Source organism: Barbus barbus (assembly GCF_936440315.1).
Source record: "Barbus barbus genome assembly, chromosome: 5".
Taxonomy (NCBI): domain Eukaryota; kingdom Metazoa; phylum Chordata; class Actinopteri; order Cypriniformes; family Cyprinidae; genus Barbus; species Barbus barbus.
This window is the reverse complement of record NC_136733.1, coordinates 33,803,631-33,921,358: the sequence shown is the minus strand read 5'-3', so window position 1 is coordinate 33,921,358 and position 117,728 is coordinate 33,803,631. Positions and strand designations below refer to the sequence as shown.

Genomic DNA, 117,728 nt, shown 5'->3' with positions numbered 1-117,728 from the left:
CTCTCTGTCTCTCTCACAGACACAAAATCAGGCTGTTTTTTTTAAAGCTCTTACGTCAGTGTGCTTACTTCAAATAAAGGTTATAAAGAGGAATAATGAAGAAATGTATAGCAGTATTTTTTGAAGAGATCAGATGTTCAGTGTCTGAATTATATGTAAATGCATGGCTCCTGATTATGCAACATACAGAGAGAGTTACTGTACATAGGTAAAATACTGTAAAGCTGTATATATTTTATTTATGTAATATATTTTTTGCATATACTGTTGATATGTTTTCAATGACTGCATCAAAAACCCTTAAATATGAAACCAAAACATCAATACTTAGAATAGTAACATAGAAGCATATTAGTTTTTCAACCCAAAGGATGTTGTTCCCTTCAGATATTTTATTCATAAACCACATACCATTATGCAGACAGGTCTGTCTTTAAGTTGATAAAGATCTGCTTTTTGTTCATTCGTTGCTTGTCATTTGTTGTACTTTGCAATGTGAAAAACACATAATATTTTAACTTTACAGGAACTAAATTATTGTAGGCTGATTACAGAACAACACCAAATAAAGACAGCGCACAATCCGAGGGTATCAATATTATGCCTGAAATATTTATGATTTATGCCAAACTGGAAAAGAGACTTAAATAAATATTTAAAGACTTAATTAAATGTCTGTAATTTATTGATATTTTTTCAATCATATTGTTATCAGCCAAAAATGTGTTCATCTGGCTTTTTTTTTCTGATGAAGTTGTGTTTTGGTGCCCTCATGTGTTCAAATGAAGCACATGGTTTTAATTTCAAAGGTTTGCAGTGTTTGTAAAGCAGTACTATATTTAAATATATTACACCTCTACCTGTTATACCATACTTTTTGCAATTAATTTGGCTTTCTTTGCAATAATGTGACACCATTCAAAGTCTTGTAGGTCATTTCAAATTTATATTTATTTTGAACATTATTCTTCTTGAAGAGTTTGGAAATGTCTTTAAATAGATTGTTAGAAAGAATATGAGTCTGAATCAATAGATTTTTCTATTTCTTATATCAACATATCCAAATGTGTTGTGTCTATTAAATGCACATTCAGATGCATCTGCCTCAAAACCAAATGAATAATGTTATAACTGAACTAATGTGTATTTTCTATCATATTATGAGAAATACCCTAATGTGTGATGTGCATGGCATGAAAAATGTCAAAATCAGGAGATGTTTAACAGAAGCCAGTTTATTTTACTATATGCACAAGACAATAGTTCGCACTTCATAAGCTCTGATGTGTTAAACATGTTAAATATATTTGAACATGGCATATAGATGATATATTTACACAGCATGAATGTGTATTCTTAGCATAAATAACAGATTATGACAAAAAGCAATCGTACTACATTACTACACAAGGAACAGTCGAGATGTAAAAGAAAAATAGAATATCAACACGGGAAGCTTTACTATATTGACAAAGTCTATATACAAGACTATTACTGTAACTATTATTTCAAAACCACAATATTAAAATAACATGAAGCAGTTGATATTCACAATGGGACATCCAGTATTAAATTGATCACGCAACAAACACAATCATGCTTGGCAGACACTGCATAGCAGGTCAAACTACTGATTCAATTCAAAATAACTTAACAGAAGAGGAAACTGGAATCTCAAACTCAATTTGCTATGCTGTGTTCAAAAAATCTTCTCTTATTATTTTATCTACCTATGAGCTACACTCAAGTTGACTGGTCCCATAATACCAACAATGGAGAGTGACACCTAAATAATGTAATCTGAGGTTAATATTCAGGTGATTATAAATGTGACAGAGGCTGTTTATGTAATATACGTTACTATTGCTGACAAGGGAAGTGCTGAAGGGTGTGCAAGTTAAGAAAAATTCAGTCTTAACACGCGTCTAGTTGGAACATGTTAGAATAATGTGTCAAGGCAGTGACGTCACCACATTCTAAAAGGAAAGAAAGAATCAAATTTGATTGATGTTATAGTAAATGAAAAGATATCTACATAATGCCTCTTTATTAAAAGTGTTAAATGTGATGATAAAACTGTCAGCCGATTTTTTATATTGAAGCAATATTGTCATTAAAAATGCCTTTAAAATAAATCCAGTTTAAAATGATAAAAGTCTGACCTTTTTTCTTGTCTTCATCAGTTATCTTCTGCAGGAAGCTGGTCCTCGGGGGCCGCGTTGGGGTCCAGGAAGTCTTGGTGCTGCAGATGCTTTAGGTACTTAACGGGAGTGATGGTGTGGGTGGAGCCTGTGAGGGAAGTCAGAAACATGATCAGGACTTTTATTGGGACCAGAAAAAAACACTAATTAAAACCATTAACTCACATTGTGGCGGTGGTTAAATGCAGTTCGCTAATCACAGATATACAATGATCTGTATACATTTAACGTTATTATATATTTATTCTATTATATTCATTGTCAAGGCAAATGATAGAATGTTTTTACAACCATCACCCATGTGTCTCACAGCAGAATGCTTTTGATGCTCAATAATTCATATTTTAGTTCAGCAAAAAAGATTTATGATTTTGAAAGAAGACTGTTGTGCTAACCAAGGCTGCATTAATTTGATAAAAATACTATAAAAACAGGAATATTATTTTAAATAATAATAATAATCTAATATTTAATAATACTTTTGATCAAATACTCTCTTGCTGAATAAAAGTACTATTTTAAAAAAAAAGGAAAACTAAATGACCCCAAACTTTTGAATGGTAGTGCATAATACAAAGAAGTCTGATCAATATATCGCTTGGAACTTTTAAAGGCACAGTGACACAATTGTGTAATGCTGTCTGTTGTAATGGTTGTCTCTGAAATAGTGAGTCACTGATAGTTCACAAAGGGCCCTTGAGCACTGCAACCCACCGATGAGAGCTTCCCATTTGCCGTTGGCCTGTGTGACCTCATAGACGCAGCGCATCTCGCTGTAGGTCACACCCCCAACGATAAAGACGATGATGCGTGGGCCGTTGCGTATCTCTCCTGGGCTCTTGTTTTTATGCCAGTTTCCATAACGTGCACTGAAAATGGACAGCAGTGGTATTATCACTAGTATTTGACTAGAAGATGTTGTATACTGAATCCATATGTTTATGCAGGTAATCCTACCTGGTAGCTGTGGTCGTCTTTGAGGATGCTGGGCGTGTGGAGATGTAAGGGTACTGTTTTGGGTCGAGCTTGTCTTCAATGGCATCCTATTATAATGCAATTATGAGAAATTAAAGTAAAAGAAAGATGACATATCCAAAGTGAGGCGAGTACTGTTGCTTCAGCTCACCTCCATGATGTCTTTGACCAAAGGAGTCCATCGGGAGAGCTGGTACGTTTGCTCACTGATTCTCTCCTTGCGGTCAGATTTCTTCCCTTTACGTGTGGTTGCTTGCTTTGGATACATATTTAAAGAGTTTCGACCTCAGACATTATGATTGGTGATGCACTGTATTCTGCATTAAATTGCTCGAAAGTGACAGAAATGTATAATATTGCAAATGATTCCTATTCCATATAAATGCTGTTCTTTTGAAAGTTATATTCATCAAAGAATCTTGTTTAAATGTATCATAGTTTACACAAAAATATTAAGTAGCACAACTGTTTTTGGCCACCAAATCAGCATATTAAAATGATTTCTGAAGGCTCTGGAGTAATGATGCTAAAAATTCAGCTTTTTAAAATGGTCAGAGAATGGAGGGGAACATGTTTTGTGTATATTAATGACCTCTGAAATGATGGGAATCCCCATATGGGCCATATTAGAGATAATGTCGCTGTCCTCTGGAGGGATCTGAGCATGCTGGAGGAGCTTACAGAGATTCTCCTCTGACACACCTATGAGACACACACACACACAATCAGCCAGGAATAATTATACATAATTATACACATAATTATAGCGTTTGAGTGGTTCTAAATTCTTGAAGCCCAGCATTACAGCATTATGACAGTTTTGCTCACTGTTGTGCGATATTAGTAATGCCTGTGTGTACAAACTGTACATGTCAAACGTACCACCCCCATCTCGCCCACACACAGCAAAACAGATAGAGAATACAAAGCATTGGCCATTTTGCAGCTCTCTCACCATTCTTGAGGAAGATGTAGAGCAGGATGATTCGGATTTTGTCCATGATGGTAACGTTGGCGTCTAGTAGGATGGGTACGATGGCTCTCATGGGATCTTTGATCTTCTCACCCTCTGCATCTGTGCTCATTGCTAGATCCTATGACAGAGCACACAGACACTATTAACACTAATTAATATGACAGTTTAGTGCAAAAAGACCAATCCAAAATAAGCTTTACCTGCTCAACACGGCATAGTTTGTCCACTGAGCCTTGGTAATGCTTCATACAGTCTTCTGCTAAGTGTAGGTGAGTTGAATACTGCAAAATTATAAAGCCAATATCAGCAATATTATCCCCTTGAATCAGTTCATATAAAACATGCAAATGATCTCAGTACCTTGCTTAACTCTTTCTGGTACTGTGGCATCTTTTTAAGCATTTGGGAGAGCTCTTTCATGGTGGTCTGGAAAATGACAAAACTCTTTGTCAGTTATTGGCAATAATCAAGAAATTGCAGTTAATTTTTGATCAGTGATTAATAACAAACCTTCTCTCCTGTGTTCATCTTTTTACTTGCAGAGAAGTCTTTAAGTGATTTAGTCACAGCCCTAAAAGAGAGAAACTATTAGATTTAATAATACATCATTATAATTATTAATTATTCATTTAATTCATTAGAATTGTTCAAACATTTTCTTCTTTAAAAATCAATGAATTTTATGCTGTTTTTAAATTTAATTTACCAGTATAACATATATAAAAGTAACAGTAAAAACATTTATAAAGTTACAAAAGATTTCATCTTGATATTTTATATTAGAATGATTTTTGAAGGATCATGTGACACTGAAGACTGGAGTAATGATTGCTGAAAATTGGGCTTTGCCATCACAGCAATAAATTATAATTAAAAAATTAATAAGAAAAGAAAAGCTGTGACAGAGGGTATTTACACTAAGTGTAAATAGCAATTAGATGTTAAAATATCTGGATTTTCTGCTATGTATACTACTTATTGCAAATAGTGGCAATTATAAGCACCTCAGCATAAAACAGTATGCAATAATAACGAACTCGATTGCGATAAAAATAACAACGGCACGCGTTTTACCATCTATGCCACTAGAGCAGTTGTGAAATCATCATCTTTTGTAGTGTTGAGTAGCCCAACCACACATTGGTGGGCGGAGTTAGTGTAAATAGCCTCTGCCAACAAGATGGGCTATTTGCATTTAGTGTATTTAGACACTCCGTATTTGAAATTGTAATGATAATTCACAATATTACTGCTTATCAAATAAATGCAGCCTTGATGAGAAAGGAACTTATTTAAAAAACATTTACAAATCTTAACGACCCCAAATTTTTGAACGGCAGTATATATATATATATATATATATATATATGTATTCAGCACTTTTAGAGTTTCATCCCTCTATCTGATGTGAGCATAAGTATTGGAGCAGTTGCCTCACAGGTCTTTCTAAGTGATCAGCTGTATCCTGTTGCATTAATTCTTCAGATATTAAAATCAGGGAATGTGTTACATCAGTTATATCCATTACTTCTGCATTCTGAATCTTGCATTTGATGATGACACACACAAACCAGGATGAAGATGAGGGAGCTGACTGAGAGAAAAGCAAGCAATTTGGATGTTAAAAGAAAAGAGGAAGTCGGTTAGAGCTCTAGCAAAAACAAAGGGCATGGAGAAATCAAGAGTTTGGAAACCACCAGCAACCAACAACGACCTGATCGGCTGAGAAAACAACAGTAGTTGATGACAGACAAATCATAAAAGCTGTGAAAATGAATCCTAAAAGACGTGTCTGTAAAATCACCAACAACTTCCAGAAAGCTGGGGTGATGCTCTGACAATCTACTGTCCTCAGGAGACTTTGACACAGAATTACAGATGCTACACAGCAAGATGCAAACCTCTGACCAGCACCAATAATTCTTCTTTTAAACATTTGACTAGTTTTAAATGATCACTGTACAACTAATATTGCATGTATTTGTTAGTGCTACTGACAGTTATTTGTAATGTAATGTTTTAATATTATGTGCACCTGCCCGGGGACTGCAGATGGAAATTAGCATTTGCTAACTCTGGTACAAAGCATCTTTTCAGAAGATTAATGTATTTTGTACATTGTCCCTGACAAATAAACTAATAAAATAAAATAAAAATAAAATAAAATAGAAAGGCAAGATTAGAGTTTGCAAAAAAGCACAAAGGTGAGCCAGAAGAGTTTTGGAACAGTGTTTATGGACCAACGAGACAAAGATAAACCTTTATCTAAGTGATGGGAAAACAAAAATGTGGAGAAAAAAGGGGACTGCAATGATCCCAAGCACACAGCCTCATCTGTAAAGCATGGTGGAGGTGGTGTCGTGGCATGGGCATGCATGGCTGCCTCTGGAACAGGCCCTCTCAACTTTACTGATGACTTAATGAATGATGACAGTAGCAGAATGAATTTGGAAGGGTACAAAACCATCTTGCCTACCAATATTCAAGAAAATGCCAACCGGTTTCATTGGGAAGTGCTTCATATTGCATCAGGACCCAAAACACCCTGCCAGTTCAGTCAAGGAATTTATAAGGGCAAAGAAATGGAAAGTCTTAGATTGCCCAAATCAATCTCCAGATTTAAATCTGATTGAACATGAATTTCACCAGCTGAAGAGGAGAGTAAAGGCAGAAACTCCCCAAAACAAGCAACAATTGGAATTGGCTGCATTAAAGGCTGGGAAAAGCATTTCAAAGGATGAGACCAAGAGTCTGGTGATGTCTATGGGTCACAGACTCACTGCTGTGATTGTGCGCAAGGGATCTGCAACTAAATAATAGCTTTTAATCTTTTATATCTGCCTTATGTTCAACTGTCCCAATATTTATGCTCACATCAATGAGTGGATCATGAACTCTAAAAGTGCTGTTCTTTTTATTTGGTAAAACATATACAGTGGGGCAAATAAGTATTTGATACACTGCAGACTTTTCAAGTTTTCCCACTTTCAAAGAATGGAGAGATCTGTAATTTTCATGATAGGTACACCTCAACTGTGAGAAAAAATCCAGAAAATCACATTGTATGATTTTTAAATAATTAACTTCCATTTTATTGCATGAAATAAGTATTTGATCACCTATCAACCAGCAAGAATTCTGGCTCTCACAGACCTGTTAAGAAGCCCCCCTATCCTCCACTCATTACCTGTATTAATATACAGTTACCTGTATAAAAGACACCTGTTAACACACTCAATCAATCAGACTCCAACCTCTCCACTATGGGCAAGACCAAAGAGCTGTCTAATGACACTAAATTGTAGACCTGCACAAGGTTGGGATGTGCTACAGGACAATAGGCAAACAGCTTGGTGAGAAGGCAACAACTGTTGGTGCAATTATTAGAAAATTGAAGAAATTCAAGATGACTGTCAATCTCCCTCGGACTGGGGCTCCATGCAAGATCTCGCCTCGTGGAGTATCAATGATCCTGAGAAAGGTGAGGGATCAGCCTAGAACTACACGGGAGGACCTGGTCAATGACCTGAAGAGAGCTAGGACCACAGTTTCAACGGTTACCATTAGTAACACACCACACCGTCATGGATTAAAATCCTGCAGCGCGCGCAAGGTCCCCCTGCTCAAGCCAGCACATGTCCAAGCCCGTCTGAAGTTTGCCAAAGACCATCTGGATGATCCAGAGGAGGCATGGGAGAAGGTCATGTGGTCAGATGAGACCCAAATACAACTTTTTGGTATAAACTCCACTCGCCGTGTTTGGAGGAAGAAGTAGAATTAGTACAATCCCAAGAACACCATCCCAACCGTGAAGCATGGGGGTGGAAGCATCATGCTTTGGGGTGCTTTTCTGCAAAGGGGACAGGACGACTGCACCGTATTGAGGGGAGGATGGATGGGGCCATGTATCGCAAGATTTTGGGCAACAACCTCCTTCCCCCAGTATGAGCATTGAAGATGGGTCGTGGCTGGGTCTTCCAGCATGACAATGACCCCAAACACACAGCAAGGGCAACTAAGGAGTGGCTCCATAAGAAGCATTTCAAGGTCCTGGAGTGGCCTAGCCAGTCTCCAGACCTGAACCCGATAGAAAATTTATGGAGGGAGCTGAAACTGTGTTGCCCAGCGACAGCCCCAAAACCTGAAAGATCTGGAGAAGACCTGTATGGAGGAGTGGGCCAAAATCCCTGCTGCAGTGTGTGCAAACCTGGTCAAGAACTACAGGAAACGTCTGACCTCTGTAACTGTAAACAAAGGTTTCTGTACCAAATATTAAGTTCTATTTTTCTATTGTATCAAATACTTATTTCATGCAATAAAATGGAAATTAATTATTCAAAAATCATACAATGTGATTTTCTGGATTTTTTTTTACATTCTGTCTCTCACAGTTGAGGTGTACCTACGATGAAAACTACAGATCTCTCCATTCTTTTTAAGAGGGAAAACTTGAAAAATCGGCAGTGTATCAAATACTTATTTGCCCCACTGTATGTGTTGAAACGGCTAATAATAAAATGTGACATTCTGTAGTTTTGTCTCATATTAATCTTTTAATCATATTTGCAAATGTCTTGACTCCACAGCCAACAGAGCAATTTTGTCTTTACTGTTCCAATACTTATGGAGGGCACTGTATATATAAATGTTAACCTGTGTAGGACTGAACAGACTTACGTGGACACCTCTGCAATGTGTTTATGTCTCAGAGTCATCCACAGGTCATCATCTTCATCCAACAGCACCTCCTTCATACGAGTGTCACCCATTCCACTGGTCTCATACCTGATTAACACATATCCACCATCAGCATCAGTAAACTGCCCATAGCACATGATGGATGGAGATATTAACATTGTGAAAAGTGAACCACTTGGACTTGACCGAAGGTCAGTTGAAATGATCTGAGTGACCTCAGAGCAGTATATAGATTAATTAAAAAGTGTTGGAGTTATTACTTGTAGACATCATTCTCAATGGGCAGCAAGTCATAGGCCATGGCTTGAAATGTGAGCTCGTGTAGAAGAGGCGAGACAGGGTCAAAACCCCGATCCAGAATCAATAGCTGGGAACGGGCTTTATCTGGTCCCTGTGAAAGAGAGGAAAAAAGAAAGAGACAAAGATGGAGCACAAAACAGTACAGCAAGGAATTAAAGTTGGACAGTGAGACATTAAGGTCACTGGTGCCAGACAGAAGCAGTTTATTTTTATCATCCGAGACAAAATATTGTGCTACAAGCTCTGAGACTCACCTCTCCCAAAGTGGGGTCATCTGCTTTGTAACCGTCCAGTTTATCCTGAAGCATCTGGGCTAGGACTGCATTGTCTTTGTACTCTCTTCAAAACACAGCAACACATAGTCAATCATGATATGGACCGTCACTAACCTTCTAGATGAAATCTAATCACTATAATCTGTTAGATCTGATTTTTTAAATAACAGTTATGTCCTTGTGTTTTTATATTTTCTTTGCAGATGGCTGATGATGCTTGGAGTTACATCAGCAGATGGTGTTTATGAGAATGTGAGATTGATGGTAAGACGTTCATGTGTGTGCTGCTTCTTCCTCTCTCACCCTCTGTATCTAACAGCTGGGTACTCTTTCAGTGTGGAGCACAAGGTGGCTATTTGCTCGGCTAAACGTTCCAACACCTGGTTCTTTACATCAGCTTTAAATGGGCTGTAGAAATCCTGGAAGGCATCTTGTCTGTCCACTGAGAACACCTGAGAACAGCGTAGCAAAAACAGATACATTTATTCGTAACATCTCAGATCTTATGAGATTCGAAATGGTCATTCTGGTACCTTTTGCCTACTGTTTTCAGACACTCGTCTCATATACTGTTTTTCGCCTACTGTATAATAGGGAAGAGAGAGTCTTTCTCTAAAAACATAGTTAAAAATGTCTTTCTGCTAAAACATGGACTCAATAACAAATAGTGATATAGAACACAAATAGTGTGTCATAAACAAGTGTGGTGAGATAAAGTGGCTACTAACTGCTTCTCTTTAATCTTCCATGTTAGTTTTTGGCCCAACTAGCCCTAATTCCAACAGACTGACAGAGCATTTTTTTCCCCTTGCTTGGTTTTTATTGGCTCTGCCCACAGTGAAATCTCACTGGTCTAAAGACCTGCTTCACATAACTGTAAAAAAATATGTTCTTCAGGTTACATGTTCTGTCCCTAAATCAGTGGTTTTCAGCTGTTGTGAATTCAAGGCCCCTCACTGTCCAAGACTATATCTGAAGATATTTCTGATGCTACTGATGTAACAAAAACATCTAACATATTTATTAACAGAAGCAAGGAGTGACTAAATAATTAAATAATTAATTTTATTTAAACTATTATGAATAATTTCTGTAATTCCAGAAGTTTCAGAAACTTCTCACACTCTTTTTGAATTTGCATGTTTTTTGTTTTTATTCAGTCATTACAGGATAAAGAGTTTTTTATTATTATTATTATTATTATTATTATATTTTTCACTCACAAACAGCAGTTTTTCAGTAATTTCCACCCAATAAAACATTTTAGAGCCTGACATAACTACAAAAGTGTATACTCATTATAAAAATTCCTATTACTTTGCAGTTTTAATTATTATTATTATTATTTTTCTATTTGCATGACCTTTTTAGGTCTAGAATTTAATATTGAACATTTTATAGACTGCAGAAATCCTCATTCTTTGACTAAAATAAGTCAAAATAAGAGAAACATGATGTAGGAAATATCTATAAATAGATAAATATGATGTCAGTTCACATCTTTTTATGCTTATTTTGTCATATTTTAAATAACTGTAATATATTTAATAAACATAGATTTAAGCCATCTCGCAGCCCCCTTGGAAGTGTGCTGAGGCCCCCTAGTAGGTTCCAGTCTCCCTGGTTGAGATGACCACGTCTTTAAAATTCATCTGAAATTAAAACTATAAAGTCCCTTGTGATCAACTCTACACAGGATGTTCTCAGCCATGTGACATTTTTATTGAAATATTACTGATTCACAGCAGCAGTTTAAAGTTTGAGCCTGCTTGCTAATTTGTAATTGTTTGAGTGCCACAGGTAACTTTTACCAAGCAGCTTCCTGTCCTATGGTAACTCACATCTCACTGTTGTCCATCTGCCCATGAGAACCAGCTAAATGGTAAAAGTGAAGGTGCTTCATCCCCCGCTGGATATATGTTAATGGCTGTTATAGGTCTGTTATGTCCCATACTTTCACAATAGTAAGAACTCATCGATACGTCACCTGCCTCACCTGTGCCTGTATGTGTGTGCCGTTTTCTGTACATTCTGCATGTTTGGCCAAAAACATGGTTTTCAGATTAATCTACCGCCACATAATAACTACACTATCCTCCTTTCTTCCCTCAACTTGACCTATAATCCATATCAGTGTTGTATCTCTCTCTCTCCCTATCCTAACATACTAGCCTCAACACACTGCCCCATCTGTCACATGTACATAACCCTACTGACATCCAACCAAATTCCAACTCCATGCTCTCTCTCATTGGCTGCCCGGTGACTACTTGATGGGACATTAGCCAATGGGGAGCAGGATTAGGGCTGGTATAGGGAGGGATGATTCAGCCACGCCTCAGGATTAATCATAGAGGGCAACAACAGAGGATTGGCGGCACAGAGACAGCCCATCCAAAGCTGCTCTCGAATGCATGATACAACCCTTCCCCCCACATCTCCATACATCCTTCTTTCTCGAGTCTCAGGGTATAAAGGAGAAGCTACTCACCTGTGATTCATAGGGCAGGAAGGCGATGTTAATCTCAGTCAGTGTTTTTATGGATTTAGAGGCACGGGATTTACTTATCAAGTTGAACAAAGAGTCTGGGATTGCTAAAATAAAAAATAAAAACAGAGATAAATATTATAGATAAATATCTAGTAGATGTGGTAGAAAACAGTTGCTGACGCCAAAAAAAAAAAAAAACACACTCACTGTCTGTGAAGAACACGTGTGCCCCTCTGTATATGGGATTACGGGGGTCTCTGAAGTCATTGATGAGTCCCTCAACTGACTGTCGATGACACATATTTATAAATTGACATATTCATTTATAATAAAAATTCTACCATTCAAATGTTTTGCATCGGTAAGATTGTTAAAATGTTTTTAAAGTTTCTTATGCTGACCAAGGCTGCATTTATTGGATCAAAAATCAAGTAAAACATTAATACTGTGAAATAGTGCGATTTAAAATAAGTTTGCTATTTTCAAATATTTAAAAAAGTATTTTTTTCCTGTGGCAAAGCTGAATTTTCAGCAGTTATTACTCCAGTCTTCAGTCACATGATCCTTCAGAAATCATTCTCAAATGCTGATTTATGCTCAAGAAACATTTCTTATTATCAGTGTTGAAAACAGTTGTTCTGGCAAATATTTTTGTGGAAATGTTTTTCTGTGATATATATTTTTCCAGGATTCTTTGAAACTAGATCTTTTGAATTCTTTGAATAAATAGAATGTTCAAAAGAACAACATTTATTTGAAATAGAAATCTTTTGTAACTTTATAAATGTCTTTACTCTTCCTTCATCAAACGAATGCATCCTTGCTGAAATTACAATTGATAACATTTCACTATTGTATTGTATATCGATAACTATTATCTTGTGTATGTTGGGATATAATACAAACTTCCACACAAGCTCTGTTTATGATTAAAAATAAATGAGACAACTTACCTCATCAGATGGAGTAATGAGATATATGGCTTCCATGGTAGGAAGAGGCTCACGCCGCTTGATTATGTCTTCAACAACTGGAGAAATAAAAGGAAATGGTTATGGAAAAAAGTAAAGTTGAGCCAAATTGCTGTATAATATATTAAGCTAAGTGGTTTTGTGCCTGTTTGAAGCATTTCTACACGAGTAAAACTCACTTGTGATTCCCTCAGACAAAATATCTGTCATTTTACAGCATGATGAGATCATTCTCATGCTGAGCTTGTCCACCACCAATGCCTGAGGGAGAACAGCATGCATTATATATGTAGAACAACACGTAACAAATCAAAGACCAGTGTAACACAACATGTTTTACATACTATTCGCCAACATGGGACGCTTCTGGGTCTATTTAATGCTTGTTTAGGATGGTCTTTTATGCAAGAAGGCCTAATATGACAGCAGAGTCATCTTTAATTCAAGTTAATTGAAGTTTACTTCAAGATTCTTTTTTATCACACTGCACAGACTAAATAAAAATTGTGTTTTGACATAAATGCTGCACATTACAGCACATCAACAACTTTTTCATAATCACTGACATATTCTTCAGATGAATTGGCGGTGAGATTGATGTGTACCTTCCATTCTCCCTTCTTCTTCACCTTCTTAATGACATCATTCATAATCTCTGTAGCACACACACACACACACACACACACACACACAAAAACATGAAAAACAAAGTGATTTCTGCAAAATGGACATAGCAAAAAAGACCATGTTCAGGGAAAATATCAATATTTTGAATGCAAGAGATGAGGCAAATCTGAGTTCAAGTTTAAAACAAGATTACAGGAAACTTTTCCAATCTCAAATACCTTATTAAAGAATAAAATAAATTATATATGACTGTAAAACAAAACCTTACATTCTCTGGCCTTGGTTCTTACCAGTGTAATATTGATATTGAGTATATACCACTGTAATATTGTTACAATGTTTAGATATATGTTATAATTTATAAATTAATCTGAAATAATGAGACCATTGACTTGAGACAGATATCCAGATAAAGATCTTAAATTACTATAGTTTATACTCAATATATGTTAAGAATATTGAGAAAAAAAGTCATTTAAAATAAGAAGTATACAGTATAGGTGTGTGATAATGGGAGCATGTCTGCCTCGCTTTAAATATGTCTGAGAGAATGTCACTTCAAATATATCTGTGCTAAAACACTGCATAATCATACACTCTCTCTGACAGACTTTTTCTTGCACATACAGTCCACCGAGACAACTATGCAGAGTTTGCCAAAAGTGTCAGGTAGAGGTGTTGCTGAGTCTAAACCTTCTCTCCTGTTCATGAATATGTTTAAAATAGCAAAATACCCTCTGCAGAGACTAAAGAACATGGTTCTGGGCTGAATTTATTATTATAACATTATGGTTTGCTGCTTAGCATCACATTTACATATGATATGAGAAGGTTTTTTTGTAATTTGTTCAATGTGATTTGGTGTAAAGATTTATTTTTTTCCTTTTTGCATTTAGTATTTAGTTAATGATTAATGAAAATTGTATGGAACCACATAATAAAAAAAGAAATCAAATACATGCCTTTTATGACAGCAGAAAATGAAATGGTCAACTTGATTTGTTAGTTTAAATGATATATTTTGTGTGATGAGAGAGACCCAGCAATCGCAGGCCTAATCTCTTCCCAATCCTCTTACACCACCAGCCTCTCTATTTTTGTTCTTCCTCTGTCTCTCTTTCTCCTGCTCTTTGTCACTACTTTTTTTTTTTTTCTCACTCTCTTTCTCTCTTTGTATATTGCTGCCACTGGATGTGAGCACAGTGGACCTGAATCATTTTTACTGCCCCTTTAAATGCTCCATTGAATGGCGAGATCCCAAAGCCAACAGCTTCCTGCAGTCATATAACACATTTCACAGCTATTGACGCTGGATCTGTCAGTTCTAACACCCAGAGGTGTTGTTGCATTCAAATAAACTTGTGATGAGCCTCACAGGCTATTACTGAAATTGTCGAACAACAAATCAACATCCAGTCTGACAAAATTTCTGTTTATAAAAAAAGTTGCTCAAAAGTGGATTGAAAGCTTTTAGATACTTAGACTAAAATCAGATTTAATATTAATAGTACAAACCAATATGTCCAAAACATGAATAGACAAATATCATCCAGCAACATTTTTGATATATGCCTATTATGCTATGATGTGTCATTTTTCCTGATGTTGTTGTAGTAATGAATATGTAGTGCTTGAGCTCTACACATTGTCAAAAGTAACAAATATTTACAAGTGATAACTGGTGATGTTTTTCCTCAGAATCTTTAAGATTTAATCAACACCAGAACTATATATGGCAACAGAAATAACAAAAAAGAATGACACTGGACAGATGGCAAAAAGTTAATTCTGAATTGAAACAATCGGAGAGTGCATTATGAACTCTGGAAATCTCGTCAAACCTCATGCTTGCATTCAGAGCTAGAAATATCCAGGGCTACAAAAAAATACAAAGGGATGGAGTATAAGACAAATCTAACATCCATTGAGCCTATAGATATAACAAAAGGTGACTAATATTATGGTGTAAAGGAATCACATTCACAATGGCTTGCATAGATAGATACAGTAGATAGATAGAAAATAAAAAAATAAGCACAACATATGTCAGACTGAACAATTAACATTTAACAATTAACACCAGCCTCGAGAAATAGCTTTTCTTAACAGCTTTTTCTAAGAACAAATTCCTGCGTGTATTATTTGTATCCAGGCCTATTTTTCCATCTTTGTGCTCCCACCCAACAGCACTATGAACCTCCCCTCATATCTAGATCCTTAATCCCACAGGACTACACAGATTACTGTGCATCTCCAATCTCCAGTGTGTTTTTTTTTCCAGATACATCACAATAATTTGCATAGTGCAATATAATTATAATATAATAAAGAGTGTTAAATTTAAAGGATTTAAGAAGAGCAGTGTGTTACTGTATGAGGATTATGTTGGTGAATAGTGCAGTAACATTTCACTCAACATGTAAAAACAACACCAAAACTTCTAAGGAAATGTCAATAATAACACAAATCAGAAATAGCTAAAATATCACTTTTGAATACATCAAAAATGTAGCCCTAAATCAATTTGAACAGAACATTTCTTACTTTCTCCGACAGTCGCCTTGAGCCCCAGAGATGCCATGCTGCCTCCTGTTCTCTCTCCCTGCTGGACTCAGTGTGCGCGCGCTCAGAGCTACAGTTGCTGTAAATGGGATGCGCTGCTTGCGTCGATGCCTAATCCCACCACACGCCTACGCAGCTCCACTGTTGACATATGCTGCATGTCTTGTAAACCACACACACACACTTGTGCATTAAGCATAGCATTCCAGCAGCGTCAGTCATGTATTGATGAGGCATTGACTGTTGTGAGCGATTTGTTTTACTCTTGTTTTGGGGTATTGCGTACAGTTATACGAAATGCTACGAAAGCAAGGGATTTTAAATTAACATCAAGAAAAAATTAACGTTTGCACGATAATTGCGTTACAATGCATTTACTGTAGTTCAGAGCTGTTGAGAAACAGAGTTGCGACAACGGAAGTGATCGTCACGTAATTCACGTAGACCTCAATTTTTTTTTTTTTTCAAATATACAGAAGTACTTAACTTCAAGCATAACTTAATTCCAAAAAACAACAACAAAAATAAATAAGAACATGGGGGATACATATAACAAATATATATGATGTATGGTAAAGTATTACATTTTACGGATAACATTTTTTAATATGAGAGATGTTTTTATACATTTCTTGTTTCTGGTAATTGAAGTCAGTGAGTCATAAAATATATTAAGTTCTTTACAAAAAAACTTAAATGAGGGACTAATGGATGTAATTTTTGCTTTATGTATATGGAACTTCCCAAGAAGAATTATCACCTTTAAAGTGTTATCAACTACATCCGATCCACGTAGACCTCAAATAGATCCAGGAAGTTCATAGCAGCCAGGCAATTGGAATGCATTGCTCTCATGCATCGAGTTAAGAGACAGAACTGCGATTTTTGGTAATTAGTAGACAATAAAATTATTTATTTACATTTATAAAATAATGTATACGTAGCTGTATCAGTGTTGTTTTTAAAAGATAAAATCCGCTAATATTTGAGGATTAATTTGGTCAGCTATCCTTACCTGCCTTGTTAACATATTTTAGTCTGAAGTTACCATTGTAAAAGTCCATGTTATATAAACGACATCGTGGTCTTTTACCAAGGTAACTTCAGACTCTGAATATATATATATATGAGTGAGTGTGTGTGTGTTCTTACAACTTGTATGTTGTAGTCAAGTGCAATCACATCTAAATTTTCATATTACTAATCTCATGGTAAATATTAAGTTTGTTCTTAGAAAATGCATTCCAAATAAGTGAAGATATTTTAAGATTAAGTGAAAATGAATCTTGTTTAATGTTTTTGATTCTTGTGCACCCCTCAGTTCTTAATATAGAAAAATATATTTGTAGTATATTCAAATTTAAAACAACTTAATACATTTTTACACATTTAATCATATATTTTATGTATGTTGACATTTGTTATGCTCTTATTTACAGCAATCTATTTATAATAAACGATACATATGATATAATTAAACAATTAAATCAACGGTTACATGATGTGATCATTACAGTGCAAGGAAAATTGAGCAGTTTTGTATGTTTATTCTGAGTCAGCTTCATCTGAAGTCCTCTCAAGGGTTGGCGTCATCACTTCACAAATGTTGGGTCATCTGAAGTCTTCATGAAAGGCTGGATATAGTCAGCAGGAGCAATCTATAGATTACACCAACAAAATGTGATGGAATCATACTTGGGAACTGGCACTTTTTCACAAAGAACAGGGAGAGACTTGCCAAACCCAGTGAAGAGAATCATTGTGAGGGTGATGTCTCATTACAAGGTGTCTTTAGGTGGTTCTTGTTCTGAGCAAGATAGAGAAGGAGAAAAACACAAAAAACATTCACATCTCTTCATGAAATTGAGGTTAAACAACTGGAGTCACATGGATTAATTTAATGATGCCTTTACTACCTTTCTGAGGCTTGAAAGTGGTAGTTGCATAAACTACACTGCATAAAATGGAGGGGAAGAAATTTAGCTAAAAAGATCTACATTTATGTTTCAAAGATGAACAAATGCCTTAAAGGTTTGGAACGACATGAAGGTGAGTGATGAACATTTTTGGTTTAACTAACACATTAGGTAAATCTTTTCCTTCAGTGGCACCAGTAGATCTCTGCCTGATCTCTGATCTTCTGGTTCTTCTGCTCCAATAAAATAGCCACAATGTAAATGTAAAAAAATAATAATAATTAAAAAAATAAAACAATGGTTGTCCAAAATGTAAAGTATACACTTGAGTTTTCCCTAGTTTTGTTAGGGCATTTCCACCTGTGGGCACAAAAGGCATACAGCATGAGAACAATTTTCTAGAATTTTCAGCACAGTTTTTTGTCACTTCCTATACAGGGCTCCAGACTGTTTTGTGACAGATATTTCTGCCGGTGCGAGTAAATTTTGTGAGCGATTGCACTGGCACGACCACCGCATTGCCCCACCTCATAAGCGCTGCTATTTGTGTTGCATATGAGAAACATCAAACAGCAAGCGAAACAAAAGCTAGTGAAACCATGCTACTCGTTTGAGCTGTGCAGCGCGGACTGTTTATCAGCTCGGATCAGCGCAGCGCAAACAAACTTCTCTGAGCACTGTATATACAGTATACAGTGCCCTCCATGAGTATTGGAACAGTAAAGTCTGCTAAATACATAAATGTAAGTGTACCAAATAAAAAGAACAGCACTTTTAGAGCTCATCCCACTCATTGATGTGAGCATAAATATTGGGACAGTTGAACATAAGGCAGATATAAAAGATTAAAAGCTATTATTTAGTTGCAGATCCCTTGCGCACAATCACAGCAGTGAGTCTGTGACTCATAGACATCACCAGACTCTTGGTCTCATCCTTTGAAATGCTTTTCCCAGCCTTTAATGCAGCCAGTTCCAATTGTTGCTTGTTTTGGGGAGTTTCTGCCTTTACTCTCCTCTTCAGCTGGTGAAATTAATGTTCAATCGGATTTAAATCTGGAGATTGACTTGGGCAATCTAAGACTTTCCATTTCTTTGCCCTTATAAATTCCTTGACTGAACTGGCAGGGTGTTTTGGGTCATTGTCCTGATGCAATATGAAGCACTTCCCAATGAATCTGGTGGCATTTTCTTGAATATTGGTAGGCAAGATGGTTTTGTACCCTTCCAAATTCATTCTGCTACTGTCATCATTCATTAAATCATCAGTAAAGTTGAGAGGGGCCTGTTCCAGAGGCAGCCATGCATGCCCATGCCACGACACCACCTCCACCATACTTTACAGATGAGGCTGTGTGCTTGGGATCATTGCAGTTCCTTTTTTTCTCCACATTTTTGTTTTCCCATCACTTAAATAAAGGTTTATCTTTGTCTCATCGGTCCATAAACACAGTTCCAAAACTCTTCTGGCTCACCTTTGTGCTTTTTTTCAAACTCTAATCTTGCCTTTCTATTTTTGGTGCTGGTCAGAGGTTTGCATCTTGCTGTGTAGCATCTGTAATTCTGTGTCAAAGTCTCCTGAGGACAGTAGATTGTCAGAGCATCACCCCAGCTTTCTGGAAGTTGTTGGTGATTTTACAGACACATCTTTTAGGATTCATTTTCACAGCTTTTATGATTTGTCTGTCAACAACTACTGTTGTTTTCTCAGCCGATCAGGGGTGCGTTTCCCAAAAGCATCGTTAGCTAACTATGGTCATTAGTTTCATTGAACTCTATTGGTAACGCCGGAACTTGCGGCCATAGTTGTTTTTGGGAAACGCACCCCTGTTCGTTATTGGTTGCTGGTGGTTTCCAAACTCTTGATTTCTCCATGCCCTTTGTTTTTGCTAGAGCTCTAACTGACTTCCTCTTTTCTTTTAGCATCCAAATTGCTTGCTTTTCTCTCAGTCAGCTCCCTCGTCTTCATCCTGGTTTGTGTGTGTCATCATCAAATGCAAGATTCAGAATGCAGAAGTAATGGATATAACTGATACAACACATTCCCTGCTTTTAATATCTGAAGAATTAATGCAACAGGACACAGCTGATCACAGAAAGACCTGTGAGGCAACTGCTCCAATACTTATGCTCACATCAGATAGAGGGATGAAACTCTAAAAGTGCTGAACTTCTTAGCTGGTAAATATCTATGTGTTGAATCACCCAATAATAAAATGTGACATTCTGTAGTTTTGTCTCATATTCATCTTTTAATCATATTTGTAAATGTCTTGACTCCACAGCCAACAGAGCAATTTTGTCTTTACTGTTCCGATACTTTTGGAGGGCACTGTATATACAAACACACACATATAATTTTTTGCAAAAGAAAATTACAGATCCATTGTGATATAGGCGAAATATATTGTGAAAGACGCATATAAAGTTATTTAATAAGCTTTCTCAGATCACCTCTGTTTTCATTATCTCTGTCAGCAGCTCCCTTCAGAATTTTTTAAATCAGGAACTTATTCTGTGTCATAGAGGGTTTTTTCTGACACTTCTGAAATCACAGAACAGGTGGTATCAATGTGTGTTTAAAGATCAAAACCTATTTTTAGTTTCACGCTCCGTGTAAGTGATGTATCCGATTCACTGTAAGTTACAGTTAATTATTTTAGGTTAAATTAATTAGCTTACTTCCATTTATCCGTTGACAAATTTCCAGTAAAACCTTTATATAAAAAACGCTGATCTACACAAGATGACATTAAAAGCCCAAACTTTAATAAACAAGAGCTCAAGTCTATAGTTAACTTACCTCTTAAAGTTAGCCTGATGCTAACGGACTTTTTCCGAAGACACTAAATTTCTATAAAGTAAAACGTGTCATTTACATGAAAGAAAGTGTCAGGAACACTTGCATGTACTATCTGTGTAATTTTAGAGACTAAACTTACCTGAAATGAGTGAAAACAACAGTGAGAGACGACGTTTAGCTGTTTGACAGTTGAGCTGCACTGCTGCAGCCCCGTTTCCATGGTGACTTCCTCAGCTCCAGTTCAGCGCGCGCCCATTAGAAGTCACGCAGAATGTACGTAAATATAATAATATAATATAATACATTACTAACATTACTATTGTAGTGATACTAAATCTTTATACTCGTTCTTAGGTCTCGTTCTGCTTTTTCTTGCTTATGTCCTTTTCTATTATTTCTTTCAATTGTATGGGCCTACGTAACATTCTTAAGCATAAGGCTGTTTTTATTTTGTATCTTAAACGTTTTAACACAGACTTTTGCTTTCTACAAGAATCTCATTCAACTCTACAAGATGTCAATTTATGGAGGTCCCAATGGGGTTAAAAATCTGGATGTCTCATGGAAATGAACATTCTGCTGGAGTTTGTATTTTAAAAATTATTAGGGAAAGATTTTGTTTACTGTTGAGATGCTAATGGTCTCTATATTCTACTTGCTTTACAATTACACGTTTGACATATGTTATTGCCAATATTTATGGGTATAATTCACCAAAAGATAAGTTTTTTTATATAAATTAGGAATATGTTTAAATCATATGTTATCCAAATTTCCAAACTCTTCCTTAATTTTTGGTGGTGATTTTAATGTAGTTTTAAATAATACCTTAGATAGATGGCCCCCTCAACCCACTAATGCTAATTCTGATTATATATTATCCTTTATGCAAACATTTTCTGTTGTTGATGTGTGGCGTGAAACACATCCCTTGCAAAAAGTATTCACTTGGAACAATAATTCATTTTCTAGTCAATCCCGACTTTTGGTTAACTTCAGCAGAATTATCAAATATTAAGACCGACATATTTCCCTCTCTGTTTTCTTACCATAAGGCCATTTTTATTTGTGTTCCACTCGTATCTTCTACTTCCTTGAGTAAAAGACCCTTATATTGGAAACTTAATATTTCAATTCTTCATCATAATGAAGTTCAAACTAAAATTATTAACATCTTAATTGCCTTTTATTGGGATAAAGCTAATAAAGAGAATACATTTTGCAATAATTGGGAACTTCTTAAATTTGAAATTGGGAAATATTGTAGTTTGTTAGCAAAAATTTGAAGAAATAACGAAGACCAAATTATGGCTAGAATTACTGCTTTATCGCATAAAAAATTGGAAGATCTTACGGATTCAGAGATAACTGAGCTCAGAAACATCACTTAGAGGATATATATATAAACAGAAGGCTGAAGGCTTTATCAGATCTCGTCAGAATTGGTTAGAGGAGGATGAGCAGAATTATGCCTCTTTCTTCAGGCTGGAAAGGCAGTGAGTTAAAAATGCTATTCAGCAACTGTGTATTGATGGGAATGTAACTGATGACTTTAAAGTAATTGCAGATTTTTGTGCTAGATTTTATAATGTTATACTCTTCTAAATTCTGCCAGGAATCGGCCACCAATTTTTTTGATTCTTTATCTCACGTAAAAAAAATCAGTGATGAAGATAGTAGTCTATGTGATGCACCTCTATTAATAACATGGGCTATCTGCAGAGATTTATAAAGCTTTTAATTAAAAATTGGCTCCTTTTTTACATAAAATGTTTTTAGTGAGTATTGACAAAACAACGCTTCCTGCCTCTTTATGTCAGGGACTAATAACTTTAATACCCAAGTCTAACAGAGATCTCCTTTTAATTGAAAATTGGCATCCGATTTCTTTACTGAATACTGATTATAAAATGATTGCCTTAGTTTTGGCAAAGAGATCAAAATCTATTCTTAATAATATAACTAATGATCGCCAATCAGGTTTTATACCCGAGAGACATATATCTAATAACATACGCCTGATTTTAGATTTGTTGGATTATTCAGATCTTATTTCCACTGATAGATTTATCCCGTTTCTTGATTACTACAAAGCATTTGATTGTTTAGAACATGATTTTATGTTACAGGCCCTGCAAAGACTTGGTTTTGGTAGTTTTTTTTTTTTTGCAAATGTATTAAAATGCTTTATCATAATGGGAATAGTTCTATCAGACTTACTAATGGCACTTCTCCTAGATTTTCTTTAAAGTGTGGTGGAAGGCAAGGTTGCCCCATCTCCCCATATCTTTTTTTAGTAGCTACACAATTTTTATGTTTTCATATTAAAGAGATTCCAATGAAGGGAATTTCTGTCGATGGAACGGAATTAATTATTAGCCAATCGGCTGATGGCACGGCATTGTTTTTAAGAGATGCCAATTGCTTTAACGTCTCTTTTATCTTTCTCAAATGCTTCTGGCCTTCTGCTTAATATTAATAAATGTGAGTTACTCCCGATTAAAAAATGTGTCTGCAATATTCCCATCCAAGAGAATGTCACGTATTTAGGAATCAAAATAATAAAAGATACTAAACGAAGATGTCAGGAGAATTTTTACCCAATTATGGAGAAAACTAAAAAAAAATGTAATCTTTGGTTATTAAGAGATCTATCATTGAAAGGTAGGACTGTGCTTACTAAGGCGGAAGGTATCTCTAGATTATCCTATGCTGCTTATTCCTTATTTGTAGATAGACCAACCTGTAAGTTGATTGATGTAATGTTGCTTAAATTTCTTTGGAAAAATAAAACTCATTATATTAGAAAATCTGTTATTTTAAATTCTAAGGGCGGCTTCAATTTTATTGACTTTGATACTCTTAATAACACCTTAAAAATAAATTGGCTTAAACGCTTAACTCCACAATCAGTCTTCTATTTGGAATGTAATCCCTCTATATATCTTTTCACAATTAGGTGGAATTAATTTTTTATTAATGTGTAATTATTCCATTAGTAAACTCCCTATCAAACTTTCCAGTTATCATCAGCAAATGCTTTTGGCTTGGAAACTTATTTATAAGCATAATTTCTCGCCACACAACTTTTTTTATTTGGAACAACTAATATTTTACATAAGAGGAAATCCTTGTTTCTGGAAAACTGGTTCAGTGGCTCATTGACTTCTGTTTGTCACCCCAGTCCTGAATCCACTGTGGTTCTATTTGTTTCTCTTTTAAAAAATCCAATCAGGTCTTTATTTTTGGACCTTGTTACTTCTAATTCTTCCTCCATTTCTTATTGGAACAACCTTTTTGGTGATATTAAGTGGGCATGTGTTTGGTCACTCCCACTTTTTCTTAACAAATAAAGTTAAAGAAATATCTTATAAAATAATTCACAGGTTTTATCCTGTCGAGCAGTTTTTGCAGAAATCTAAAAGGGTTCTTTCTGTGAATTTTTTTCTGAAACTAAAGCTCATTAATTTTTGGAGTGTCCTTTTGTTCAGTCTTTCTGGAATAATGTTAATGCTTTGATTGTCCAAAATATTTTTTATGATTTCTCTTTGTTATAAATACATTCTTCTTGGGTTTTGTGCTAAAGATAAGAATCTATTTAATGCAAGTTTTTGTATAAACCTCCTGTTATTTAAAGGAAAGTTTTATGTCTGTAAATATACTAACTGTAAACCCCACTTTAACATATTCAAATAAAAACTGAAGTTGTATTTAAATACAATTTCAACGTGTACTAACAAGAAAGCTATAACATCTAGAATTTGTACCGTTTAAGATTTTTCCTTAATATACTTGTATCTTTATTTGTGTGCGCTTCTTTTTTTTTGTGACACTTTTCTGTCTATTTTAAGAGTTTTTATATCATATTGCTTTTTTTAAATCTTTTAATCCATAAGTATTATTGAAAGGTATTTTGTATGTTTTGTACGTATTGTAATCTTTTTTTGTTTATTACAATAAAAATAAATAAAAAAAATGCTGTAAAAAAACGGTCCATTGGAGTCAACGGAGTTGTCGCAACTCTCACTCTCTCTCTCTCTCTCTCTCTCTCTCTCTCTCTCTCTCTCTCTCTCTCTCTCTCTCTCTCTCTGTGGCTCTGCTAGTTGTGCTTCTGTAAGAATACGAGGACAAGAGCACTAGCACCCGCTAGAGGGCGACATCGTCTTTTTTATTCTGCCTCGATGTAAGTTGCCGCTTCAGAGAAATGCTTCATTTATTTTAAATTATTTCAAATGTCTTTAAATCATAAAATTATATATATATTTTTGCATTTTTAGCTTATTATTTCATACATTAAAAAAACATAAATCAGGTTTGTTTTGCTTTCCTACGCTTTAGCAAAGCAATCGCAGACAATAAAGTAAATAAATAAATAAATAGTTTATTAAAAATAACAGTTATTTTGTCAGAATAAGTTAAATTAAATTGTATGCTTTATTTATAGTATTTTTGGAAAATTGCATACATTTTCTTGTATGTCTTATAATCAAGCTCTGGTGAGAAATTTGATTCATCCAAGTGATTCGATTCTTTTGAATCTTTTGGAAGACTGAAGGCTCGACTTTAATTAAGCTATAGAAGAAAAGACAGTGACAGTAGACTTGATTAGGAGTTTCAATAACGTCATTATACCCACTTTTTGTGTATAATAGTTTGTCATTTGCCCACATTCATAACGAGATGCCTCGTTAATTAGCCTAAATTTGTTTACATTTTCTCATACTATAGTCTTGAAGTCAAGAAATGAATGCCCTTCCAAAAGTGAACGACTTGAATCGGTATATAGAGTTGATGGGAACGATTCGTTCACAGATTTGACATGCCCTGCGTCCCAATGTGCATACTATCCACCCTATTTGCCCTAAACAGTATTGAAATTGACTAATATCACATCAAATTTAGGATGGATATAGTATGACCATTGGGACGCACGCATGCTTAGAATGAACGCACAGCCCCGCCTATAATTAGAGGTGAATTCCTGCAACCCCGCCTTCAGCACGCTATGTGTCTCCTAAACCGAGCACAGGGTCTGTGCTTCACGCGGGACTAAAGCTTTAAACCAAGAGTTATGGAAAAATAAGCCTTCTTTAATTCAGCGCGGTGCCTGTCAACTCTATGCAACTCCAACCACTCTCCCTGCGTTCAAACTACTTGAGTAAGAAGAGGGAGGAGCCGCTAAAATCAACTTCGGTTCATATATTATCATAAGAAACCAGCGCCCTGCTGCTACTACACAGCTGCTCCTCTGAGACGAAGTTGACCGATCCAGCAGAATTTGCCAACTATCAGCTGCACGATGGGGGATTTGATCTCAACTCACCTGGACGAAGCCAAACGGGAGGTTATAACAGGTAAGCGCTCTGTTAAACGCGATGCTTTACTAGTTGCCAGACGTGATAGATAATCAGTCTTGCTATTTAAAATATGGTGTTGCGAAAGGTTTGCAATGCAATTTCAGTTAAGGCCAGTGCTGGGGTTTTGGGTGAAAGTGTTTACAGTCGAGTCCACCCCCCAAAATAAACGTGGGATAGTAAACTTTGTGCTGTTTTCGCAATAAATGGAAAGTTTGTTGCAACGTGGCACAGTATTTCCTGTTATGTTTTACAAGTTTTAAATAACCACTGTATGATTAGTGAGAATCAAATAAATATGAGAGAGAGGGGGAATTAAACGCATAATGCTTCTCCATTAGGATCTACAAGATAAATGTGAGTTGCACTATTGTTGGGATCTTAAATAAATCATGAAACAATAAAATGAGTTGTAAATAAATTCGTGTGGGTGGCCAGGTGGCCTGCATCTCTTCAAAACTTTGTGGTTTGGGTGGAACAGGTTTGGGTGGATACTAGCAGAAGATTACCTACCCGGTGCCAGAAGTTAACTTTTGTATTTAGGAACAAATACAAAAGTTAAATCACAATTTATGTACAAAAAAGTCATTTAACTGACATAAATGATCAGTTTGAATTGTTATGGGTATTACCTATGAAGTCCTATCAGCATCAAATACAGTGTAGTTTTATTTAATGCAATATGGTAGGAATAGTTTAAGATGTAATCTGTTCCACGAGCTGTTGGGAATTTTGCTTTAACGTTCAGTATTTCAAGGCTGATTGGTACAATAAAATACTATGAAATTTATTAAACGTTTAAAAAACAAAACGTTTTTTTTTTTTTTTTTTTTTTTTTTTTTCTGGATGCTTGTGCGATTTTGCATGAGTCCTGGTTAATTTCTGACCCTTTTAACTGCTGGATAAATTTTGTATAATAAAATCAAACTACACTTCAAGGATAATGTAAATAATCTTTTATTTATTGATTTAGTCTGGATTCATTATCTGGCTGGAGTGTCACTGTGGTAAAATAAAAAGCACAGTTTTTGCTTATAATTTTGAAACCTAAGATAAAATTGATGCTGAGATTTATTTGAGAAATGCAACGGAGGACTGTTAACTTAACGTTTTCTCTCCTTTTGCACATTTTAAGAGAAGGCACAAATCAGATATGGAATCTCAGGAATGCATGCAGAGCCTAACAGCAGTAAGAAGGCTGTCTGGATGATCTGTCATAATCAACGTTTAGATAACCTTTGTTCAGCAGGCCATGTATGCTTACTCTCATAAGCTAATTCATGGGGGGTGTGACTGACTTAACTTCTCAGGGTCTATAAAAATGTGTGGAACTGTAGTAGAATCTGCAGTCAGTTTGTCAGACAAACATCTACTGTAGGCTATTGTTTGTTGTTTACTGTATGACCTCAACTTTCTCTTGTCAGTAGAAGAGGGAGTCCCCCAATCTGAAAAGTGTCCAAATAAGAAAGCCACACTTCCTGTAGTCTAGAATGAATGAAGTCATCTTCTCAAAATAGAGGGTGGGGAATAAAATGGCCTCAGCACTTCCTGTCTCATATCTGTTGAGTTTACAATGTTTGATAGATTTAGTAGCTGCAAATGTTTATTTTACATTTATATCTTTAAAAATTTATGGTGTTTTTATGTTTGTTGAAGCATGTTTTTGTGTCAGATCTTCCATGTTGAAGAGATGGTGACGTTTGGGTGTTCATGGAAGGGTGTTTCTTGGGAAGTTGTAGAACACAGAGTGGAAATTTTCTAAAAACGATATGTTTGTTATAGAACTTTATAGTGAGGTCATAGTGCACAATCCATTCAACTTCCTATAGTGTGTGTGTGTGTAGCCCCTTTCATATTGCTAACGCTAACTCCTCCTCTTCTCGAGTGAACAATTCTTAGTCATACACTGAACTGACTGGAATATTAGCCTGAAAAATCATCTGGCTGTGTCACTGTGGGAAAACAAATTTTGCTTCTTATGTTGTAAGTCATTCTTCAGAATTCGCATTTGTTCAAGGGTTTATGTGACTCTATCAACAGCCAGTGTGGGTTTAAATGGGAATTTTCCATGATGAATATCAGGCTTGCTCAATGTTGGACTCAGCACCAATGAGGCTCTCAGGACAATTAAAACAAATGATGAGCACAGCATGTTTATAAACCACATCCCGGCATGCTTCGCTTACTGTAGCAACAGATCATCAAAAATCACTGCAGTTTGTTTGTAATGTATACCAAGCATAACTTTTTCATCATATGCTAAAGTATAGTGCTTGAATTTAACTTTTTTTTAGAAAAGGAGATGTACTGCATTGCTGCTTTGTCCTTAAAGAGGTCATATGATGCGATTTCAATTTTTCTTTCTCTTTGGAGTGTTACAAGCTGTTCATGCATGGATAAGATCCCTGAAGCTGCAAAGACTAAAGAGATATTCTTTATAAAAGTTAAGACTCTGCCACGCCCACCTAAAACGGCTCATTTAAACACCCCCCCCACATGTCTACGTCACGATGTGGGGAGATTTTCATAACACCGTCCAAATGTTTATGCAAACAAAGGGGGCATGATTTTTATTCTCACTGTAGTATTGTTCCTGTCCTGGAGACGCTGTGAAAGTGAAACTACTTTGTTTGGGCTTCCAAAAGAGGACACAACTAGAAATCAGTGGTTAAGTTGTATTTACAACACTGTTCCTGAGCAGTACAATGCACATATTTGAGTGTGTGCAGCGCAATTTACTGAGGACTATTTCCTGCACCTGGCAGGAGAGTAGCCTGCAATGCTGGCTTGCTCAAAGGCTGTTTCTATAAAGTGGGGCAATTCCAACTTTGCAAGGACATTCTGGCCCTTCTGATTCACAGCTACTGACGATTCAAACGCAAGTTTTGAGCAGTGTAGAGTAGTGTTTTTTGTTTCTCCCATCACAAATGCAGACATGGTAATGTTTACGCGGCACGATGCAACACGACGCGTGAAAAGACAGTCTAAAGTCGTTTCTCAGGGGGACGTAAGTGATTTTCAACATATACAGGGGGTAGTTGGTGATTTAATTGTCGTCCGAATCCAGGACGTCTGTGTTTTTCTCTCACCACCCCCGTGAAAATCCCCGGCCAAATTACCTACTGTTTTTTTTTGACAAACGCCAAGGTCGTGTAGTAATTTAATTGCCGTCCGAATCCACATCTGAGTTTACGAAAAGAAATCGATTCAAAATTCAGCATTTAAACCCTTTTTGAACACTCCCAAACACCGTACGGTAACTGTTGTACTTCGGTGTAATTTGCATTCATATTTATTTCTGAAATACTGGAAAGTATTTAAAAGAACAATACTTCATAACTGCAGAAAGAGAAGAAAAGCACGTAAACATTAGAAATGGGTCTTTATTATGGCAGCGGCAAGTATGCAATACAATTTTAAAATATGTATTATAAACAGATATATATCGCATATAATTATATACAACTATAGCGCGTATTTTCCTATTTTTAAAGAGGAGATTTAAATAATCAAATAATAAATAGGATTATACATTATAAAATATGCTTGGAATAATAAGAATATATTTTACATAAGTATTTTTAAATACATTTTAAACAATAAGAATAAATTTGTAAATTAATTTATAATGGGCTTTATTGCTTTAGTCTTGTCGCGTCGGGAAACGCCATCACAATAAGGTGAGGGGCGTAACATTTCCGTCACATGCTTGAGGTATTCGGCCAATCACAACGCACTGGATAGCTGGCCAATCAGAGCACGCCTTGCTTCTCAGAACGATGAGCTTTGTAACGCGTTTCAGAAAGGCGGGGCATAGAGGAGCAACAATAATGTAAAGTATGTGGAAAATGTGTTTTTTGAACTGTAAACCACATAAACGCATTGCATTACACCGAATAGCAACGTCATATGACCCCTTTAAACAAGGCATCTAACAATTTCCAAATTCCCACTTGTATGATTTTATATGCACTGTTACTAATCCCTGACAGCATTTCCAGAAAATCCAGGAGTTTTCTCAACCAGTAATATATAATAAGGCAATATAATTTATCTAAACTGTTTGTGCGGTCAAATTAAAAACCCATTTGTTAGAAATGTTAATGGAATGTTTTATAAACTAGATGAGGAGTACATGAGATACTAATTTGGCCATGCCATGAAGAGGGGTGTGCATTAAAATTTCAGTAATTCAGCAGTCTGCTATTCCACATATATCGAAGCAAATGTAATGCTGAGTGAAAAATATTATACATTAATGATCAAAGGTTTGGGGTCAGTAAGATATTTTTGGAAATAAAATAAAAATGTTATCCAAAAAAGATGCATTAAATTGATCAAAAGGAACAGAGAATATATTTATTAGTGCTGGGCAATGATTAATTGCATCCAAAATAAGTTTTTGTGTACGTACATTAATGTGTGTGTACTGTGTAAATTTACACACACACAGTATATATATTTTGTAGATATAGCTGTAGATATTTATATTCATTTAATTTATATTATTTATAAATTTAATATAACATATTTTTCTTAAATATATACATGCATGTGTGTGTATTTTATTAGGGTTGTGTACCGTTCACATTTGAACTGGTACAGTATCGGTACCTGAAATTCGGTACCGGTACCCAATGGTACCTTTTTTCGGTACTTTACTAAGTACCGAGTTCGGTACCCAACCCTAGTATTTATATATACATAAATAAATATACACATTACACACACATGTACACCACAACTTTTATTTTGGATGCGATTAATCGTTGGCCATAATATTTATAAAATATTACAGAAGATTTCTGTTTCAAATAAATGCAGTTTTTTTTTTTTCATCAGCAAAATCTGAATCTGAATGATATCTGAAGGATCATGTGACACTTATGTTCTATATGACTGCTGAAAATTCTCCTTTGCCATCATAGAAATTAACTTTTAAAATATATGAATAGAATTCATTTTAAATGTTAAAATAAACTTAATTTTTTTCCTTACACAATAAAATATAAATTTATCAAATTTGTGGCAGGGCTAGTGGAATTGTTGGTCAATTACAAATGTTCCTTAATCCTTATGATTAAGGTAAACCAGCTTATGCTGGGTACACACTCAATTTTATTTAAAGTCTTATAAGATCTTCAAAATGTGAGCAACCACAAACATGAGGGAAAAAAAATCCTAGATTTAACCATTTTGCTCCTATAGTGTGTGGTGTCCTCAGGGTCCCCCACCCCCACACATACACATCAGGATTTTCAACGTTCTTCCGAGCAGATTCATTCACTCTTAACACGCCTCACACCACAGGAAAATCTGATAAGATACTCTTTAGAACCACCAAGATAATTGTGACTTTACCTAGGATTGTCAGAAGGGGACAAATCATCCCAAAATCAGCCCGATTATCTTGTGGTGTGTACCCAGCATTAGGCACAGCCCAAGCTGCCATTACTACTTCAGAAGTGTTAAAAAAAAAGAACATTGTGATATGCAACTATGATATTGTCAGCATTATACTTGTTGCTGTGCAATTATAGAAAATTACCCTTGGGAAGTGTCAACCAATCAAAATCAAGAATTCAGGTTTTACTCTTCTTTTACTCTTTGCTCTTCTTGAAGGAATCAAACAAGACCATGATCCAAGTGTTTTTGGATTTCCTGCTTTGAGCTCAACTAGACAAGCCTGGATGACTCCAGCAGACACGCTTACTATGTTTGTATGAATGTAACAAAGGAAAGATGCAGTCTTAGTCCTTACAAAGACCTTTCTGATTGTACTGTTTAAGTGTAAGTGAGTTGATCTGTGATTTATAGTTTGTTTCATTGGCTAATGAAGTGCAAGCAGTATCTTCAGCGTGAGACTTCGGAGTCTCTCTTTGAAGTGGCTGTTACACGGTAATGTTAACTTGATTTGTTCTTGAGCTTGTAATGAAATTAAAAAGGAACAAGGCGTGGTATCACATGAGACTCATTCAGTGAGTGACTCATAAATAAACTGCACACACACTCATACACACACACACACGCTCACAGCCTTTGAGATTCACATGAACATACACATGCCCTCTATCTTGTGATTTCTTCCCGACCTGGGGCCTAGTTCATAACCATTGTTTTCATTCAACCTCTCGAAGAAATGTCTTCTGTGAGCACCTTTTTTCATTTTAAAATGTATAGTAATGTGTGAAGTCTTTCCACGCATCATATATGCTGCAAGTCTCCTATGGCCATGAACAACTTGACATTTCCAGGCCTGGAGAGATTCATTGGTCATGTTACCGTTCTCCTTCCCAGAGCTTTCACTTCATCTGCTCTGACATGGACACAATCCAAAGAAACATCCTTTTCCTCTTTCCCCACCCCCCTGACGGCCAGCTGCCCCCTGTGTGGTCGGCTTGATGGTATAGTACTTATCCTCACTAGTGGAAGCGCTCTTTAAGTGTCTGTCTCCCAACCTCCACATTACCAAAGCAGAGCTTGGCAAGATTTAATTCCCACCTTCAGCTTCATACACATTACTGTTTGTTTTTCGTGTCGAAATCGGATACTGAGAAAGGCAAGCTTCGTTCGTTGGATTTGTGATGAGATGGGGATTGTGAAGTTTTGTGTCAGGAATGATTTGGCATGGCAGCAGATCATTGGGTATCAGCCTAAGGATGCTTGTAAAAGATTGATGCCTGATCAGTGTGCAAACAATAGTGCAGGAACAACTGCCCAGCCCATACAATCAGCTCAGTTCCCACCATCACTGTCTGTACATGTATAACAACACTACCCATAATCCTGAAATGGGCAGTGTCTTTAATAATCAGACAAGTTGCTATTATAGAAAAGAGTTTTTGTTTCAAAACAAAGTTTGTAGTTTTGTGATTCATCAGGTGCTAAAACAATGCAGGCAACATGCAAATAATTGTTTGTAGACTATAATATTATGTATTAATACATTTTAAATTGGGTTTATTTTTTGTAATTTTGCTATGTGCTTTCGTAATTAAATTTTTTAGTAATTTTAGTACTTTCTCATTTAATTTCAGTTAGTTTCCGAGGCAAAATTCACATTTTTATTTAAGATTTATTTTTAGCATTTTTTGCCTAGAGAAGGTCCATGAGCCGGGACTCGAACTTGGGACGCCCGAAGCGCGGCGGTGCAATATGTCGACACGCTGCACGTGAGGCTATTGGTGCCAACATTTTTAAAGTGTATGTTTTTGTCAAATATTTGTATTTTGTTTATTTTTGCTTTATTTAAATGAACACAAGCGTTAGTTTTAGTTACAACAGTGCAGTAGGTTTAATTCATATTTCATAGCTTTCTTGGCAAGTAAGATCATCACGTATTTCCCATCACCTCTAATATGGTACTTTTTAAAACAATGCAGATGGTCAGATTGACCTTATTCTCGGCGTCCTTGTCTCCTTTTTCACATTCCCCTCTGTTAAGTACTGGCTGCACAACTGCCTAATGGCTTTAGCAGTTCATTTCATTATATATTCTGGCTTTATGGGGCAAATATGATAGATTGAGAGTTGGTCAGGAGAAATAATAAGCAGAGCTCTATAGACTTTTAGTTTCTGCAGTGTAGACTGTACACATGCAGAGAGGGAACATTTTGGGGTGATTCTGTGAAAATTTGACTTGGCAAACTGATGTAAATGCTATACTTCAGGCCTGTAATTTGCTTTGATCTTTAAACTTGAGCGTTTAGGCCTAGCTGTATGGATCTGATTTGTTTGAGTCTAACCCTGTATGAAACTTAGGCCTAATTTTTATCAGTCATAGCAGTCATATATAACCTTGAAATACCCCCTGCTGTTATTACAATTGTATGCTTATTCTAGGAACTGGAGCTATTTTTAAAGTGCAGGTGATTTTGACCTTTCTTAAGGCTAACAACAATGAACATTCAAAGGCAATTAGATCTACGTTTTACTTTTATCGTCTTTCTTTGACCATTACTAAGTGATTTTATATTCCATTCCCCTCTCTAATTTAATGGCATCTTCACATTGTAAGCAAACGGACAGGAATGTTGTTTTTTGTTCCCTTTCCCTCAGTCTTTCCAAGAGACTGAATGCCTCCAAAGTTTTACATCAAGCCCTACATAGTCATTTGGAAAACATCCCACCAGAAAGGAGTCAATAACGGAGCTGCCTTTGTTCTTGTGCCAACTGCAGCATTGATCTGCTTTTACATGCATGTGAAGGACAAAGCAGTGAAGCTCAAACATTGTAATCTCTTCTTCTGATCAGATACATGGAGCTTGGTGTGAATTGCTGTTAATGTTTAACGCCCATTGATTCATTGTACCATAACTATCTGTTGTAGACCTGCAGTGGCCTACAATATATGTTATAAACGTGTATAAGCGTGTTTGCATAACGTTTTTATCAGTGTTTGATTATTATTATACAGAATATTTAATTTTATTATTCATTGATATTTTACTTGAGTTAACTTAAGTTATTTGGCTATAGCAGTACACTTACTATGGAAACCTTCCAGGCAAGCATGATATGACTTGGAAAGGAATATCAGAGTTTTAGAAAAACAGGGCTGGTTAAGTAATTATGACATGCAAATATATATATTCTACAAGGGTTTTGATCATATTTGGTATGTGCTTATTATACAGTACCAGTGCTTCCTTTAACTCTAGGTGTATTTAAAGGTTTTTGTTTTTTAAAAAATACAAGTGTATTTTTGTGAACTAATAGACCGATCGAGATTATTGTTTGGAATATGAAAACATTCTTTATACCTTAGACATTAGGTCTAACTTGTCTGTAATATAATACTGTGTAATATATAATAATCATGCTGGTTGTTTGAGTTCTATAGGGTAAACCTACCTATTAAGCTCACGTACCCATTAAGCACACTTCCATTTTTGATATCAGATTATATTAAGAAAAATAATTTATTATCCTACTTGATGTATTTACCAATTGATATGTTTGTTACTATATACCTCCTGTAATTTCAAGTCAATCAGAGCATTGCACACGGAGATATGGGTCTCCATGTGTTCACACTGTCTGATGGCCATTTGGAAAGCTGTCTAAAAAATTTCATCAAAAGAGGAGCCCCTAAAATGTAATTGTTTTTTTTTTTTTTTTTGTTTTTTTTTTATTTATTATTTTCTTTTTTTAGATGTTCAGACTTTTGCATATTATAACCTGGAACTTGCATGTGGGAAATAATTACATTAGATCCAGTTTTAGCAACACAGCGCAGATGCTACAGAGCATAGCTGACTAGCTGTTTAAGATTATGTGCTACGCTAACATATTACTTCATAGGCATTACTGGCTTGTACTTTTACATCCATAATATTATAAATTGATAGTTTATTGCTGGTCTGTGGTTTTACAATGCTGTAATTTTTAAAGATTTCATATTGTTTTAAGGTGAGGCTAAAGGGTACGCGCCTATGAAAATCACACAGCTTCAGTGTGACATTAATAAGAGAAAGTATAATTTCATAGATATTGTTAATAATAGTTGTTCATATTAAAATATGTATGAACTTAATACATGACCTAGACTATTTATTTAGCAAAATCCTGTCATTTTAATAAATATTACATGAAATTTATAAAAAACTGTTGCTGCTCCAATTAAGCTCAGCGTGCTCTTTAAGCTCTTCCACATTAACCATCTATGTAAATACTTCATAAACAGACTTTAAATATTAACTGATGGTTGTTACGTTGAGTTAATCGATTTTCTATGGATTGTCAACTCAAATCTGCAGACTGGCTCTGATCTTTGGCAACTAGCATCAGCTTCTCCAGACTGTAAATCTGTGGAAAATCTGAGCAAAAATGGACTAGTGTATTCCAGACTTAAGAGACTATAGATAAGCTGACATCCATTTAAAAAGAAGTTTCATAATGAGGCTAGTTTCTGTGTTCATCCCTATGATTTAAATGTTTTATTTGATTTCTGAATGTTACTTAGCTGAACGTGGGCTAGTATAGGCTAGATGTTGCAATGTGCTTAGATGTCAATTCATTATGAATGTATAACTGATCGACTTGAATGCCTTGTTGCTTGATTTTAGTGTTCTGTTGTTTTGTGATCGACTTTCTACCTTCAAAAAAAAAAGAGTTTTGTACAATTATTCTTTAAAAAGTTTTCCTTAATTTTTAATAAAACATGATGTGGGCTTAATGGGAACGGGTGTGCTTAAAGCGTACAGAAATGTCAGACTTTTTGAATTTAATGATGTATATCTTAATTGAAATCCTTTTGTCATTTAAAATAAAAGTAATTATTTTTGTGTGAGAGATTTTAATATTTTATTTTAACAACACTTTGTACTGAAACCAATATCTTGTGCACTAAAAACGTCTCAATGTATATTTTGGTAGGCAAGTTTACCCTATATATTCATTAATTGTATGTATGTGTCTGTCTTAGCACGGACAGGTGAGCTGATGGGAGAATTTGGTCGGCTATATGAGCAGCAGTATGCAGTCGCTCTCTTTAACAAGATGCGCTTTGACATCGAGAGTGGAGGAGGACCTCAGAATCAGCTCCTGCACAGGAAGGTAAAGCTCTTCTCTATTCCTCTTTTTCAGCTCTCTTTTGTCTTTTTTTTTTTTTTTTAAAGGTGCAAGTGAAACAAATCAAATCAGGGTTATTTCTTATGACTGGTGGTCTGTGATGTCAAACCATGTTGGAATTGGGGAAAAATTTCTATGTTTGAAAACACATATATTTGTCTATTTGAAATATGTAGTATTATCACAGTATGACCCTTTAAAATTGAGTTTGTACACTTTTCATTCGTCCATGGGGAGGAGGGGGGATTTGTATTTCTGTGGACAGACACACTGGGTGGGCAAAGTAAACACAAATTAAGTCCTCCCAGTCTTAACATCTCTCCACATAATGTATAGTTATGGTGCTGGGTCCTTACTGAAATAGAGGAACAACTGTCTCTTTCTCACTGTCTCTCTGCTTAAACCATACCTTTTTTGAACCACACTTCAATTCTTGTGTTTTTTTAGGTGCCTCTTAAGAATAAGTCCATCTTCTCAGGTGCTTTGTTCCAGTATCTAGAAGAGAACAAAAAATGGAGGAATCGTTTTCTATTTATTCCTGACTCCTACAACATCAACTATTTCGATAACAAACAGGTAATGAGTGTAATAAAACAAAATGCAAAAAATTGTAATCAGCTGATTATCGGCACCATTAATCGTTTAATGATTCCAGAAGTTTAAATGAAGATATGCATTAAATTTTTTTATTTTTTATTTTTTTTGGGCATTTATTAATTTGACACAAAACGGCTTTCTTTATCTATTTCTTTTAATTTAGGCCCATGACAGAGGGCTTCATCCTAAAGGCACCATTAACTGTGCTGGCTACAGGGTCCTGACCTCTATGGAAGAATATCTCGAGCTCCTTAACACCAGCCTACCAGGTCAGTCTGAAGGAGTGAGAGGAAAATGAAAAAGAAAGATGGGAAAACCTCAGGGAGGAAAAGAGTTCTTAAGGAATTTTCCCAAAGGAAAGTTAAGCTCTATAAAACTAAGTGTCACTAAGTTTTACTAGCGTCATGTTGGCATGAAAGAGAAGTTGAAAGATTAGATAACTTTACAGTCAAGGTCAGTAAACAACTCTGTCACACAAGACTCATTTGAACATGTATAATGTTTAAGTCATGTGGTTATGACATTTAAAACCAAATATTTATTACCGGTGTACTCCCACTGTAATTGCCTTGCTATAATTAAACAAATATTTTTTTTGTGTGTTGAACTTGCAGCCTTTCTTTTAAATAAATGTAGAGTAGTGTTGAGCCAGAGTCTAGATAAGAAATCATGAAATGGAATGTAAAGTAATGGGCTGTGATCTTTGTATGTTGTGCAGCTGTAGTCATAATGACTCTGGAGATCTTCTCATAAGGCTTCTTTTAATGCAATATTGAATCATGTAACATGCGTTTTGCAGGTGTAAAAGCTAAAGTTGGCAGTTCTCCATTCCTGAAATGTGCAACGCAGTTTCCCCTCATTCTCTGGCATCCTTATGCTCGTCACTACTATTTCTGCGTGGTGACGGAGAAGGAGCAGCAAAAGTGGAACGCTGTCTTTCAAGACTGTGTCAGGCACACCAACAATGGTGAGTCTTAACCCTGTCTCTTTAACACCCAGACACACACTTAAGGCATGACTCGTTACATCAGGTAATCGGCTTTCATTACAGTGATTGTTATTCTCTTGTTTGTGAGGATAAGCCGCTTTCACACTCGCTAGATTAACTGATGAGCTGTTTCATAAATCAGCTCTTTTATAGGCATCACTTTATCAAAAAGGAAACTCGAGCGGAACGTTTGGCACGGTTGATGGTATTCATTTGGCCTGTTTGATAATAGAAAGAATTTTGCTGCTCAAGGCTGTAAAAAGAGTCAGATGAGATCATAGGGAAAGCTGGAGATTTATTCTCTGTGTGTTAGCTCTGACTGTTTATTCTGTAGAGCTTCTGTAACTTTATATAATTAGCAGAAATGATAGTATTTCACTATAAATGTCACTTTCTGTGTTTTGTATATGCCCATTAAATAAAATGTGATTTAAGCAGACATTTATTTGTTGCATAATTCCAGGCTGGACATGTATGTTTTGCGCAAAAACCTTGGTTGTATTTCTTGACCATATGCTTGGATTTAAGTTTACAAATCTTAGTCGGGTTATTTGCTCATGTAAAAATGGTTACACCATGCCTAGGGCTATCAGAAAGTTCATTGTTACTGTGAGAGTTTCTCTTTCACAGTGATGTCATTGTTAGATTACGTGATATGCTGTTTGTCAGGCCACTCAAAAAAAGAGTATACTTGTCTATTGAAGTGTGTGTTAAGATTGTCCCAACTTATTATGGTTTTGTCACCTGCTTGGTGTGCCCTTTATATGGTTTTGCTTGATCGTATACGCTGTTGAAAAATATCCTGTTAAACTTATGGTTAAAAAAATTGCAGCTATGATTATTAGAAATAAACAAGAAGAAAAAAACGCTGTGCCAATATTTTAGCATTGGTGCCTGTATATTTTACAACTTGTAGCCAAATAGCCATACATTTATTTAATTGATAAAATGTTAATATACCGAGCTACTTGAACTTTTTACCTTAAAATGTACTGATAACCACCACCATAATAATACAAGTGGTCAGGGGCGCCTGCAGGATTTCTTCCAAGGGTACACTTTTTTTTTTTTTTTTTTGGGAGGACCAAATGATCAGTGAGAGCAGAACGAATGTCACACGTTTTAAACTCAACAAAATGGTAAAATACAGCTCACAGTTGAAAACAACAGAACAAAACAGTGTTGGATGAAGTGGATTGGAGCCCTGCACAGGCCTCAAATATATAGGCCCTAGCCCGGCCTGGTCCGACAGCTTATCAGAATTCTCGGCCCGAGTCCGACTGTTCGGAGCCCGTCTTTTTTTCCCCTTCTCCAAAAACAGCTTATACTACCGTTTCAGCTATTAAAATAGTTTGTTTGGAGCACGTGAGCTTAATAGGTAGGTTTACCCTATAGAACTCAAACAACCAGCATGACTATTATATATTACACAGTATTATATTACAGACAAGTTAGACCTAATGTCTAAGGTATAAAGAATGTTTTCATATTCCAAACAATAATCTCGATCGGTCTATTAGTTCACAAAAATACACTTAACTATATATATATATAAAAAAAAAACCTAAATACACCTAGCAAGTGTGTTTTTTTTTTTTTTTTTTTTATTTTATTTTTTTTTTTTTTATTATAAAGGAACAACCAAGCGGCCAGCGGCAGACAGTAAGTTGATCGTAGCCTATGTTTGATCAATTTAGCTTTCTCAAATCATCACGACTTGCCTCAAATAAAGTCATTTGGAACTGTAAAGTGTCTACTTTTATTTGTGTGCAATATTGCTTTTATAAAATAAATAGAAAACGGAGGATGCACTTTCTGCCGCCTCGGTCTTGAACAGGAGCGCTCCACAATGATGGACCGAAACTCAGCGAATTGCCTCAACGACATGATAGATAGATAGATAGATAGATAGATTAGAGCTTTTAAATTAATTTTTAAAATTACGTAAATCATAATAAGGCACATCCAATGAGGAGATGACGAGTCATTTTCATCACCATAATTGATGGATGTCTAAAATATAAAAATAAGGAAAAGCCTAAAACAGACCCGATTATAATTTGCTTTTTTTTTTTTTTTTTTTTTTATTCTGCAAAATTAAAAAATAAAACAAATTATAATTGCATATGCTATATGTAAAATTTTGTCCTATAATTGTATAGCTGCTTATATTTTCAGATTTTTATGTTGCTCTGTTCTGAATACCTTAAAATTTAAAGGATTTGCTGCAACACAGTTTTGTCTGATAGGCTAGGCCTATGTGAATTATTTATTAGCCTATTCATTTTTTTTAATCCATGCAGCAAATGCTTTAAACGGCTTTAAAAATTGCGTTCCAGATGCTTTTAAAGAACCTTTCACTGTAAATTTTACGGGTGGCTTGAATGTAAAACATTTTCATGAATTCGTTTGTATTCCCATTTGTAAAATAGCCTAATTGTTGTAGGCTAATAGCACGATTTTCTGTTTCTATTTGGCGTAGCCTATTTATATGCAGAAATTGACTTTGGCATCCAAAAGACTGATAAATTCATAATTAATGGCATGGGTGGGTCAGTCGACAGTAATATGGGACACACATAGCTATGGCTACTAACTGCTGAAATGTTTGCTGTTAGACGCATATCCAGTCATTTGTGCGGAGAGTTGAAGCTCATCATATGAGTTTACATTGGCCACCATCATGGTAACACATGACACTAAAATAATGAAAAAACATTTTCTAAACAGAAAATGTAACTCAACACGCTGTAATGTATATTACTAATAACAAAAATAAGAAGAAACTAAATTGTTTAGGCTATATAAAATATAATCATGTGTTGTCACACAGGAACTTCTGGGAATGTTATCTCTGGGAATGTTTTCATTGTAAATTAGATGGTAATTCATAGTTTTTACTTCCACAAAAGATAAATTAAACCGTAGTTTACAGTAAAAGTACATATAATGTGATTGTTAAACCACCATGGAGTTTTTCCATTTGGAATTGACTAACTTTTCTTTGCAGTGTAGGTTGGTTTTCAAATGAAGCGGTGTTGAAGGGGTCCCACTATGGTCTTCCTATGGTATAGCCTACTCAGTGGACGTGGGAGAGAGAAGTCTGGTTTTGACACTAATTGATGTTATAGAAATTAATTCTTGATTTTACTTTGTAGTTGCTGGCTGTGAAGTTCTCTGTCTCATGGACGTCTTATGATGGCTTCCACGGCTGCTAGAGCTGTTTTCTCTCCGCTGTAGTCCAGATTCCAGAGTGGTCACAGCTGGGGCTGTCAACCCATAATTCAGTTTGGATGGGAGGCTGCCGAGAGGGAATGCACACTTGCGGCGAGGGCAATAATGTCCCCTGGGGTATTAAGGCGGCCATCTGAAAGCGTGTGTGTGTGTGTGTGTGTGTGTATGTGTAATCCCGGCTGCGTGTAGTATGCTCTGAATGCAAGCACATCTGCAGAGCCTTTTTCCCAAATAAGGAATGGTTTAGTTCTGGTTAAGTTCTTTGCTATTTATTAGTCTAAGATGTTCCCTGACATTTAAAGTATGTTAGACTGTTGTTTTCTATTCTCTCTGTTTAATAAGAAGGTTAGCTGTTAGTGGAGACACTGTGATTCTAGAGAGGTGACCGTGACCATTTTGACATTACAAAGAATCCAGTTTTTTCTCTCTCTCTCTCTGTTTGTCACAGACAGTAGTAGGAGTGGATTGGTGAAGCATGCAGTAAACCGTAGTGCTTAATTTCTGGAATTGATCTAAACTCTGTGCTCAGTTCAGTATCTGTATTGATTTGCTTTTAACAGCAGAACAAACACTCTTTGTAGTGTTATGTAACTTTGGTCTGATTCATAGGTTGAAAAGATGTTTCTGTGAGTATGTACCTGGTCACCATGGCAGTTTAAGGCAAGCCCTGCAGAAGGAGTGTAGGTTTAAGTAATTCGCAATGGGCTGTTATTCATAATTTGACCGCTGATGGGATTGCCCTTCCCTTTTACCTGTCAAAATCACACGTTCATTATGTAAGTACTGTAATTATGTTAAGTACTGTCCTGGTATTGAGTCATGATTTTGTGAGCTTGTGAATGGCAGTGTTTCCTGCAACACTGAGCATTGCTGCTGTTAAATGTACTTCGCCACACCAAAAATCTTATTGTTGTGTATGAGTTTGCAGTTCGAATTTAATGTGACAAGGTGATGACAAGAAGTCATGTCTTTTTATTGAGCTGTCTGATTCACAACTAATATTAAGTTTGCGCCAGTTCTTTTTACTAAATCAGAAACATAAAACTGTGGTCTGATTCATGGACAAATTAATTAAAACTCATTAGTTACTGGTTCAATCTGACAAATAAAGTTATTAATTTCGGTGATTTCTGTCACAAAATAAAGCAGATTTTAAGTATTTGAAGCCTAAATCAGTACTGATTAAGCACATGACACCATGATGTAAAATATATATTTATTTATTTATTTAAAAATAAATTACGTTTTAATAGACATTGCATGTATAATATAATATAATATGGTTAAAAACGTATTGGTTATAAACTAAATTATTTCCTAGTCAAACCAGGATACTTTTAAATGTTTTACCTGACCATCAATATAATATTTAAATGTAGTTAAGTAGACCAATGTCTATTTATTTATTTGATATTATATAACTCTAACAGTTTTTTAATTTTTTATTTCTTGGGCACTGTGAATTTATTTGTCACAACATCTGCTGAGAATTAAAGCATCTAAACTGAAAACATGAGCTAGGCACGTGACTTTGAAATGGTTGTGGGTGAGCATTGTGTCAGAACTGTGTTGGTTCAAATTGCACTTCTCCATAAAGAGCTAAATGTGATGTGTAATATATTAAATTGCTCATCTGTGTCCTTAAATGTGCCTTTTTACGGTCTATGGTCGGGACATTAGGAACATGCAGTGATCCAATAGGATGGTGTTATTCTGTGACTGGATGCCCAGAGGAATAAACGCGCATGAACAGAGTTAGATTAGCTGGATCCTGACAAGTCACAGCATGTTTTTGGAAGTGCATCATTTACATGTATAGCGTTTAAAACCACTTAATTATAAGGCTGTTGGAGAAACTCATGCATTTCTACTGTACAATACTAGATGTTGCTGTAAGTATCCTGGCTTGTTGAGTTCTGCGGGCTCGTGCTGTCATGAGCAATCTGTTTGTACTGGTGGCCCAGTAAAGTCTGGAATGCAATGGCAATTTATTTAACCATGCTGTCCGTTTTGTTCGTCTGATCTTTCCTGTGGGCGAGAGAGGCTTTAAAAGGAAAAGTTCACACAAAAATGAAAATTTGCTGAAATTTACTCCATGTAGAGGAGTTTTTTTTTTTATTTTTTTTTTTTTTTTTTATTTTTTTTTTAGATAGAGAAATGTAGCATTACATCTCTTCATTGGATTCCCTGGACTTCTGCAGTGAATGGGTGCCGTCATAATGAGAGCTGATTAAAACGCAACTAATCCACATGATTAAGTCTATCAGTTAATGTCTTATGGAGTGAAAAAAATACTAAATATAAAAAATGTAAAAAGCAAATACATTAAGATGTTTTTAAAGGGGTCCTAACACACAGTTTCACCCAATCTCATGTTAATCTTGAGTACCTATAGAGTAGTACTGCATCCTTCATACCTCCAAAAAGTCTTTTAGTTTTATCATATTAATAAAAGAAAGATACAGCTTTACGATTCTCTCCGGAAAAAGCTGAGCTCCTGGAGGCGTGCTGTGTGGGAGGAGCTAGTGACGAGCACTTGCGCTGATCGCGAACATTTGATCCCGCTTCACTTACCGTCTGCAGTTCTGAATCATGACCGGGATCTTATATAGCTGGGACTGCACCATCTTTCAGTATCAAACATGTGCAAATCCAGTGTCGAACTGGGCCTTATTTATAAAACGTTAGTCAACAAAACACTTGAGAAACTCCGTTGCTGCTCCGGAAAAACACACTGCATCCACTGTTCATGTAACGCTGGGTTCTTTTGGGAAGCTGAACAAGGTTATCTTTCCCTCACAACCAAAAACACACTTCTTAAGAGACATTCTTCCCGAGCGAGTCCCATGCAGTGCTGCCGGATGAAGCGCATTGATGGGCACGCTCTCTCTCTCTCGCTCTGGTCGATGCGTGCATGGGCCTGTTCTTCCGGGAGAAATGCCCATATAAGGAGTTCCACCGTCATTTACGTCAGCAAGAACCACGATCGAAAAAAAACCTCCGAAACTTGTACGAACCCGGAAGTGAGATTTGTCACAGAAATACGGTTATACGTCCAAATTGTTTTTTGAAACTTTGTCCATGCTTAGCATGAGAATCCAACTTTAACAGTGTAAACAACTCTGAATGCATGAAACAGCATTGTACCCCCCCTTTAACTTCAAACTAGGGATGCACGATATTGGATTTTTGCCGATATCCGATGTCTATTTTTAACCTAATTTTGCCCGATACCGATATATTTCCTTTTGTTTGGAAACGACACCAAGCCTCTCCTGTGCATAAATTATAAGCAAAATATTTTTTAATTTTGGTTAGTTTTTAACAAGAACTTATTTAATAGAATTAAATAATAGATAATGAAGGTTTTTTGACAGTACATTAAAGTAGAGGTCTGCATTCCCGCGGTTGACCAGATTTCGTGCGACGCGGGATTAAATTCACAAAAGACACAATTCGTTTAACATTTTGCTGTCAATAAAAGACTCTTGACAAGACGAATAAAATAACAAATACAATTTTGTGCAGACTACACTTATTTGTTAGCCTATCTCTTTTAGTAGAGGAAATTTAAATGTGTGATTCTGGAAACAAGATTTAAATTTAGCGGGAACGATCGGGTCAGAAAGAAAATTATTCAAAGCGGACAGCGGGTAAACCGTGAATATATCGTTGGAGCGGTTATATAACCTCACGGGAGCGGGACTTAAATACCAGTCCCGGACAGACCTCTACCCGGGGGAGGCTGCGCTTCTGCTATTACGGTTTATACATCAAATGCGTTATTCTGTATGTGCTTTTACAGATTAAGTGCAGCAATCTAAATCAGTGAATCTAATCCTCAATCAGACAAAACTTTGCTTCAAGAACGAGCCACACTGCTGACATGATCTAATCACTAGCATACCCTGAGCATATGTGAGTTAACCCATTTCTCTTATCGGCAAGACATATCGGCATAATTTTTAATATCGTTCTTGAAGCAATATTTACATTTAAAGCCATTATCGGCCGATTCCGATATCAGTCCGATAATATCGTGCATCCCTACTTCAAATATTTGCTTCAGACTAAAAATGCTTTCTCTTGTGAAAACGTTGTCTCGTTACAGATCAAGCACTTTTTTAGCACTTTTTTTTACAAGCAAAATCAGTTCTAAACAAACATGTTGGTGGCTTTGGATATGAGAGCACAACAGGGGAGGGACTTTTTTACTGGAGGAAGTGTTATGGATTATGGATTTTGGCCAGAAGTGACCGTTTAAAGTCAAAATGCCTTGATGGATTTGTTTCTTACAAACATGCAGCTTTTCACTTTTCTAGATGTTAATTGATAGACTGAAGTCTTGTGGATAGTTGTGATGTTTTTATTAGCTGTTTGGACTCTCATTTTGATGGCACCCATTACAGAGACCACACTAGATGTTGCTACAGAGAAAATATAGATGAGTTAGTGATATAATGCTACATTTCTCCAAATAATTTACATCTTGGATTGCCTGAGGTTGGATACATTTTCAGCAAAAAATAAATCTTATTTTAATGTCTAAAAAGGAACAAAACAAACCTTAATTAATTCTGTTATTTATGGTCATGAATTGGCCTACACAGAGCTGCTAGACTGCGTCCCAAGTCCCACAGAGATTTATAATGTATATGGTGCATGTCAGCCATAGAAGGTTTTATTAGGCAACTGAACCGGTTTACAGGCATGTTAATGAATTAAGTCCAGGTGGTTTAAAACCTCTCCAGTGTCCAGACACAAAGTTGCTCTTTGAAAGCCTATTGAATGTCATTGTAAAGTCCTTAGATTGACAACCTGACAAAAGCTACACAAATATGTGGAAATAGTCAGAATAATTTGAATTCCTGTACAATGAGTATTTATGCACCGTTACATTATGACTGAAAGGGATAAAAATGTGAAGCCTCAAAGCTTGAAATTAGCCTAGTGGTGTTCAACCTAAGTCTCATGTTGTGCAAGGTATTTATCCGCTCATTGGTGTCATAGGTTTATTAAGGCATGGCGTGTAAAGAGGATTTTATTTTTTTTCTTCATCAAAGATCCTCATTTTTCTCTCATTGTACTTTGATCATCTGGTGTTTTGGACTGACTTAAGATCAGTTGTTTTTACGGTGACTGCGCCAGAATGAGCCACCCGTTACGCTTCTCTTGTTTTTGCATAACACTTCTGAGGTTATCCCCAGATGTTCATAAATGTTTTTTTTTCTTTGTGCCAGAATAAGTGACCCATAACGTTCTCGCATTTTTTTTTTTTTTGTTTTTTTTTTTTTTTTTTACTCTCCAGTTTTTCCTATGCGTTCATGAATATGCTTGCATTTATTTCATTATTTTACTTTACTTTATAACACTCTCTAGTTCTCTCTGCACGTGTTCATAAACATGCTTGCCCATGTGTGCATGCACTCACAAAAGCGTCAAGCTGTGCTGATGTGGAGTGCTGGACTTCCTGTCTGTTCTCCTCCAGCCCCCCACACCCAGCCTGCTTGAACTTCCTCTCTTTGTAAGGGTTCAGGCACTCTTGTGTACAGGAGGCTTTTACAATATGTGTGTCATCATAATTGACACATAGATATGAAGCAGATTGTCAGAGCACCGAACTCGAGATTGTGTTCGATTCACACATCAGATACATCATTTCTCTAAGATTCGTCAGTATACTGTGGTAACTATGGCATTGTTTAGGGAAATACCTTGGTAACCGATGACGCAGTGCTTCCTGTTTACCACGGTCACCAAAGCAGATTGAATTCTGTTTGTGGTTTGATGGAAAAATCTGATAGTGAGATGTGCCTGTGGGTGTGTATATATAAAGATGACCCCTGTTTAATTTTGTCACTTGGTCTTTTCGCTTCTCTAAATCAAGAGGAACTGTGCCATGTTATGATGTCATTAGAAATTAATACCTAATGGTGTTTAATTCTTGATTATTTGTTAAAAATAAAAAGGTTTTGTTGCTTGCATGTGTTGTTGCATGTGCATATGATGATGATGATAATGATAAAGTCCTGTTCTCTTGCTCAGGACTGCCTGAGGAATGTAAAGTTCAGACCCCCGCGTTCACAGATGCAGTGCGACTCTATCGACAGGCCCATGGTCACTATGGAACCTGGGACCTGATGTGTGGGATGCCTCCACAGGTAAAACACATACATCTATGCATCCTGGGAAGCTCTTGTTAGATTATTTTTTTGTTGGGTTCTTAAGCACTTTTGAGGTTTTCCAAATAAAAGTTATGCTTTTAGAAGATATTTATTATTAAAATCTAAATATATAAAACGCGCACACACCATTTTATTTCTTTATGGGTTTTTCCTTCACAAATAAATGCAGATTTTTATGTTAAGCAATGCTCAAGCAATTCAGTTTATAGAAATCTCCTGTGATATTTGATTGCATCTCTAGTGAGTCGGTGACCCTACATAAGATAAATCTCCAGCAAATATTATTTTGTTTTGTTTAAAGGCACTGTGTAGGAAGGTGAAAGGAAATCACACATTAATTGTTTGGGTTATAATAGAATACAGATGAAGGTCAGAGCTAAATTGATTCGCAGGAAATGACCCGTTTCAAATGGTGTGTCTGTAGAAAAGTTTTTGTGTGGTGTCCGAGAAAGAGAGGGTGGTATTTCTGGTAGCGCGAGGCTCTACTTCATAAAATATTGCTCAGTCACTGCAAATAGAATATGTACATTATACTGGATTACCATTCATACAATAGTGGAATCTGACCTTGATATACAGTGAAATATTTTGTCATTGTGAATTGAAACTGTAACAATTTAATCTTTTATACTATAGTTACACTGTGGATAATTAACCAGATTTATCAGATAATCTGATAAAGAATTCTCTAGGAAGAATAAAGTAAAAAAATGTAGCATGTCAGTGTTTAACCTGCGATCCTCCTGCGAGTATCACAGTAGTATTATTTTCCTTCTTAGCTGAGTTCTTTAATGCCATTGTTTTCTGTCTGGAACGAGTGAAACAAATACAAAGAGAGACATCATGTGAAAAGTCGTAGGAGTGTGTCCTGTTGATTTTTAATAAAGGCACATGTGAAAGTGGTGTTTATCATCACAGACATTCAATTTTATGATTGTCTTCCCAGATCCTTGCCAATCTTGTCATGGAGACCCTCCTCCCTGAGATGAGAGACCTCATTACCCCCAAACTGAAGGGCAAGATGCATGAGAGACAGAGGAATTGGATGTTGGTACGTCACAAGTCTTTGATTTACAAGCGTGGAACCTGCAAGTTTTTTTTCTTTTAATATTTTATTTTACAACAGAGTATAATATGTGGTTCAGAGCTTTACTATAAAGCTGTGGCTGTAGCCCAAAAGCATTTCTGAAAAAACCTGGATGTATTACAGTGACTTCTGTTTCATTTTGGCTAGATATCAGATGCAGTGTACGGACTGGTTCAGAGCCAGACTCAGGCGCAGTATGAAGCAGTAGTACAGAGCTGTGATGCAGGTCGCCCCCCACTGGAAACCACCATCCGCACTGACATGGACCAGATCATCACTTCCAAAGAACATGTGACCAGCAAAATAAGAGGTAACTATAACTGGCAATTTGTTCCTTCATATAAACGTGACACGGGTGTCAAGTAGCTTACCTGGAATTAAAACTGCCAAACATTTTTTGAGGAAACCTGACACTGGATCAGGTTTCTGGTGATCCACTTTCAAGATTATGTACTAGGAATTATGAAAGAAGGCAGATGACAGATGTCACATTTTGACATCTTACCTTAAGTGATATTGATGAATGACACAACATATTATGGCAAAGGTTTAACCCTTTAAGAGCACAATGTCTTAAATTTGTTGTGCACATGCAATGACAGCAGTTTTGTTTTAAACATAATATAACATTTATTCTATATTTAATAGGTTTTATGCTGTACTTCAATCACACTATAATGTTGTGATCCCTAAAATCACTTAAAGCCATTTACTACTTTAATCTGTTTGTATTTTTGTTTGTTTCTTTTTAAGTAGTTTTAAATGTATAGTATTTATAATACTATATCATCCATAACATGAAAATAAATATTGACTTATTGACACAATTTTAATATCAGTGCATCCCTATCATTTTGTCATTATACAACTGAATGAATTTTTTTGTTTGTCTGTAGCACTTGTGCTGCCCAAGGCAGAGAAGCTTCTGAAGGTGAGTATCCAGCCGTACATCGGCTCAATCCTGGAAGCGCTGATGGAGCCCACCAGCAGAGGCTTCTTTGAGGTGCGAGACTTGTTCTTCAGAGAACTGGTAGACATGAGCAAGAACCTCCTCAATGACAGCAACAAGGAAAAACTTGGAGAGGTAACAAAGTCCCCCTCATGACATCTGGTTACACTTTCATTGCTAATAGGCTGCTTGAGCCATGACTTTGATAGACTTAATCTCTTCTGCCTTTGGGGTCCAGCACATGGAGAAGATCTCCATGCTATCCTTCCATCCTGTGAAGATGCAGAGCTCCTATGAGAAGATGGAGACTCTGAGTTTAGAGGGACTTCAGCAGCGCTTTGACGTTTCCAGTCCCTCCGTGTTTGTCCAAAGAGCCCAAATCCTAATGCGAGAGGTCAGTCACCTTTGAACCGAGAACAGCAGCAAACTCTGAAGAATATTTATTTTAAACAAAAACCACTAGTACTGGCAAGTACTCTAAAACAGTACAAATATGTACCACACTTCTGAGCTATTTTTATTTAGTTTATGTGATCAAGATGGTTCGTTAAACTGCAGCTGGTTTGAAGTATACAAATGTCTCTGTTAACAGGGTATTGTACTTTTGTGGGCAAAACAAGCGGTTTGTGTTCGTCTATGTGCCACTTAGGGTTTGGTTTGTGGTTTTGGTGTGTATGAAACTATATGTCCTGAGGAGGTATGTGCTGTTGAGGTAGAGATGTTTAACCTAATTTTGGTCACTAAATTACATAGCTACATTTTTATAGACTAGCATATGACTGCTGATTGTGAGCCCGAGAAAGAAAGGTGGGTCTTTTATATAAAGTGCTAATCATGCTTTAGCACTGTATATAAAAGACATTTTTACAACAGAAACTTTCAAAGCACAGGGAGTGGAGAAACAAGACTGAACTTGCATCTTGAATGATCAAAATAATGTTGCTCCTACCTTCCCACCCTTTTTGTGTGGTGAAATATGCCCCCTTGTGGCAAGAATGATTAAAAATGTGGATACAGTCTATTGTCTATTTAATTTCCATGAATCCTGTCACACTTGGCTAAAGGCTAAAAAAAAACACACACAGATTGGCAATGACGTTTGGAAACTAGCGTTGACTCCTCCAGACTGAAAATTGAGGCAAAATTTATTCTTGCCTTAAGGATATATATTCATCTGTTTCATGCAGCAAATGGATGATGCAGTGTACACATTTGAGCAGCTCTTGCACCAAAGTTTGGAGGGCCAGGAACAGGAGGATCTCTGTAAAACAATCCAGCGCTGCCAGGATCGTGTCATCAAGGTGAAACAGAACGTCCATCTGCCCTATCAGATCTTTTTGAACCAGTAGATTTAATATTTATAAAACGTGTATTGTTTTTCAAACTTTGTCCAGAAATTTGACTACGACAGCAGCACAGTTCGTAAGAAGTTCTTCAGAGAGGCTCTTCTGCAGATTTTCATCCCTTACATGCTGAAACAGCTCTCCCCATCATGCTCTGCTGTAAGTCTTGGCTCTGGTATAGCAATAATGCATTATCCAATCTGAAACCACTCTGAAAATATTTAGTTATTATATTGTTTTTGCAGGAACTCCCTCATTTCCAGGAGCTCATTTTTGAGGATTTCTCTCGTTTCATTCTGGTGGAAAACATATTTGAGGAGGTGGTGCTGCACACAGTAATGAAAGATATAATGATGGGTAAGACCTTTTTACAAACCAAGAAGATTAAAACATTTAAAGTTGTGATTTATTGGAAGTAGCGATCAAATGTTTTCTTGTGTATTGTGATGTACATCCAAGTACAACAGATTATTGCAAAAGAAAATGTTGGGCGGTACTTGGTTCCATATATTGGTCTGAATAGGAGCTTGTGGTTGATTTAGCTGGAAATATTAGTTATAATATAATAGTTATTCTAAACATTCTTAAAAGGCCTTTTACTTAAAGTATGAGTTATCAAAATACACAAGGCATGTGGTAGATTGTGTACAACAGGTTTTTCCGCAATATTTTGATGTAGATCATTTAGAGGCCTTATGAATTTGGACTAAACGATTGGAAAAGTCAGGCATATGTCACCACCTTGTAATGATTAAACAAAACTTGCATGGGTGAATCGTTCACAGTAAGATCTCGCAAGCTTTTACAAAATATCTTCCTACTAACATTGTGCCCTTATCAACTTTCCTTCTGTGTTCCAGCTGTGAAGGAAGCAGCTGTCCAGAGGAGACACAACCTGTACCGAGACAGCATCGTTTTGACCAACAGCGACCCTAATCTTCACCTGCTGGGGGAGAACCCTCCCATCGACTGGGCTGAGGAATATGGAGGAGGTCTGGAGGAGGTGGATGGAGAGCACGCAGGAGATCCGGAGGTTCAAAAACGGCGCAGGATGAAGCAGGTGGTCTCCATGATCCAAATAGAAGGCAATGCCTCTGTGCTGCCCAATGAATCATGCCTGGAAGTGCCCTCTGTAGACAATATTCCAGAAGAGGAGACTGCGGTCCGTTCAGACACCTCATTATCCCAAAAGTCAGAGACGCAAGTGCCCAATGGAACCAAAGAGGATGTGAACAAAAATGCGGTTGATGACAAACCACCAACAAACAGAAGTATATTAAAAGAGGAAGAAAGCACAACAGAAAGGTCACTGCAGGGCACAGAGAGCAAGTCAGCCATAGACTGTGCCATACAGGAAATCGAGAAAGCAGTACAGGAAGAGGAACATGAAGTCACACGGAAAACTGCAGAGTCGACATCAAAAGAGGAAACTGCAGCCGAGGAGGTAAAACCCACCTCAAATTGTGAAGAAGGGGCACGACTAAACCCAGCAGACACAAACAAAGATACAACTTCAAGCACAGAGGAGAAGCCTTCGGATTCGCTGTTAAGGGAAGTGGAAGCAGTGACACTATCAGACCAGCAGGAAAATCACATTACAGCGAGCACTCAAGACTCCCACATGGAGAATCCCATCGCTCCATCACAGCACGACGACAACGGATTCCAGTCGCCCATTAATGAAGCAGCAGAGGAGGAGCATCAAGCGGGAGAGGAGGAATGCAATGACTCTTAAACAGGAGAGGACACTGGGAAGGGAGAAAGTGCACATATGGATCACCAGTGAAATATCTCATGAACTGTTTATTTACTGTGTTTATGCCTGTAAACAGTGGGTAATGCATCACCCACTGCTCTAAAACGACTTTTGACTGAGTGACGGGGGCTTTTTGGTGGCGTTTTTGCCCATGAAACACTTTTGTCTCACTACTCTGACTGAATAGACATTGTTGTCTATATCTTTTTGCATGCACACTGTCGCATTTTTTATTTTTTTTGCACTTAAAAAAACAACGTCACTTTTAGTTGGAGCTGGGCTCGAATACACATCCTAGGTCAAAATGTCTTCACCTTTCTGTTCACGATATTCACCTTTATTAGAGATCTCCGTTCCTAATTTAGTGTCATTTCATTTGTGCGTTGTGCAGAATAACAGACTGCAGAAGAATGATGTCTTTGCATTGGAAACCAGACACATTTTGCCTCGTGATTGTATGTGGTGCCTTATTTAAAAATGCATGTTGTATCTGATGCTTGTTGCTAATGATACAGTACTGCCTTGCCAGAATTCACACTAAAGAGACTGAATTTTTAACATCAACTTTTTAATAGAGGTTTGTTTTATGCATCAGTGAGGTGGTGAATCAAAGCATCTTTTTTGACATCAGGACGTCTGTTGAGTTGCACAGGAGACATTTAGCTAGTGAACCTAATACTTGCTGGAATGCCAAACAAGCTGCATCTAGTGAAAGCTTGTTTAAGACTGGAGTGTTGCTTGCATTGCTTCAGCTGGTGGAGTAAGCATTATTTTCTTAAACACTGCCGTCATTTGTTGTGATTTACGGAATTGACTGCATAGATTTTTCGTTAACCAAGTCAAACAAGTGTAACTGACTGGAAGCCATTTTCATATGGTGCTTTTTCCCTCCTTTTTCATAGTTCAACATTTGGTAATTGCATTATGATAGCAGTATCGTCTGGGTTGCACATGCACGGTGTAGTTTTAGTTCATGCAGAGGATACTGCTCTATCATTTGTGGGTCCTAGTAGAAATAAGTGTCATGTTATGATGCTTCGATTTAAGTGCAGGTGGCTTTTGTAAAGGGGAATCCAGCAGATGAGAGCCATTCAATTGGTATTCGTATTAATACAGCGCCACTGTTCAAATTTAACTTACAAACAAATTAGTGATGTGTAAAATGTTATCAATAGGGTCTGACTCATGTATCGGACCACAACAGCTTCCTAATTTCTTCTACTCTGACTTTTTAAAGTAGTTTTAACAATGACTTCAACTTTTAATTAACGTAATTGGATATTTTTATTTATTAGTTACAGCACTTGGTACTATACATTATCATTACCTTTTTAATTGTATCCTGCCCAAATCCTTTTGTGTTAGTGTGTTATGTTTTGGAACAATAAATCTATATCACTGAAAGACTGCATATTTTTGCCTTTTAAGCTGATGTTTTCTGAATAGTATTTGATGCAGCTCAGATGTGGCTTGGTGTATCTGCCGCACCAGCAGGCGGCAGTGCAAACGTTTGTCACGCTTTGTTCGGTCACCACCAGATTTTGATTTTGATTCACATCAGTGAGTCGAATCTTTTGAATTCGTTCACCGTGAAGAGGTCGTGGTCGTTATGGGTTCAAAAATGCTCCATCGTTGCCCGTACTTTGTATAATGCTATCTGTGCGCGCCTTAACAGTAAGCTTTTGAAGGCAGGAAAGCAATCACCTACAAAAGAGAGAAATATAAGTGAACGAAAATAATCATCACGAGAACTATTCGTTCTATTTATTTCTACAAATTCGTTCTCGAAAGAAACTCTTATGTTTATTAATTTAAAAAGTGTATTTTGTATGGAAACCTGCAAGTTGTGTAATTTATAATTTGAGAAATTATTATTTATTATGATTCAATATTATAACTCAATATATTTTATTGTGACCCTGGACCACAAAACCAGTCTGGGTATTTATTTATTTGAAAATGAGATTTATACATAAATACATAAAGTTTCCATTGATGTATGGTTTAGACTATTGAGAATCTGGAATCTGAGGGTGCAAAATATATATTGATTGAGAAAATCGCATATTACTAATTAAAATTTAAGTTTTGATACATTTACGGTAGGAATTTTACAAAATATCTTCATAATGATTTTTGGCATAAAAGAAAAATCGATAATTTTGAACCCATACACTGTATTGTTGGCTATTGCTACGAATATACCCGTGCAACTTATGACTGACTTTGTGGTCCAGGGTCACATATTATTTTAATATTTAGTATATGGGTTACATGTATACATGACTTTACCATTATATTTTGCTCATTAATTGTTCGACACATTTCAAATCCAACACCCGCATTTGGCGTTATCCTCCCACAACGTTATTATCCCCAACATGCACCTGTTAAAATAATATTTCTTTCCTTTAGAGGGGACCGAAAATATCCTGACGTGATGACGGCATCGTTTTACGTAGCCTGAGCGCACAGCTCGGGTATTTTCCCAGCTGAGAGAGCGAGAGCGCGCACAGGCATCAGCATCAGCATCGGCGGTGGACGCGCGCACTGATTACATCCTACCGACTGCACACTTGAGTGTCATTTGCCCAGAAATTACAGTCAAAGGCTTTTCACAAGTGTGGGACGGGGGAATGATAAACCCCGGATCCCCCGGGCCGTTGTACTGTTCGTAAGGATGCGATCACTGAGTCCACCGTGGGCCTCGCTACTCACCGAGGCTTTCCTCATCACAACAGTCGCCGTCAGCGCTGCAATGGCAGGTAAGACACGCTTAATTAAACTTATTCACGGGGAACGTGATGCCAGACTGGTAAATAAACAGTATCTGGCTATTCATATAGCCCAAAACAGCTCGTGCAGCCACATAGTGGGGATGTGTTTTCTATATTTTGCTTGTTCTGTACACGTGTTTGTAAAAGTCATAATTAGACTATTCAAGTATCTTTATATTAGACTTATTTTAAATAATCAATAGTGTAATGTTTTTGCTGTCCTTCAGTGACTGAAGGTTCTTTATTTAAAATGAATTCCGGATTCTTAGAATTGTCTTTGATTTAAATAAATTATTCTGCTGTTTGAAATTTCAATTTGGACTGAGTATGAGATGTAATAAAATGTTATGGTACAGGGATGAGTAAATCTGCTCTGTGACGCAGGTGGGAGAGATGTGGACCGCCTGTTATCCACATGTTTGTCCATTTTGGGATATGTGTGCACTCATGGGTGCATTCACATTGTTTTGATGTCATCATGAGTTTCCCACTATGCACTTAAGATATGCCGTTAATGTCCTGGTAACGTCATAGCATTTTATTGACACGCACACCCCAAGGGGTATTCTGTAACCCCTCAGCGTTGTGTAATGGAAACAGGCAATCAGCAGAAAGGAATGAGAACTCCAGACCCTGACACATTCCTCATGCCACTCAGGTCTGGGCTATAAATAAGAACAATAAGAATGTAGAACATGAGAGGAACACTATAGTCTCTCAAACCACAAGACCAAAGACAGTCTGGAAACTCAAGGAAAAGCTGAACCACAAAGGATTTTTTCATTGTGCAAAACCTTGCATTCACATCTGATGCTTACTGGAATATTTATTTAATTCCTGTTGTATATTTTCAACAGCTGAAAGGATAAATTATTACAGAATACAAAAAAAAATTCTGTTTTGAACTAATATGGGTGTATTCGTTGAGAAATGAACATTGGAGTACCATGATGTAAAAAAATCATTCAGTTGTAATGTAGTACTGTGTAATACTGTTTCATCTGATAATGGCGTTTTTAAAAATGATCCGTATTGACTGAGATTGGCTATTTAATTGTTTAAATTGAAATTGAATTTTAATTGATGACACTCTCTCCTTTGGCACTCATGTCCAGCAGCTGGTGAGAAGACTGAAAGTGAACTTGGACTTTTATTTTAGAATTAAATCCTGCCTTTCCTTTGAGGCAAAAAAGAAGCTTGTTGCTGCCACTTTTATGTCTGCACTGGACTATGGTGGTGATATATATATATATATATATGCATGAATCTTCTCAGAGTTTACATGCTTTAGACACAGTTTATCATGGTGCACTGAGGTTTGTAACAAATCTTAAAACCCTCAATCATCATTGTGAGTTGTATGCTCGGGTTGGATGGTCTGCTTTGTCCATCCGTAGGTTAAAACACTGGCATGTTTTTATTTATAAATCTATCCTCCTGGGTTTACTTCCCTCATATCTTCATAATTACATCTGTAAAAAATCTGTTTGTAGATATAGCCTTCGGTACCAGGATTTTTTCTTATTGTCTGTTCCAGTGGTACGTACTGAATTTGCCTGGAATAATTAGAAAATTAAGTTACTGCTTAGGGAGCTGGTTTCACTAGATGTTTTAAAAGTGATTTTAAATAACTTGGAGACAGAAAAATTGGGCTGTAGATGTTTTGACTAGTTATGTATTGATATCCTTTTTTAGGGGGGGGTTTGATTTAAATTATATCTCTGTATGGATGTTATCTGTTACTGTCAATCTTGGCCAGGACGCTCTTGTAAAACAGATTTTTAATCTCAATGTGCTTCTTTTCTTGGTAAAATAAAGGTTATAATAAAATTACCCAAACGCATTAATGAAAATGTCCAAATTAATATCCATTTTCATATTGTACATTATAATGTTGTGATGCCTAAATCCCCTTGTAACATTTTGAAATTATTCTATTTATTTTTTAAGAGGTAATTCAATGCCAACAAGATGTATTTGTTGTTGTTGTTTATAAAACGGTGCTATACAACTAGAGAAAACTGAAAAAGGGCTGTGGAGAAAAAATAGGAAACTTCAATGCATTGGGTTTGATTAGACCAGGGCTGTCCAAACTGGGTCCTGGAGGGCCGGTGTCCTGCAGAGGCCGTTTCTCAATACCAAGTTCGCAGAGTCTGGACTTCCGTCCTTTCGAGTTTGGACTTGCCAAGTTCGACTCAGAAGAACGAACTCTCGAGGACGGGAGGACGAACTGAATTCTGGGTTATGGCCCGTATCAAGTCTGCACAAGTCACCTCTCGATGCATCCTCGGTAAAAGGGGCGGATCAAGAACACATCCGGGGATTTGAACTGGACTTGGCTAGATGTGAACTTTGAATTGGAACAGTACTTGGGCAGCGACTGATGACGTTTCACAAGTCCGCAAGAACACAAGTACAGACAAGTACGCATATTGAGAAACGGCCAGAGTTTAGCTCTAACTTGCCTCAACACACCTGCATGGAAGCTTCTAGTATGTCTAGTAAAAGCTTAATTAGCTGCTTCAGGTGTGTTTAATTAGGGTTGGAGCTAAACTCTGCAGGACACTGGCCCTCCAGGACCGAGTTTGGACAGCCCTGGATTAGACTATCTGTGAGTAGGGTTACAAAAATGCTATCTATAGATTTTACAAAAACCCTGGAAAAATATTTGCTGACAAATAAACAGGCATATCTTGGTGCAGGTGCACGGTAAATATTTATACTATCAACATTGTAACAATACAAAAAAAAACTGGTTAAAAAAATTATCAAACGTATTCTTTAATTTATGTAAAATAGTATAGAATTGTATTAATTGCCGTTTTCAGCCATAACCGTATAATTTTTGTGCTGTAGCAGTTTCAAAAACAGATGAAGAGCGTTTAAGCTGCATAAAGTGACTGTGACCGTGGTAGTAGATGATATTTAACCAGAAGCAAAGACATTTTATTTAAGCTCTTTGCTCACACTGCAGAGGAGCTGTGAAGTTGATAATTGAACATCTAATGAGAAAGAAGACAATTTAAGTAACCTTCAAAAATGAGCATTCTAAATGGTCTTTCTTTCAGAAAACGTGTATAGAAGCAGTTATGCAACCACAGAGATATAATATAATATGGGTCATTTAGATGCAGAGGGAAGAGGTAGGTGGTGTTGCTATTGCCAAAGAGAGGAATGAAAAAGAAGAAACCATGAGAGAAAAAAGTGAATGGCAGATTTCAAGGTCTACACCAAAGAGTATAAGCTGAATATTACACTGGATAAAAGGTCTTAATCAGTTTATCTTGTTTTGCCAGTGTAAATATTTAAGCTAAATATCTTTAAAGGAACACTTCAGCCAAAAACTCACCCTCAGGCTACCCAAAATGTAGATGAGTTTGCTTGTTCACCAATGGATCCTCCTCATCCTGCCATTGAGAATCCAAGCAGCTGATAAAAATATTGCATTAATTCACAAGTAATTCACATGACTCCAGTTCATCAATTAACTTGTGAAGCGAAAGCTAAGATAGACCTGTTGTATAGAAGTAATTACATTAAGTTTATTTTTCCTACCCCCACTAACATTTTTTTTTAAGTGTCTAATTATTATTATTATTAACTTAATTATAATGCACACTTTAAATATTTATGTTTTATTAACAAAGTTCGGGAGGAGCACGTTCAGATAATTAACCTAATTAAGACGAGAGGAGAACAATCAGTAATCAACCCAGTTAACAAGATAAGAGGAGTGTATATATACACAGCAGACTTGCCTCTGTTCATTGACAGTTTTCCAGCATCCCTCCGCCACCCCTTCTCCGCATTTACAACTAGTCCTAACCTGTAGGGGGGGTACTCTGTGTTCGGGCCAAAATTCCGAGCTCGGAGCCCTCCCCTCGGACAGCACAAACTTTATTATATGTAAGGGTGAACTCGTGAAATATTATTAGAACAAATTGACAGAAATACAGATTTTTGCAGTGTATGAAATGAATTTAGAATTATGCCAGGCACGTGGCTCAGGGCCTTTATTTAAGCGCTTTTAAGTCGTGTATCTAAAGAGATGAATGCAGTTAATATCTATCTGAGTCTGTCTGTCTGGTGCTTGCTTTTTGCTGATGTTGCCTACTGTACGAGATGCTCTGATTTAATGCCTGGAGTGCTTTCTCATTTCCAGATTGTCTCTCTCTCTTTATCACCTTCTCTCTGTGTCTAACTGCTCCCTGTGTTTGAGTTGTGATCTCGCATGTGTGCATGAGTTTGTGTGACTTCATGAAGTCACGTCAGACTTGAGCTGCCGTGAAAGAGGGTGAGATGTTTTAAGCAGCCTGTCGGGTTGACTGTAATCCTTGTGCGCTCGTGCATGCGAGACTTCAGATTGTTCTATCTTTTTAATCTTGCTTCAAAGTAGAAGTCTAAATCTAAAATTTGCACCGTATCACTTTGAGAATGAAGAGATCTGCCATCAAGTTGAGTGTTTTTCTCTCGTGCTCTATAATATTTGTGTATATTTTAACAGCAGGAGAGATGTCAGGTATAATTCAGTTGTTCTGTCACTCTTCATTGTTTCAGTTTTGCTGCTCTCTTTTGTTGTAAGAATGGGACACAATAGAGAAATGTGTTATTGAGACAAAGGTTACAGCTGCCACTCAAGAGTTGAGAAATCATTCATCATTTTCTCAAACTCTTATGCTGCTTATACTTTCACTCTAAGCTATTATTCTCTTTTTTTCTTTCTTTTCTTTCCCCTCTCGCCTTAATTTTTTGCATCCTGCTTATGTTTTCTTTTTTCAGGGTGTTCTCTCTCTTTTAACCCTAAGAGACCATATTCGCTAAATATGGGTGAACAGCAGCTCACAAATTGACATGTATCATAGCAACATGTTTGACAGGAAAACATTGTTTAAATATATTAAAATATATTTTCAGAATCTCCCAGCATGCCAAATTCACAATAAAATTGAACAATTATTGAAAATAAAATTGCAACATTACAAAAATTAAATAAGAGAAAAATGCGTTTAATAGATCAAAGATAAATATTCCAAACCATTTTCAGCAGAACATGCAATTTAGAGAACGTATTAGGGTTGCTGCTGAGATATATAGCTCAGAACACCTGTGCTATAGACCTCTAAATATGAATTCTGGTTATTTAAAAGGAAGTCAGCGAGGTTTGGGAATGATCCCTGTATCGTGAAATGTTAAGGGAGAATGAGATGAACATAAACATCAGCTTCTTTGCTTGCTGAAAAGGCTTTCTCATGAAAGGAAAAGGCAAAAAAGTCAAAGTACCATAAACTACTGTTCAATAGTTGTGGTCAGAAAGATATTTTTATACTTTTAAAATATATTTTTTTTAATTCTTCATCAAAACACAAGAAAGCAATGTTATGTATTATTATTGCAATTTAAAAAAAAATAATAATTTGTTCCTGTGATGGCAAAGCTGTATTTTCATTACTGCAGTCTTCAGTGTCACAGGATCTTTCAGAAATCAGTCTAATTTGCTGATTTAGTGCTCAAGACATTTTATTATTAGTGCTGATTAATCGCTTCCAAAATAAGCTTTTGTATACATAATACACACTCACCGGCCACTTTATTAGGTACACCTGTTCAATTGCTTGGTAACACAAATTGCTAATCAGCCAATCACATGGCAAGAACTAAATGCATCAAGTGCAGGATCAAATGCAGGCAAGATCTCTATCCAATAGAGCACCTTTGGGATGTGGTGGAACGGGAGATTCGCATCATGGATGTGCAGCCGACAAATCTGCAACAACTGCGTGATGCTATCATGTCAGTATGGACCAAAATCTCTGAGGAATGTTTCCAACACCTTGTTGAATCTATGTCATGAAGAATTAAGGCAGTTCTGAAGGCAAAAGGGGGTCCAACCCGGTACTAGCAAGGTGTACCTAATAAAGTGAGTGTGTGTTCTGTGTATATTTATAATGTGTATATATAAATACACATACATAGTATATATTTAGAAAATATTTAAATGTATTTACATGTCTATATTTTCATATAGTTTATACTATAAATATATTTCATATATAAACATAACATATTTTTCTGAAATACATATATACATGCGTGTGTGTGTGTGTGTGTGTTTACAACATAAATATACACAGTACATAAACATACATTATGTAAACAAACTTATTTTGGATGCGATTAATCGTTTGACAGCACTATTTATTAATATCATCTCAACTGAAAATTTAAATTCACAATATTTTTGTGGAAACCATGATGCACTTTTTTTTTTTTTCGGGATTCTTTGAATATAAAGGTCAGAATAACTTTTTTTTTTTTTTTTAAATGTTAAGTTTTGAAATTTTGTTGTATGCATTTGTCATTTGTATTTTATTTTTTAAAATGTGTATAGGTAGTATTTCTAAAGTTTTGGCTTTTAGTTTTGGATCTGTTTTTAGTTGTTTTAATACAATTAATTGCTTCTGTTGTCCTCATTTTTAAGTCACTTTGGATAAAAGTGTCTGCTAAATGATTAAATAAATAAATTGAAATCTTTGCATTGCTAAATCACATTTAAGGGCAAAAAATGTACTACTTAGCCTATATAAAATATATCCTTTACTCTCCATCTCATAAGGTGGTAATCAGTGATCCAGGACAATTATTATTAACACAAATTCATGTAGGTTTAATTATGTAATAAAATAATTTCCCATGTGTATGTAGTTCTATTACATTTTGAAATGGTCAACTTTCTCTCTTTGCTTAATTCAGATGTTCTCAGTTACATGAGACCCACCTGACTCCCTTAGAAATGTTCTTATAACCTGACACTGATACAGTGCATGTGTGAAATCTTTCTGGCTCCTTTTTGAAGGATCAATACAGTGTCTGCAGAGTGGCTGGAGTGCTGCACATGTGTCGGATAAGGTTATGATCACCTGAGAATACTCTCTCTCCTAGTTTGAACCATCTCTCTGCAGTCCATATTGCTTTTAGATCTAGAGTTAGAGGTTTTATCTTGAAGTGGCAAATTCTGTGATAAGCTAAGTCAAGGACAGAATATGGGAGAGAGGAAGTTGTTTTGCATTGCACAATGTACATATTTAAGTTTCATATTGGTGCTCATATTGTCAGACTGAGACAATTCTAGATGCATGTCATGTTTTTACTGCACATTGTTGATTAATTGGATAATTGCATTTCCCCTCTAAGTGACACAATGGATTTCAGCTCATTACTTATTTAGAAAGAAGACTGGCCACCTAATGTCTGCTCTGAATAAAACGAATGTATTCACACATGAGCACCAGTCTGAGGTCAGGAAGCAGACGTAATGTAAGAGTGTGAGGTGGCTAAAAAAAGATGATGTTTCATTTTTTATGCTATTCACAGTTCATTGTGACAGCAGCTGATGAAAGAATACTATTTCTGGACTCCACTCTCACTAAATGGGCTGTTTCATTGTGTTCAGAGGTGGTCATTAATAATGTTAATCACAACACTGTTATATATTTATAGCAGATGTTGTGTTTCTCTGTCAACATGGGTATTGACCAAACTGTGATGTTTCAGGAAGATGCTATGATTGTAAAGTGATTGCTTTTAAGAGGTTATCTTTTAAAGTTATATTGCTAGTCCTTTAAATAAAAAGCTGTATAAAGTTAGTGTCATTTCTGTGCCATTAGCAGCACGTGTCTGGCTACCTGTTTTAGAAGCATCGAAATGTATTTGAATCAGTATTTAAATTTGTAATTCTCTTTCTATCATTCGGTCAACATTCAAATTTTACCATAACATTTTATACCGAGGTTATGAGGTCATACACTACTGTTAAATAGTTTGGGGTTAGTGTTAATTTCGTTAACGAAAACTATGACAAAAGACAAGCTTTTTTTCCCATGACTAAAAGGAGACGAAGACGAGACGACAACAAGGTCAATAAACGATAACTATGAGTATATCAATATGCAATTTTGTTGACGATAAAAGTTCAGACTAAAATGTATTCAGAAAAATAAAAACCTTACCAAAATCTTTTTTTCATCAAAAAAAGAGACAAAATATTATTGCAGACTGCTGTACACGCCTCTACTACGCAAGCTTTCATGCGTGTGGTTGCCAGATATCAAGAATTCGAACAAAGACTATAGAAATACAAAGACAGTTCACTCTTGTACTTATGAATGGGAGAAACTACAATGCATAATATGGCGGAATAGTCCTGCCTTCTAATTGAAAGAGCCAGTTGCTGATTGGTATACTATTAAAAATAAAGGTTCTTCAAGCAATGCCATAGAAGAACCATTTTTGGTTCCACAAAGAACCATTCAGTCAAAGGTTCTTTAAAGAACCATCTCTTTCTTACCTTTTTATAATCTGAAGAACCTTCTTTCACCATAAAAAACTTTTTTGTGAAACAGAAAGGTTCTTCAGATGTTAAAGGTTCTTTATGGAACCATTTAGACAAAAAGGTTCTTCCATGGCTTCTTGAAGCACCTTTATTTTTAAGATTGTAGTGGCATTGCGTCACTGAAGTGGCCGTTAGAAGCTCCAGTTCACATAGAAACCTGAGGCTAGACCAGCCAATGCTCATGCACAGACACGTTATAACTGCTCATACACATTGGCTGGATGTAGCCTGAAATATAAGCTTATTTAACACTTTGAGTATAAAAGCAACAGTGCAAATGCAAAAGTAAATTTCTCAAATGACAACAATCATTACAATTATAATTTTGAGCAAAAATTAAGTTTTCATTGACTAAAACTGGACTCAAATGCTCAGATATTTTGTCGACAAACTTGACTAAACAAAAACAGGACAAGGTTGAATAAATATGATAATAACTAAAACTTACATTTGAGACAAGACCAAAGGTCTTTGCACACTGAGTTCGAAATTCTCATCCAAAATTTTCACACGTAAAAAAATTAATGCGACCTCGCGTTGTCAATCACTTTTACACACTGCCTCTGAAACTTTCGTACGTAATAAAAAAATTCAGATCAGGTTCTATTTTCTGCATTTTCACATCCATAGCAAGCATTTTGAAAGGAAAGGATGATGAATACGAAAAAAATGAAAACACATGAAAATTTCGGACTCAGTGTGCAAGGACCTTAAGACTAAGACTAAATTAAAAATGGCTGCCGAAATGAACAGTATTTGGGGTCAATTTATTATTATTTTTTTCATTCATGTCAATTCAACAAGTAAAAATTAAACTGATGAAAAGTGATGATAAAGACATTTAATATTACAAAAGGGTCTGCTCTCTTGAACTTTCTAAAGAATCGTTTAAAGAGCATCACTTTTTCTACAAAAATTCCAAGCAGCAAAGATTTGAACATTGATAAGAAATAAGAGCGCCAAATTAGCATGTTAGAATATTTTGTGACCTGGGATTTATTTATTTTTTAATTAAAAATAAATCTTTCCAAACGTAACATTTTGAGCTGTACATTATAACATCCAGCCCTTATTTGACATTTCTCTTCCATTTTTCTTTCTTCACTCTTCTGTAAAGTACTTTACCTATAGCTGCAAAATATGCAATTAAACCTTTTAACACTTTAAAAGGAAATGATTAGCTTTAGCATAAAACCTCTGGAGACAGGGAAAATACTTAAATGATGAGAAGCGACAGGATTGTAACGAATTATTTTGTTCTGTGCTCTTACAGTATGGGTCAGCTTTAAATGGGGATTTGTATTGACTTGCTGATGTTATTTTGAACATTTCAAAAATAATCTTTTTTGACATTTCACAATGAGAGAATTGAAGGCGCTCAACACCTCCAAAAGACAAGAAAAACCTGCAGCTCTGTGCCCTCCTCAGTCAGCCTGTCATGTCACATAGAGCACACAGTTCTTGAGTGACAACATGCAGTCCACGCTACAACACATTTTTCAAACTTTGTATTAAGAAGCAAGTGTGCAGGGTCTTCTGAAAGACTGCCATAGTCTGGAGCAAAGAATAACAGAATCATTCCTTTTTCTGTTGTGTTCACTGAATGGTGTTGCTAGGCGAATAATGATTCACAAGACATCCAATTGAAGTTCATGGGAAACACAGTGATGATATAAAAGAGATATAGATATGTTGCAGCTGTATAAAGCATTCAAGGCTTTGTCCAACCTAAAAAGAGGAACAAACCTAAAGTGACCTTAAAACACTGGATGGCAACTTCATTCAGCATGTCCATTTATTCTGTGAAGCCAGAGAGTGTGAGTTCTATATAAAGTGACTGGCAGAGGCTGACAAAAACAATCTGCTATTATTCATTATTATATTTTCCATTCTCCAAACCATTTATCTTCTGTAGGGTTGCGGAGATGCTGGAGCCTATCTCATCATCTAATGTCAAAGCAGGCCAGCCCATCACAGGATTTTATGTTTTATTTTATTTTTGCATATTGTAATTAGGGCTGCACGATAATGGTTTAACAGTTAATCACAATTATTAGGATTATTAACCATGATTTTTGTCAGGTATGTTATTTATTCTGTCAGAATTATTGCACTTTAAGCACATATCAAGAAAACATCAACTTGCAAATGACCAAGTGAAAGAAAATCGACAATGTTGCAGTGGAGATGTGGTGTTTTCATATGATCAGTGCGTTTTCCATAATGCAGAGAGAGCATGTGGACATGGTTGCCAGGTTAGGAAGATTATAGTTCTCTGGTATATGGCAACTGCCACCATGAAAGCTGGTGAAGGCTTGTTACTAATGCAAGATAATGCAAATACCAAATCAAAATAAAAATAGGATTTATTGTGCAGCCCTAATTAGTAATATTTATATTGTTATATTATAGATTATTCATTTTGTCAGATATACTTTATCCGACATTCTCTACATATACCTCTTTTCCCAAAATTAAGTTTCTCAAACTGGAGTTTGTGAATTGCTAAAAAGCTGGTAGCCATTAACCGTCGTCAGTGAACTCTGAACATGCAAATGTGCTGTTAAATTATTAAATAATTGAAACATTAACTTAAAATCCTAGGCTGTTATTTACTACAGTCAATATGTTAGTTTAAATGTTTAAATTCAGCTGACAAAGAAGTTTGGGAATCCCTGTTTTAGTGATGGTAAATTATAAAAAACACTGCTGTGTTTAAAATACAATATGCCAAAAAAAAAAACAGCTCTGCCTTTAGCCAAATCTAGAAATTGTCCTTCTGTCAGCGATGTTTTGGGGCCTGTTTCAGTCTGTCCTAGATGAGTGTCATCTTCACAGCAGGACCAGCATGACTGGGTCACCTTGAGACATGTCTGAACCGTGGCCAGACGCTGACACTTTCCACCCTCAGCAGAGCCACTTTGGCCTTTGTTGGTAGTTTGCAGGAACAGGGTGGAGTGAGAGAGGATAGTGGTGTTCCATAGCACTGGTGTGTGTGTGTGATGTGCTTGGAAGTAGGTATAAGATTTGCTATGTAGCACGGATTACGGTGGATCTATTTCCCTTCACCTCTAACTACAAAGTCTTGCAAAACTGCAACAGAACTTCTTGCCTGGGTTAAGTATGTTTAAATCTACATATTTAAAAAGATCAACTAGTCATCTGGATGTCTGAAGGACTAGTCGGCTAATTGGTCTTACGAAAGCCCTGTGTATAATTAGAGTAGTATGGTTTAAAGCACTTTTTTTGGTGTGTGTTCAAACATAAATAATGTAAACTTAACTGACTGCTTCACTTCCACTTTAAACCGTCATGTGCATCACCTCCAGTGCAGTGACAATGAGAGATTCTGGTAAAAACCATCACTGCTGATGCATTCAATGAGTCACTTCTTCACATTTGTGCACTTAATGGGCAGTTCCAGTAAAAAGCAAATTGCAAGGCAATGATTGTTGGTTTGAGCATTGAAATCAATAGCAATTAATAAGGTGACACAGATCTGTACATGACTCTGAAAGCAATGTGGTACATATGGGATGAATACATTTAGGCATGATGCACAGTTCTTTTATATTGCACATTGCAATAAATTATTTTCAAACAATACAGTTTTTATAACATTGTCAATTGTTGTTCATCCCCGCCCCCTTTTCAGCTGCTGCATTGGCAGTGACTCACACCTGATGATGTCACACCTACTCAGTTGCCATAGCAGTTGTTATGGAAACAGGAGCCAAGGTTTCAATGGCTGAGTCTTTCAGAAGTAGAACTCAAGGCTGTGCATTATGATGCTTTTACTATACATAAGAGGTGTTCTTATAGGCACGACGTGCAATGAGTTGAGAATCCCCCATATTGTCAGAATCACTGTAGCACATGGCTTTGAATGGATTATTGCATTTATAAAATGGTAGGAAAAGGAATAAGATCAAAAACACTTATGTTGAATTATATTTTAAAATATTTATGAACAACAATTCTTCTTACAAGGTATATGTTCTCAGTAGGGGTGGGCAATATGACCAAAATCTTATATCACGATATGTGTAATTTTATTTCACGGTAACAATATATATCACATTCACAATATAGGCTAGTTATTTTTGCTTTAAATATGGCCTTTTTGAAGAAAATAAAATTCACCGGTGTCAATATCACAAAATACTAGCCTAAATATAAAAAAAAACACTGAAGACAACAGCCAGTGATTAAATAAGGATAAGAAACTACAACCCAAATTCCGGAAATGTTGGGACGTTTTTTTTTGTTTTTTTTGAAGAAAATGAAAATGAAAAGACCTTCAAATCACATGAGCCAATATTTTATTCACAATAGAACATAGATAACATAACAAATGTTTAAACTGAGATATTTTACAATTTCATGCACAAAATGAGCTCATTTCAAATTTGATGCCTGCTACAGGTTTCAAAATAGTTGGGACGGGGGCATGTTTACCATGGTGTAGCATCTCTTCTTTTCAAAACAGTCTGAAGAAATCTGGGCATCGAGGTTATGAGTTTCTGGAGTTTTGGTGTTGGAATTTGGTACCATTCTTGCCTGATATAGGTTTCCAGCTGCTGAAGAGTTCATGGTCGTATTTTTCGTTTAATGATGCGCCCAATGTTCTCTATAGGTGAAAGATCTGGACTGCAGGCAGGCCAATTCAGCACCCGGACTCTTCTACTATGAAACCATGCTGTTGTAATAGCTGCAGTATGTGGTTTTGCATTGTCCTGCTGAAATATACAAGGCCTTCCCTGAAATAGACATCGTCTAGAGGGGAGCATATGTTGCTCTTAAACCTTTATATACCTTTCAGCATTCATAGTGCCTTCCAAAACATGCAAGCCGCCCATACCATATGCACTTATGCACCCCCCTACCATCAGAGATGCTGGCTTTTGATCTAAATACTGATAACACGCTGGAAGGTCTCCCTCCTCTTTAGCCCGGAGGACACGGCCTCCGTGATTTCCAACAAGAATGTCAAATTTGGACTCGTCTGACCATAGAACACTTTTCTTTGAAAACTTTGAAACAGTCCATTTTTAAATGAGCCTTGGCCCACAGGACACAACAGCACTTCTGGACCATGTTCACATATGGCTTCCTTTTACATGATAGAGCTTTAGTTGGCATCTGCAAATTGTATGGTATTGTGTTTACTGACAGTGGTTTCTGGAAGTATTCCTGGGCACATTTAGTAATGTCAATGGCAGAATCCTGCCAATGAGTGGTGCAGTGTCGTCTGAGTGCCCGAAGACCACAGGCATCCAATATAGGTCTTCGGCCTTGTCCCATACGCACAGAGTATTCTCCTGTTTCTCTTAATCTTTTGATGATGTTATGCACTGTAGATGATGAGATTTGCAAAGCCTTTGAAAATTTAACATTGAGAAACTTTCCCCCGGTTTCACAGAAAAGGCTTAAGCCTAGTCCTAGACTAAAATATAAGTCTGAGCTGTTTCAACTGAAACTTGCACTGACTGATCATCAAATATATCAGTGCCTTTGTTTTGTCTCAAGATGCACCTCAGTAATGTTTTTTTCTAACCATGTTTATAAAAATTACTTAAATGTCCTAATTGAACTATGGCCTAATCCTGGTTTAGTCTAAGCCCTGTCTATGAAACCAGGCCGTTGTTTTTAAAGTATTCCGCAATCTTTTTATGCACTCTTTCACAGATTGGAGAGCCTCTGCCCATCTTTACTTCTGAGAGACTCTGCCTCTGTAAGACATCCCTTTTATAGCCAATCATGTTACAGACCTGATTTCAATTAACTTAATTAGTTGCTAGATGTTCTCCCAGCTGAAACTTTCCAAAATTTATTGCTTTTTCAGCCCTTTGTTGCCCCCGTGGCAACTTTTTGAGACCTGTAGCGGACATCAAATTTGAAATTAGCTGATTATTAGTGAATAAAAATTTCATCGTTTAAACATTTGTTTAAAATGTCACCGTTTAAACATTTATGTTCTCTATGTTCTATTGTGAATAAAATATTGGCTCATGTGATTTGAAAGTCTTTTAGTTTTCATTTAATTCAAATTTGAAAAACGTCCCAACATTTCCTGAATCCGGGTTGTAATTACAAGCAATAGAACAAAAAACTACAGTAGAACAAATAAATAAGACATGTTACCTAAATCAAATGTTTCACTAAAGACCTACTGTGTTTATGACAATACTTGCAAAGATGTGGCATTTCGACACATAAAAGTGTGTGTGTATTTAACAGTTCAAAGCGGCAAATAATAACGGAATATTCCAGCACTCTCTGAGCACCGTCTTCACGTGCGATGGTAAAATGAGTCTCTTTTTCGCTGCTGATTGCATTTCAACAGCTTAAAAACACTTGTTTCTAAACCGCAATGCTTAAAAATGTGTGCAAACGATGTTTTCATGACCATGTAGCAGAGCAACATCACGTGATTGTGTAACAGCAAGAGAGACAAATCTATCAATTGACATATTTCTACTAGTGAATCATGTCTACCGGTATATTGCCCATCTCCAGTTCTCAAATGCTAATAAAAATCCAAATCACCATGCAATCATGGATATTTGATGGCAGTATTCACATTTTGGCAAAATTTCAATAATTAAGATACAATATTTTTTTTTGTACGTTTTCCTACGACTTGCTCAAACCCTAGTGACAATTATGTTTAGGGGTGTGGGAGAACCTTCATTCTTACTACAGATATATTTCCCTGTATATATTTTCAACCAGCTTTCTTCTTCACGGGAAACATGTTTTCACATAGAACACATTTTTGCATTACACTGCGTTAATTTGACCAATTCGCATCTTTTGCCTCAAACGTAAAACAGCCAAAAGGCACTCAAATTAAAAGAAGTTTATCTTGTAAAGATGTAATAATTGTTTATTATTCAAATCTCCCTATTGAATACCAATAAGCTTTACAATCTCCACCAACAATGTTCGTTAGAATGATTTGTGCACTTGTGGTGTTATGATGAACATTTGCTCCGCATGAATCCCTGCTGACAATCAGTGGGAGACACATGACTACTTTTGACATAATTTGATACTTGTGGGTGTTGGATCTCCTCTGCACTTCGACCTGCTGCCCCAGTTCTGCCCTCAGCAGCAGTGCCCACGTACAGTTGTACTGCTGTTTTATTGATGCACTGTTCCTGAGCTCTCCATCATAACAGTAACAAGACACAATACACTAGTTCAGAGAGAGCTACTCTAATCAGCCTGATTACTGTTAGCTGTTTATGCTATTATTCTGTATGACAAATAGCCTGACATGTTCTTTTTGTACAAGTGGAAGCTAAACAATGTGAGGATCACTCAAACTGCAGCTTGCTCACTTTGAGGCATCTCAGATTAGACGTACTGGGAGAACCAAGAGAATTTTGTTAAACCGCTTGCATCTTTTCATAATTTTAGGGTGAAATAATTATGAGTTATTAATATTTTGCATTCACTGATTCAGATATCAGCAGTCAGGCCATTTTGACAACTGGAAAAATATTGGTCATTAATGTGAGACAACCTCGGTGGAAAGTGTGTAATTGGGTCAGTTATCAGTGTCTTTGTCTTTTCTATTATAGTTGTGGGACATTGTCCTCGGAGTCTGGACTGTGCCCGGGAGCGACGGCACTTCTGCCAGCCTGGCTCTTCACACTGCGGCCCATGCCTAGACCCATTTGTGGAGAACAAACGAGGGAAGTGTGTGATCAGGAGACGAAATCACCCTGGTGAGTACTGAGTCATACCAAAGTGCCTTTCAGAAAAGTCGGGTCACTTAACGGGCATGTTTTCAACAGCTCTGGGCAGCTATTTCAGACATTCAAACCAACTTCTTTCTTGAATAGGGAAAAACTGAAATCTGAAAAACTGTTTGCCAAGCTTATTATTTCAAATCATTCTGGAAGTCACAAGCACATCATCACAACTTAGAACTATAGCTTCTAATGCAGTGACACAATGGCTTTACTAAATGGTGATTAGCTCTTTTTAATTAGAAAGTGGACTTTTCCACCATGTTGTGTGTTGCACTTTTTTCCCATTCATAGTAATATTAGTTAAACATCTTGTTATACCATCTTTGGTTGAACACGTTTTACAGGTTTGTTTTGGCAAATGTCTTTGTAGCAGCAATGAATATGATGGGGAACCATTTCAGGGTTCCCCATCATATTCATTGGACTGCAGTGGAAGACCTCTCACTCCTCACAACCTTCCAGTCTAGCTTCCCTCTCCCCCTCTTCCACCCACACATTGCTGCAGATGCAAAAGGAGGGAGGGGGGGGCTAATGAAATAATTCAGACAGACTCTTTTTACTCTGCAGTGGTAGGGATTGACAAATGCTGCCTTAGCTTTAACTATACCATCAAGCAAGTAAATATCCACAAGCATTTAATTTTCATTTTCAGCTTTAAAAAAAAAATTCATCTTGACTAGAACCTTGAAGATTATTGATCGTTAATTTTCCAGTGCTGTTTTAGGAGGGCAGTGCTGTTGTCGACATCTGATCGATACCATTCAACAGGCAGGAGTATGAACAGCGCCCTTTTCTTCTTCCTCTTTTAACTCTCACTTTCTTTTCTACAGTTCATTTAGGAGACTTTAGAGGCGTCACACATTTTTCACACAGCCGTTTTGTTAGAATGACATAAAGTTGAACGTGTGTATGTTTATGGTGACTTATTTGGTTATTTGGCTAATTTCACCTGCCTACTATTTTGTTGCTCTCTGGCTTATGCCAAATCTATTGGCTCTCGTTTACTAACTGTGCACATATTTTTTTTGCACAAATGTATTTTTTAATTGATCCATTTAAGTGATGAATGGCTGTATGAGAGAGGTTGTGCGGAAAAGTCCTTATTTGGAGATGGCTAGGGCATGATTATGTAAATTCTTATACAGTGGGTTATTGCTCCTTCACTTAAAGTAGAATAGTCGGGATTCATCAGCATTACAATTAAGCATGGCAGAAATTTTGACATGAAAAACACTTGTATACAATTTTTTGTGAATGAGACCCATTAGGACTCTCAAAAGTTATGCAATTATTGATGAATCATGATTCCTATGTAAAATCGTCATCAAACAGGTTTTACACACAACGGCTGTAAGTGTTTAATAAATGAGACACTACATAGAACACTGAGTTCAGTTTAGAGGGTTTTCTGTAAAAAGAAAATGACTAAATATATTTATTCATAAAACATCCATCTTTTGAGTTAATTCACTTTTTTTTTTATTGATGTTTTTTTTTTTTTTTTTTTAGTTAATTAATGTTTAATTATGCAAGTATACAAATATAAAACATGAAAATTGCAATTCCCATTATCCAGTCTGGTTATTAATGAAATTGCGAGGTCACTACACAAAATTTTATCCCTTAACTGTGTAGTCCACAGCAAACAAAAGCTGTTTTCCACATTATTTGGAGTGGAAAATAAGTAATCTGACACTTTTAAATAAATTTAGCTCACGCTGGTAAAAATAGAACTTGGTTAAATGGCTGAAGCTGCACCCCCCATACCACCCCCCCCCCCCCCCCCCCCCCGCCACATCCTCGCTCTCTTTTTCTCTCTGTCTCTCTCACACACATAAACACACCCTCTCTCTCTCGCTCTCGCTCTCGCTCTCTCTCTCTCTCTCTCAACCATTCCATCTTTTTTTCTTATCTCTCCTGAAGTTTTTGCTCTTGGCACTTTCTCAGTGGTTGCCGTGGTGACTGGTTTCATTCATGAATCTGTAGAGGCCACCTCCCCCATCCTCTCCCTGCCCAGCTGTATGCCCCACTGCCCACATACGCATAGCAGCACCACACAACAGACCGACTGACCAAATCCGCCTACACTCACTGCAGCACACACACACACACACACACACACACACACACACGGATTCCGCAGTGCATAAGCTCATAACACTTCAGCACGCACATTTTTGGTGCATGTCATGATTAATAATTTTAAATGTTCATAAATATAGCAGTATGGCATGCACATTCTACCCAATGCAATACAAACTATATATAGTACATATATAGGACGATTTGCAAATACACTACCAGTCAAACATTCAGGGTAAGTAAGATTTGTGTCTGTTTGTTTTTGAAAGAAACTTCTACTGTTATTCAGCAAGTTTGCATTAAATTGTTCAAAAGTGACAGTAAAGGGATGTTAGTAATACATGCTGTTCTTTTGAACTTTCTGTTTTAAACATTGATAATAATCAGAAAGGTTTCTTGAGCACCAAATCAACATATTAGAATTATTTCTTAAGGATCATGTGACATTGAAGACAGCAAATTCAGCTTTGTCTTCATATAAATTAAATTTTCAAATTTATTATAAAAGAACACTTTTTTTATGATTTATTTTTGGCATTTTGCCTTTATTACAACAGGATACTGTAGAGCAGACAGGAAGTAAAGTGGGGTAGAGAGAGGGGTCAGGACCTGAAAAAGCCAGGATTCGAACTCAGGACGTCTGTAACACAACAGCATTATGTCAGTGCACTGCCCACTAGGCTATCAATGCAGACAGAAAACAGATCTTTTAAATTGTAATGATATTTCACAGTAGTACCGTTTTTACTGTGTTTTTGATTAAATAAATGCAGCCTATAAGAGGCTTCTTTCAAATATATTAGAAAATTACTGACCCCAGACTTTTGAACAGTAATGCAAGTACTGCATATTTTCACTTATTCTCTCTCTTCCTCCCTCCTTATCTTGTAACTCTCATGTTATTTCTCTGTCCTACTTTCTTGCCCTAGCAGTCAAGGTCAGCCATCTCCCAGAGCTGGATGAAGAGATAGACATTCTCTCCTCCATCATCAGCAAACACAGAGAATCAGAGATGAAACACTCAGGTAAGGTATCTTTTACTCACCCTTATGTCGTTACAAACCTGACTTTCTTTTGTAAGACAAAAAAGGAGAAAATCTTTGTGCTCCTGTTTTTCATATAATGACCGAGAACATGTCAAGTACGTACTAAATGTGCACTGCAGTCTACTCGGGGTTTCTGAAGCCATACGATAGCTTTGTGTGAGAAGCAAATTTCTATATTTATTTTCAAACTGACACACTGTTCATGTGAGATGTGTTTGATGTCAGGGCTGACACTATTTGAATTGAAGGTGAGCGAGAATTTGGTTTGTGAGCTGGCAGGGGAAGATTATGAGTAGATAATGACTTCAGTTTAGCTGTGTTCCTGCAAATAGCAATCGACCCTTCGTTACTGTAACTATGTCTCTCAAACCATGGCGCTCTCACGCTTCACATCTTGTTTTCACAGTCAAAAATATATCGTGGAGCAAAGAGACAACTGACAACACGCCAACAGACAAGACAGAGCAGGTTACTTTAGATATGAAGCAAAGTCTTATCTTTCAAATTTTGCCATTTAAAGAAAAAAATAGTAAATAATAATAAATGACGTTTAAATTATAAATAACGATTTGCGGCTCTTTGATGTGTCGTGACAGATTACTGTAACGCCTCAGTTCAAGCGGCACGTGAACCGGTCATCTCTTCCTCTTTACTAGTAATAGCATTAAAAATAAACACGAATGAACATCAGAAGGTCTTGTTTCAACCACTGAAAGACGTCAATGCACGCCGTTTTTCAAGTTCAAGTTCACCAAAGTTAATCTACTTTCCTGTCTGGTTTGTTTGTCGGACAAAATTAGCAGATTCAGCGTTATGATTGGTCAGATTGCCTGTCAATCAAACTCTCTGTGAAGGTTCAATTGATAGCTTTGGAAACAATGAAATTATATAGTTTAGAACAACATGAGGCATTAGGGTTTTTTTTTTTTGGTGAATTATGCTACCATAATTTGCCAACCACTACACATCGTTAAAAAATTTAATAATATATATATATAAAAAAACAAACAAAAAAAACATTGTAAATTCAGAGTGAAAGTCTCTCTCACTCATTTTTTTAATGTCTTATGTTCTTCAGCCCCCTCTCTAGCTGCTTCCAAAGCCCCTGAGGATCGATCCTGGCTGAGCAGTCAGCACGGAGCAGAGGCATCTTCTACTGCTGCTACATCAGAACAGCCTCTGATAAGTGCCCTGACCACCGCTGCCTCTACCACCAGCCCAGCCTCGCACACTCCCTTTATCTCTGCTGTGCACAGCGCCCCATTTATCATCCCGTACCCCTCTGAGGACCACTCTTTCATCAGTGCGTTACACTGTATATAGTTTGCTGATGTTTATAAATGTATATGTGTTTGTGGACTGTGTCACTGCAGCAGTGCTTTTCCTTCTTGCTGCTTTGACCTTTTCATGACAATCTTTTTATCTTCTTATTTTAGTATTTTTGGGTGTGTTTCTCATGGTGGGCTCAGTTGCCATGGTCTTGACTGGAGTGTGTTGGGTCAGGTGAGATGTTATACTGCATAAACCTTGCTGGATCAAATACCTGCATGAATAGTTAGACATGAATGACACTGAAGCTGTGTCATCTTTCTTCTCAGGATGCAGAGAGGCAGTCATCTGGCCCAGAAGATTGATTATCCTGCTTTTGGGTTAATAGGTTCCAGTTCTTATGATAGTGGCATGGTGAGTAGAGCATACATGCACATACAAAAGCAAAGCATCATCCTTGCATGTGTTGTGATGCTTGTATGTACACACACTCATCTGTTATTCTGTTATTAGACTGAAGATAAAACACTTGCACAGAGTGCCCAGATGTACCACTTTCAGCTTCAGAAGCAGCAAATGATGTCACTCAAGTAAGTAATTGGCAAATAGAATGAAAAAACTGCCTTTCATGGATACAACACATTTCCCAGCAGCCCTTATCCTGCATGTCTGGATTTGGAATAATTAGAGAATATTGGATATGCTTCTGTTCAACAATTTGGGTCAGTAAGATTTTATGTTTTATTTTTTGAAAGATTTTTTTTCTTTAAGAAAAATATGTGATCGTAAAATGTGAAATTGGTCAAAAGTGACAGTAAGGAATAAATAAATCAAATAATTGATTACTGTCACTTTTTACTGTTCTTTTGAATTTTCTATTTCTATTTCAGTTTATATTCTATTTCTATTCTATTGTTTCCAATGAAATTTCCGTTTAATAATGTTGACAAGAAAAGATTTGGTTTGGTTCTGATGGATCATGTAACACTGAAGACTAGAGTAATGGTTGCTGAAAATTCAGTGTTGGCATCACAGAAATAAATGAGGATTTTTTTAAATATTCAAATAGAAATTATTTTATATAGTAATAAAATTTTACAATATTACTTTTTATTATATTTTTTGAGTCCATAATTGCTGCCTTAGCAAGAGACTTTCAAAAAAAAAAAAGATCCCAAACTCTGGAAGGGTATTGCATATGTCATCTACTCCATCTAAATTTAAAAACAGATAACAATATTTCCTATCCCACAGTCATTTAACAATTTAGCACATGTAGGCCTATTATGAATAGTTTAACATTGGAATATTAGAAATTATTTACAACTTTGGAAAATATAACTTAACAGGTAATAGAGAAACAAAATGTATGCACACCATTAAAAAACAATCTAAAAAGCTGTTAGTCTTATTTTATTTGTTATTTTTTTGCGTATATTTTAGAATATGTAAGTCAAAATGAAATGTTCCGGGAACATTTGGCTATAATTTATCAGGTTAAATACCACAGTCTATTTTCGACCAAAACTGACTCGTGCATTGACATTATTTACATTTATTATTCAAAACTCAGTGGCATTCCTTCTGTGTTTTGTTATTATGCAGGCAACGAAATGATTCCAAGATTCCAGAATCAGGAGCCACTTCGGATGAGGAGAATGAAGACGGAGACTTCACTGTGTATGAGTGCCCAGGACTTGCCCCAGTAAGAGCAATATGTTTATATACATAATTCTGAATGTGGCGGATCACATCTGTGTCTGTGTGTCGGTGTCCTATTGCTGTCATAAATCATGACTCCTGCAGGTGTAAACGATGGTATTATACTGTATGTCACCCACTGTGCTACAGTTTGAAGTCTTCTGTAGTGCCACGGTGTTTGAAAGCATCTTTCTCTTTCCAGACCGGGGAAATGGAAGTGAAGAACCCACTGTTCGATGACTCCACCTTTCATCTTCACCTGCAGAGAAGTTACAACTAAACACGAGTTTACTCAGAGGACGCATCAACTTCACGCATGAAATCACAATGGTGTGCTTTCCTCATCTGATCCATTCAGGCAAGGTCACAAAGGTCATCATGGTTCGTGTGGACATTTGAGAGCATTTTTCTTTTGTGCTGTTAAATACAAGTTGACACTGGTGTTGCAGCTTCCATTCATGAACAGAAAACAGAATGCATTGCAACACTTACAGAAATAATTCACCTTGTTAACATGTTGATTTACACATACACAAGTATCCTTTCTAAAGACCAGGACCCTGTGCTGTAGTACTTTTCAGTTTAACGGCAGATGTGTAAAAACATTGCATGGATTTCTGATTAAGAGTTGCACCCATCCTGTATAATCACTCAGTCTCGTTCCTTACGTCCTCTGGAAAGAGACTGGGCATTCTCGAAAAGTTTGAACATGATCTGCTCTTGATACCAGCTCAAGACTCATTTAATATCAGGTCATTGCTGAGTTCTGTTATGGCGTCTTCTGTAGTATATTGTGAGTACTGTGCAATGGAAAGGAAACTTATTTATAGCATTAACTGTTTGAACATATCTTGCCTGCAAACGCTAGTCATCTTTAGAATGGACGTGGAAGTTGAGGAGCAACGTAATTACACGATTAGTATATTTTATGGTTCCTTCTACCAAATTCGTCTGTGACTGTATTTTTTTAAATACCAATGGTGATTTTAATATTTTTTTATAATTGTGCTCACAAAAATAACCCTAAATGATATTATGTAGCCGCTGTATATTCAGAATGGTCCTACTATGCATGATTTGAAGCTGTGTAATGAAGAAAGTCAGTGTGCATTTCTGGTTCATTTATAGAACAAAAACACATGAAATTGGAGTTTTTGTATCAAACCCAGTCAAATCAAAAATACCTGATTTGCAGCGTAACATTGTACATACCTGCTATTGTGTACAGGCCAGGATTCTCCGATCTATGTGCGGTAACCTCTGTGCTAGATAACTAACGGTGACGTGATAAAGTTTGATTCTGGAGCGTGTGTCGCTCGCTGCTGTTTCTCAGGAAATCTGCCAACAGTAGCTGGTTATTCCTGCAGTAGCTCTGTAATTTCTGCAGGGGATCTGTTCAGGTTCCTCTGGATCTTATACCTTTGAATCTTTTAGTCAAAAGCCGTGGAAGTGTCGTCAGTCTTTCGATGTTGCATTGGGGCAAAGGGAAGCCCTTCAAATCTGAAATGTGCCTCCTTTAACATCCTCTATTTTTTCTGTTCTGTTAGACAGTCATTCTGGGGATGTTAACTCTGATATGACCTACACTTTTCAAAATAAGTCACGATGGTCTTTAGTTGAGCCCAATAAACCTTTTTCAGCTACTGAGATTGCCTGACATGCATGTAAAGATGGAATAAAAGAGGAAATAAATATTTATATCAGCTCAAATAATAGTGTCCTGTTTTCATTGATATTAAACCTACCAGGTGTTTTGTGTGAAGACATTTACAGACAAACAACATGAGATGCTTACTTAAATTAGTCGTTTTATGTGCCTTTTCCAAAGGGTATTTAAGTAAGGAAGAACAACCTGTTCACACAGATCCAGGAGACTTTATTACATGATTTATTAACACATGCTGACTATGCATTTGTGGACAGTAACATGCTAACAGAAAATGTTTGAAGAAATAGCTGTACCTGTCACAACACTCAGTCAGCATTTATACAAAATCATGGCTGCTTAATGTCAGTTATGATATTTTGAATGTCACGTCACTGCTTTTCCACTGGATTGACAATTTTTCCCATGAAAAGTATGTTGTCATTCATTGGGTCAACAATAAAGATCATGAATGGACGATCAAATTTGTAAACTGGTAGTTTTGTCCTAGATAAATCTATCCCAAAGTCTGGTCTTTCTATTCCTTCCTCATCTACATCAAAAGCAGCTTGATGTTTAACCTGAAAGAAAATCACAAGAGTACACTTCAAATCAAAGTGAATGCAGAATCTGCTCTATGAATTTCACATTAAATTTAAAGAGATAGTTCACCCAAAAATGTCATTACTTACTCACCCTCATGTTGTTCCAAACCCGTGAGACCTTCGTTTATCTTCGGAACACAAATTAAAATATTTTTGATGAAATCTGAGATATTTCTGATCCTGCATAGATAATGCCACTGAAATGTTCCCAGGCCCAGAAGGACATCATTAAAATAGTCCATGTGCCATCAGTGGTTCAAGCATAATTTTATGAAGCTACGAGAATACTTTTGTGTGCAAAGGAAACGAAAATAATGACTTTATTCAACAATTTATTTTCTTCCATGTCAGTCTTTGTCGCACGTTCGTGAGAGTACCACAACAAATTATTGAATAAAGTCATTATATATTTTTTCTGTGCACACAAAAATTATTCTTGTAGCTTCATAAATGATGTCACATGGACATGATGTCACATGGACTGTTTTAACAATGTCCTTACTAGAGGTCGACCGATAGTGGATTTTACCGATACCGATAGCTAGGTCGGACCACACTGGCCGATACCGATTAATCAACCGATAGTTTTTAAAATGGATACTGAAAGAAAACTAGTGCTTTACTGTTTTTAAAAAAGCAGTAACCGTACTGAACCATACTTTGTAAATGAATAAAAATATTAATATTATTTATTATATTGATCATTAAAGTTATTTCATAGTTTGCTAATGTTAAAAGAAGAAACTTTAAAATGTTAAAATGTAGATTATTAGTAGCTAATAGTGAATGTTGAAATGAACACTCTAAGGAACAATACACTGTTCATTAATGATACGAATACACTTATATTAAGTATTACAATTTAATTTCAACTGTCATGCTTAAAGATGCCATCTTTAAATATCTACACAAGGCCATAGCATTAAAATTACATGCATATGGATATTGTATGTGTACTCACACAATTTATTTGCTTCTATTTTTTAACACTTGATAATTATCTAATTAATTATCGCTGCGTCTAGGTCATAGGAGAACTCTGTATCACACACACACCAGACGCTTTGCGTTCAATTCAAGTGGCGGTTTAAAAATTTAATCACCAAACGGACATAGGTTTGCTTCAAGAATGAACAATGTGGCACAAATGAGTTTGAAGTTCGGTGTTTAAAAACAGAGCAAGCGGAAAGAGAGAGCCCAAAATATTACAGCTCTATATCTGAAGCATAGCCTACAGACTTTATTAGAGCCACAGAAAGACAAAGTTTTGCTGAAAAATGCACAATACATAATTTATAGCCTATGGTGAAGTCATTATGTACATTCAAAACGATTTGGGACAAATATTATGTAATTTAATAGAAAACTATGTGAATGAAGATTTTCTGTCGGCTGTATTGAAATGCGAGTCTGGAGTTTCCCTCTCTGTGCAGCGCGCAGTGTCACGTGTCAAAATAAACAACACGTGCTGTCAGTGATTTCCGCCTCTAATTTGGCAGGGAGTCGAAAATGGGCACAACTGCGGCAATCAACTATCGGTGCCGATTAATCGGCAAAACAGCCTTGAATGTCTCAGTTGTGTTGCTGTCTATGCAGGGAGAGAAAGCTCTCGGATTTCATCAAAAATGTCTTAATTTGTGTTCTAAAGGTGAATGAAGGTCTTGCGTGTTTGGAATGACATAAGGGTGAGTAATTAATTTTCATTTTTGGGTGAACTATCCCTTTAAAAATTCGCTTTTTATTTTAATTAGCAACGTTTATTTGTTTACCTCTGACATCTTTTCTTCTGATATTCCTGTGAAGTATTTTGATGTATTTTGAGAAGTCAGCTACTTGTTTTCATTTAATGTTCATGGGAGCAGAACCCTCTATATTACCTCACTTTTCAGAAATGACATGTAGCTTATTGACATGTAAAGTTGAGCTATTTTACTGATAAAATCATCAGAGCAGCGCCGACAACAAATTTCTGTGTGTATGTATGTTTCCGTGTGTGCGTATGTGCATCAGTGCTGTATGTGTCGGGCACTGCTCTGAGACAAGGTAGAGATCCAAGTGCTGTTTTATTGGGAATGCCAGAATACATACAGGTCCTTCTCAAAAAATTAGCATATTGTGATAAAGTTCATTATTTTCTGTAATGTACTGATAAACATTAGACTTTCATATATTTTAGATTCATTACACACAACTGAAGTAGTTCAAGCCTTTTATTGTTTTAATATTGATGATTTTGGCATACAGCTCATGAAAACCCAAAATTCCTATCTCAAAAAATTTGCATATCATGAAAAGGTTCTCTAAACGAGCTATTAACCTAATCATCTGAATCAACTAATTAACTCTAAACACCTGCAAAAGATTCCTGAGGCTTTTAAAAACTCCCAGCCTGGTTCATTACTCAAAACCGCAATCATGGGTAAGACTGCCGACCTGACTGCTGTCCAGAAGGCCATCATTGACACCCTCAAGCAAGAGGGTAAGACACAGAAAGAAATTTCTGAACGAATAGGCTGTTCCCAGAGTGCTGTATCAAGGCACCTCAGTGGGAAGTCTGTGGGAAGGAAAAAGTGTGGCAGAAAACGCAGCACAACGAGAAGAGGTGACCCTGAGGAAGATTGTGGAGAAGGACCGATTCCAGACCTTGGGGGACCTGCGGAAGCAGTGGACTGAGTCTGGAGTAGAAACATCCAGAGCCACCGTGTACAGGCGTGTGCAGGAAATGGGCTACAGGTGCCGCATTCCCCAGGTCAAGCCACTTTTGAACCAGAAACAGCGGCAGAAGCGCCTGACCTGGGCTACAGAGAAGCAGCACTGGACTGTTGCTCAGTGGTCCAAAGTACTTTTTTCGGATGAAAGCAAATTTTGCATGTCATTCGGAAATCAAGGTGCCAGAGTCTGGAGGAAGACTGGGGAGAGGGAAATGCCAAAATGCCTGAAGTCCAGTGTCAAGTACCCACAGTCAGTGATGCTGGTGTTGGTCCACTGTGTTTTATCAAGGGCAGGGTCAATGCAGCTAGCTATCAGGAGATTTTGGAGCACTTCATGCTTCCATCTGCTGAAAAGCTTTATGGAGATGATTTCATTTTTCAGCACGACCTGGCACCTGCTCACAGTGCCAAAACCACTGGTAAATGGTTTACTGACCATGGTATTACTGTGCTCAATTGGCCTGCCAACTCTCCTGACCTGAACCCCATAGAGAATCTGTGGGATATTGTGAAGAGAAAGTTGAGAGACGCAAGACCCAACACTCTGGATGATCTTAAGGCCGCTATCGAAGCATCCTGGGCCTCCATAACACCTCAGCAGTGCCACAGGCTGATTGCCTCCATGCCACGCCGCATTGAAGCAGTCATTTCTGCAAAAGGATTCCCGACCAAGTATTGAGTGCATAACTGAACAGAATTATTTGAAGGTTGACTTTTTTTGTATTAAAAACACTTTTCTTTTATTGGTCGGATGAAATATGCTAATTTTTTGAGATAGGAATTTTGGGTTTTCATGAGCTGTATGCCAAAATCATCAATATTAAAACAATAAAAGGCTTTACTTCAGTTGTGTTGTAATGAATCTAAAATATATGAAAGTCTAATGTTTATCAGTACATTACAGAAAATAATGAACTTTATCACAATATGCTAATTTTTTGAGAAGGACCTGTAGTAGTCAAAAAACAGGCAAAACCACAAGACTTGAACAGATAGAACAAACCTCAGAACGTGCAGTGTAACAATAGCAAAACCTCGATGACAATGTGATGATGATGATGATGTTGTGCAGACACAAACACAGCTTAAATAGAGAGACAAACTAATACAAAAAGAACTATGGGAATTTGAGTTCATGGCCATGAAGCAGTGGGATGGGAGAGTGCCATCAAGTGGACAGTCTAGGGCACAACAACTAGACACCGTGACAGTATGTGTGTGCGTTTGTATGGGAGAGCGAGTGGAAGAAATAGATTATGTGCTTTCCGTACATAGCTTTCTGGTAAAAAGGCAGCAAGGACCTTAGAAATAACTGAAATCCTTTGGCGAAGTGATATGGACATGCAATGCGGCCAAGATCTGCCCGGTACTACGTTCGCCGTGCATTTCCCTGAAAATAATTGCACACCTTGGAACATTAGTCAGCCAATCAGATTCAAGCATTCAACAGCCCATAATATAAATATTTATAGCAACCAACCATTTCCTGACAGCTCCCCTCCCCTTTTCAGTGTCCTGTCTAGAGATGGCCATCTCCAGATCTTTGATGTCAATCTGGGACAGCCGGAAACATGGAGAAATAGCCGTTGTAGTCTAGACAGAGGACTTTAGAAGAGAGTTCAGCATCATAATCTTTGAGGAGTGGTATTATAAAGACAGAAATGTCAAATGAGTTAAATGTTAACATTTTATTACATTACATTATTCATATAATTATACAACTAATTTCATTCATTATTTTATAATTTTCTTATAAATCATGATTTTTTTTAAACTGTATTTTTCTCTGAACTTCTGAACCCCTGTGCAGCAAGGCTTTGAAATTATTGGATAGATAGTGGAAACTGGTTAGGGAACCCAAGGTAGCACAGGATTGAACTCATGATTTCCTGATCCTGAGCAGTTACACAGCAAGTCTAGAACCAAGCCAATTGCAACCGCAATATAAATTTTTAATGCTGTTATAATCAGAAGCCAATACCCTGTTCCCTCCCATCCTATAGCTTTGGCTTAATTTTGAGCTGTTTTCTGTGGTGGAACAAACTTGGCAAAGTAATTGACAATGTTGTATCTAACATTTAAGTTAGTCAATGCACTTTTCTTTTTTTTTTTAACTGTGGAAAAAAATCTATATCATATTTCTTGCTTAAGAATATTGAATCTTTATTATTTTCCCTATATAGCTATGAATGATAGACGCATCACATTTTGCCCTGCAAAGGTAACAACATACTTTGCAAGATTTTGCATACTGATTTTGTTTCTTCCACTGCCACACAGCAATAACTTCAGTAAATCCATTTTTCACATGTTTGTAATTCACAGTTAGTGAATTGTAATTTTCTTCATAGTCAGAGATGAGTATACCATATGGTGTAAACCGCAGGAAAAATAAAAGTAACAGTTGTGGCCAGTTACTTTTTTCTTATGTTACTGAAATCTTTTGAAGACACCTTTCCTATTGTTACATTTAGCATAGCCATAATAGAAGCAGAAATTCACTATTAAAGAAGATCTAGCAACCATCTTCATACAGTACATAACACCAACAGTTGTCTAATAAAAATTCTTAAGGGGTTAGCATGATGGGATGATGATAGTTGTTAAATTATGGCCATCTGCTGAATAAATCTTGAATGTCACTTCATCAAATCACTGCTGGGTTGACAACTTTTCCTAAGAAGAGGATGTGGTCATTTTTTTTGGTCAGTGATGAAGATCATGAATGGATGGTCAAAGCAGAACATCATTGGTAACGAAGCAAATTTGATTTCAATTGTGGTCACTGCTGCTGCGGTGGTTCCCTCCTCATCTACATCCAGGGTGGTTTTATGCAAAACCTAAAAGTGAAATAGCAATTTTCATAATCTTATATGAATTTTTGAATTACTGGTAATTTTTTAAACATCATTAAGAAAACTGATTTGTGTCTTTACCTTTAAAACATAGAAATTTTCTTTTGAAATTCCTGAGAAGTCAGCTTTATGTGTAAACATGTCCGTTATTCCCATTCCAGCTTGGGTACATAGATGTCAAGTTTTCTGAAGGATGGATGGATAAATTTTATTATATTTATTATATATACATTAACATTGACCCTTATGACTGGTTTTGTGGTCCAGGGCCACGTATGTATGTATGTATGTATGTGTATATATATATATATATATATATATATATATATATATACTGAACAAAATTATAAACGCAACACTTTTTAGAGTGGCCTTTTATTGTGGCCAGCCTAAGGCACACCTGTGCAATAATCATGCTGTCTAATCAGCATCTTGATATGCCACACCTGTGAGGTGGATGGAGAAGTGCTCACTAACACAGATTTAGACAGATTTGTGAACAATATTTGAGAGAAATAGGCCTTTTGTGTACATAGAAAAAGTCTTAGATCTTTGAGTTCTGCTCATGAAAAACGGGGGCAAAAACAAGTGTTGCGTTTATAATTTTGTTCAGTGTGTATATATATATATATCTATATATATATATATATATATATATGTGTGTGTGTGTGTGACCCTGGACCACAAAACCAGTCATAAGGGTCAATTTTTTTAAATAAGTAATAATGAAATGAACAAATAAGCTTTCCATTGATGTATGGTTTGTTAGGATAGGACAATATTTGGCCGAGATACAACTATTTGAAAATCTGGAATCTGAGGGTGCAAAAAAAAAACAAAATATTGAGCAAATTTGCTTTAAAGTTGTCCAAATGAAGTTCTTAGCAATGCATATTACTAATTAAAAATTAAGTTTTGATATATTTACAGTAGGCAATTTACAAAATATCTTCATGGAACATGATATTTACTTAATATTTACTTAAGATATTTGGCATAAAAGAAAAATCAATCATTTTGACCCATACAATGTATTTTTGGCTATACCTCAGCGACTTAAGACTGGTTTTGTGGTCCAGGGTCACATCTCCCAGGACCTGAAGTGGGACATTCACATAGACTCCATTGTCAAAAAGGCCCAGCAGAGATTGTACTTCCTTCACCAGCTGAGGAAGTTCAACCTGCCACAGGAGCTGCTGAAACAGTTCTGCTCCGCCATCATTGAATCCGTCCTCTGTACTTCAATAACTGTCTGGTTCAGCTCAGCTACCAAATCTGACCTCAGAAGACTATGGAGGGTAGTCCGGACTGCTGAGCAAATCACTGGTACAACCCTCCCCAGTCTCCAAGAACTGTACTCATCCAGAGTGAGCAAAAGGGCTGGCAAAATCACTCTGGACCCCTCACATCCAGCAAACTACAGAGCTCTGAGCACCAGAATGGCCAGGCAAAGGAACAGTTTCTTCCCTCAGGCAATCCATCTCATGAACACTTGACAATAAATGTGGAACACACTTATACACTCATCTAACACACATACTTAAGTCTACATTTCAAATTGCACATAATATACCTGTACATACAAAACTGTCTATTGTTATAAACCTGTACATACAATTGTATATTGTTATTCCTTATTTACTTGTTCTAGTTTTAATTCCTCTTTTTATTATCTGTGTTTTTTGTTCTGTCACTGTCATTCTGTTGCAATGTGGAAGCTTCTGTCATGAAAACAAATTCCTTGTATGTGTAAACATACCTGGCAATAAAGCTCCTTCTGATTCTGATTTACAGATAGCGGCTAATGAACTGGAAGTCTCACCCATAGGCTTACTTACGTTCTCATAACCCCTGTATGGTTTTCTTGTGCAAGAAGCAGAGTACAGAGTGCATGTCCAAAAAATGATAAGAGATGAGTCCATATTGATCTTCTGATAATTGAAATGCCCAGTTATCCCTTTGTAGACTAGAAAAAAACAACCCAATGTGATGGCCATCCTAGCTTCAGCAACAGCAAAATATTTTTATTGAAAATGTTACATAACCCAAGGAAGATAAATCATAATCAAGATAACAACATAACCAATTTTGCCACCATACTACAGCCTTACAATAAAAAGTTCTCAAATATCCACAGTTTGATTTTTTTTCTTTCATTTTGATGTTTTTACCTGTACATTGTAAAATTATTTCACACTCAGGATGAAATAAGAATTTCTGCAGCACTTCACACTACACTTTAACCTGTTACCCTGCGCCCCTATTTTTGAGCATTTTGTAAAAAACGATATAACCAAATAAAAATGTCTGTAGCTCTTGAACCCTAAGGTCTATATTTAAAAATCTGGTGTTGTTTGAAACTAGACACTTGATCCTTTGTTACTCTAGAGTCATAATAACTCAAAATTAGTATAGCAATAGAGTAAAACAAGGTAAAATATACATGAAATTGACTCGCGATATGTTTTAATGAAGCTCACTAAGGGAAAAATGGATGAGACTTTCATGCCAAAGGCCTGAAAACACCATAAAGATAAAGCTGAACATCTGACCATGTTTTGATTCAAATTTGAGGATGATACTCCCAAAAATGTAGTTTCTGTAAGCTTTTATTTAAAAAAAATCTAGGCGTCCTTTCAAAAAAGCCATTTGGAGACCCCAAATAGACACTTTGTAAACAAATGTCCAAATGAGTCAAAACTACATAATACATATATGTATATCAATTCAGAACTGCTCTGCCCACCAAAACACACAATAAAAAACTATTTCTGAACAGCATTTGTAGTGCTGACTCATTTAGTCATTTGGTTAGTCTACAAATGGCATTTTTGAAAAAAAACGCCTAAATATTTCCTGAAATAAAATATGAAATAATAAATTTTTTATAGGTAAAGACTTACAGAAAGTACATCTTTATGGTATTTCATTTCAAGAAAAGCTTTGGAAAAGTCATTTGGATATTTTATTTCAAGAAAAGTCTAGGAATCCTTTCAAAAATGCTATTTAGAGACTCCATAAGACACTGCATACTACATATGTATATCAATTCAGAACTGCTCTACCAATGAAACCACAAAAAAACACAAAACTATTTCAGAATTTGAACATAACTAAACAGTCTTTATTCTGAACAATTCCAATAATGAAAACAGTGAACCAAAACAGATTTGATCATTTTTGAACTAGTGAAAACACAAAACATGCAAAATACATTGTTTTTACAACATTTGTATTTTTTATTTATTTTATATGGTGAATATTATGAATATTACTATTTTACTAATATAGTAATAGATTACTATTACTAATATTACTAAATAATAAAAAAAAAAAACTATTTACAGTATTTACAGTGGAGGAAGACGCTCTAGCAGCCACTAAAATGGTTTTTTTTCTGACCATCTGGATTCACCAGACCTCTGAAAAGACAGGGAAGAGTGAGAGAAAAAGAGTGAGAAAGTGTGTAAGCAAAACAAATCAAACTTGCAACACTGTTTACATTTTGTACACACACACACACACGCGCGCACGCACACACACACAATAACCGGGACATACCCACAAACAAACACACCCACCCACCCACCCACCCACACGAACAAAACTCATGTAATCCCCTCATATTATCCCTCTCCGTTGTCATTTTTAGAATCTAAAACAGCTAACATGAAACAAAAGCTGCAAATACATGATAAAGACACATAAACATTCAAGAGGAGGGTGGAGACACTTACGTGCTAATGCTATCCACGCTTCCCAGCGATCTCAGCGCGTATTCGGCTACTAAATTAGCCATTTTTCTCCCCACGTCCTCCAAAACACCACCAAACGCCACAGAAACACTTCTCAAGTCGAAGATCCACGATGGAGAGATTCAGATGTGAGCTTTGGACAACATCTGTTCGCTGATAGCCAGTCTGTGTAGCGCTGCGACGCCATTATGTGTACGCTTCATGCGTAACCCGAGAGCGCACGAAAACACACGGACAATACGCCGAGCTATTCTCTAAACAATCTTACGTAAACTATTCAAACTGTCAATCACTTTAAACGTCCTTGTGGTTGGCTAACACTTCCATCCATCAAAACTGTGCTGGCGAGGCATTGGCTGGGTTCAAACACCCCTATTGTGATGTGTCCGGATTGACACCTCGCTGACCCATTCACGGACGCGCTTACTGTCCCGGGTTATAACAGCTCCTGCGATTGAAGGAGAGAGACGAGGGAGGGCTATTCTTACTCGGAAGAGACGATTCTGCTGGAAATAGATGGCGTTTCAAAGCTGGAATACGAATTATAATCGATATTTATTGGAAAATGGACGCTATCGATAACTATAACTCGAATCGCTTATGTAAACAAAGGAGGATCTATCGTGTTTTCCCCTATTTTTTCGTTGTTTTGGATTAAAAAGTGGATGCATTTTGAAGAGTGGACCCTTCTCTTGAAATGTATGCTGGTGTGTCTTGGAATAGTCTGAGCTGACCAGCGCTATTGGCGATCAAACATGAGTACTGCGGTTCGCTTTGTTCATTTTAAATGGCCGGTCTTTCAGCATTTCTGTTAACCCTTTCCTCTCTGGTGTATTGATTTCAAAAACAAGCTCACATCGTTAATCTTGAGTGTTTTAGCTTTCAAATGATATATAGTTAATGATAATTGATTGAATATTGTTCTAAAACAAAGGTAATAAAAAGTCCGACCACGCCCGACCACGCCCTTCCGGCCCGCCCACGGGCCGATGCGGGTTAACAGGTTAACATTAGTGAATGCATTCAGAATATTTTTTTACAGCATTTATTAATCATTGTTAATTGAAGTTCATAAATCTAATATTGGTCATTAGTGCATTATTAGTTCACAATGCATTATGAACTAATATTAACATTAAAATGTATATGTAACAAATTATATTAACCAGGATTAATAAATGCAGCATTGTTAACCACTGCATTAACTAATGTATAAAACAATACAGTAAAGTTTTATGGGAGTTTCTATATTTATACTATAACGTGTATAGTTTGGAGTAAAATACAAAACATTTTTACAATGTCTTTGAAACAAAAATAATTCTACAAATCTCAAAACCAACATTTAAAATCACATACAAACACCATAGAAAAAAATACAATGAAGAGAAAAAAAAAACTAGTGCAATTAAAGAAATACATTTACAAGCCAAAGCTGGACATGTAAATGTTTTACAGACACAAACATAATAGCCTATAGACAGTAATAACAGGTCACTGCTTTGACTCAAAGATTGGTTAGACTCTTTCCCCTTTTCTACTCCTCCTATTTTTCAACATTATGTTTTTTAGGCACCTGGTGATAAAAATGTAATGTTGAACAAGTCAGAAAGTATTTGTAGAATCAAAATATGTCATATCATCTAATATATCCTGCATGCAGGTCTTCCAAATCTTATTTATCTGTAACAATTCACATAAATACCTTTGGTGTATCTGTGTTTTTATCACTCCTTCGACCTTCCAACCTTCCTCTTTGTGAAGGTCTGTCAGGGAACAATATACACATTTTAGTTTTAATGTAACCAGAATTTTCTCATCATCATTACACCAATGTATACATGAAAAATATTTAGCATACCCCGAGGTGGTTGTAGAATGGGGCTTGAGGCTGTCATTTAAGTACGTGTTCGTTTCTACTACTCTGTGCCTTTGGTTCCTGCTCTTCACCTGTTGCTCAGCATTTGTGTTCTTAGTGTAACCGTAGGCTGAGGGCAGCAACTGGTTCAAACCTGAGGTGCCTTTCTGCCACCCCTGAGCTGTCTCCCGCATGAGCTCCTCATCTGGGTCAGCTACAGCAAGATACAGAGGTACGGCCGATTACATACAGTACAGTAACACATACAGTATGACACATATAGTAAAATTAATAAATGGATTACACAATGAGATTATGTTCATCTATTTTGGTGGCTCACCTTGATGTCTCACCCTTCTCTGCCTCTCAGGAGATTTCCTGAGATTTTCCTCGGTGTGGTGTGGTTTCAGTGGAGACAATCCGTCGATTGAATAAGCTGTCTGGGGGCGGAGGTCACACTTGTCCTGTACAGTATAATGAGATTGAAAGGTAACAACTAAGCGGTGGGTTCCATTTCTGCTCTACTTTTACAAGTGCTTACACATGATAAAAAACTAATTAAAAAAAGCACTTTGGCAACAATTAAAGCCTCAGGTCTTTTGGGGTATGATGCAACAAGTTGAATGAATGAATGATGCATTTATATAGCGCATTTATTGTGTATTGTCATACACCCAAAGCGCTTTACAATCATGTGGGGGTCTCTCCTCAACCACCACCAGTGTGCAGCATCCACTTGGATGATGCGACGGCAGCCACAGTACAACGGCGCCAGTGCGCTCACCACACACCAGCTACAGGTGGAGAGGAGAGTGCGATTATGTGAAATACAAGTTTTGCACATAAGCATTTGTTTGTTTTTTTGCCATTCTTTTTTTTTAGATCATCTCAGGCTCTGTCAGGTTGGCTGGGGACCATCGGTGGACAGCCATTTATAGGTTTCTCCAAAGATGTCTGATTGGTTCCAAACCACTCGAGGACGTTCATGGAGTCGTCCCCTAAGCCACTCCTGCATTGTCTTGGATGTGTGCGTAGGGTGATTGTCATATTGGAAGGTGAACTTTCAGCCCAGTCTGAGGTTCTGAGTGCTCTGAACCAGGTTTTCATTAAGGATATCTCTGTATTCAGCTGCATTCAGCTTTCCGTCTTCTCTGATCACTTCCCCAGTCACTGCCACTGAAAAACACCCCCACGGCATGATGCTGCCGCCACCATGCTTCACCGTTGGGATGGTTTTATGCAGGTCATAAAACTCTGACATGAATAAGGAATTGAGGTTCATCAGACCAGATAATCTTTTTTATTTCATAGTCTGAGAGTTATTTGGGTGTATTTTTGTACATTTCAATCAGGGTTTCATGTATCTTTACTGAGGAGAAGCTTGAGTTTGGTCACTTTTCCATCAAGCCCAGATTGGTGGAGTGTTGCAGTGATGTTTGTCCTTCTGTAAGTTTCTCCCATCTCCATATAAGATCATGGAGCTCAACCAGAGTGACCATCAGTGTCTTGATCACCTCTCTAACCAAGACCATTCTCCTTCAATTGCTCAATTTGGCCAGGAGGCTAGATCTAGAAAGAGTCCTGATTGTTTCAAACCTCATCTATGGAGGCCAAATGCTCCTGTGAACCTTCAACCCTGCTGAATTGTTTTGTAGTCTTCCAAAGATCTGTCTCAACACAATCCTGTCTCTCAGCTCTGCAGGCCATTCCTTTGACCTCATTGCTTAAGTTTTTGCTCGGACATCCATTTCAGCTATTAAACTTTATATAGACTTGTGTGTGCGCCTTTCCAAATCATGTCCAATCAACTGAATTTGCCACAGGTTAACTCCAGTCAGAGTATAGAAACATCTCAAACACGATGCTCCTGATCTAAATTTGAAGTGTTAAAGCAAAGGGTATGAAGACTTGTGCAATGTCATTTTCAGTGTTTACTTTTTAATAAATTTGTAAAGTTGTAAAGTGTAGATTTATGTGGGAAAAAAGTCATTTAAAGCATGTTAACAATAACGTAACATAACAAAATATGAAAATAATTAAGGGGTATGAAGACTTTCTATAGGCACTGAATGTATTATTATTTGTTGCTATTCAGCTTCTTTGATTCAATGCGTCTATATGTAAAACTTTATTTGTAAGACCTGCTATGTTAAGGAGAAAAACACAGGATGCTATACCTGATGGTGAAAGAGTACATCCTGTTCCAAGGCAACACCACAAAACTCACAAGGAATGAGCACGTCGCCCTCAACGGGGCTGGAGGAGGAACTGTAGGAGAGCGGCGACACAGAGAGGGGCAGGGTGGGCGGGCTGGGTGTGCGGGGAGGAATGACATGACTAGCCCCTTGACTGATGATTTCTTCATATTGAAGAGAAGGAGCTTGTTTACTGAAGGAAGCAATAGCAGAGGCTGGGCTGCAGCCGGTCTAGAAGACAAAAAAAACGAATATTTACTTCATGCTGGCCACTAAAGGCAAAAATCCAAAACAAGCGACTCGGATGGCAAACCCCTACTCTATGGCCTAAGAAAGAGGAGAAGATTCTGATCAGGGTTCGGCCTGTGGGAGAAGCTAGAGTGCTGAAATTCGAGGAGGTTCCCATGGAAACTAAACACCACATTGTGAAACAATAGAGACCTGACAAGAAATAATGAAGTGGGAGATTCAACATCAGTGCTGACATTACAATAGCCTTCCATGAATAACATGGCTTATGTTGTACTCCTTTAACGTAGACATGTAATGGCGCTCAAAAGAGGCGACTCTAGAGGCTTTAAGGACCACTGTGGCTGATGCAACTTCACACTTGCCAGCTCTATCAAGACACAAGAGGCCTGGCTTAAATATCAAGCCAAGAGTGAGTGTAACATGACGGGATGATTGAGGCCTCATCACTTACTTGGTGTAAGATAAGGTCTTCCTCTGGAAAGAGCTCTTCACAGAACTCACAAGGCAGCATGATGTTTGAGGAGGGGCTGTGGCCCACCGTTGGGTTGGTTTTAGGAGAGGTCGCTGTGCAGTTGTTGTTAGTGCTGGAGGAGAGCTGGGAAGTGAGATTGCTCGGGGCTGGTGTCCTTCCCATGCGACGGTCCCACACATCAGTCCACACGCCCTCCTGACGGGGGTCCTCCAAGTCACCTTCACTCTGCAGGCTGAGGGCCAGCATGTAGTCCAGACTGGAGGACTCATAGTCTGGCAGCTGTCCCAAAGACCACAGTAGGCTGTTGTTGTTGTTGCTGCCCAGCTCCGTTTCCTGATCCAGCACTGAGGAAATGAGAAGAATGGAAGGTTAGTTTTTTTCCCTCCAGCATCCTGTTAATACCCGACGAAAGCTCCCATCGTATTCAACATGTTCAAAACCCATTGTTGGGATGAACTGATACTACAAATTTAAAAATTTTAATTAAAAATTTAAAACCATCATTAAAAATTCTTTTAAATGCTACAAGCAAAATTAGATATGGAAACATTATAATTTAGGCCTGGTTTCACAGAAAGGGCTTAGTTCAATTAGGTCATAGTTCAATTAGGACATTTAAGTAATTTTTATAAACATGCCTTACAAAAAAAGAGAAAACATTACTGGTGTTCATCTTGAGACAAAACAAAGGTGCTGACAATCAGTACACGTTTCTTTCAGTTGAAACAGCTCAGACTTACATTTTAGTCTGCGACTACGCTTATTAGGCCTTGCCTGTGAAACCGTGGGGGTTAGAGTACTAAAAATGAAAATTAATTGAGATTTGCTAAATATCACATTTAACTGTGTTTATTACATTATTAGTAGTTTTTAAAGATTAACTTGAAGTGTTAGATGACAACAAAAGTAATCTAAAGGCATCTTTGCACATCTGCTGTGTGTCTGCTCAATATTCTGTGAAGATCTAATGCAGCATAAAACCCAGAATAAATGTTGCTCTGACCCACCTCAGCCCCTAGTATAATGTTAGTAATGTACTTTTAATTGCTATGTAAATGTATTTATGCCACCTTTAAGCACCATTAAACAGTGTGTAAAGAAGCCTAATTGCCACTTCAGTCGTGTGTCTGTGCCTCATTTGCTGGGGAAATTCACAATTGAATATCCAATATCTACATAAATAAATAAATAAAAAAATCTGTCAAGGCTATATCATCCATCCCTAGTTTATTGTGAATATTTTTTCTGAATAAGGACTAAAACAGCCGAGTGGATACATACAATAAGCAAAATCATTGTTCCTTGTTTCTGCGTTTCTCCTGGTTCCTCCCCTCACTGTTCCTCTGGTGCTGTTGTGTAGTCTGTCCTCCAAGGGTCGTGGAGGACCCCTGCGGTCTGTTGCCCCCGCGCTGTTATTATTGTGTATTAGGTTATGGATTGAATGCGCCTCAAACCATACTCCAGGGGACTGGACCCCTGCCCTACTACTGTGCCTCTCCTGAGGTGGAGTCAGACTTCCGCACAGGGCTGGATGGATGTGCTGTTCTCTCAGCATAACGTTACACTTGCAGACTGGGCAGGGCTCAGTGCGGGTGCCGCAGTAATCCTCGTGCTCTTTAGCCTGAAAGGAGGCCACCTCCAGATCACAGAACTGACACGGGACCAGTCGATGACTGCACTCTGTCCTCTGAAAGGGGCAAGAAGTCATCAAATCTACAGAATTCATCACTGAACACAGCAATATGCATAACTGTTTATATTGTACCTGGTGGACCTCTATGAACCGCTTCTCTATCTTTAATCCACATTTGCACTGTTCCTATAAAAGAGGTTTAGATTTGATAAAACGTAAGTTTAGCAGCCTGGGGAGAAGAACAACAACTCTGTTTCCGTTTCATTCTGCAATATACATAACATGGATGCTATTTATTTTTTTGTGATTGTTTTTTTTATTTAAAAAGGGAGGGGGGGGGGCAAAAGACACAAGTACAGTAAGTGATTAATACTTTAGGGTAACTTAAAAGGAACATACAAATAAACCCAGGCAGCAAGTTACCACAGAATAATACATCATCAGTTTAAAACAATTCTTTTAGAGCTTGGGCTATACTACTCCAATAAGTGACAGTTTGTATTCTAGCCCCAATAATCCTTGCAGTGCTGCATTCTAAACAAACAATGCAATGAAAAGACAGCAGCCAGAATCTTCTAAGATCCATGTCAGGTGTGAACCATTGCTGGGTAATTGTTTTTTTAGCAGCAGTGAAACCAGATATGAACAATCTTCTCTGAACTATGGATGCTATATTTAAATACATGCTATTTAAAACTGTGCTGATGTTCAATATATCCTACTGTCTTAAAGTCAGCAAGAAGGGAAAATTGTGATCGTCTTTTCTTATCTATTGCTAGGTATATCGGAGTTAAAAGTCTTCTCTAATGAGGAAAAAAAGTAGGGCTGGACTGTTTGCTAATTGCTGTGATCTATGAGTGACAGGTTGCGAGAAGAGATGTCGTTGCAAGAGGCAGGTTAAGTTAATGTTTTTAATTAAAGATCACAAAGTCACATGAATTAAAAAAAAGAAATCCTGCAGTATTCTACTACAAAATAAGAAGTCAATTTTGATTTGATAGTGACTTGATTTTTATTCACTCTAAACAAAAAAGATCTGCTAAGATCTCTAAATGTCCTTCTGTTTTGACTCCACTGACCTTCATTGTACAGACCTAAAAATATGGCATTTCTTCAAAATATTTAGTGTGTGTGTTCTGCTGAATAAAGTCATATGTTGAAGCAACATTAAGGACAGTTAACTGGATTTTTTTTTTTTTTAAGTCATGTCTACAGTAATCTGATTTAGGTCCCTAAGGATATGATCAAATATACAGTCAATTACTCATACATCATGTCTGGATTGTACCTCTGCATGGTCCATCTCTTTGTGCTGCACAAGCTCAGCATGAGGAAACGGCTCTTGGCACACCTCACAAAGAGCAATATTCCGCCGACAGTGGATCTCATGTGTTGTAAAGTTGGCTTCTGGAATGTCATGCTTGCTAGAGACAGACAGCATATCATGGTCAGTTGGTTGACTCGCTATCAGTTCTATAAACACCACAATTTCCATTGTGCCCTAAGACAATTAACTGATGGTTACTCCTGGGAAACTGTTGCTGTAAAAAGTGTAACAAGTTGCTACTGATAAAAGCGTGTCAGCCAAATCCTTAATCATGATAGTCAGGAAGGGAAGACACTGACTGTAGTACAGCCAAACAGACTGATGAAAGGGACTGGTAACACACCTAAGTGAAAGCAAAGGGTTGTCTAATAAACCGAAACTACTAAACAGCATTCCTTATCCAAAGGAATAGTTCACCCAAAAATAAAAACTATGTACTCGTCCTCAAGATTTTCCAAACCTGACTTTCTTTCTCCTGTGCAACATAATAATGTTAGGCAAAATAACAGAATAAGTCACCATTCAAATTACATTTGTTTGGGAAAAGATGAAATGAAAGTGAATGGTGACTGAAACGGTCATTCTGTCTAACATGTCCTTTTGTCCTGTACTGGGAAAAGCATGTGGGTAAGTGAATGATGACAATTTTTATTCATTTATATTTATTTTACTCACCAATTACTGCAAAACTGGGTATTTTCCTCGGCCATAGTCTGTGTGAAAAAGAAAAACTCATTAAACACATACCTGACTCCATGAAACTGTTTCTGGATAAAATGTCCTTAGTAAAATATAGATGGTATGGTAAAGAGGAAAAATACACCATAGTGAAACCAAGGTTGTACTTCGCTCTCATTCGTGAAAGCGTTCAATGGACAACACGCTTTATTAATATATGACTTATATTTTCTTTTTTTTCCATTAAAATGGTATCAGCTAGAATAGACATACTAGCATTACACACTTACCTTATTATTGCCTTAGCCTGTTAGCGACCACCTGAAGCTGTTGTTTTGCTAGATCAGTAAAACTACTCGCTAGTACTTATCAGTCTAAGAATGAGAAATTAAAGGAATTATTCAATGATACAGAGATAGTCAACTGCGTTTTGTCAACACATCGGAATAGGCACAAAGGTATTTTAAATAGCTGCTCTGAAGTCTGATTAGTTTAATCTAGATGCCTGGGCCGGCTGTCATCTCGAAGAGTGTCCGTTCGAGCACTACAGTATTGGTCATGAGATTAGACTCTGTAAATATACACAGAAACAAGTAATAAACTACTACTGGCCTGAGGTAGATCTGTGCCAACTACCGCAATTATCAGTTCAGCTTTCGTTTCGTGACACAACAGTATCAACAAGAGGCGGTCTCCGTGAAGACCCAATATTATCCGTATGCAGTATCGGAGGCCGCACTTTCAGGACCGCATTTCTAGGACCCCAGTGTTTTGTGACAGCGCCACCTACCGAGTCGGAGAACCGCAGTTCCAGGACCGAATAAAGTGCCATCAAGCGAGTATTTCCACCCAGTTTTAACTACATAAGAGTTTTTTAAAAGTTTTATTACACCCAAATACTACTTTCTTTATTGCAATTAAACCTGGTTCCTAGGAATATTGAGTAATTATTGGGTCTAAGTAACATAATATAATAACTCAAGTAAAATAAACAAGAAATCATAGTCTTTTCAGTCACATTTTCAAGTACAGAGGGAAGACAAGGATGACTCTGGGGGTAGATTTAAGATGTGTATATTTTATAAAATAATATATTACAACAGTTGAACTTGAACACACACAAAAACAAATTTGTTCATGATGTGAACCACATAGAAAGAACTTCATGGACAACGTCTTCACCGACTCCTAAGAGAGAGAAGTGAATGAAATAAGGATAACATGCTCTACTCTCTAATTTTAAATTTCATATTTAAAAGATCTTAGTTACCACAGAGCGCACACACATATATGATACAAAAATAATTATATCAATCTTCATACCAGTTCATAATAATATTATCGCATACCGTTCAAAGATTTGGAAAAAAAAATATTTTGAGGTTCTTGAAACATTCATGTCAATAAAGCCCATCTGAACAGAGAAAAAAAGTAATAGAGAGAGATGCAAGAAATCTGAATAGAAATAATATATTATTGACTTTTCCTGACCTTTAAATGTTTAAAGCACACATTGTGATGTATGCAGCAGCACCACCTGGATGCTCTCCCCTCTTTTCTCAATTGTTTCTCTATCACCCTATTAAATTCTTCCACTTCACTGAAATAGTAAATGGAGAACATAGTCACTGCTAGGTTAACAGAAATACTGTTAACGCTTAAAAAAAGGATACATTGGACATTGTGTAAAAACAAATTTATTTTCTACTCTTACCTGTGATAATCAGGACCGGAGAGGAAGGCCTGCTCAGCATCCTGCAGAGACCAATTCTGAAGCCCAGCCAGCCCATATATGATGGCCTATCAAAAGAAAATTGTTAATTGAAATACAGCATAAGATATAATATACAGTAGGGTTCGAAAGGGCAGAAACATGCACAATACATTATATTGTTATGCACTTCATATAGAGTACAGTAAATGACACAATCTAACACGTGGTATTTTAATAGTCAATTATTATCATGTGTTATGACTGACTATTAAAATGTCATATGTCTCAACCAACATTATAAAACCATGTCAAAATGAAGAGACGTACTCATAACATGTATTGTGGGGTAACTGTGAGCACGTGACAGTTAAAACATAAAGATTATTTTAACTTAATTAAAATGGAAAAACAATGAGTAATTAATAAGGTTTCACAACGCACGTGCTACAGTTTATTGTGCTGCCAATAAGTCAACACTGGCTTATCATGCATGCAATAATGTGCTAACAATTCATTTTACAGCATTAGAGGCTAATATATGATGGATGCATTCAAGACTATTTATTCATCACAATTATTTTTAATGTTAAACAAATAAAAATGGATTCACATTTGATACTCACACTCTAATTGTCATCCATCTTCGCTGGTCCTCTTATTCGGTAGGTGGCGTTGTCACTAAAAACCTAGTTTAGGTTAAAGATTACTTTTGACAGGTTTTAGGCAGTCATGTTAAAACTAACTAGTTTTTATTTTTAAATATCAACAACACTAACAACAATAATAGTAGAAGTAATAATAATATAATATAAAAATATGCATCATATTATACGTAATTGTAGTTCAATAAAAGAAACAGAAGACTTTTATTTGGTAATTTATTAATTGGTTTCTAGCTTCACGTATTTTGTCATCATTCGCCCCCTAGTGGACGCTACCACCCATGAGCAGCTGGAGAGCATACGACGCCTACTGTTACTCACCTTTTTAAGGAACACTATAAATAATATTAATAATAATAATAAATTATGACTTCACACGGCAAGAAGGCTGAATGTATTTGATACAATGTTTCACTGCACTGCAGGAGGTTTTATAATGTTCATTGGGCCATAATATGGTAGGATTTTAAATTGATTTTAAAACGTAACAATATTTATTGTTATGAAAATAATCAGAGACCCCAACTACAGTAAATGCAACATGCTATAAAACTTTATCCAGACGACGGTATTATTTTGTCATAGCTGTCATGCCTGTATAAACATTAAACCGTGCGTGTATTTAGATGAATTTAACTATGCATATTAAGTTAAATATTTTATATGACACAATGCAAAATCGTGTGTTTACATCCCCTTTCAGTGAAATGTGTAGAAAGATCCGTGTCTCTTCTCCGGAGCCTGGTCACATGCGCGCTCGGGAATAATGGCTGCACAGGAACCATCACCACCGTCTTCATTAGAAGGCAACAAACCTGGCTTCCCCAAGAAAATACTCGCCAACAAGCTGGAGGACAAGCATCTGTGCAATATCTGTCTGAAAATCCTTAGAAGACCGTTTCAGGCGCAGTGCGGTCATCGTTTCTGTTCTTATTGTTTTAATAAAGCAGTGAGGTAAGCGGCATGGAGTCCAGATGGCCCACCTGACTCGACACTACAAAAGATGAACACAACCTGTCAGGCCTCCCGTGCCATTTTTATGGTATATTTTATGGGGATGCAAGCAGTAAACGTTGCCACAGATCGGGCAACATAAATAAAAGCAGGCTGTCAGGTTGTGTTCGGCTTGTTTAGCTGGGCGAGCTGGGAAACTACTATAGCCAGACTGTTGCTGCTATTGTCAAAATCAGCTCTTACTAAATGTGGTGTGCCTTTGTATTTATCCGAGATTTTTTTTCTGCTTGTGTGCATGAAACCTTTACTTTTCCATCGCAGCTCCGGACCACAGAAATGCAGTGCTTGTATAAAGGAGGACATATTTGAAGAACCAACATCAATTTTGAAACAGGGCTGTGTAAGTATTCGTTTTATTATACAGTCAAATTTAATAGCTTTGAATTATTTTTAATGCTGATAACCCTTCCAAAAATAAATAAAAATGAAATGATGATTCACAAACTATAATCACTGTAGTTTCCACAAAACTGCCACATTTACTAAAATACTTTTACTATTGTAAAACAACCATACATTTTTTTGTTTTGTATATTTCGGACATTTTTGTAACAGTGGTGGCTAATACAAAGTTCCTTTTACATTTTTTAATTACAAAGTTCCTTTAAATTTAAATTTGGAAAAATATCCAGTTTCACTATAATACAGTTTTTCTAATTTTACATTAATTACAGTAACTGAAGTAATCTGCGACTTCCTCTGAAGTTTTTCGGAAGCGTGGTGGCAAATGTTAGGCATTTTAGGCAGCCAGTTTTTATACATCGAAAAGGATAACGATAACAATAACAGCAAACGTTTAAAACGCATTGTAATTCTATAAGAATAGAAAAGTCCACACCACAGAGGAACAGTATTATTGAAACAGTTTTTTTCTGTGCTTAAAATAAACAGAATGTTGTCTTCCATTGGTGTGAACAAAAATGATCTTTATAGTCATAGTTCTTGGTGTGAACAGGGCCTTAACAACTTTTTCTACTGTCAGTAATGAGACAAATGTGAGCCTGGACCACAAAACCAGTCATAAGGGTCAATTTTTCAAAATTGAGATTTATACATTATCTAAAAGCTGAATAAATAAGCCTCCCATTGATGTATGATTTGTTGTTAGGACAATATTTGGCCGAGATACAACTATTTGAAAATCTGTAATCTGAGGGTGATTGCCTTTAAAGTTGTCTTAGCAATGCGTATTACTAATCAAAAATTAAGTTTTGATATATTTACAGTAGGACATATACAAAATATCTTCATGGAACATGATCTTTACTTAATGTCCTAATGATTTTTGGCATATAAGAAAAATCAATAATTTTGACCCATACAGTGTATTTTTGGCTATTGCTACAAATATACCCCAGCGACTTAAGACTGGTTTTGTGGTCCAGGGTCACAAATTAAATTTGGAAGAAGATTTCACTTTCACTATGTGCAAATTCTTTTTAGGCTTTTCCTGACAATGCTGCCAAAAGAGAAGTTGAAGCTCTTGAAGCTGTTTGCATCAATGAGGAATGCAGCTGGACTGGCACCATCAAAGAATATGAGGTACTGCGTGTTCCTTCCCTGCTTTAAAAAAAAAAAAAAAACTGCTTAAACCAGGTTTGCCAGGCTCGTACATAACTGGTTGGCAAGCAGATCCCCTAGCCTGACCATCTGAAAAGTGCCTCAAATCCACTAACAAACCAGCTTGACCAGACTGGGGGATCAACTAAGACCAGCAAATCATCTTAATCATTTATTTATTTTATTAAGCAGTGTTGTTTGTAGTTTACAAACCATTTTAAAGTGACATGCACCATATGAATGGTTCTTTATCTCTCAAAGGCAAACCACGAGGGAAAGTGTGACTTCAGGATCCTTCCCTGCCCATCATGCAAAGAGCTTCTGAGAGCTAACGAACTTGAACGTCACAATGAGAGAGAATGCCCAGAAAGGACTCTTAATTGTAAATACTGCAAGGAGCCATTTCATTTTAAAAACATTAAGGTAACACTTTTTCGTATTAACATTAAAAATCAGAACTGTTTTATTTATTTATTTTACCTGTAATGTGAGTATCATTACTCAATCCTTTATTCATTCATGGCTTTCATCTTTTTAGTTTTGGATTTTTGTGATACTGCTAAAGAACATGTTTTTTTTTAGGCCCATGATGAGATATGCCCTAAATACCCAATGATTTGTGAAGGCTGTGCCAAGAAAAAAATTCCCAGAGAGAAAGTAAGCATTTAGCATTTAGGCTGTTCACAATTTATTTTTATTTTTTTTTATTTATATTGTGTGTTTTGTTTATGCTGATATAGCCTTTTCATAGTTACTTTCATTAGGGTATCTGTCTTTTCCTTCTGCAGTATGTGGACCACATTAAACTGTGCACTAAATTCAGAACACCTTGCAGATTTCACGTTGTAGGCTGTGATATGACGGTAGGTAATCAGAGTTTTTCTGCATCCATTAGACTTCATATTCATTTCAGTTCTACAAATGTTTTTTTTAGCATCAGGCTCTTTGATTTTTTTGTAGGTGGAAAAGGAGAAGATCCATGACCATGAGCAAGCCTGTTCCTACGAGCACTTAAACCTCCTATTGCACTTCATCATGGGCATCAAGGTGAACTTGGAGAGTCTGCAACCTCAGAGTCTGGAACTGGCCAGCCATAAGATCCACGAGCTGCATCAGTCTCTGCGGGAGCTGGAGCTGAAGATGGGCCAGCTGAGTGGAGCAGGGGCTCCCGTGCAGGGGGCCTGTGCGCCGCTGCTGCCACTGCCGGCTCCGACGCTGGGTACGTCTTTCACCCCACTCCCTACAGCCGTCGGGGCAGCCTTGGAGCTGCAGCTACACAGTGAGAAGACGAAAGTAGCGGAGCTCAGCCGCCGCTGTCAGGAGCTGGAGCTGAAGGTAAGCACATTTGAGAACATCGTCTGCGTGCTCAACCGTGAGATGGAGCGCTCCGCCACCACCATGGAGGCCTATAACCGTCAGCACCGACTTGACCAGGACAAGATTGAGATACTCAACAACAAGGTGAAGAGACTGATGTAAAAGCAAATATTTTTTTTTTTAGTCTGAGATATAGTTTCCTTCAATACTATATTTTTATGCAGGTACGGCAGCTGGAGAGGATAGTAGGCCTTAGGGATCTCTCCATCGTGGAGATGGAGGCAAAGATGAGGGAGATGTCCGCTGCCACTTATGATGGTGTATTTGTTTGGAAGATCTCTGACTTTTCGAAGAAGAGACAAGATGCTGTAGCCGGACGGGCACCTGCTATGTTCTCGCCTGGTAATTTAACTTTGTATATTTTACTTTTATAGTTTCGTGTTCATTATTAAGAATAGCTTTGACATGGACATCTTAAGGTATGACATCTCACTCCAAAGTGCCCTGTTCTGTGTTACAGCATTTTACACAAGCAAATATGGCTATAAGATGTGTTTGCGCATCTATCTGAATGGGGATGGGACGGGACGTGGTACTCACTTGTCTCTGTTCTTCGTGGTGATGAGGGGACACAGCGATGCCTTGCTTAAGTGGCCTTTCACTCAGAAGGTCAGTGTGATCAACTTCTAACATTGTGTCTGATAATTTTTTTTATTCCTGAAATCCTGACAGACTTTCCAAATTCAAGTCTGTGAAGTGCTGCTGCTTTTTTTTGTGACTCATTACTAACTTACTGATAGTAATGAAGAAAATACTTCTTGAATACTCTCACATCATGATTATTTTTTTTTAAAGAGAAAAAAAGAAAAACCTAACCCCAAACTTTCGACTGATAGTGTTATGTTTTTGCTTTTCACTTGGTTACCACAACATTGCATTTTTACAGTCATTTAGTTTGTTTTATACCATTTTCAAGAAACATTTTTGTGTCAGCTATGTGAAATCAACATGTAACATCTTTGTTGTGGACACTTCTAAAGTACGTCATTCATGCACATATAATGTGTGACCGTGGCCATTTTCCATCCCTTTATGTTCTCACTTTATGCTTTTTATGGGGTTCTTGTTCCTTCCACTGAATCGTGAATGACTTGCTTCAGCTTTGCATCCATTCGTACCTGTCTAAACTCAGACCTTTTTGGTCATTGAAATATTTATCCAACACCTTGGTCCTCAGGTCACCCTCATGTTGCTGGATCAGAACAACAGGGAGCACATCATCGATGCCTTCCGGCCAGACATTTCCTCTTCCTCCTTCCAGAGGCCTGTGAGTGACATGAACATTGCCAGCGGCTGCCCTCTCTTCTGCCCTCTCTCCAAACTAGACTCCAAGAACTCCTACATCCGAGATGACACCATCTTCATCAAGGCCATCGTTGACCTCACAGGCCTTTAAGGTGTCAGATGCCGCTGCTCCGCCATGCTCCTCTCTCCAGCCTGTAGTGGTTCCCGTGCAGTACTTTTTGTCCTGAGGCCTGTTCCCTCGGTCCGAGCTCTTTGCCGTGCTCGCATGAGCCCAAAGAGACTACGGTACCCAGTGCAATACTGCGCTGGGCGTGACACCACTCTGCATTATGTACCAAAATCGTTCCCAGAGTTTGTGCAGTTCTACTGTAATATAGTTGCCCTTTGGGAACCTCTCACTCTCTCGTAGTGGGATAGCTGTCAGCTGTGATTGTAATGTAACTACTTGCCTGTGCCATAGATGTGGCACCTTGCCTTTTATAGAGATTGAGAAGACTTTCTCCACAAGACAGACGTCATTTCATTTCCAAGCGCTTGGTTTGTGCCGCACTCACTATTTGGGTACTTTTTTGCTTTCCTTAGTGTTTGAGCTACTCGTAAGTGAATGTTTCGTGCATAGACGGACACAGAGTCACACTAACGAATGATGTCGATGCGTTAATTTTGCGACTGCATAGTTAGCTTCGTACGCATCGATGGTCTTCTGACATTCCCTTTGAGCATTGTGTGCCTCTGCCTCGAATGTTTCTTGTTTTCATTGGCTTTCTGTAGTGGTGGACATTGCTTGAATTTAAAGTGCAGAATTTGGGTTTCGATAACCTGCTTGTGAGCTGAGGAGTTTGTGTGTGTGTGTGTGTGTGAAGGAGTGATCTGTTTTTTGGCCTTCGTTTCCATTTTCGGTGTTCTTTGATGTATTAGTTTGCATGTTGGATCTGTGGAAGATACATTCAAGTTAGCAGCAGACCAGGTTTACACCCTGAGCCTGAGAAGCGAAGGCAGTTTCATTGTAAAATTGCTGTCGAAGAAAACAACTAAATCATGCTGGTGTTAAAACCATCCAGTTTTCCTTTGGACCTCAAATGCGCCATCAGCCGACGTGGTTATACGCGAATAAAAGATGCAGCCTTTAGCCTAAAGGTAGTGTAAGTAGGACAGATAATCTCGTGTGCTTTATTGTGACGTGGAAAGGCTGATGTTTGTTAGCATTTTGATGTTTTCTTGTGTTTTTGGGTGTTCCGTTGATATTGTGCTGCTTTGGGCAAACATTATGGATGCCATTAAATCTATATGACTTGCTTTGGACCGTGTCGATCAGTATAAACCAAGCAGGTGTTTGAGAACTCGTAGTCAGTGATTCCTGTCGTCTTTTTCCCAGAAAGACTGTGGGGTTTGCATTCTGTAAATGTGCTGGAATGTGATTTATGCCATTTTGAAGTAGCCTCAGTGCTTAATAGACAGTCAGTTCAATGCATTTTGTCCATGAGATTTCTTTTGGTTTATTTGCAACCAGAGAAGGCATTACTATACATATACAATGCATATCTCCTACATAAGGGCTTTTAGTATACAGTACGTCTTCCATGTGAGCTTTTTGGTCTGGTTATTTTCTGAAACCGAGTTTGAGATGCTTTTTTAAGATGCCTTCATGCTAACAAAGCACCTGGACCCAGCCTATTTTCAAACCAGTTCCCACAGATATCGAAACCTCTCTGTGCATGAGATGTTTTGATAGAGAAGAAGAAAAAACATATTGTAAATGATTGGTTTACTTTGTAGGCCAACATTTAGTTTTTATTACTTTACCTTTTTTATCTGTTGATTGAGATGCAGTATATGACGGTTATAAATGTGAGTGTGGTATATTGTTAATTTAATTATAAATAGATAAACTTTACAGTGTACACGGTTTTACGACTGATGTACCTGTGGATATAACAAATATGAATCATAAATATATATCATAGATTTATATCGATAATACATGTACTATTTCCTGTTGGGATGGTTTCAAAATGTGTTCGGGCTCTTTTTGGGCTTTGGCAAGTTCTCCTTCACTTTGGCAGCATCCTTTGAGAGAATGAGATTCTGAAAGCTCTTCCGGTTTTTCCTCTCTCTCTCAAGAACCTGTCAACATGAATAAATCTCACCGTCGTAGATTTCCTCGCTTGCTTTTTGCCCCAATGAGATTTCAAAGTACTCATGTGAATAATTCTACAGATGTGCCTCTGTAGCATATCTGCTTCTATACAACTGTTCTCTATACATAGCTTTAGCTAACATTGCATGTGGCCAGGGTGTTGTATTGTAAATCATATTAATTTAATATAATCTTTGAGAGTTTTGGAAAACACTTTTTATTTGCCTGTTATTTTGAGTAGACGTCACATGATTTACTAGTAGTAGTGCACACATTTGTGCAATTATACAAGTGTCCTTCCTGTTCTTGAGTGTGAAATCTACTGTTTGCATTCACTCAATCTGGGCTCATGTTCATACACTGAATAGGTGAAATGCTTCACCTTACGTGGGTGAGAGCCCCCTTTATCTGTAAGAAGTAATACGTTAACTGACTCTGACTTGCATTTTATTTTTGGATAAGCATACACTAACACTAGAAATATGCTACTTTTTAAGTTTTTTCATACCGTTGAGATTAAAACTCGCAGAAATAATAATTTATGGAATCCAGGACTGATTTTTTTCTTCTTCAGCTGACTAAGATTTGTATACTTTTTATTTCCGAGGTTGCATTTCATAGAGGTTGCTTTAATAATCAGACTTTCTACGTAACTTTGTATGCCTTTCTCATGGTGTCTCAGTGCCACTGATCTTCCCGATTCTGTTTTACAGAGCTAGAGATGTTACTGTGAAGGCACTGTGGGTTTCTTCCGCAAATTGTGGTAGTCAATGTGCCAAGGAAGGAACCTCTGTGTGATTCATGCTGTGTTATGATTTAATTCTCAGTGAAATCTAAAATAAAGTCTTTTCTGTTCTCTTCTTTCTTCAGTCTTGTATCATCGTAAGTTCTGTTGTATCACTTTTGACCACAAGGGAGTGCTCATGCACCATTGATGTTTTTGCACTGTAGGGTCATTTTTGGAAGATGAGTTGAGCTTATCAGAGAATTATTTCCTGTTAACTGTGATTTATTTTGTACATATAATAATGAACAGATCAAAGGTACAGTATGTGTCCAAACATTATCTCTCCTTGCATAAATGCATTTCTCAGTCTCTATTCCAGGAAATAGCCTATGAGATGTTATGGGGGTGTAATAAAAGAGTTTCTCAGGCTGATGGCTTTCACAGAGTCCAGTGAAGTGCTCTTGAGTTCAGGGCTTCCCTGTTAAAGCGGGTGATGTCTGAGCAATAGCACTTTCTGCCAATCTCACATATCTTGCATTACTTAATGTTTAGAGGAAGCACAGCTGAAAGTGGTTTGTTTTATTTGGTTAAAAAGTATTCAGCTGAAATGCTTTTGTAGTTCAGCAGTAGGATAATATAGTAGATCTTTGTGTTAATCTCTAGACATGTACACAAAAGAAAGATTTCAAGATAGCAAGTCATGAAGTCTAATTGCTTGCAGTGAATCAAGTGTAGAAGTTTCCACAAGATGGAAGTTTGCCTAAAAGGGTTTTCCTGTAGGAAATATGTCCATGAACAGAGCCTTTTTAAGTATATTCATATGAGTAAATTATTTCATTTTTAGGTGAGTATTCCTATTTAAATGATTTTTGTAGGAGCTCAGTATATTTTGCACACACATGCATCATTATTTCCCCCCTGCCATGTTCCGGCATAAAATGCAATACCAGAGATCTTCTCACTAGACAGTGTTCACTTAGGCTTTTTGTCCATGACTTTTCCCCTGGGCAAATCTGGAGCTCTGTATCACAGTGAACAGACCCTAATCTGAGGATTAGCAAGAGGGCATTCCCTCTATCACAGCTTCCTCTCTGTGTGTAGTCAGCAGATAGATAATGATGGGTCTGAAAGAAACAAAGCTGTCCAATGCTCGAGGCTAGTCAGTACGGCTGGGTAAAAAAATTCAGATTAATTGCAATTGCTTTATTTAAATTGTGCTGATTCTTAAAAATTATAAGAGAGATTATACTCTATGGCTATTTTTAGTGGCGGCATGATAATGTATTTATATAGCTGTGTCTGTCCTGCAGATGTCACTGCGTTCTTTTGAACTACCCCCCTTAACTGCATAGTTTGTGCCATATTGTTCATTTTGGCATCCTCAGCACCATCTTCAGAAATCATATTTTAGCTGGATTGTGAATGTGAGTTCACAGTCTGTATTGAATTCAATGCAGTGAAAGACTAATGAGAAAGATTGTCATTCTCGATTTCTCTCGACGCAAAAATAAACTGCGTGACCAGTGTAGTTCAATTGGAAATTTCTTTTAATTTTCAAAGCAAAATCGGCATCATTTTTAAACTAATATTAATCTAAATGGGATTGAATAAAAATCAGAAATTTAATGTAGTTGAATATGTTGATACCCAGCCTACTTGTCAATGATTGTAAGATTGACTATTGCAGCTCAAGCGTATGTCAGGCACAAGTTTCAATTTTATATAGTTATACATTTTGCTTGATTATAGGCTCAGTGTATTGTCAAACAGCAGCATTTAAAAATAAATAAATAAATAAATTAGCCCCATTAGGATATGTTTTAAATGCTTTCATTGTGGTTGCATGTAATAATGTGAAGTATAGTGTTTCTTTTGTCATATTACTGTGTACAAGAAAAATGAACTGGAGCTTTAATCATCTGCTGTATTACTAAATTCTGTTACATCATCCAAGCAGAGAGACTTCCTCTGAGTCCGTTTCCCCTGTAACATACTGATTTCCCATCATCTCAGCAGCCCTAAAGACATCCCCTGTGCTGGGGCCCAGGTTACCATTTAGGGATGTACAAAGAACACTGACCCACTTGAGAAAACAGACTCGGACATCCTCCTGGAGCCCAAAAACTGCTGATTTATCTTAGCAGTAACAGATTACACTTGCTGTTCCTTTAAGTATTGCACCTGATGCCAATGTCAACCAGCAAATCCTTTCAAGGGAACTGTTGTGATGCTTAGAAAAATAACAGGCAGTAACCACTCTTTGGGCTGTCTTTTATACAGTGACTTTTATAAAAGATGATTAAAAAATAAGTTCAGCTTGTCTGATTGGAGACGGCTAATATGCTGTATGACGATTATACACTTTAATATTTCTGTGTTCTGTTCAGGATTATTGTTGTTAACTTAAACTACAACTGTTGAAAAAAAATTGAAATTAAGCTAAATTTAAACGAAAATTAGAAATGTTGCCTTAGGAACTAAAACTGAAATAAAAATACATATAAATAGTAATATTAACAAAATAATAATAGTAATAAAAATGACAAAAGCAGACAACAGAATTACTAAAAATGAAAATACAGAGGTAAAAGTATTTCAAATATTAACTATAATATAGTATGTGCTGTAAATAATACTAAAATTACACCAATTGTAATAAGGCATAAAAAATAACTCGCAGCAAAGCAACCATTGTAGCAGAGTTAATGATCAGGTCCCACTAGCAGTCTGGTGTTATCCACAGCCAATTATTTCAGAGTATACTGCACTGTAAAAAAAACAAAAAATAGTTGAGCCAACTTCAGCAGATTTTTTAGTTTTCTCAACTTGTTTCGAAGTTTATTCAACAAAAAGTTGAGAATCTCCTACACATAAATGGAGAGAACTCAAAAATCTGCTGAAGCTGGTTGCCTTAAAATTACAAGTTGGCTCATCTTTTTTTTTCTTTTTTTTTTACAGTGTGGTCAACCAAAACCACATTTGATCTATGCCCTCTATGGTAAAGGGATAGTTCACCTAAAAATAAAATGTCATCATTTACACATCGTAATGTTGTTCTAAACCTGTATAAATTGTGCACAACAAATGAAGATGTTTGGAAAGTCTGTGGGGTCCAATCTTATTTGGACCACAGGTTTGGAACAACAAGAGGGTGAGTGAGTGAATGAATGAATGATGATGATTTTAAGTAAATTCTCGCTTTCACATGGGTGTAACTCTTACATCATAGAGGCAGGGCTCTGAGGGTTAACATGGCATGAATATGGTTCACAGTGGGGAAAGTTGGAGTGGTCTTTTGGGGAAGGTGACTGGACAGAATGGGTCTACCTGCTGAGAGAACATGGCTCTGCGCTGAAGGAGTCATGCTGAGAGGGATTTGGTTTGCTAAGCCTTTTCCCACATGGAGGTTTCCTTGCCTTTGATGGCTGCTTTAAAATGTCTGACGGCAGCATTTGTATGTTTGATGGAAAATGTGTGTTCTGTAATCGTGCCCTTTCCTGTAATTCATCTACATATGCTGTGGAACTTTGTCAGATACAAATAGCAGCCTAAAATATGAAGAATATGTTTATGTCTGAGATTGTGACTGTTTGATCAATTTATTTTATTATTCTTTAGTGACAAAATGATTGTCTGTAGTCCATTCATCTGTGTGAAATAAGAGATGTTATAGTTTGTAAGTTTTGTGTCAGCATCTTAAAACTGTAGGAGGCTGTCTTCAGGGAAATGTTCTCCACTAAACCCTGGGAGATCTTTTCATGTGGTGGACCTCCAGATCTCATGCATTCTTCTTGGCTGACTTCACTTCCATGGCTGCTTCCAGTCTGCGGCTGTACCTCATAGTTCTTCAAAAGATTTGGTAAGGCTTAAAATCAAACATCCTTCATCACCCTGCTTGTAATGACCAGCGTGGATTTTGATATGGCGATTGCCCCCCAATAAGTATCATTAATCTTTGGAAATAAAACACATAATTTGCCTTTCCAAAGAAAAAAAAGTGCGTCTATTGCACCACTGTTATTCACGGTTTTCACAAATATGAGCAATGATGAGTATGGATTCTGGAATTACTGGAAGTTTTCCCTTCATGCCACATAGTGGAACGTGCATTTCTACAATCTTAAGCAGAGATGGGCAGTTGAATTAGTGACTCGAACTCAAGCTGCATTTCAAAAGACTTCAGACATGACAACTCAGGTCTTTTATACTTAATTACAAATATCATAAAGCATTTGTGGTTTATTTGTATGGTTTTATTATATCCACGCCACATATTTCATGTAGTGGTAGATCGGACTTATATCATAGAATGATGGCATTCGTCAACATATTGTGCATGAACTCCAAAATGGCATGAGTATGAAACATGGAGGGAGCCACTGTGCCGTATGTTCTTACATTTCATTAGCATGTCATTAGCAAAGAATATGGAAAAACAGAATGTATGAAATTTTATTTTCAACAAGGCATAATTACCACCCCCGCTCCCCTCTGAAATTAACCCAGGTAATGTGAATAATTAAGGCTACCCACCATTATGTTCTGTATATGCCACTGACTTTTTAGTGATTATTCAATAGTGGTGCATGTTGTCACACAGGAAACCATTGTTTTTCAGCAGAATTTAAACTGTAAGCAATTAAAAGATAAAGAATTATCAAACTGTTTTTATGACCAGCAGATAGTCTATAGTAAATAAAGGAATGTGTGTATTACAGTCATGGCCAAAAATATCAGCACCCTTGGTAAATATGATCAAAGAAGGCTGTGAAAATTAATCTGCATTGTTAATCTTTTTGATGTTTTATTTAAACAATTCACAAAAATCTAACCTTTCATTGGATAATAAGAATTTAAAATGGGGGGAAATATCATTATGAAATAAATGTTTTTCTCTTAATACACACTGGCCACAATTAACGGCACCCTTTTATTCAATAATTTTTGAAAAATCCATTTGCCAGTTTAACAACTCTAAATGTTCTCCTATAATGCCTGATGAGGTTAGAGAACACCTGACAAGAGATCAGAGACCATTCCTTCATCCAGAATCACTCCAGATCCTTTAGATTCCCAGCTCCATGTTGGTGTTTCTTCTCTTCAGTTCACCCTACTCATTTTCTACAGGGTTCAGGTCAGAGGACTGGAATGGCCAGAGCAGAAGCTTGGTTTTGTGCTCAGTGACCCATTTTTGTGTTGTTTTTGAGGTTTGTGTTTGGATTATTGTCCGGTTGGAAGATCCAAACATGGCCCATTATAAGAACAGAATCAGTAACTGGCTTTCCTGTAGCTCAAATAGTAGAGCATGGCGCTAGCAACGCCAAGGTCATGGGTTCGTTTCCCAGGGAAAGCAAGAGCTGATAAAAAAAAATGTAAAAACTGTAACTTGAATGCAATGTAAGTCGCTTTGGATAAAAGCGTCTGCTAAATGCATAAATGTAAATGTAAACTTATTGATTTTTTTATCTGTTGGTATTTGATAGAATCCATGATGCCATGTGTCTAAACAAGATGTCCAGGACCTCCAGCAGACATATAGGCCCACAACATCAAAAATACAGCAGTATATTACATTGTACACATGGGGTACTTTTTATCCCTGTGTTCACCAAACCCATCTTGAGTGTTTGCTGCTAAAAAGCTAATTTTTTAGTTTCATCTGACTGTAAAAGCCAGTCCCATTTGAAGTTCCAGTCGTGTCTGATAACTGAATATGCTGAAGTTTGTTTTTGAATGAGCTAGGAGAATTTTTCTTGAAACCCTCCCAAACAACAATTTTTTTTTTTAAGGTTTTCTAACCCCGAGACTCAACTATTTTCTGCGATTCTCCAGCTGTGGTCCTTGGAGAGCGTTTAGCCACTCAAACTCTCCTTCTCACCGTGCATTAGGATGATATAGACACACGTCCTCTTCCAGGCAGTTTCGTAACATTTTATGTTGATTGGAAATTCTTCTATTATTGCCCTGATGGTGGAAATGGGAATTTTCACTGCTCTAGCTCTTTTCTTAAAGCCACTTCACTAATTTGTGAAGCTAAATTATCTTTTGCTGAACATCAGAAATATATTCTTTGGTTTTTCTTATTGTGATGGATGATTAAGGGAATTTGGGCTTTGTTTTCCCTCCTATTTATATTTCTGTGAAACAGGAAGCCATGGCTTGATATTTTCATGTTCATAGTCACCCTGGAGTGCTCAAAATTGTGAATATGAATGGGAATATACTTCAGAGATATTTTACTCATAAGAATTTCTGGGGATGCCAATAATTGTGTCCAACGTGTATTTGAGAAAAAAACATTTATTTCATAATGATATTTCCCCCCATTTTAAATTCTTATTATCCAATGAAAGGTTCGATTTTTGTGATTTTTGTGACTTAAAAAAAAAAAATTTAATAAAAGTTCAAAAGGATTAACAATGCAGATTAATTTTCACAGCTGCCTTTGATCATATTTACCAAGGGTGCCGATATTTTTGGACATGACTGTATATATTTAAAACAAATGCAACAACTTTCCCCAATAAGGCAACTGACCCCAACCTTACAAGAATAAAATGTTAGTTCTAGTTAAAATATACGCTTGAGTACAATAGTTGACTTTAGTCTGAATGTCTTCCTACAGAATTTTTTTTATATTTGAATTGTTTTATTAATTTAATTATTTTTTTTAAAGTTACTTACTATGGAGGAAATTTTATTTGATCTCTATTATTATTATTATTATTATTATTAGCTTTTAGTTTTTTATAGAGCTGCACCGATGTATTGGCCAACAATCGGTATTGGCCGATAAAAGCAATTTATTTCACTATCGGCCATCGGCCATAAATTTCACTATCGGCCATAAATCAGCTTGATGATCAGGGCCGATTATATCCTGTCAATCAAAAGGTGGCGGAAAAATGTGTCAGACTGCAACTTATACTGTGAGTGAAGAAAATCTCTGTTGAATTTAGGGCTGTCAAAATTAACGTGACGACAAGGCATTAAGTAAAAAAAAAAAGCGACATTAAAGCAGGCTCTATTTGACCAGATTAATCACCCGTAGTTCAAGCCAGCATTGCCAGATCCGCAGTTTTACTCTACACCAAACATTTTTAGCACGCCTCGCATCCAATAATCACAAAGAGCTCTGTGCTTTCTTACTTCTGATAAGAAACAAACTCTCAGCTTTCAAATCCTGTTCATTCTATCACGAAATACAAACAACGAATGTCGTTTTGACGCTTTTAAATATGACGTGACAGATCGCGATTGCACCTCAGTTCAGGATCAAGTCTCCTCCAGTTTAATAAGTTATAGCGCAAAATACACATGAATGTACATCATAAGATGTTGATAGATAAAGTATGGCTTACCAAAATATATCATGTCTGTCTAATGTCATCCCTCAATCAGTGTTTCAACCGTGGAAAGATGCCAATAAAACAGATTGTGAACAGTGTCACTTAACGTGACATTTACCTCAGCAAAGTTATTCAGTGGTTCACAGTTCATTGGTTAGCTTTAAAACAACACTGAAAAGGTGCTTTTTTACTTATAATTATATATGTATGTTTGAATAAATCTGGCATTAAGGTATTTATGAAGAAAAAAGGAAAGTTTAAGTTTATGGTAACAAAAGTGGTTAACATTCAACATGTTCTTTCTCATCAGTATTATTTGTGATTTTGAATTTTGTGAACGGGAGTTCCTCTTTTGCTGTGCTATAAGCCGGGCTTCGGACGCTTTCGAATTCAAATTCACAACCGTCATTTTTTACAAGAAAAAATAATTGTCTGTTTTGCTTACATCTATTCACGGTTTAAAACTAAAACAAATTATTGAAATATGGATTCATTGTTGTTTTTAATTGAAAAGCACAACAACAATAAAACAGTAGGCTACAAACTAACTTATATAATGTAATTAATATAAACGAATAAAACGAGGCATGGCATAGGCAACACCAGAACACTGAGGAATCAAATAAATAAAGAACATTTAAAGCAAGCCTCCATAGTGTAACGTGAGAGAAACAGCAAAGACGAAACCAATATATCCACCTTCTCTGGTTTAAGAAGCAGTCTTTTATTTTACTTTCGCTTGAAAACCAAATCCTCCATCCCGTCCGCCATCGTTTCCTCAGCATTCACGTCAGTTTTGCTGCTCGTGCTGACGCAGGGAGTATAAACCAGGCTCTGCTCCCAAAGAGCTTGCATTGAAAGCGCCTCTCTCACTCTCTACGCATGATCAGAAATCTTACTCCTGCTGCACATTGCGGCGACTCTGCAGCGTGCGCTTTATGCATGGAGCAGAGCAGATGTTTTGGAGCAGCGCAGACCATGCACTGGCACAAATGCGACCACGTCAAATTTTAACTCACACTATCGGTATCGGCAGAGAAATTCAGTATCGGTGCATCTCTAGTTTTTTATTTACTCTACCAAAGAGTGTTCTATTCTCCTCTAAATGCCTCATCCGTATGTTTGAGTTTTTCATGAGCTGAGAGATAACAGGAAATCTATTTATATTGATGTGCAAGACAAATGTGAGACTGAAAATGTTGCTTTAGCTTCTTAGATGTCCTAGCCTCTTAGAAAATAATTAGCATTAAATACTTATAAACACATCTAGGGAACATGGTTGAATAACCTTAAATGGATACATATGTTGAATATGCATTATAATTTGTTGGGGTGTTTTCCTTTTTGTCCTAATCTACAGCCAACCCTGAATGACTGTATGAATGTAGACCTTTTTCTTGCAAGAAAACAAATTTTCATAACGTTTTGCCACAAATACCACAACACTTAGAAATGAGGAAAATCTTGAACAATTTGTTATAAAAGCCAATATTTATACACAATGTCAAGTTCGAAGTATAAGCTATATTAATACACAAGTTGCACTGTAAGAAAAGCCTGTAAAAAGTAGGGCTTAATTTATTTTTAATGTGAAGGAATAAAATTTCTAAATTGAGGAGACACAAGTTGAGGAAATGACTATGATGAAAAGCTTTGTATGCACTTCCCTTTAGATACAGTAAGAAAAAAAAATACCCACATAAGAACACAGTTGAACAAACTGAAACAAAATACCACTGGAAGTGCACTTTTTAGTCAGTGTGTTTACTCCGTTTCATTCTGATGCTGTTGTGGCTCGTCTGAATGCTGTTTTCTTCTGCATCGCAGGGTTCGAGCCGAGAAGGCGTAAAGAATAGGGTTCACACAACAGTTGATAAAGAAAAGAGCCCCCGTTACATTGTTGCTGACATCTGATTCCCATGACACTGCCATTAAGACCAAGTTGTTGATCATACAGGGGGTGCTGAATATAAAGAAGGCCACTACGATTCTGATGGCCAGTTTTGTCAGCCTGTGGCTTTTGAATGAAGCTGACTGACTTATCCGTTGATGAAGTCGAAGGTAGAAGAAC

The 117,728-nt window shown here is 36.8% G+C and overlaps 6 protein-coding genes across 12 annotated transcripts in view; 3 read left to right on the top strand and 3 right to left on the bottom strand.

The window, feature by feature from the left end:
- Window positions 1-1,214: 1,214 nt before the first annotated feature.
- LOC306870125 (syntaxin-binding protein 1-like) lies at window positions 1,215-17,061 on the bottom strand. Of its 4 annotated transcripts, none has more exons than XM_079417205.1 (20): window positions 16,059-17,061; window positions 13,493-13,542; window positions 13,067-13,148; window positions 12,870-12,946; window positions 12,124-12,202; window positions 11,917-12,020; window positions 9,729-9,877; window positions 9,405-9,489; window positions 9,111-9,241; window positions 8,830-8,937; window positions 4,663-4,723; window positions 4,513-4,578; window positions 4,353-4,433; window positions 4,132-4,270; window positions 3,769-3,878; window positions 3,328-3,432; window positions 3,159-3,244; window positions 2,916-3,070; window positions 2,163-2,289; window positions 1,215-1,976 (listed from the first exon to the last, which is right to left on the bottom strand). In XM_079417205.1, the coding sequence occupies exons 1-19, from the start codon at window positions 16,093-16,095 to the stop codon at window positions 2,180-2,182; spliced, it is 1,815 nt and encodes a 604-aa protein (XP_079273331.1). In that variant the 5' UTR covers window positions 16,096-17,061; the 3' UTR covers window positions 1,215-1,976; window positions 2,163-2,179. The 4 variants fall into 4 exon arrangements, with proteins under 4 accessions (XP_079273331.1, XP_079273329.1, XP_079273330.1 ...); XM_079417203.1 differs by having other exon boundaries at window positions 13,454-13,542; window positions 16,059-16,134; XM_079417204.1 differs by having other exon boundaries at window positions 1,216-2,289; window positions 13,454-13,542; window positions 16,059-16,159.
- An 8,702-nt stretch (window positions 17,062-25,763) lies between these two features.
- LOC306869655 (protein Niban 2-like) lies at window positions 25,764-54,263 on the top strand. The gene is made up of 14 exons (XM_079416505.1): window positions 25,764-26,148; window positions 36,575-36,705; window positions 37,168-37,296; window positions 37,481-37,586; window positions 38,117-38,284; window positions 47,585-47,700; window positions 48,671-48,775; window positions 48,959-49,121; window positions 49,708-49,895; window positions 49,999-50,154; window positions 50,948-51,061; window positions 51,155-51,262; window positions 51,349-51,460; window positions 51,964-54,263. Exons 1-14 carry the CDS (start codon window positions 26,094-26,096, stop codon window positions 52,836-52,838), a joined length of 2,526 nt encoding a protein of 841 aa, XP_079272631.1. The 5' UTR covers window positions 25,764-26,093; the 3' UTR covers window positions 52,839-54,263.
- A 1,065-nt stretch (window positions 54,264-55,328) lies between these two features.
- Window positions 55,329-80,013, top strand: LOC306869730 (neural proliferation differentiation and control protein 1-like). Of its 2 annotated transcripts, none has more exons than XM_079416617.1 (9): window positions 55,329-55,624; window positions 71,615-71,761; window positions 74,800-74,895; window positions 75,995-76,219; window positions 76,353-76,419; window positions 76,515-76,599; window positions 76,699-76,775; window positions 77,791-77,890; window positions 78,089-79,593. In XM_079416617.1, exons 1-9 carry the CDS (start codon window positions 55,540-55,542, stop codon window positions 78,164-78,166), a joined length of 960 nt encoding a protein of 319 aa, XP_079272743.1. In that variant the 5' UTR covers window positions 55,329-55,539; the 3' UTR covers window positions 78,167-79,593. The 2 variants fall into 2 exon arrangements, with proteins under 2 accessions (XP_079272743.1, XP_079272744.1); XM_079416618.1 differs by having other exon boundaries at window positions 55,331-55,624; window positions 74,803-74,895; window positions 78,089-80,013.
- A 6,752-nt stretch (window positions 80,014-86,765) lies between these two features.
- LOC306869755 (TRAF-type zinc finger domain-containing protein 1-like) lies at window positions 86,766-98,648 on the bottom strand. 2 transcript variants are annotated; one of them, XM_079416659.1, is made up of 13 exons: window positions 98,485-98,648; window positions 98,163-98,246; window positions 97,870-97,907; window positions 97,156-97,291; window positions 96,000-96,053; window positions 95,516-95,921; window positions 94,214-94,578; window positions 93,493-93,741; window positions 91,656-91,779; window positions 91,319-91,529; window positions 91,163-91,223; window positions 90,467-91,033; window positions 86,766-87,946 (listed from the first exon to the last, which is right to left on the bottom strand). In XM_079416659.1, the coding sequence occupies exons 3-12, from the start codon at window positions 97,902-97,904 to the stop codon at window positions 91,004-91,006; spliced, it is 1,671 nt and encodes a 556-aa protein (XP_079272785.1). In that variant the 5' UTR covers window positions 97,905-97,907; window positions 98,163-98,246; window positions 98,485-98,648; the 3' UTR covers window positions 86,766-87,946; window positions 90,467-91,003. The 2 variants fall into 2 exon arrangements, with proteins under 2 accessions (XP_079272785.1, XP_079272784.1); XM_079416658.1 differs by having other exon boundaries at window positions 98,163-98,637.
- A 1,877-nt stretch (window positions 98,649-100,525) lies between these two features.
- LOC306869754 (TNF receptor-associated factor 2-like) lies at window positions 100,526-108,449 on the top strand. 2 transcript variants are annotated; one of them, XM_079416656.1, is made up of 11 exons: window positions 100,526-100,706; window positions 100,952-101,202; window positions 101,524-101,602; window positions 102,706-102,804; window positions 103,084-103,245; window positions 103,405-103,479; window positions 103,611-103,685; window positions 103,783-104,283; window positions 104,364-104,541; window positions 104,660-104,808; window positions 105,377-108,449. In XM_079416656.1, the coding sequence occupies exons 2-11, from the start codon at window positions 101,015-101,017 to the stop codon at window positions 105,593-105,595; spliced, it is 1,725 nt and encodes a 574-aa protein (XP_079272782.1). In that variant the 5' UTR covers window positions 100,526-100,706; window positions 100,952-101,014; the 3' UTR covers window positions 105,596-108,449. The 2 variants fall into 2 exon arrangements, with proteins under 2 accessions (XP_079272782.1, XP_079272783.1); XM_079416657.1 differs by lacking the exon at window positions 100,526-100,706 and having other exon boundaries at window positions 100,887-101,202.
- Window positions 108,450-117,421: 8,972 nt separating this feature from the next.
- LOC306869506 (leukotriene B4 receptor 1-like) overlaps window positions 117,422-117,728 on the bottom strand; it is a gene marked incomplete at both ends in the record, with an annotated part of 894 nt that continues 587 nt past the window's right edge. The window contains one exon of the mRNA XM_079416268.1: window positions 117,422-117,728. This exon is cut by the window's right edge and continues 587 nt beyond it. Coding sequence (XP_079272394.1) covers window positions 117,422-117,728 — 307 coding nt within the window.

Coding starts and splice junctions, on each gene's coding strand:
- LOC306870125 (XM_079417204.1), bottom strand. CDS start 16,095: ATGGCATCTCTGGGGCTCAAGGCGACTGTCGGAGAAA. Junction 9,878..11,916: donor TCCTGCCCTATGAATCACAG/GTGAGTAGCTTC, acceptor CGCTGTTCTCAG/GTGTTCTCAGTGGACAGACA. Junction 4,579..4,662: donor AGATGAACACAGGAGAGAAG/GTTTGTTATTAA, acceptor GTCATTTTCCAG/ACCACCATGAAAGAGCTCTC.
- LOC306869755 (XM_079416659.1), bottom strand. CDS start 97,904: ATGGCCGAGGAAAATACCCAGTTTTGCAGTAATTG. Junction 97,292..97,869: donor ACCCAGTTTTGCAGTAATTG/GTGAGTAAAATA, acceptor GTCTGTCTCTAG/CAAGCATGACATTCCAGAAG. Junction 91,780..93,492: donor ATGTACTCTTTCACCATCAG/GTATAGCATCCT, acceptor TATACTGTACAG/GACAAGTGTGACCTCCGCCC.
- LOC306869655 (XM_079416505.1), top strand. CDS start 26,094: ATGGGGGATTTGATCTCAACTCACCTGGACGAAGCCAAACGGGAGGTT. Junction 47,701..48,670: donor TGTGTGGGATGCCTCCACAG/GTAAAACACATA, acceptor TTGTCTTCCCAG/ATCCTTGCCAATCTTGTCAT. Junction 50,155..50,947: donor CCCAAATCCTAATGCGAGAG/GTCAGTCACCTT, acceptor TGTTTCATGCAG/CAAATGGATGATGCAGTGTA.
- LOC306869730 (XM_079416617.1), top strand. CDS start 55,540: ATGCGATCACTGAGTCCACCGTGGGCCTCGCTACTCACCGAGGCTTTC. Junction 74,896..75,994: donor ATCAGAGATGAAACACTCAG/GTAAGGTATCTT, acceptor TATGTTCTTCAG/CCCCCTCTCTAGCTGCTTCC. Junction 76,600..76,698: donor GTTCTTATGATAGTGGCATG/GTGAGTAGAGCA, acceptor TTCTGTTATTAG/ACTGAAGATAAAACACTTGC.
- LOC306869754 (XM_079416656.1), top strand. CDS start 101,015: ATGGCTGCACAGGAACCATCACCACCGTCTTCATTAGAAGGCAACAAA. Junction 101,603..102,705: donor CAATTTTGAAACAGGGCTGT/GTAAGTATTCGT, acceptor AATTCTTTTTAG/GCTTTTCCTGACAATGCTGC. Junction 103,480..103,610: donor AAAAAATTCCCAGAGAGAAA/GTAAGCATTTAG, acceptor TTCCTTCTGCAG/TATGTGGACCACATTAAACT.